The sequence below is a fragment of the Amblyomma maculatum genome, chromosome 1 (assembly GCF_055883805.1).
Source record: "Amblyomma maculatum isolate TAMU_Amacu chromosome 1, ASM5588380v1, whole genome shotgun sequence".
In the NCBI taxonomy this organism is placed as follows: domain Eukaryota; kingdom Metazoa; phylum Arthropoda; class Arachnida; order Ixodida; family Ixodidae; genus Amblyomma; species Amblyomma maculatum.
Window position 1 is genome coordinate 350596248 of NC_139344.1, and position 144179 is coordinate 350740426.

General features: G+C 44.6%; 4 protein-coding genes, 1 long non-coding RNA gene and 1 other non-coding gene across 13 annotated transcripts in view; 1 reads left to right on the top strand and 5 right to left on the bottom strand.

Annotated features, from left to right (window-relative positions):
- Positions 1-20589: 20589 nt before the first annotated feature.
- LOC146207748 (uncharacterized) lies at positions 20590-24712 on the bottom strand. The gene is made up of 3 exons (XR_014704198.1): positions 23137-24712; positions 22261-22470; positions 20590-21348 (listed from the first exon to the last, which is right to left on the bottom strand). It is a non-coding gene; the product is annotated as an uncharacterized LOC146207748 (long non-coding RNA).
- A 150-nt stretch (positions 24713-24862) lies between these two features.
- LOC146207749 (uncharacterized) lies at positions 24863-65622 on the bottom strand. 4 transcript variants are annotated; one of them, XR_014704201.1, is made up of 6 exons: positions 65319-65622; positions 58900-58970; positions 58064-58237; positions 38514-38739; positions 36599-36781; positions 24863-25410 (listed from the first exon to the last, which is right to left on the bottom strand). XR_014704201.1 is itself a non-coding variant. In XM_084590206.1 (5 exons), exons 2-5 carry the CDS (start codon positions 58102-58104, stop codon positions 25129-25131), a joined length of 732 nt encoding a protein of 243 aa, XP_084446332.1. In that variant the 5' UTR covers positions 58105-58237; positions 58900-60471; the 3' UTR covers positions 24863-25128. The 4 variants fall into 4 exon arrangements, 3 of the variants coding, with proteins under 3 accessions (XP_084446332.1, XP_084446341.1, XP_084446352.1); XM_084590206.1 differs by lacking the exon at positions 65319-65622 and having other exon boundaries at positions 58900-60471; XM_084590215.1 differs by lacking the exons at positions 24863-25410; positions 36599-36781; positions 38514-38739 and adding an exon at positions 54509-55987 and having other exon boundaries at positions 65319-65592.
- Positions 65623-72768: 7146 nt separating this feature from the next.
- LOC146207750 (uncharacterized) lies at positions 72769-84028 on the bottom strand. Of its 5 annotated transcripts, XM_084590244.1 has the most exons (8): positions 83823-84028; positions 81897-81963; positions 80697-80794; positions 78998-79064; positions 78097-78167; positions 77243-77416; positions 75257-75382; positions 72769-73150 (listed from the first exon to the last, which is right to left on the bottom strand). In XM_084590244.1, exons 3-8 carry the CDS (start codon positions 80712-80714, stop codon positions 72965-72967), a joined length of 642 nt encoding a protein of 213 aa, XP_084446370.1. In that variant the 5' UTR covers positions 80715-80794; positions 81897-81963; positions 83823-84028; the 3' UTR covers positions 72769-72964. The 5 variants fall into 5 exon arrangements, with proteins under 5 accessions (XP_084446370.1, XP_084446364.1, XP_084446390.1 ...); XM_084590238.1 differs by lacking the exon at positions 81897-81963; XM_084590264.1 differs by lacking the exon at positions 78998-79064.
- Positions 84029-98085: 14057 nt separating this feature from the next.
- Positions 98086-107675, bottom strand: LOC146207751 (putative glutamate receptor). The gene is made up of 6 exons (XM_084587152.1): positions 107655-107675; positions 106303-106464; positions 105648-105801; positions 102581-102798; positions 101665-101820; positions 98086-98220 (listed from the first exon to the last, which is right to left on the bottom strand). The coding sequence occupies exons 1-6, from the start codon at positions 107673-107675 to the stop codon at positions 98086-98088; spliced, it is 846 nt and encodes a 281-aa protein (XP_084443278.1).
- A 21046-nt stretch (positions 107676-128721) lies between these two features.
- Positions 128722-128795, top strand: TRNAP-GGG (transfer RNA proline (anticodon GGG)). Its single transcript has one exon. It is a non-coding gene; the product is annotated as a tRNA-Pro (tRNA).
- A 9209-nt stretch (positions 128796-138004) lies between these two features.
- Positions 138005-144179, bottom strand: part of LOC146207753 (putative glutamate receptor) — a 13884-nt gene continuing 7709 nt past the window's right edge. The window contains exons 4-6 of the mRNA XM_084587153.1: positions 143879-144096; positions 139001-139156; positions 138005-138139 (exon numbers count right to left, since the gene is read on the bottom strand). Of these exons, the coding sequence (XP_084443279.1) occupies positions 138005-138139; positions 139001-139156; positions 143879-144096 (509 nt within the window). The remainder of the gene's footprint in view (positions 138140-139000; positions 139157-143878; positions 144097-144179) is intronic.

The window sequence follows — 144179 nt, forward strand, 5'->3', positions numbered from 1 at the left end:
CGGCCTGAAGGGGAGAAGCGGGTGAGCGAAGATAGTGATCTAAAGAAAGGAAAGACGCTTGATTTTACAACCCGTGAGGGTGCACGGCGAAACGTCAGGGGCGAGTGGCGCGCCACGTGTCGGGGCAGCGCCGCACATTGGGAGGAGGGGTTCTTCTGTGTTTGCCGCAAGATGGCTCTGCATGTGCGCAGAGCGCAGAAGAAATGTAGCGGAAACGTACTTCGCTACTCGTGTAACTGCGACTTCTGTAACATGCTCATAATTACCGATATACACCGCAGTATAACGTTCTACGGCACGTTTCTAAGGCAACACCGCATTCACTAGAAGCGCTTTTGTACCGCTTTCAAGCATCGAACTCGTGGCTGAGTGGTAGCGTCTCCGTCTCACACTCCGGAGACCTGGTTCGATTCCCACCCAGCCCATCTTGGAAGTTTTATATTTATGAAGTGCATGCCGGGATTCATCGCTCACTGCCAACGATGCCGACGACACAGGCTTTTCTGCGACACGAGCTCCTTAACGCTACCGCGTTAAAAGAAGAGGGAGAGAAAGACGCGCGCCGCAAAACCAGCCGTCCTCCACCACCGAATCAGTGGTGGGTGCAATAACGGCCTACAACAGATAAAATTCGGTGGCTGGCTAGCCCCGCCTCAAGCGGCGTTAACCCACCGTCCCAGCCTCTTAGGGCCAGGAACTGCCTCCCTTCGCCGCCTACCGCGGGTGCAATGACGGCCTACAACAGATAAACATTCAGTGGCAGGCTAGCCCCAGCCGCAAGTGTTTATGGTTGTGGCTGTAAGAAGAAAGAAAAGAAAATACATGGGCCTGCTTCTAGCTGTGTAGTTGAGCCACCTCCGCTGCCTTGGGCGGACTGAAGCGAGAAAGTAGAGAAGAAAAAAAAGAGAGAGAGAAAGACGCGCGCCACAATAGCCGTCGTCCATCACTTAAGTTATGGCGGGTGCAATGACGGCCTACAACAGAAACAAATTCAGTAGCTGGCTAGCCCGCGCCGCAATCGGTATTGACCTACCGCCCTAGCCACGCAGGGCAAGGAACAGCCATCTTTCACCGCCGCAAGCGGCGTTGATCTACCAGTCCCAGCCCCGTAGGGCCTGGAATAGCCATCCTTCGCCGCGTCCGTCCCGCCGCTCGCCGGCGTGGGCAATCGATGGCACCCCAAAATGACTTGCCCCCATCGGAGTGGTGCAGTGGTAAGACGCCCGACTACTGTGCTGGAGTACTCTAAAACCCCTCAATAATTTGAAAGTAGCGACACTCTCCTCCACTCCGGCGTTTTCCTCCTCGAATATCCTCGCCCGCCGGCTGCGCGCGCTGCACACGGCACGCTTTTTTGGGCAGCGCTCTCTCCCGGGCAGTTGGCTGGCACATGCGCACGCTCTTAAGTTCGCGCTTTTTCCACACACTGTGATTGAATAAAATCACGAGTAAGACATGCGACACGCTTGACTACCACGAGCCACATAAGTTAGCGTCTCGTACGCGCAATGAAAGTGCCAATTAAGAGCGCTTGCGGCACGAACAAAACCACTTGCCACATACATCTCACATTCCTTTTGACTTTGCCATACCGTCTGTCTCAACACGGCATAGTATATGAAGCTTAATATTTACAATATATTTGAACTTTCAGAATATTTTCAGCATACCAATTGTTAGTTAAATTTAGATTCACCTCGAACTAATTTTCGCGGAAGTAGGATTTATGAAGTTGCTCACGGGTGGAGTTTTAGTAGTGGGATCTTTGCTGGGAACAAGCTGGGACATTTGCTTTGATGGCCGTACTAAAATTTTTCATTAAGGTTCAGTCTGAGTTTGGTACAGTGCACAGGCAACGGCCTAATCGTTTTTGTAGTTAAGAATTTTCGCGGCGGCTTGAAAGCGAATATGACCTTTTTTCTATTAAGCATGAAACGCATGTAGGTTCAGTTGTCGGCGACCTTGAGGTGATGTCGAGCCGAAATCGAGAGCCAAAGATCCGTGCACCGATTTCCCGTCATCCAAAGAAAGTGTCAGCACCCCAAAGCCCTCTCGACCACCGAAATTTGGATTCGACTTCACTGAATTCGCCATACCCAAATTATAGGTTAGACATCGATATTGGCCATATTCGGATGAGGTCAAATTCAAAGGGTTCCTGGGGCTGCATTTTGCGGGAGGTCCTGAAATTTGGACGGAACTACTGAATTCGTCATATTCAAGTTAGGTTAGACACCAATTTTCGCCAGATTCGGACAAGGTCAAATTTTAAGGGTTGAAAGAGAAATTTTTGATGTGCGGATATATAGTTTTGCGGACACGCTCTGTGGACGAGTTCTCTACCCGCTTTCCTGCGACATAAGCCTATTAATGCTTAATAATCTCCCTCATTGCACGCGCTATCGTTGAAAAGCGAGACCTAGGTTCAGAAATTAAAGCGGGTGTGAAGAGGAAGAAGTACAAGAGGATATTATACGCGAATGTATGCGCATTGTATGCATCAGCCGTCGCTATTATAGCACGTTGAGCGGAACCATGAAGTGAAAACAATAACACGTATAACGACGCAAAATGATCAGTGAATTAAGTGAGACTGCCAGATTATTAGTGATGCGCTTTCATGCAGTTTCAGTATAGGCTTCCAAAGCACCGTCGAGCGGCGCTGCTGCTCCTGACAGGGAGCGCCATCTCTGACAGAAAAATAGAAACTGGGGATAAACGCGGCGACACCACCTAGGCATCCCGTGCAAGTTTTCTCCTTTCACTCGCTCGCTTCTTCGTACGTGCAGACGTCTCGCGCTGCTTTGTCGCGCGGGCACTCGCCGCAGGCTCGCTCGCTGCCTTCACGGCGTGCGCCGTGCGCTTCCTCTCGCACGAGCACGCGCATTGACGCGCCCCCGCAGGTGCACCGCGACATGCAACCCGCATTCCGTCTTGATTGGGCAACCTGACGCGTACTTCCATGAAGAATACTTTATTATAAGCGGGAAACTTTTTATTCACGTCTGCACTGTAGAGCAGACGACTACGGGGATGAGTAAATATTGATTGTGAATGCGTCCCACGTTAGCAAAAAGGTAGTAATGCATCTCGAGGTAAGTCCGCTATGTAATTATATTGTCGTACATAATATATATCTTTAAAAACTGCTAAAATATCATCCGTACTGTGGAATAAAGTGGCCCGCTCGTTGACCATCGTTTTGGCCTGTAGCATGCGATCTATATACGGATTTGTTTTTTTATTATTACGACGTTACCAAAGGAAATTTCGCAGTAGAAGAATAAGTATATAGTCCGAAGCAGGTGTTTCTTCAAAGACAAGAACGCTAGCAATCTCATAAGCACATGCGTGCTCCGTGCGCTACACGCGATATAACCGGCTCGCTGGCTCGGAAGGCAGGTGAAATCCAAGCTTGTACTACACAGTGTTTTATTTCGGTTCTTATTAAATGGTTGCGCTTCATTTATGATAATATTTGGTTTGCACTCACGAACCCTGTGACGCGAATGGGGTGCTCCTTGCGAGTAGTGTTAGTCGAGCCATAGCTAGGATCACTTTTGTACTGCAATTCCGACATATCTTCGTTAATAATTATAATAATAATAATAATAATTGGTTCACGTATTGGCCAATTTGCGAAAATATGTAAAAGCGTCTCAGCAAGGCATGTTTTCCAACGCCGCCCCCACCCCCGAAAAAAAAAAAAAGCCTCGTTCCTAGATATTTTCTTGGTCAATCTAAAAATGAAAAGGCAGCTGTGGACACTTAGGGCACATTTACACATCAGTCTCGATTGCGGACGTCACATCTGTTGATTTGGTTGCTTTCAGAGCACTCGCAAAGCAGGGAGATAGCACAAAAAATCGGCAAAACTAGACACGCGGGGAGCGACGAGCAGGATAATCTTCCATCCTGTTCACTTTTTATGCATGGTGTTTAACCACTGTACTTGTTTGATGGCTCTCCAAGCCGTCTTTGTCAAATGTCAACATTTCTGAGTTTACGAAGAAAGGGGAAATTGGCTCTTTTCGTTTCCACAAAGAACGCGAGACTTCTCAGAACGCTGTCATGGGGTTGGAAAACAGGTCTTGCGGACACGCTTCCAAAGGAATCTGCAACGTTTCACACGTGAGCATCGAATTTTGGTGCTTCGCCTACTATTGTGGCTTCCCATGGCACAATGCTACTTAGTACATCCGTTCCGCATCAGCGGAAGCGTTTTTGTATCGCCAAATAACCGCCAGGCGCAATGCGATCGCCGCGCGTGCACAGGAATCTAGCGGAGCGTCTGCTCCGACGAAGCCCCATCGTTTCACATTTCGCCACCACGCCAGGAATGCGGCGCTGCCGTCGCGCGGCGAAACTTGAGCTTGGGTTCCCTATACACAGTCGCTTGTACCTCGCAGAGATGGGCAGTCTAGTCTGCGTCAGCGTAAAGTTCTTGCGACCGATGTTGTGTAGCCACTTTTTTCTTCTGACGGTGTCTTTCTTGCCGCTCGGAATCGCGAAAAGAACAAAGCCTTTTTCACGCCGGCTTGTGCCCTGATATGCGCAGCAACTGGGCATAGTGCTGCACTAAAGGAGCGCGAATAACGCGAAGTGCAAGCGCGCAATGTCAGGGAGCTCGGTCGTAGCAGCGGCGACTGCCCAAAAAATGTCGCCGACGAAAAATGAAAACACAAAAATAGCGAACTTAACGCGCGCTTTTCCCGAAGACCGCCCGCGGAGCCAATCACCGTCCGATGGGAGAGGTGAGCGAGGAGGATCGGCGAGGGTGCGCGGCGCGGCGGCATAGTTCACAGAAAGTCGCTACTTTCAAATTATCAAGGGACTTTAGAGTACTCGGGTTCGAACCCGACTTAAGCGGCTGCGTTCCGATGGAGGCGAAACGAAGAGGCGTCCGTGTGCTGTGCGATGTCAGCGCACGTCAAAAATCCCCAGAGCCCGTATTCTGAGTTTGCGTCATTATAGAAGTGTCGCTATCTCACGTGACTTAGAGTCGTCTGATTTGTGGAAATGCCGGAACCGGGTGTTGTCGCCTTTTCTGGTTCCCTAGTGGCAACACCCGTTTCCGGCGTGTCGACCAATCACATGACTCGAGGTCAAGTGAGATAGTGACTGTTCGATAACGACGCAAACTGTTGTTGCTGTGGCTGTAGGAAGAAGGAAAAGAAAATGCACGGGCCTGCTACTGGCTCTGTAGCCGAGTCACCTTCGCTGCCTCGAGCAGACAGAAGAGAAAACAGAGAAGAAAGAAAGGGAAGAGGGAAAGAAAGACGCGCGCCGCAACAACAGGCGTCGTCCACCACCAGCGGTGGCGTGTGCAATGACGGCCTACAATAGATAAAAATTCGGTGCCAGACTAGCCCCCGCCGCAAGCAGCGGAGACCCACCTGAACCAGCCCCTTCAGGGGAGAGTTGTACGACGCAAACTCGGAATACGGGCCCAGGTGGTCGAAATTACGCCGTAGCCCTCCACTACGGCTCCTCTTTCTCTCTTTCCACTTTCGCTTCCACCTTCCTCCCTTCCCTTACGGCGCGGTTGAGGTGTTCACAGAAATCGTGACAGATACTGCGCCTTTTCCTTCCTGTGAACCAATTAATAATAATAATTGGTCCACAGGAAAGGTCCGGCGCAGTATCTGCCACACGTCTTTCTGTGGACACCTGAACCGCGCTGTAAGGGAAGGGTGGAGGTGGAAGATAAAGTTCACAGAGAGAAAGAGGAGGGCTACGGAGTAATTTCGACCACCTGGGGATCTTTAACGTGCGCAGATATTGCACAGCACACGGACGCCACCTCATTTCGCCTCCATGAAACGCAGCCGCCGAGGTCGGGTTCGAACCCGGGTACTCCGGCACTGTAGTCGGGCGTCTTGCCAGTGCACCACCCCGGCGGGGCTGAACCAAATAAGTTTGGTTGGTTGATTTGTTGGGTTTAACTTCCCAAAGCGACTAAGGCTATGAGACGCTGTAGTAGAGGACTCCGGAAATTTCGACCACCTGGGGTTCTTTACCGTGCACTGACATCACACAGCACGTGGACGCCACTCCTAGGCTCATTGTAAAAATATCGGGTCGGCGAGGTTTTTCCGCGATGTGTCCGCGAGTGGCAGATACTGCGCCTTTTTTCTATGAACCAACGTCTATATTTAGGAACTTTGCTGTAAACCGATTACAGCACACCGGTGAACTTCAATGGAACGCTGGTTGTGCTCGGAGCATGCGATGTACCGTGTGCAGCAGCATATTGTACATCGAAAGTGAGTGCCAAGAGTGAGATGGAATGCCGCGTTGTTTCTCACATCTTCAATTTTCGCATTATAGTAGTAGAAGTAAAAAAATGCCCACGATTATGTTACTTCCTAATGCGAAATTTGAGCGCAGCTAATCAGCTGTTTCGTCTTTTCGATAAATTGAGGCAAAACGAAGAGGCGTCCGTCTGCTGTGCGATGTCAGGGTACGTTAAAGATCCCCAGGGGGTCGAAATTACTCCGTAGCCCTCCACTACGGCTCCCCTTTCTGTCTTTCCACTTTCACTTCCACCTTCCTCCCTTCCCTTACGGCGCGGTTCAGGTGTCCACAGAGCAAATGTGAAAAATACGGCGCGTTTCCTTTCCCGTGAACCAATAGAGAAAAAAATTACCGACGATTACGTTACTTCCTAATGCGAAATTTGAGCGCAGCAAATAAGCTGTTTAACCTTTTCGATAGATTGAGGCAAATCTGCCGCCACCGATCTGGCTCTCTGATTGCCACCGCACAGGGGTTGCATTGGAGGAGGAGCGAAGAAAGGAATTAAGTTCGAGCCGGCGCTTTGACAACCGGATGGATGACGAGAACCGGCGTATTCAGCATGGTATGGCCGATGGCTTGACAACCAGAGACTCGCAGGAAGAGGGGGGAGGGGGGCGGCGTGTACACCCAGCGGCAAAGGATGGGGGCAGAAGCGCGCGCAGCAAGCGGACAACGCGATAAAGGGAGGAGGGAAGATAGCAGCGACTGACTGATGCTGCTGACGCCGATAGTGAGTCAACCCCAGCTGCGGAGTTGGTTTCAGGGACAACGCCGCCGATGCCGACGCAAACAATATGATACCCTCGCTTCCGCAGCGCCAAGAACCAGGTCTAGCCGTGGGAAGGTGGTCACGTATTCGTCGACGGGCCGGGGCCTACGTGAAATAACCGGCGCGTCGGCAACTGAAGAGCACCCTATCCGCCACACAGGAGCAGGGGGGGGGGACCCTCCCCTCCTCTTTCTGCATGGCGGCGACGGTGTTCTATGCAGTCACGTTATCTTGACTCTCTAGCGGCGTCAGCGGCATCCAGCGGTATCAGTCGGTCGCTGCTAGCGCTGGGGGGGGGGGGATGAAAGGGGGGCGGAGCTGGTTACGAGGCCGACGACGACGCCGACGCGAAACCCAGGAACGGACGCCAAAGAGCTGCGCTCTAAAACATTTATTTTAACAGAGGAGTTCGGGCCCGCAGGGCCCTGGGCCCCTGCACGGCCCCACTACACTCAAACGTTCATGTTCCTACGGTTCATGACGTCGGCAGCTCGGTCTGTGGCGGTCTGTGGCGGTCTCTTGCCGGACCGGGTCCTCAGAGCGTAGCAGGGTCTCCCATTCCTCCCAGGTGGTGGAGTGCTCCAGACGCGGCGGGGGAGGATCCGCCGGGCTCTCGAATAGAATGTGGGTGAGGGTGGCAGTGGGGTGGTTGCAAAGGGTGCAGGAGGGTCGGTTAGTGTGGGGTGGTAACGGGACCTAATGTAAGGGGATGGGAGGGTTCACGTCTGGAGGCGGCGCCATAGTGTTTGGTGGTGAATGCTGAGGGAGGAGTGAGGTGGGGGTAGATCTGTCTCTCGACCCGGCAGGCCTGTGTCATCTTTTTAAATGTGTGTATGCGCTCCCGGGAGAACTCCGACGTGGGGACCGCCTGTGCCCGGCGTATTAGACCTCGTGCTAAGCTTTTGGCGGCCTCGTTGCCAGGGTTCCCCGAGTGCGCAGGCACCCAGATAAGCTCCACGGTGCGGGGCGGGTTGGCAGTGGTAGAGGTCAGTATGCAAAAAGCAGAAACATGAACTCGCCCACGTGAGAAATCTAGTAGTGCAGTTTTTGAGTCTATTAGTATATATCTAGCTTCCGTGTGGGCAATTGCAAGGGCGATCGCTGCCTCCTCGGCCACTTCTGAGGAGGTAAGAGAGGGGAGAGGGAGAGTTGCAATGAACTGAAGGGTGTTGTTCACCGCAGCTGCCGCCGCCGCCTCATCGCCCGAGCATGCGGCGTCCACCCGTACGGCATCCGTCTCGGAGCCGTAATATTTGTGGAGCTCCTTTTCCCGGGCTCGGCGGCGGGGCTCGTGGTGTTGTGGATGGGAGTTTCAGGGAAGGGGTTTGACAAGAAGGTTGGAGTGGATAGGACGTGGGATGGAGAGGAGTGTGGGGTCGTTAGCTGGGATATGAACATCGAGAGTTCTGAGGATGTTACGTCCGGTGCCATCTGTGTCAATCGGATATACTGGGTCTGTCTGTGTGCCTCCACAAGCTCCCCAACAGTATTGAGGAGACCCAGCTGAAGTAATTCCTCTGTTGAAGTGTTGAGAGGTAGGTGGAGGGCGGTTTTTAACGCGGTGCGAAGCATCGCGTCCAAGGTGGAGATCTCGTCACCTCTAAGTCTGAGGTAAGGGAGCGTGTATAAGAATTAATTCAAACAGCGGATTTTTTTTTTAAATTTTATTCAGGGCAAAGCTAGAGAGTAGCGTGTAATTTGCGCTAAGGAAGACGAGGGGTAGAACTAAAAATATTTTTCTGATTTTAAATTTGCTGTTTGTTTTCGAGCCCACAAAAATAAGTGTATGTATACTATTTGCCAAAAATATACGACGAGATTCCTTTTTTCTAGGCCACAGCATATGCGAGCCTTGTTGCACCCCCAACTTTACGAATTTCGCGAAGGCAAGTGGAACGCTGGTCCTCCCATTTGAAAACACAGCGGTTACTTGAAAAACACCCTTGCGCCGCGACCTTTTGAAGCAAAAAAAAAAAAACAGTTATTTCCTGCAAATTACATTAACTTCTACAAATCTGCATGATCTGTGTAGCATGGCAGCTCTATTTGGATTGGCTTAGAGGTTAGCTAACTACGTTAGTGCGCCGGAGGTCTCGGCTTCAAGCCCGGCATCAAAGAAAGCGTTTTGATTCAGACGAATCATAGTACGCCTGTGTCTTGCTGGATGTATAGTACAGGTTATCAATAAGCCCAAGCGGTCTAATTCCGAAGCGATTCACTGGCATCCTTCATAGCTCCCGTTTCACTTCTCGTCTTTAAACTCCATAGTTTACAACGTATCTCGGGGTACACAAAGAGGCGGCTTATCCTTTCGGAACACATCCGGCACCTCTTTTATTTCTTACGTAGACTCCTGTTTCATAGAAGTGAAAATGCTCAAAAGCTTTCAGGTATGGTCCCAGGCAGCCAATATAAGTGGCATGAGATTACCGACAGTAAAAAAGCCTAAAACATGCGCTGGACTTGCGTATCTGGATGCTTGCCGCAAGACCTTTAGAAGAAATTTATTCCATTCGGTTACGTTCATCGGCTTCCCAATATGTTAGGATCAGTATCACTCCTCTAGATTTTCGCAGCTTCTAATTTGGTTTCATCTTTATACTATTTACCAATACGCCATTCGCGGAAGTGTGTATTACACACCTTGCATGTTGTTTGCAAGGCTGTATTTCTGCGGGGTATCGTAATCTCTCAGTTGCACGACAAACGGACATCGGGCGGCGGAGAGCAGTGTCTCGTCTCCCTGTTCTGCCGGGGCCTGCCGGAATATTCCGGCTCAAAACGCATTGAAATATGTTTGTCCCCCCAATCCTAACATATTCTAAAAAAAGATAAGTAAAAGACTCCACCTACCCTATGTAAGCAATTATGAAAGTTTTGCGCTGGAGAAATAACGTCCGACATCATATGCTACTCGCAGGTCGTCGATTAATAATTCATGGACAATGCCAGCGCCCACACTCAACTGCAGAGTAACTTTGCAGTTCAGCCATGAACGCACAGACACTCACAGAGAAAAACAGGATATTTGGATAAAAAAACATCAAATAATTGTGGGCAGCGCTGCAGTGTCGGTGCGTGTCCGGCGTGGCACTGGTGATGATGATGATGCTACATGTCGACCGCAGTGCCATTTCGGTGCCTAGGCGCAAAGCTCAGCCGCTTTCAGAGGCGCAGTTCAGAGACGCTACTAGCCCCAGTGGTCGCAGGTACTGGTCCCCAACTGAACTCGAGTTAACGGCCATCGACGAGGCCCTTCAACACTGCACCAAAGGAACAGATCGTTTCATCCACATCTACACCGACAATCAAGAGGCAATAAAAGCCCTGCAAGCCCGTTCTTACAAGACCTCAGTACAACACCGCATCAAACAGCGCTGCCGCTACCTGCGAGAGACCTCACAAGTCTCGGTACGAATTCATTGAACACCTGGACATCTCGCACAAGGAACTGGGAACAGAATGGCCCACGAGGCCACTGGCCCGCAGCTAGAGGAAGACGACCGGCATAGCCTTGATGTGCTATGCCGTCCAACTCGGACCACCCTTACTGTTCTCCCGTCTCCTTCATCATACCGGACTCTGTCATCACGCGGCTGAAACATGAACGGAGGGGTTTGTTGCGGGACCTTGTCCTCGATATTACTCCTCCGATCCCTTCCGGTCTCTCCCGTACACACCGAACATCCTGAGTCAATGGCGCCGAACCAAGATCAGCTGCCCCAACTGCCCTGTTGACTCCGTTGACCTGCAGCACTTGATCTGGACCTGTCCTGGCATGGCTGGCCTCCGCGCACGCTACACATCTTCTCACCACATTCAGAGTTACGAAGACTGGACAGCCCCCAATACCAACGCCAAGCGCTAGCTTAGTGCCCTGCTAGACTTCATGTCGGAGTCTGGGGCCCTCAACCTCACCTAACCCACCCCTTCCCTTCTAGGCCTCAGGTCATCCTCATAAACAAAGGTTTTTGAATGAATGAATGAATGAATGAATGAATGAATGAATGAATGAATGAATGAATGAATGAATGAATGAATGCGCAGTTCCAGAACTGTACTGTGGCAGCGCCGGATGGCTAACGCGCGCCAAACATGGTTTAAGGATATAACATGGTTTAAGGATATATATATATATATATATATATATATATATATATATATATATATATATATATATATATATATATATATATATATATATATAAAATACATTTCTCGGCTAGCTAGCGGGACTCTGCCGGTCGAAGGGTGGTTGCAAGAGATTACATATTGAACCTTGACGAGCCTATTGCCTTCTGTGCAGAAAGGCTGAATATATTGAGCATGCTTTCTTAAACTGCTGGGACGCACTTTTCTTCTGGGAAGTCCTACGAGTGAATTTAGAGAAGGATGTTCCGCTTGATCTTCACAGAATCAAGTATCTCCCGATTGATAACGAGGACAAACTAAATTAAAAAAATGTCGAGGTTCAACTATCCTTAAACCATGTTTGGCGTGCTTCAGCCATCCGGCGCTGCCACAGTCATTGTTTATAGATACTTCACAGTTCTGGAACTGCGCATTCATTCATTCAGAAACCTTTATTTATGAGGGTGACCTGAGGCCTAGAAGGGAAGGGGTGGGTTAGGTGAGGTTGAGGGCCCCAGACTCCGACATGAAGCCTAGCAGGGCACTAAGCTAGCGCTTGGCGTTGGTATTGGGGGCTGTCCAGTCTTCGTAACTCTGAATGTGGTGAGAAGATGTGTAGCGTGCGCGGAGGCCAGCCATGCCAGGACAGGTCCAGATCAAGATAAAATAAAAATAAAACTCAGTAAAGATATGAGCGACTCTTATATATATATATATATATATATATATATATATATATATATATATATATATATATATATATATATATATATATATATATATATTGCTGCAGGGGTAATGCCAATTTCATTAACATTTTATGGCACATCTTGACCAGAGCCTGCCTGCACTGTACTTAGTCATACGCAATGGTGATGGAAGCGAAGAGTCGCTCACATCTTTACTGAGTTTTATTTTTATTTTTTTTTTTGCATGTGGCATGGCCACGATAAACAGATAAAAACCATGTATGAGGCAACTTACAAGCTTGTGCAACTTATTTTCGAAAAGCACGAATAGTTCCTTTAACAGTGGAATGTAACAACAAATCCGAGCAAAACTCTGTCCTGTCTCAACTGAATAACAGCGCATAACAAACGGTCCTTAGCATCCTTAAAGAAAGCCTAACTATGTGTCGTAGAAATAAATGGCATAATGGTATTGATTTCTGTCGTAGCCATCGATGCAATCGGTCTCCATGCGTGCGGCCTACAAAACACACTCGCGCTGTGCATTGCACTTCGTCGTCTCCGTCAACTTCCACCTGTGCGCCAAAGCTTTCATGCTCTTTAATCGGTTTATGGCCGTGAAAACTCTGCCATTTGTTTCTAATAATAGTCTAGAATGTGTAAACACTAGAAGAAACATTTCGCTCATATCGCAAGCATAGCCCAATTCTATCAATATATTAATAAAATTTCCTCGAAATATTCCACAATTGCCTTGCATTTATTTAAAAACGTACACCCTTAATTTTCTATGGCAGTGTTACTTGTGAGCGCAGGAGAAAGTTCGGAAGCAAAACTTTATGACACATCGCAAGCTTATGTCATATGTATGAATATTTTCACACATGTATATTATGATAATTTGAAACTGTTTCTGAAATATTTAAAAAACGCATCCACTGGTTTGCTATGGCAGTCTCAACTATAGTCGATGCGAGCGGGGCAAGAACCTTTAAAATCTAATTTTTGCCTCGCATTGGAACCTTTCATCATTCACATTAACATGTGCATAAAAGTGTTTTACAATATCCCGCAGCTGCTTCACAATGACCAGGTGTCCCAGAATCCCGTACTTTTATGCAAATACAACTGCCGAACAGATACTTAAGGTTAGTTCCGTTCGTAAAAATAAATACCATATTCGCATATGAGGTGAATTTGTTAAATGAACGCAGTATGCCGCTGTCCAAAAGTGTGCCGGCAGGCCGCAGCTGTTACAAGTGTTCAAACCCACAGTAAGCCTCCATTACGAGGTCCCATTAAAACGTATCATAGCCTACCCATTACCCAATTCACCCCCGTGGCATGTTTTTTTAGGAAAACCAAATACGCGTATCATATGTCTTTTAACGCATCAAAAGGCAGTACAGAAGGGGCAGACATACCAGCCTCTTGAATTTTCGCCCCTCTTTCTCTCTTCTGGAATGTTTTGCGTTATCTGATTAATACTGCCTGCTGTTAAATCCTTGATAAGTTGCAGATTTCGTTTCTGTTACTTTCTTTTTCGTTTGCTTTGTGATTTTTTGTTAAAGCTTTAGCGTGGTAGCCTCAGTTGGTGCCTTCAGGTGGCTCTGCTCTACGTCGAATGAGAAAGAAGAAGAGCCATAGAAAGCGAGCTTCTCCTTTTCTTGGTGAGCGTGTTTGAAAAGTCGCTGAACCGTGGGGATACATCAAAGAAGCAGCTCTGCACTTCGGACGTAAGCACTGTCCTAATTAGAAGGCAGACGCGGCTGTACTACGGTTAACCCCTATCTATTTGTGCGGCGCACGTCTATAAGGTTTGTGCTTGTCCAGAGGGCACCTCGCAACGTCAAGCAGCCGTGCTCTCGTCGGAAGGCCCTGGCTTCGTCAATCGCACCCGCTGACTGAGACCGTCATCCCTTGGAGCGTAGAAAATCAGGTATCTGAGTGGCTGTAGTGCTATGAGTGGTAATAGACGAATCATGCTAGCGAAAGCTTCAAAAGCAGGCCGTGCAAGTGCAAAGAAAGGTAGTCGGGAAAGCATAAGTGAAACAATGTCAGAGAGTGAAGCAAGGGACCTAGAAGACGCCGTCACTGGCAGCGATGGCACAGATGAAGACACGCAGCCTGATAATAATCTTGCGGCTCCAGATACTGGCGATCCTGCCCCATCTCGAGGAAAATTTAAGGCAAGCACTTCGCAAGGTCTGAGACTAATGGCCGAAGGCCTGAGAGTGTTAGCGGAGGCTGATGATGGCGGCGGGAAAGAAGGAAAGAAACCCGGAGGGCGCACTTCGATGACTGTTCAGCCTCTAATTGACGCGTCAGTTTTCAATGCAAGAGAAACGGCTGACCACATGTCCATTGGCAATTCGCCCAGCTGTACCTCTCTATTCGGCGGTGAAAGCAAGATATGGCCTCAGAATGATAACCGCTGTGCTCACAAGCGCCTCGAAGACTCGAAAGTAGTCATAACGCTCAACGACTCAAAAGAAGCTCCTGTCGCCAAAGCGCCGCTGAAATATGCCTACGTACCAGTGGAAAATAACCGAGTGTTAAACTTCGAAGAATCTCCTGCTGATAGAACCTCGCAAAAATACGCATGTGCCTCCTTTGAAAATAACCGAGAATTAATCTTAGACCTTGTCATTGATTCACCGATATATATGGATGAAAATATGGAATTTTTTCAGAGGAAGCGTGACGTCGTCAAAGGGAATGCCGTAACACAGCAGTCAAAAAGGCGTAGATGCTTGTACACACGTTCTACAAACACTATCGCTCTCCCGGACGCCACGGAGGCCAAAAGGAATGCGTCCGTTGCGGACAAGCAAAAGAAGAGAACAGCTGCGCAGAAGACAAAGGCGACGCAGGCGAAAAATCAAAGCAAAGCAAAAAAACAGGACAATCACCCTGTTGTCGCTACTGCCGGTGTTAAGCGGCAGGATAAGGAGCAAGTAGGTGGTCAAGATATGGCTGCTGTACCAGAGAACAGCTTCCCAGTAGGTGACATATTTCAAAAGATTGAGGACCTGCCCAGACCACAAGTGCAGCACGGAGCAGCTGCCCCTGATCAACGCCCTGCTCCTTTGGAGACGGACACGGAGGTGCACTACAAATCCGTGGGCTGTGTCACCGTCGCACTTCTGCTTATGGTTCTTTTTGTCGTGGCAGCGGTGGCGACAGACCTCTATCTTTCGAAGAACGGTTCAACCGATGACAGCGCGCCCAAGACGTCGCCTAAGACTGCTTTGGAGGCCCGAATTGCGACCGAAAACCGGACAGCGCGCATCTTCATCTTTATGTCCGAGGAGGAGTCGAAAAAAAGGGATGTTGCTATCCTTGATGTGAATGACGAGGCATGAGTACTTTGAACTGCTGTGCATGTCTGCATTTTGCAGGTATCTAGATAGACAACTTTTACAACGCATCATTAACAAGTGCTTTCTAGAGATGGGGAAGATGAAGGAACTGCTCAGCTCATCGACGCACCGTCTATTGTTGTTTTGTCATCGATATGTATTGTTCTGCAAACGCCAAAGCTGTTTTTCGTTACTGAGTGATATTGGATAGATTGATGCTTCTCTCCAAGTGCTGAAATCTAAGTACCTTTAAGTAGCTGTATTTTAATAAATTTCTTTCATTGCTCACGACTTATTGTAGTATATATTCTTTATTTATTTATTTACAGTACACCCTGCAGCGCCGAAGCATTATAGCAGGGGAGTGGGTACAACGTTAAAGTGACAAAAAAATCACATGAGAGAAAGAACAAAAAAAGCGGGGGGGGGGGGGGGGGTAGACAAAGGAGTAATGAATTAAAAAGAAATACAAGAGGAACAACAGTGCATTCGGTCAACAATAATAGTTTGAAGGAACAGTAAAATCACAAATCATTGATTAGCCGTAAAAATACATCTCGGTCTGCACTCACATCAGCTGGCAACCTGTTCCATTCAGAAATAGTACGTGGAAAAAATGAGTACTTTTTGTAGTTAGTTTTACACGCCATTTCTCGTATTTTAAAACTGTGGTCTGTCCTGTTAGAAATATAGTGGGCTGTTTTGAGGTACTTTTCCTTATCAATGCCTGTTGTGTCGGTGTATATTGAGTACAGAAGTTTGAGCCTTTGCTTCTGGCGCCTTATCTGTAGCGGTTCGAGTTCTATGTGTTTCTTTATCTGTGTTATGCTGGCATGTCTGGAATATTGCCTTGATATAAATCTGGCTGCGCGGTTTTGTATACCTTCTAATTTATCAATCAGGTACCGCTGATGCGGATCCCATACTGCAGACGCATATTCCAGTTGAGGCCTTACCAGTGACTTGTAGGCAGTACTTTTAAGAATCTGAGGAGCAGTTCCAAGGGTCCGTATGAGTAGGTTGAGCATTTTCCCAGCTTTTTTGACGGTCATATCAATATGATTTGCAAAGGACAGATCAGCAGTTAGTAGGACTCCTAGATATTTAACTTCTTTTGCCGTGCTGAGAGTGGTATCACCTAGTTTGTAGGTAGGTTCATTAGGAATCCTAGACTTAGTAAATGTTACCTGGTAACATTTGTTGGTGTTCAGGCCAAGTTGCCAGGTTTGGCACCAGGAGGCTATGCTGTTCAGGTCCTGCTGGAGGGCATCTACATCTTGTACATTTCGGATTGGTCTATAAACAACGCAATCATCTGCGAATAATCTTATTTGTGAAGATATGTTTGAAGGGATATCATTGATATAGATTAGGAAGAGTAGCGGTCCCAGCACCGAGCCCTGCGGCACTCCCGAAGTAACTTCAACAAAGCTAGAATTTTCGCCTCCAATTACCACGCATTGCATTCTGTCGCTCAGGTAGTCTTCGATTACTTTCACAACTTTATCATCCAGGTTAAGAGTTCTCATTTTGTACTTTAGTAGTTCATGTGAGACGGAATCAAATTCTTTGCGATAGTCGAGATAAACTGCATCGGTACGGAACCTTTTTTCAGCAGTATCCGCTAGCTCATGAAAAAGTTCAACCAGCTGAGTGGTGCAGGACACGCCTTTGCGGAAACCATGCTGGTTGGGAAAGAAAAAGCTGCTTTGTTCTAAGTGTCTAATTATATTGCTGCATAGTAAGCGCTCGAACACTTTACAACATACGGAGCACAGTGAGATTGGTCTATAGTTGTTCACAGAGAATTTGGAACCGCTTTTAAAAACTGGTACGACATAAGCTTTTTTCCAGTCTTTGGGTATTAGGCTGCATTAGAGTGTTTTGCGAAAAATTACTTGTAAGTACTGAGATATACTGAAAGAACAGGCTTTGAGTACCCTAGGAGAGATTCCATCTGGACCAGTTGCTTTGGTTTCGTCAATGGAGTTTAGGCACTTCCTGATACCCTCAACTGTGATTGTTATTGAAGGCATTACGTTTTGCACTCTAGAAGTAGTGCCGGGAAAAGTATCTATTTTGTTCTTTTTTAGAAATACTGATTTAAAGTAGTTATTAAAACAGTCAGCTTTAGCGTTATTCTCAGATATCTGGTTTCCATCGTAAAGAATACTCGGAATATCTGTTCTCTCCTTGCGTGTCTTTCTTAGGTAGCTCCAAAATGCCTTTGGATTACTGTTAATAGATTCGGCGAGTCCGGAGAAGTAAATCTCCTTGGCGGAAGCTATAGCTGCTGTATAGGCTGTATGCAGTTCCTTTAGATGGCGCCCAAGTTCGCTTGAAGGATTCTTTTTGTATTTTTGGTAAGCACGGGTCCTTTGTTTTATCTTCCGTTTGACCTCGTAAGTCATCCAGGGTTTGTCTACTTTAGGTTTGTCAGAGATTTGTTTGAAAGGAACGTGTTTTTCGATCAGTGATGACAGCACTGTTTTAAAAGAAGTCCACAGAAGTTCTGCGCTCTCAGGCGAATGTTCTGTAAAAGCCTGAAAAGCTGCCTCTATAGGGTGCCATTGTTTCTGAAATGGTTCTGTCCAAAAGCTTCCCTTTGCTTTCACTACAAAGCCTTGCTACCTCCTCTTCTATTCAATGGAAGACACTTCCTGTATACATCCACATTTACCATTACGTGACGGACAACTTTATTTGCACATAGGAGTACTTTTGTTGACAGCCCAAATGCTGCAAACATCCTTATATGTGTTGTTACTGTTTTAGCGCCCACTGTAAAACTTAGACGTGCTGAAACTGCGTCAAGCCCTTCCATAATTCGTTAAGATGGTTTTGTCAAATTTCGTGATGCCCAAGTATGGAATCAGCCCCCCCCCCCTCTCACCCGACCATAAAAAAGGATAAAGTGCCAAAATTGCAGTTTATTGTTCCTAGGGGAACAATGTGAAAATGTTAAGCAGCATATATTACACAAATTATAGCTGCAATATGAAGTTTCAAACAATTTCTGTTTCGCCATTATGGACATGCGGCCTTGAGATGAAGCAACTCAGAATTTATGGACGGGTTCTACTATTGAATTATTAACATCTATGTAGTGGCTATTGACGGCTTCATCTATGTTAGATATATTGAACATGAGTACCTAGTTGTGGTAGTAACTAAGCCAGGGCTGCTGAAACACGAGGCAAACATCCATGTAAGAACCGGCTTATGAATCTTATGAGCAACATAACGAGCTCTGTGTTTGCGTTCTTCGTAAATCTTTCAGATACTCACGGGTACTGCGTTTCTGAACGATGTGCTAAACAGGCACAAGGGATCTAGCACCTATTTCTCAGTTCTCATTGAGCCTGATCCAGGATGACGAGACCACTGAGAGTGAAGGCGCGAACACACAAAAAAGGGTATTGGCGAGACTAAAATACACATGCAGCTTCATCACTGGCGCTTTCTAATTTTGGCGATGCTTGAATATCTAGAAGTTGTTTACCCAGAGCTTCAATCAAGAGATTATAGATATAGGAACGCATTAGTGAAACGGTAGATGCTGGACTTGTTGAAGCTACTGGATGGATGTCCTGTTCATCTCCAATATATTGTTACGTGCTTAGTACGCACGGGGGTTTATTTACAGGGATCAAACGAAGCAGGACCGCTGCGAAGCGTACAAACGTCCTTCTGCCCTTGCTCTTCTTCATCTACCGATCTGCCCCACGATTCTTCTTCCGTCGATGCCCTGCGAGAGCTCGTGACATTTCACTTCTCTCAGACGAAGACCGTTTGGAAAGTAATAGAATCTCTGGGATGAAATCGCTTGAGGCGGGGTACATGCACCACCTGATACTGGCGTGACCGTCGACCACTTGGAGTTAAGAGTGCTATAACGTAGTTCAGGTCGCTCTCTCTAACACAACAAACGGTCCGTCCAGTTTAGAGTGACAGCAATTTCTGACAAAGACTGCGCTTGCGTATAAGTGTCCACAGCCACACAATGTCACCAGGAAGACATTAAGACAACATTTTACATTTTCTTGCTGATGTTGCCTTTTTATTTTTATTTTCCGGTAATTAGATTTGTCATCACGCGTAAGGTAAATTATAGTTTTTGGAAACAAGTTTTTAAGAACATTTGAGACCAAAGCATGCAACTATTATGAACCACAACCGTTATGCGTAGTGAGACACTCGATTTCGACATAATGAAAGCTGCACAAATGATGCCCTTTATTAAAAGATATGCGGACACAAATATTGTGTCTTATCACTGCTAATGCTGGCATGTGAATTATAACAAATATGAGTAAACAGTTGAACGAATGCAATCATAAATATTTATGATCTCCGCGAATTGCAAGGATGAGGAGGTGACATCAGGAATGAGCTTTGAAATGAGGTTCGCACAGTAATGTGTGCATATTTTTATTCACTGAAATATTTTTTATGGTTAGATTACATTATTTTCCTAAGCGATAAAGCGATATTTACGGTGTGTTTAGTGATTTCAAGAAATGAGATGCAATATCAATGAAAAGGTACAAGGCAAGCTTGGAGAGTGGCTTAACCGTAAGGGGAAGAAATAACACGGAAGTAATAACTGAAAGAATAACATGAGGAAATATGAAAATTAAGGAAACAATGGGGATAATATGTAGTGGCTGCCTTGCTGGTTCATGATACAGAAGTATACAGTGCAATAGCGGCAGGGACAAAAAAGGGGATGTAAACACAGTGCCTGTGTACGCGTCCCCATTTATTGTTCCTGTCACTAATGCGCTGTATATTTCTGAGCCAATAAGTGACATGAATTTTTAAAGTACCGATTCTTCAAGTAACTTGAGTAAGAATACAAAGGTGTGTGCGGCACAGAATTTGGTCACAAGGTATGTCGCAAGTATCAGTTGATTTCTTGAGCATTTCCAAATATTTCTCATCACATGCGATCATGGTCATTAAAGGTTGCCACATTGCAGAGCAAAAATTACTCTTGCACAATTATCTGTAAGCCAGGTTGTTTATGTTAACAGAAAAAGCGGACTCCAGGAACTGCTCACTTATATTTGCTATTGGAGCCCATTTTGTGGCTCATAAAGCAATCAGTACCTTAGCCACAGCATATCAAAAATTTGTAGACCTTGAATAAATAAAACATTTAACTTAGCAACTAAACTGTGTGACTAGCTTTCACGATAATACCTCAGTGGCACTTGAACATTTCGTAATCGGCACGCACATTGCAGCTAGACTAGTTCTAGGTTCTCCAAAACAGATTTCAGCTTTAAAGTCATGAGATATATCTCAATTGGTTGAAATTCACAGAGTACGGTTTGAAGCAATCACAAAGGTTGGCCAAAAGAATTGGGGTATGTCAGGCCGAGGATGAAGTGCGTCGTCAAACACAAGAACAAAGCTTGTTCAATGCTAGTTCCCGCTGTTAAGCGAACAGTATGTTTCCCACACATGACTTAGTTCATCCTCTGTCACAGAAATACACGATCCAGGGGAAGCTCCATCCGAGTTTGGTCCCTTCAACGAAAAAAATAAAAATGTTTCTTTATTGCGGCTATAATGATGGAAATACGATTATCAATTACTAGCATTATTTGCGACAACTAAGCGCTGGTTTATATATTATACAAGTCAGTATATTTGTATACACTGTCCCTCGCACATGAAACAGATATTGAGTTCATATTTATGCATTGCACTTCTGTACAGAAACTTTCTTGCTACTGCTCAATTTAAGCAAGAAGAATCAAATATTAGCGGCAGAATATTGGTACTTATGCATTGCATTCTCTAGTAAGGCTCTGTGCCAGCCACTTGGAACGGTACACAATAGAAACAATGTAAGGTATTATTCGTAACATTTTCCTTTGGATGCAACGATGTGTGTGTATTGCATTTCAAACCTTCTATAACATTATTGAATTTAATACATCTGTGATAAGATGGAACACAGCTCTTCTGGGGCAAAGGTAACTGTCAGAAAGAAGTCTTCAAACTGTAGCTTCTGGTTCCCTTCGATGAGCTTGGCTTTCAGTATGTCCACCGTAGTCTCAAAACGAAGTTTTGGCTCAAAAGTACGCTGTAATCGAACAATATTCATGGACAGCAATGTACCAACTTTTGAATCCTTGGTTCTCTACTAGAAATATTTATTCATTACTCTCAGCAGAGCATACACCTCTCTGCTATCACCTATTGTCCATGTTTAGAACAAGTCTCCATTTAGCAAACAAAATTTGATAATTTTGTACCTTTCGTTTTCGTACTTTATAAATTTTGTTTCTTGTTATTTATTTTTAAAGTTCGTGCATCAATACTTAGCATCAGGAATTCCACTAGCTTTCCATTCTGTGCAATTTGACATTATGAGCAATGTTTCAAATTGGAATAATTAAAATGGTTATTTCATCGATTACACACTAAATTTTCTTTATTAGGATAATCAAGCATTGCCTTTTTATTGCAAGCATATTGAACAACTTTGATCCGTCTTTTTAAAGGTTTTATTTCTTCAGCTATAACAATTAACTGATCAATTAAACACACTAAATTTTTCGCTTAGCATCATTCAGTATTGGCTTCTCATTATAAACATTTTGACAACTTGACAGCTTTGAATACCTCTTTTTCAATTATTTTATTAATCAATTACACAGTACTAATATTCATGATTACCATCATCAATCATCGCCTTTTGATTTTGGGCATTTCGACACAATTGAACAACCCCTTCCAATTTGATAACTTTTTAATTTCCTTAATTATTTCATTGTAATGATTTCATTAAATCGCCATTGCCCATCACACAACAATCAACCGTTACTCAATACAACGATAAATTACTACTTGTGAGCGCTGTCCCACATACGATAGATTTTTTTTTTAACGCAGCCCTCGGTTATTTCCGACAAGCGTTGCCGACTACTACTACGCCGATGGCTTTTCGGCCGAACAAGTTGTTTATATAAGCTGTCGCTCAAAAATTACTTACCTCGCCTGGTAAAGTTCCATGCGCCACAGGCGAGTGTCCTCATAAAATGCACCATTCAAAGGGCAATGTTGCATTGGTCAACAGTTCCACGGTGCGTTTGAAGCCACATACATGTGTGTGATTCAGTGCAGCGACCTCTTCGTTGGCCACTTATATCGCCTGCCAAACTTGGCCAATACATTCTTTGAAGAATGATGGTAAAATGACGGACTGTAACGAGATATAAAATAGCTGTGAAAATTTACATAACCACAACCATATGCACGCAAGTAATATCGCTCATCGACTAATATCAGGAGTTACCAAGGAGACGCTTTGTACTTCAGTGGCATATGAATGACCAATTGAAAAATAGACTAAGATCCAAACGGGGTACAACTTTAATCCTAAAGACCCAATAGTAAAGTATTCAAAGTAAAATGAGCCCAACAGCATAGGTAATATGTCTGCACAATTCGGTGTTCTTTTTGTCTTATATGGATTAACACAGCAGCGCGACACAGGCTATGAGGGATGTCTTCGTGGGCATCTCGGTAGATTTGTACCATATTTAACTGACTTCGCGCAGCACATGGGAGGCACGATTTTCGCCTTCATGGAAAAGCGGCCGCCGCGACCAGGATAGAAGCTGCGTACATGCATCCGGTAGCCTTTAGTTCCTTGCTTGCAGCATAGACTGCGCTTTCTGTAAGGCTGCTTTTCCGAAAAGTTTGTAACAACGAGCAAAAATCAAAGGCCGACTTGCATCCCACAGCATATCATGAATGTGTGCGAAAAGTCTTGGTTTGCGCAAGTTAGGGAAACGATACTATCTGTTTGTGACGAGCCGTCGCGATTTCAAACAAACCGCAGCGTTTTCAAGCAGTCAGCACTTACCTAGGCACTAGGCCGGCTGCAGGGTTTCGTGGAGGCCCAAACCTTGCGTGTTCTTCATTCGCTTCTGACATCAATTATCCGCTGCCTTCTGGACTATAGGAACTAGGTGTCGAAGTCGCAATAGTCCATTTTAACGGAGCTTCTAAATCAGTGAGCTTTCGTCTGGTTTAGGTGCGACAAGAAAGGAAGAGCACTGAGGAGCGCAACAAAACGAAGTCACGTGGTTGATAAGATGCCCTGATTCATGGCCATCGGGTACGTGCCTATGGCTTATTGTGATGAAGCGCTTCGCGCCGCTTTTGTTGTCACACGCGAGTCGCCCTCCTGCTGATGCTTATATTGCGTGTGAACTGTCGAGTTTCGTTCGCTATCTTGCAATCTTGGCGAAGCTCGGGCTCGGCGTTACGGAACAAAGCGCACGGTCATGTCTGCCTGATAGTGGCAGGTATGCTGAATGTTTAGCGTGCTTAGGGAGATTGAACTTTATGTGGCATGCGCAGTGACGAGTTTTTTCGAAGCCGAGGCTCACTCACGTACGATAGGTAAGGTGACTGGCACGCATGTGCTTAGGGTGAATCACACGGTTGCGAAAACTTGTTGCCAAGCGTTCGTTACACTAATTATCTGCATACTTCTGTAACTTCTAGCATGCTACTATTTGCTGATGATTGCATAATCTATAGACCTATAACTAACAGAAACAATACCGAACTATTACAGAGCGACTTGAATCACATCGAATCCTGGTGCCTCATATGGCTCTTGTCATCAGTAAGACGTCAGTAATTACTTTCCACCATAGACAGTCTCTTCCTTCACCAAAATACTACATATATGGCTCTGAAATCTACGCAGCTGTCACTTATAAATATCTAGGTGTAACCATTTCCTATTCATTTAATTGGTCTGACCACGTCGGTAGCGTTACTATAGACGCCGATCACACACTTTGTTTCTCACATCATAACGTGCCACGTGCACCTTCTTCTGAAAAGCGCATGCGTAGTTTGGGACCCTCGCCAGTAAACCCTTTCTTTCTCTGCATAAATATATCCAGAATAGTACAACAAAGCTTTTATTCATGTCACTGATCTGCAGACAAGATCTAATTTTCCTTCCCTCGAGTCATGTTGCAAAAAAACCAGACCATTTATTTTTCGCATGTTTTAGCACTCACCACTTGGAAACTGCGTCATCATACCTTGTCACTGGGTTTTTCAATGTCTTAATCACAGTAAAGTAGTCTGTTTACCCCGTGCAAATATTACTGCACATATAAAGGCTTTCTTTGTCCAGGCATTCAAAAGATTGGAATCGCCTTCCTGTCGAAGCAGTTCCATCACGCTCATCCAGCACACTTTAAAGCATTCATAGAAATACTCGTGAAAGAAATGTAACATCCCACCGCTCATGTAATACCCCAACAGGATAATTTGAAATATACAAAATAAATAAATGTGGTGAACAAATATAGGTGTGGGGTGACTGGAATGAGGTGTTTTGCGGGTAATGCCTGCGTTGATGCAAGAGATGGGGTGGGAGGTATGCCTAGTGGGTGAGCTTTTGAAATGGTTGGTGAAGGTGTCACCCTCTAAGGCTACAGACAGATGCTATCATTTTGCATTGTGACACCAGCAGGGCTTGCCCAGCTGAAGAAAACGTCCACTATAAACATCACTACGTACTGCGTGGTATTCAAGCAACTAGAATCACCAGTGTACAAACGAATACATTTATTAAGCTAGTTCAGAAAGAGCACGATTTCGCGTGGTAAAGTCGCTGTAACCGTTTGGAAACAACGCTAGGGTATGAGAGAGAGCCTTAAATAATTTGAGCAAAGTAACACTTGACTACAGAGTAAATTATTGTGGCCTAGAATGATCATTTAATGACCTTTAGTAGTCCTCTTTCACCGAAACATACTACGTATTGCATAACGCCGTGTGGCACACAACGGCTGTACAGAAGACGTGTAGTGCCGACTTGAAGTGATCAAGCGGCTACGGAGCCGACATATTTTTTTGAGACAGAGAGAGGCTCGTCGTTAAGGGTATCGTTGGGCAGCGACAGATGCGGTGGCCCAGACAAGTTGGCAGTGAAATGAGGCGGATCGAGCACACGTAGCAGGTGCGCCCTCTGTTCCGCACTCTTGAACGCCACAGAGGCGATGGCGGCTGCTAGCGCCAGCATCACGCCAAACACGGAGCACGAGCAGCCCCACGTGCGTCTAAGCGCAGCCCGGAGCCGAGCCGCGCGGCGCAGCGCCCGGCGAGCCTGGAAAAAAGATGCAGGCTACCTGAGGCTCACAAAATATGGATAAATGTTCTTAGGAAGCGCGGCTGGCTCTGCCGTGCTGCAAATATGGTGAGTCCTGGAGCATATAATGACATTCGAAACAACGCCCTTTGCACTTTACGTCACAAGCAGCTTTGTTACACTTGCGGTAAATTACAAAGCTGCTTGTGACGTAAAGTGCAAAGGGCATTGTTACAGCTTTGTTACAGCAGCTTTGTTACACTTGCGGTAAATTACCCCACGAGACAGGAAAAACGATAGGTTTAGACAAACACTTCGCTTAATTCAGAGATGCCTGTGCTCTGTTTAAGAAGGCAGGCAGCAGTAGCTGCTTTGCAGACTGCTTTGTGCTGCACTCTTCTAAGAATACGTGGCCCTTCGCCGCTGACATAAAAATAGCTTTCCTGCGGGCTTAAATAATAGTCTTGCATACCAGTCGTCCTTGATATTCAAAAGAGACATCTGGATGTTTGCCTCACATGCTGCATTAGCGATTTCTGCGCAGAAAGTGTATTTTGGAGCCGAAATATCTTACGCAGTTCTCAGAAACAGAGTTCGTCGAGGCACAGCAGAAGTATATGTATATATAGATGACAAAATCACAGTGGTTGGGAGTCTCAAACATGACACCTCTGGAGAATTTGTCCATGAGTACTGCAAAAAAAAAAAAATGACAGTATTACGGGTGCAAATTTACCTATGAAAAGGACGGAAAACCAAGTACAAGTACTTCTGTTGGGATAAGTATTATTGACGTATCCGCTGGATGAGAAAAAAAAACTCCCAGTTAATCTTGAGGATAACAGCGCGGAACACAGGACGGGAGCACAAGATTAGAGGACGACACAACGAGCGCTGACTTTCAACAACGTTTATTTTGGAACACCCTCAACTTCTTATACCCTAACGCCACAGACGCGTACAAATGACTTGCACATATTAGCAAAGTTAAAAAAACCAAACAAAAACATAATATTAGATAAATAAATACACGTGCCGCATAACCTTTTCTTGCACACAGCGTGGTGCACTCTCTAAACACTCATGGAGACGATTGCACATTCAGCAGTTCGATTTCTTTTTGTGTTAACAGCAGGGACGGTTTGCTTACACATCGTTCCTGCAGTCTAGCTATCTCAGCGGCTTCAATTATCTCACGAACCAGCGCCTCATTATGTTTTGCTAGAACTTTACATTGTGTGAAGTGCACGCAGCAAGTTTTTGACGCGCAGTCTCTTACATGGATCCCCAAATGCCAGCTTTTTTGTTCGACGTTGTTTTTGTGTTCTTTCAGCCTGTCATTTGTGCACCTTCCAGTCTGTCCTACGTATTCCTTCCCACACTTCAAGGGTATGGAATAAACAATGCCTTCCGCGCACTCCACAAATCGACTCTGGTGGTTTGTTACGCACCCCTTCTGCATTTGCGATCCATCAGCATTTACACGTCGGCAGAGCCTTTTCAATTTTTCAGGAGCAGTAAGCACAACATTAACGCCTGCTCTACGACCGATCTTTTTTAGGCGATGGGAAATGTTATGCACATACGGTATGGCCACAATCCTGCGCTTGTTTGTTGTCTCCCTGTTCTCGTCACCTTGTTGAGCACCGACACGCTCGAGTCTCAACTTCTTGTTCAAACGTTCCGCAACAGAAACAAGCAAATGTGATGGGTACCCAGCTCCTGTAAGGCGGTCAACCTGGCGATGAAAACTGGCCTCCATGGCGTGAGTGCATGACTTCTTGAGAGCATTTGACAAACAAAGGTTTGCAACTGCTCTTTTCACAAGTTTGGAATGAGCCGAGTAAAAAGGGAGTGGCGCCTTGTCACCTCTGGGTTCATAAGCCCAGCAGACCTTCCCTTGCCCGAAATCAAGTCTGAGATCTAGAAATCTCATAGACCCCTGTACCGGGACTTCGTGGGTAATCGTGAGCGGCCGAAGAACGTGGTTAAAGCACGCCACTACTTCCTGAGCTACGTCTTGGGCGTTCGTGCCACGGCCATCACAGAGCACAAGGTAGTCATCGACGTACCTAAACACTTTGCGGACGCTTGTGCCGGGGAGGGCGTTCAGAAGAATTCTGTCTTTCTGGGCGAGGTACAAGTCACTGAGGATTGGTGCAATACAAGAACCTATGCACACGCCGCTTTTTTGGACATACATGTTACCCTCCCAGAGGACGTGGGTAGACTTAAAATAGACAGCAAGCAGCTCCAAGAACCCGCCTGTCGACACACCACAGGCATTTTGGAAAGTGATTGCACCGTACGTATCTATGCAAGTTTCTGCACATTCTAGGAGATCATCTTGGGGAATCGAATAGTACAGATCTTTTACATCTACCGAACATGCTGCAAAGTCAGTGCTAGAATTGTCATTTAAAAACATTATTAAATCGTCTCATGATTTCACCTGGAAAGGGTCGTCACAGTCTAGTAATTTTAGTTTTTCCTGTAAGAACTTGGCGATCATTTTTTGCCAGGTCCCATTCTCAGAAACTATAACCCTTAGGGGCCAGTCAGGTTTATACGTTTTCACAGTGAAAAACATGTCAAGAGAAGATTTTTTACTGGTCTCAATGCTGCGCACTAGGTGATCAAGTTTAAGGTTTTTGCATAGCTTCTTAGCATTTGACTTCGCTTTTCTTAGCACCGACATTTCGTGTCTATTAAAAACAGAACTAATGGCATCTAGCGCCTTGGCTTTGCACAAGTCAATAGGTAACACAGCAAAGCACCCCTCCTTGTCCGAAGTAAGCAATGAAAGCGAATGTTCTTTCAAATACTTCACCGCTCGTCCGACAGGCAGGCTTCTGTTGGGCAGTCGGCAGCGTGCGACCACGTCCACTCCGTCTGAGACGCACCTGGAACTTTCGGACTCCGGTGCAGCCCGCGCAACTCGTCGTGCCATGGCCAGAAGTTCCGGTGCGGATTTCTTCGGCTCGACGGCGAACTTCGGCACGTGGCGTAAAAAGGACTGACTGAGGCAGGCCTTTGATTCCGCAGGTGTGGACGCTGTTACCAGCTGTCTGTCCTTCCGTTCCTCTTCTTTTCGAGTAGATGCCGGCGCGCAGCTTAGCCAAGGTGAAGTTCCAGAAGCCTTCGATGGATCTATCAAGAAGCAGCGAAGTGTCCTGCCACTGCCGAGGGTTGGCGAGGAGCCGGAGGCGTAAGCAATCCCTATACACGCGGGCCTGCCGGTACCATTCTGACTTCAAAATCTTCAGGCATCTTCGCCCATGGCTGTCAGAGGGTGCATACCCTCCAAAGAGGGCTATCACTTCCGGAGGAAGAATCTTCATACGTGCGCAGAACGACATTGTTCTCGCTCGGCAGAGTGCGTTGACAATGAGGGCAATGAGGGCTGAGAAGTCAAGGGTGAAACATTAAAAGGAGCCCGAAGTACAAGAAATGTAGTTAGCTAGAATAGCAGCTTGGGCATGTTGGTTATGCATCTTGAGGATAACAGCGTCCACACCTGCGGAGTCAAAGGCCTGCCTCAGTCAGTGCTAGAAGTCTTACGCCACGGGCCGAAGTTCGCCGTCGAGCCGAAGAAATCCGCAGCGGAACTTCTGGCCATGGCACGACGAGTTGCGCGGGCTGCACCGGAGTCCGAAAGTTCCAGGTGCGTCTCAGACGGAGTGGACGTGGTCGCACGCTGCCGACTGCCGAACAGAAGCCTGCCTGTAGGACGAGCGGTGAAGTATTTGAAAGAACATTCGCTTTCATTGCTTACTTCGGACAAGGAGGGGTGCTTTGCTGTGTTACCTATTGACTTGTGCAAAGCCAAGGCGCTAGATGCCATTAGTTCTGTTTTTAATAGACACGAAATGTCGGTGCTAAGAAAAGCGAAGTCAAATGCTAAGAAGCTATGCAAAAACCTTAAACTTGATCACCTAGTGCGCAGCATTGAGACCAGTAAAAAATCTTCTCTTGACATGTTTTTCACTGTGAAAACGCATAAACCTGACTGGCCCCTAAGGGTTATAGTTTGAGAATGGGACCTGGCAAAAAATGATCGCCAAGTTCTTACAGTAAAAACTAAAATTACTAGACTGTGACGACCCTTTCCAGGTGAAATCATGAGACGATTTAATAATGTTTTTAAATGACAATTCTAGCACTGACTTTGCAGCATGTTCGGTACAAGATCTGTACTATTCGATTCCCCAAGATGATCTCCTAGAATGTGTAGAAACTTGCATAGATACGTACGGTGCAATCACTTTCCAAAATGCCTGTGGTGTGTCGACAGGCGGGTTCTTGGAGCTGCTTGCTGTCTATTTGAAGTCTACCCACGTCCTCTGGGAGGGTAACATGTATGTCCAAAAAAGCGGCGTGTGCATAGGTTCTTGTATTGCACCAATCCTCAGTGACTTGTACCTCGCCCAGAAAGACAGAATCCTTCTGAACGCCCTCCCCGGCACAAGCGTCCGCAAAGTATTTAGGTACGTCGATGACTACCTTGTGCTCTGTGATGGCCGTGGCACGAACGCCCAAGACGTAGCTCAGGAAGTAGTGGCGTGCTTTAACCACGTTCTTCGGCCGCTCACGATTACCCACGAAGTCCCGGTACAGGGGTCTATGAGATTTCTAGATCTCAGACTTGATTTCGGGCAAGGGAAGGTCTGCTGGGCTTATGAACCCAGAGGTGACAAGGCGCCACTCCCTTTCTACTCGGCTCATTCCAAACTTGTGAAAAGAGCAGTTGCAAACCTTTGTTTGTCAAATGCTCTCAAGAAGTCATGCACTCACGCCATGGAGGCCAGTTTTCATCGCCAGGTTGACCGCCTTACAGGAGCTGGGTACCCATCACATTTGCTTGTTTCTGTTGCGGAACGTTTGAACAAGAAGTTGAGACTCGAGCGTGTCGGTGCTCAACAAGGTGACGAGAACAGGGAGACAACAAACAAGCGCAGGATTGTGGCCATACCGTATGTGCATAACATTTCCCATCGCTTAAAAAAGATCGGTCGTAGAGCAGGCGTTAATGTTGTGCTTACTGCTCCTGAAAAATTGAAAAGGCTCTGCCGACGTGTAAATGCTGATGGATCGCAAATGCAGAAGGGGTGCGTAACAAACCACCAGAGTCGATTTGTGGAGTGCGCGGAAGGCATTGTTTATTCCATACCCTTGGAGTGTGGGAAGGAATACGTAGGACAGACTGGAAGGTGCACAAATGACAGGCTGAAAGAACACAAAAACAACGTCGAACAAAAAAGCAGGCATTTGGGGATCCATGTAAGAGACTGCGCGTCAAAAACTTGCTGCGTGCAATTCACACAATGTAAAGTTCTAGCAAAACATAATGAGGCGCTGGTTCGTGAGATAATTGAAGCCGCTGAGATAGCTAGACTGCAGGAACGATGTGTAAGCAAACCGTCCCTGCTGTTAACACAAAAATAAATCGAACTGCTGAATGTGCAATCGTCTCCATGAGTGTTTAGAGAGTGCACCACGCTGTGTGCAAGAAAAGGTTATGCGGCACGTGTATTTATTTATCTAATATTATGTTTTTGTTTGGTTTTTTTTAACTTTGCTAATATGTGCAAGTCATTTGTACGCGTCTGTGGCGTTAGGGTATAAGAAGTTGAGGGTGTTCCAAAATAAACGTTGTTGAAAGTCAGCGCTTGTTGTGTCGTCCTCTAATCTTGTGCTCCCGTCCTGTGTTCCGCGCTGTTATCCTCAAGATGCATAACCAACATGCCCAAGCTGCTATCCCAGTTAATGCGATAGCGTTATAGCTTTCGTTCTCCAAAAAGTGTGGCGTTAGTGTTTTGAAAGAAAAATAACGGGCATGCCTTTTGCAGGTGGTTTAGTTGGCAGGTAACATGGCAGTGCAATAACAGGTACCTTGTTCTGTGACGTCAATAGATAAGATGACGTAGCCCCGTTGGCAAACAATGCTAACTCGGGCATTGCTACTGAGATAGGAGGTTGACATCGGTATCCAGCCTTCCAGGACCTTTGGATCCCTAACTAGACACGCTGTCCCAAGACACCGCAGGCACCTTCGTACGGCTTGATTAGAGCTACATTTATAGGTCAAGTGATCTTTCACATAACGTGGTAGCTTAAAAGTGTATCTTGCAGAGCGAGTATATGCTGAATAGTTGCGCAATTATTAAGCTATAAAATATTCAGATTAATTAAAAATAGGATTCCTTATAGGATAGTGAATAAGCAAGCAGCAAAGTGCATGTAAGGTGCTGTCAAAAGTTAACAGATATCATCATCATCAGTCGGACTATACCCCCTACAGGGCGAAGGCCTCTCCCATTTTCATCCAATTAACCCGGTCCTGTGCTAGCTGCATCCACTTGACCCCTGATAATTTCTTAATCTCATCCACCCACCTAATTTTCTATCGCCCCTGCTGCGCTTACCTTCCCTTGGAATCTAATTGGTTACTCTTAGAGACAATGAGTTATAAGTAAGTAGCAATACCAGTAAGCTGCTAATCATAATCTGCGAGTGCTTGCCAAATGCGCTCCATCCCAATCTTATTCTTGTTATTTCCTTTTCATGGTCCGGATCTGCGGTCACTACCTGTTCTAAGTAGACATATTCGCCTACTGCTCCCAACGCTTCGCTACCTATTTTAAACTGCTGTTCTTTTCCCGGGCTGTTCAGCATTACCTTAGTCTTCTGAACATTAATCTTAAGGCCTAACTATCTGCTTCTCTTGTCTAGATCATATATCATTTGTTGCAGTTGGTCTCCTGAGTTACTTAACAAGGCAATGCCATCAGCGAATTGCAGATTACTGAGATATTCACCACCGACCCTGATGCCTAACTGCTCTCATTAAATAATTCCCAATGAATACACTGTCTAAGCAAGCTGTAAATAGCACTGGGGAGATCGTGTCTTCTTGCCTAACACCTTTCTCAATTGAAATTTTACCCATTTCTCTATGCAGCTCTATGGTTACTGTGCAACCACTATAGATATCTTCCAGTACTTTCACATATGGTTCATCTACACCTTGACCTCGCAATGCCTGCATACCCGCTGAGGTTTCTACCGAATCAAACGATTTCTCTTAGTCAATGGAGACTATGTATAGGCGCTGGTTATATTCGGAGCACGTTTCTGTTACCTGGTTTATAGTGTGGATATGATCGATGGTAGACAACCCTTTCCGAAATCCTGCTTGATCTTTTGCTTGATTAAATTTTAAGGTTGTCCTGATCCTATTAGCGATTACCTTGGTAAATACCTTGTACGTAACGGATAGTAAGCTGATCGGTCTGTAGCTTTTCAAGCCCCTAGTGTCCCCTTTCTTATAAATTAAGATAATGTTAGCGATCTTCCATGATCTGGCACTTTCAATGTCGTCAGGCATTGCGTATATAGATAACTCTGTTTTTTCCCAAAAACATTCCTTGAATCTATAACAGTAAAAGTTTGTTGATGTCCTCTGTAATTAGAAAATGCCACTTATGTGACGTGTCTAGGGTGCGTAAGATGAGGGTGATGAAATCAAACTTGTTCGGTAATATGTTCCCTTCCATTTACTTTTCACGACACCTGTAGGCGAATAAGAACCCACAAGAAAACCTTTAACTAGAATTTTACTGCCGTCGTGTCATACTCATTAAGGCGGAGACTGATTTTTCATTAATAATTTAAGATGTTAGATTAGCCTTAAACAAGAAAATCAATTTTGACTTCGAGTCTCTCCCAAAAAGCGTAAATTGTCAGTGTGAGCAATATGTGCAAGGCGCCTTGATTGACAATTACTTTTTTCAGTTTCGTGCTTCCATGTTTCACGAATTTAGTACGCCGAAACATTTAAAACAAGGAAAAGAAAAGACATAGCGTGAACAAGTGTTACTGAAACTCTCAATTTTTTTAAAGCCCGGCAACCTGTCTAGCATAGCTGACGATTTTTTATTCTATTTTGTAAACACTTTCATTGTTAAGTTACAAGCTACATAAATACGGTCAAATGTACAAGCTTGAACAGCCGCCGTTATAGCTGATTTTGCAGAGCAATGCGCATGATGTGTGAGATACTTTGTAATTTCTAATGCAGACATGTTATCGCCGACATGAGAAGCTATCCCCATCGATTAATTGTGGTTATCTCTACTAATATCTAGTCACTATCTATCAATAAAAACATGGTTACAGTACTATTATTTCATTGATGAACACCGTAAATTTAAAAGAACTAGAAACATTGCAATATTTTTTGCACTGGTTTCTATGATTGCTGCTGTTCCTAGCTTTTGTTTGCTTCAGTTTGATTTACAGGTTACAACATCACCACGCTGCAAGGGACGGCGTACTGATGAGGCGTGAAAAGTTCGACTACCTGTAGGTTTCTAACGTGCACTGACATCGCGCAGTACACGGTAGCCTTACGTTCCTTGTCTATTTGAATGCGGTCGCTGTGGCCGGGAATGAACGCTCATCGTCTGGGGTCCGCGCAAGACCACGCCCTATCGTCACGAACTCCTAAATTTCCTATTCTTGCCTGCTAGCTAGGGAGGAGGAGGAGGAGGAGAAAAGGAGCATTTTGAGGAAAGGTTTGAGCGCTAAGTTTCTAAATCAATGAATCAATTCATACTCGATGCACACAGCGTAGTAATTGACGATATGAATGTGTCGCAGTAAAGCTGTTGATTACGCTGCGGAGAGGCGCTTTTCAACAAGGCATAAACGCAAGGCCTACTAATGCAGCCGATCGAATTACTGCCGGCATTCTTCGATTTCCTTTGAATTGATCCAAAGCCTCCTTAGAGCTGCAACAGCTCGAAATCGCCGCCAGTGGGTTTCGAACCCCGGCTGAAGCAAATAGATAAATTTCGCTTCCCATTGCTTTAGACGGCTGTGGCAATTTGAGTATGGGTGTTTTGTCATTTTCTAAGCTGTCTGTCTTTCAGGCTGCGATTCAGGTGCCTTCTTTAATAGTCGTAATCTATTATAGGGCAAAGTTGTAGTAAATACCTTAATTATGCCTACTCAATCCTAACAAACGCCCAAAGCACCGGTTAAATATTTTGGTGCAGATGGTAAGACATAGCAAAGTAAAGCTAAGCGAGGCAAACCTTGGTGAACCGAGTGCACGCGTTCGTCTCCGTGCACAACCAAGCTAAACCGTCGCTTAAATTATATTGTACCAGCAGTCATACGTTCTCTTCTCGGGTGTAGCCTCAATAGGTTTATGAGGTAGGCGACTAAGGTAAATGAGAAGAAAAGGAATAAGTACTCGTAGATGAATTTTAAGTCGTATCCACATGTGTCAGCCGATTAGCAATACATTGGGGCTGGTTGATTATGTACATGACGTCATATTTGTAAACCTGCGAGAAAGAGGAGCAAAGCATACCCCAAGAGTCTGGGCGCTAAATATTTTTTTTTTCTTTTCGTCAAGTCACCCTGCCTTCGTCATTTCACAGTTGAGTAAAGTTAACATCGGCAGAGCGCAACACACTTCTTGGCGACACTTTCAGTCATGCATAGTTGCGAGACCTGCGTTCTGTACTGGCGATGTAAAAACTCACCGCAGCTGCACGTGTCGTGATTGGCCTCCGCCTTCATTACTGGCACTAATATGTGCCCTCTATCGTACCCAAAGATAGGTGGGCGCATTTTCTCTGGCGTGTAGCGTAACCCTTTTACAGCGCAGCGTGTTATGCGCCGTTGCCGGTGCAACTGAGCGAAAGAATGTCAGGAGCCACGAGAAGATCACGAGCCGTAAAGAGAAATTCTCAGCAGAGGAGAGAGAGCTCTGCGCCGCTCGCTCGTGGCTCTTCTTTCTCTTCTTTCGAGAAATTTTCCTTCGCTGGTGAGAAAAATAGAGCGCCTAGTAACTGTGCATGCATACATACATACATACATACATACATACATACATACATACATACATACACACATACATACATACATACATACATACATACATACATACATACATACATACATACATACATACATACATACATACATACATACACATACATACATACATACATACATACATACATACATACATACATACATACATACATACATACATACATACATACATACATACATACATACATACATACATACATACATACATACATACATACATACACACACACACACATACATACATACATACATACATACATACATACATACATACATACATACATACATACATACATACATACATACATACATACATACATACATACATCTCTTGATTACGTTGCCTCAGTATATCTCAAATACACTAAATACACTTAAACAGTCGCGCTCAAATTTCTCAATTAGGGAGCATCGTAATCGTGTTTAGAATTACACACTACCGTACTTTTTAATAACGTTATTTATTGCCTCAGGGCATAATGGAATATGTAAATTAAAGGGGGTAATTAATGAATTTTTCTCGCATATTCTTCGACACGTCGTAGCGGTCGACACACTAACCTCGGAAATGGAAATCGAAAGAAAGCTGGCATTAAGATGCACTGATCGACCAGCGGCTGATCCGAATTGAAAATACAAAGTTAAAGCGACTGGCACAACGCTCATCGTATCTAGCCGTGTCTTCACCGTGAGAAACGCATCATGTGGGACGGTACTCCTGCTGCTTCCGCACAATACGTAGCACGGTTGGCAGACTCTTGAAAGTCGAAGAATAGTCAAATTCGCGCGCGGTTGTTGCAGTTTCTCGCGCCTCATCCTCATGGCTACAACGAACTGTAGGCCACATTCGAAAAGCTTAGCTCTTATGGCGCTGAGCGACTGAGGAAGGCTGTCTTTTTGTTAAACGATCCAACACACGATGATAGGGTGAAAGCGTGGCGGCCCCCCTGTGTATCTCTATCTTATTGAGCCTCCGAGAATAGCGCGGGTCTCGAAAAATGAACAGTGAAGCCTTTCTGCAGTGATGAAGTTATGAACTGCATTCTCTTGTGAACGTTAAGAAGGTGGTCGGATTACGGTAATAAATGCTGCAATGCCCTTACTATCTGTTCGTAGTGTTTGCGCGTTTGTAACAGCGCTTCCGCCTCACTGCGGTAAAGATTAGCATACTGAACTGCCTCCACGCTTGGACTGCGTTATTTATAAAAACAAAAATATAAAAGTCCGACCTATACGCGATCTATACAAGAGGACTTAAGTCAATCTGCATTTAAATGCTCACTGACGGCGCCTATACCTGTCGCTCGTCGACATCCTGGTGCGAGGAAGTTGACGAAACGGCTGCTCCTGCTGTGACAGTTGTTGCATGTGGAGCAGTTGGTTGTGACACCGTAGCCGATGTTGTTGAGTGGTGGTGAGAACCGTGGACTGCGGCGGCTGGGATCTCACGGCAAGCGAGGCCGGCACTTGCTGGTGGTATCTGAGACATGAAGTGCATTGCGATATAGATATCCTTAGATACTGAGATAGCATGGCATTGAGCTGCAGTACGGTACAAAGATGTCGAACGGCTGCGTTCTATTTCTCATGATTCTGCATGTGCTATATCAACTGGACAGTACTTTAGACACTCTCATGGTTGTTTTGTTTTCTTATTAATTTACCATAAACGATGCGGTTTGCTGCTCAAAATATTTGGTTTTGGCTTAAGCTTAAGATCTGCGATTCGCCCAGGAATGAGTTTTACAGATCACTTATTTTGAATCAAAATAATTTAAATTGTAATAAAAGATAATTTAAATCGAATGCCTTTTTATGCTTCGATAACGATATGGTGCCCTGATAGCACAAAACACAGCATACCTTCCAAGAAAATACCACTTGATGCAAGCCGATTTACAAAAAGAATACACGAGCAGAGACGGGATCCAATTAGTCATTCTCGGTTTGGCATACCTACAGGTATTAGTGAGACCTAGAAAAACCGCCTGTCAAACTATAGGCTGAGGTCGATGACCTTTGCGGCATAACTATACATACTAGACACTTTGTTCTATCCCCTTTTGATCTGTCCAATCGCCTTACAGCGAGACGGTCTAAAGAACTGTGGCACAAAGATCAAGAAACCTGAGCTCCTCTCTGAAAATCAAACAACACAATCACCAAGCTTTATTTTCAAAGCGCCTTCTTATGTTTCGTGACCGTAAACAGCAGACCCAATTAGTGCTCCCAACTCTAGTTTCCTGTTTTGCCTGACTGCTTAGTGCACGTACAGTTTGACTCTACAAGGCAGTCCCTCTTGCCCAGAAAGTATGGCGCATTCACACCTGCAATGCCTGCACAGCTTCTCAATAACACTGCCACACATGAAATACTGTAGTTATCGAAATTATCTTCTTTTCACTAGAAACGCTCACCTTATTAACAAAAAAGTCACAACACAGCACATTATAGTTATACATATTACTTCGTGTGTCCTTTTTTAAAAATTTAGCATGCGCGATATCTCAACAGTGTTCTTTATCACTCAGTGGAAGAAATAGGAGGGGCGTGAGGAGCGGTTTGATAGCATCGTGCCGGTTTGGTGCTATATGGTTCTGCAATGATTGAAGCTTGTACTGTTGTTGCCGACGCCATGTGACAGAGGTGGTCTCTGCTCCAATTATATGCTTTATTCGTTAAGCTAGAACCTGCATGTCTTTCCCTAGCTGCGTGACGTCGTATCTTGTGCGTGCTCCAGGTCGTCAATTAATATCAGCCTTGTCTCAATGACTTCACAGCACATTGGCGGGTGAAACATATCAATGTCTTTGGAGCCGCCTCATTCCAACCTGGTCTAGGTTTTAACTCGATGGAGCTAAAGGCCTCGTTCTCATGAAATCCGGCGCTGGTGTTGTCAGCGTCGGCGCAGTGAGTGAAAAATTACGAGCATGGCGTTGGCGGGTGGTAGTTGGCTGCTGACATGGCCGAGCACTGATATTTTGATGGTTTGTGCGACTTAAGGAGACATCATACTAGAAAGTTGGAAATAGCTGCCAACTGACGTTGCTTGTTTTAAATGGGGAAATTGGAATAAGAATCAACCTTCCAAGGCGTAGTTTAAGCGTCGCTAATAATTTTTGTGTCCTCGCACGGAATAAAATTGTAATTTATGACCGATGCGACTCTTGTGGTTTGCTCAAAAATAACGGTAAGGAGAAAATTCCACTCACGGCTGATTGCCTGGTTCCGGTAACGCCCTGCTTTTCTTTACTTCCTTGCTGCTGCGTATCTGAGGCGTCTCCCTTCGAAGCAGTGTCCATGTGGCTTGTGTTCGGTGTCGGCTCGACATGCGTCCTTCTGGCGCTGCTTAAAGCCTCCTCGTATAGCTGAGGCTCTCCGGAGTGTCCGTACGCTGTGCAGCTTTTCTGTTGATCCGACGTCGTCCTATTTTTCTTCCTTCGATGCCAATGAGAAAAATAAACAACGAAGTAGAATAATTACATATATGCGACATCAGTACAAACGCATGCCGAGCATTGAAGCAAAAAAACAGGAAAAATGAACGCAGCTACAACTGATACAGTTAATAAGATTGATATGGTATGCAATTATTGAATGTTTGGGACTGCGAACGGGCTAGTTAGGGACGTTGTAGTGAAGTGTTCGCGTTTGTTTGGGCCTCAGTGCGGGTCTTGGGTTTTCTCGACGTTTATTTATTTATTTATTTATTTATTTATTTATTTATTTATTTATTTATTTATTTATTTATTTATTTATTTATTTATTTATTTATTTATTTATTTATTTATTTATTTATTTATTTATTTATTTGCTATACTTGCGCGCTTTCCAGCGTGCCTTGGTTTCGCCGAGGCTTCTGGTTTGGTTTGGTTTGTTTATGGTGTTTAACGTCCCAAAGCGACTAAAGACAATGAGAGACGACGTGTATTGGAGGACTCCGGAAATTTCGACCACCTGGGGTTCTTTAACGTGAACTGACGTTGCACAGCACACGGGCTATGCGATGATTCTATTCTAGTGCCTGCCACCGCTTGTTAATGGGGAATCTGAGGGTTTCATCGCTACGACATGGGCTACTTTTGTTTTTAAGTGACAATTTTTTACTTTTATTCTTGTCAAGTACTCAAGTAGTCCTGGTTAGGTGGGGGTGTCAAAAAAGAATTTTGAGTGTTTTAACAACTGCTCGAATTAAACGCGTGCTCCGTATTGCATTCCTCTATGAAATGTGACGCTCCAATGTTGGTGCAGTTGCAGTCGCCTTTAGGACGCATTAGCAGCAACAATTTTCGTGGCGTGCATCTAGAATATAATGCACTTCGCTAAAAGCGTTGTTTTCAAAAACAGTGCTATATTTTCGTAAATGGTCTCTTTTATACAGCGACAACTACTTTAATAGCATACTCAGGTGTTCACGGTGTCCATAAACCGTAACGTTGGCTATATAAAATTAAAACTCAACAAAAAATGCTATATCGATGGATGTTTCATGTACAAAGCACAACTGGTATTATCAGTTTGACCTACTTTTAGTGTGCAACGGTGACTAACCCGGATATTTTCTCGTGCTTCTGATTGTTAAGAAATTAATTTTAACATTTACAGTTTATGTTTCTTTCCGGAATATAAAGAGACTTACGCGGTAAAAAAATATACTATCTTCGAGGAATAAAATACTTGAATAAGGGCAACTTCTCATAGCGTTGGTAAGTGTTGCTTAAACAACCGGTATACGTTACGGCCACATGCTGATAAATGGCACGGTAAACCGCTCCATATATTTCAATAATATATGCTGATTTTCGTCCCTGAGGCCATTACTGCAGCGGCACATACGTAACAGAGACGTCACATGCAAAGCAGTCTCAAGGACCCATCGGATCCGAGTATTCTGCTCCTTGTGGTAGTGAACGCGCCTGGACAGGCAAATTGATTTTCGGACCCATCAATCTTGTCTTGCGCCGATCGTGCAAAAGGCAGGGTGAGCGGACACGAACACTATGGACAACACTTTTCACTTACAGGACTGTCGTGGATCTCCCTGTGGTGCGTTTTGCTTTCTTATCAGCAGATGTCAAAAGCGCAGTTGAGCTTTGAGTGGTATCTGTTTTCCTATCTGGTCGGGGTGCTTCGACCACCGCGTCCATAGGTGATATGGCATTAAGCAATGTGGCACGGAGCGGTCCGTCACCAGGCGTGTCGTGAGCTGTGTCTGCATCGACGTTCTCCGATGGCACGAGTTCGGCTTCCACGTCATGCTCGTAGGCAGGGTTCCCTTGAGGGGAACAAATGTACTGGCCCATTCCTCTTCGTCCTCTTCTTCGTGCACCAGAAAAACAGTGTAATACGCAGTAGCATTCCCAGGAATGCTTACTAACGGAACTTTAAAAGGACAGTCTACTGCCGGAGACGAGTACGTATTGACGGTATTCAGCAGATCTCAAGTATTTATGGCAGTGACCAGGACAGAATATGTGACTAAGGCTGCAATTTATATTTTACAATTGTCAATAAAGTCAGCTTTGAGCGTAGGTAGCATCGTGGTTTCTCTCAGTGTGGCTAATATGTTAGCCGCCTATGGCGTGTGAAGTGAATATACTTCGCTTTTTGTCTATGCGACAACGACGTAAAGAGTTATTTTCGTTCATATCAACTTAAGACACCCTACTTTTCAAACTTTCTATGAATTACAGCTACTTTTATTTTTTAACCTTGCTTAATCTGCTTTTAAAATGTTTTAACGAAGAAATCACGCGTTCAAAGACGCCACTATACTTTTGGCGGCGCTTCCATCGGCAGTTTCTTAAGCTGCAGGAGCAGCTGTTGTTAACAGTGACCAAATTAAATTGTTTTTTTTTTCTGTTCATTTGTACATTTTATTGTTATTTAAAACCACCTTAGTACTCTCCATTATAGTCCTTATGCAAAAACTTGCGCCCCTTTGCGCTGGCCGACAGCGTTTCCGCTATTTTGGGGGATTCCAGATGCCGCAGCAGTACCTTGGCAGTTCAGGATAGCGATGCTCAAATTGTCATTTATCGTCGTATAAGGCACTCAGATATTGCTGCGGGTCTTTATGTACACATACAAAAAAAGATATGGATAACCAGGAAAAGTAAGCGAGGGTGCCAGCTTCATAGTTTTTTATTATTGCGCAGCATTACTTGGCTCATGTGCGCCATGTATGGAACGTAAGAAAGAGCACTTAACAAGGCTAAAAAGGGAGCCTCAGTTCGCAAGTCCCGCCAACTGAGGCTCCCTGTCCACCCTTGTTCAGTGCTTTTGCGTACTGTGTAGCCATCTTATTTCTTCCATGCATGTAATGCGTGTGAACAGAATGTGTCTGCAGTGGCTGTGTGCGAAGAAATCACGCACTCAAAGACATCCACGCGTGTTATATCGTTAAATAGCTTATCTCAAGTATAATTGCCCTTTACTAATTTTAGGTATCAATTATTTGTTGTTAATTATTTAATTGGGATTAAGATGAACCTTATGCTACATCAATAGTCCCATATCGTTGGATAGCTTTTGTTGAGTACAACTGCACAGAACTAATTATAAAACTTAATTATAACTAATTATAAACGCTCAGTTTATTTGTATACAAGTCGTATATATTTTTCTGTTTGCGAAGTGTCACAAGCGAACGGTTCCGGTGCACTCCTTCAGCATGCGCAGCGCACGCAGTAGGCAGCGTAAATCCGTCACCACCGCTCGTTGTCGCCTGTTCGCTCTTCGCGTATTTTACGAAGATCTAATCTTCCATGCAGAATTGTCTAATAGTGTGCGTGACATTTCAAAACGAAAAGAGATATTCTCGCTCAATGCAGTTCCTCGTCTTCCACATTCGACACCAATGTGAATACATTCGCTGCCGCGGTCTATATTCGATCGCGTTTTCGACGCATAATAGATTCCTGTAAAGCCGATCGGAAGCGTGGACAACACAGAAAAGTCCACGGATCACTTGTTGGTCATTATTTATTTTTAAACCTCAAAATGGAAGGATCGCCAAACCGAGAGAGCCATTCATATATTCTGCGCCAGGCAATCCAGCGAACAGAATCCTTCAACATGGCGCCGATTACTCGTTTCGGTTTTCTTCCGGTAGAGGGCAGCACTTTTCTATAACTTTGTAGCCTTAACAAAACCAGTGCATTTACTGTATGCCGGCTAGGCGACGCTGATAATGCGGCGCTTGGACAACACCGAACGACGACGCTCGGGCCCGACCCACGCTGCTATCCCTCTGGAATGCTTGCACACGAGGCAGGCATTGACGCCAAAATGTGACCTCCTTGACCCTACGACCCCTCACCCTTGAATAGGCCTTCGTGTCAGCTCCATATACACTCCCTCACTGACTCACATATTGTGAACTCGATGTGATAGATTGGATGTGGTGTGCGCGATTGCGAAATCGTATCCACCATTTGGCAAAAATGCAGTTTTAAATTGTTCTGCTGCTGTAATCCTCTGCTGTAAAGGAGATCACTGCAAAAATTATAATTAATCCCAATTTCCATAAGAAAAAGGCATTTCAGAGCAACGAAGATAAAGGCACGGTGAGTTAAATAGGTGATTTCTTGTACTTATCACAGAAAGAAGCTTTCAGTGAATAATTTGTACATCTTTCTCTAACGCTTACCTATACTGTGGATTAATCCCAGGTTGCGTTAGAGAGGTACGCTTCTGTAAGGGAAACCCACTCTAGGTGCACTGACGTCACAATATATTTCTATTAATAATTAAATATAACTCTAGCTATGTTAATGACTTTGTTTCATTCCTGTTATGCGCTTAAAACGCCCATTGCGTTCTGATATTTCGTAAAATTGGTTTTGCATTTTAAAAGTTCAATGAACGCGACAAAATAAATGCAGTGAACGACAAAATGTATGATCTGATAAAAACAATTCATTCATGCCACATGTAATTTACTCTGTGCTCATAAAAAGGTTCAATAGATTGGCCACGCCTCATATTTACAGTAAACTTCACAGAAAGCACTTCGTTTCTCGTCGAAGGATCTTAATGCATGGATTATAGGCACACATTCAAAAGAGCAGTGAACTGTTAACGTTCATAACGTATAGCATGCCAAAACAGACGTAAACTATCGAAGGAACGACTGCTGGTGGTCGATGTCGCAGCTTATAGTAACTATGGAACAATGTTCCTATCTAATTAACATCCAGAGTAAGAATGTCTATTTCGGTCTCATCTTCAGGCAGAATTAACTGACCACTTTCACTTTTGTTCCATTCCGGAAACATCAAGGCTTTAGTGCTTGCTTCCTCTTGGTCTTCTTTCTTATGGAGAAAGTGGCCGACCGTGACTGCGAAGACGACAACCGCAGTTAAAAAGAGGAGCGTCGCGGTGAGCCCAACTGGCGTTTTATATCGAAACTCCAGCTCCGTGTTTGCTGTAGGTGCTATCGGCTGCGCCACGGGTGGACGATCACGACCAGCGGCAGCACCAGATGCGCCCCTCGGAAGATCTGGAATTTTTTCGATGACATCTGGTGGCAGCCAAGCACGATCCACGATGCCTTGAGTGTCAGTAGCTGCCGTTACTGGCGAAGCATCGGCACCCTCGCTGGAGGCGACGTGCTCTTCAATTTCCGGGGCATCGAGATTAAGCTGCTCTTCCTCAAAGGGAGCTTCCACTCCTTCGCTGCCGTCAGGTTTGCCTTCAGTGAGATGGCCGTCCTTGCCTTCGTAGACTTCCTGTTGTTTACCACCTTCTACACCTAGAGCTTGGTTCTCGGCCTCCTTCTCGATTATATTTTCTTCGATTTGGAGTTCATCAGGATCGCTTTCTGAAGGAATCGCGGATGGAGGACACGTGGTCAAATGATCCACGGAATGTTCGCCAATAGATTCTACCTCCGCTTTCTGCGCTGCTCGGTCTTCAGGAGGATCGGGCACAAAAAGGGCCGCAAACTTTGCGGTCTCATCGTATGTTTTCAACGATACATTGTCATTTTCCGTGTTGAGGATGTCCGGAGCAGTTTCAGAAAGAGGATTTTCGCTCGGTGCCACATGCACAGCTTCATCCTGGGGAAGGTTATCTGGAATGGCTTCCTCGCGTTTTTCGCGCATTTCGGCTTCCAGAACTTCCGAGGGTAATCTTTGGTCGGTAGCGATGTCGTCGAGAAAATTGGTTATGTCTTCTCGGCGGCTAGCCATTTAATGGTCGTAGCATTCACAGTGTGCGCCTCTTTCTTTCGGCGATCTCTATGTGGAATCCCCAGATGCAACCGTGCAGAATTCTTGTGCACTGTTGCAAAGCACACGACACCGGAGTATTTTTCTTTGAGGCCGAACTGTTGCTGCCGCAACTTCCTCGGCCTTCTGATAGGCCGTTGCCTCGGTCACCAAATGAAATCCTTGGTTTATGTCGTGGCTTCACCAGCAAAACAAGCGTCCAAACAGCTGAAAAGTATGGGAACAAAGGTAAGGTTATAGCCACCTTGTCATAGCGTGCAGGCGCCGTCACTGAAATGTTGCGAAGCCTACTTTCACTCCTCGTCCAGTTCAACCATGGACATCACGACATACGAGTTAATCGTTCCATGCCGCACACTTCCAGTAGTATAGAGACGTGGCCGAAGGCTCCACTGCAGTGGGCAGGGAACGTTTTGCGCTGGGAGACTGCGTTTCCGCTCCAGACTTTCTTGTTCTTCTTCTTCTTCTTCTTCTTCTTGGCCTTTTAAAATATGTGCTGGACAGATTCACTTTCTTCTTTGTAGCTGCCGCTGGGCGACATGGGGAGCGGACGGCAATGTGATGTGGTTGTTGTTCCCCTCATAAAAATGACGCATATCCACAAGGGGAATTGGCATGCCCAGGCGGCGATCACATGGTGCGGCGTACTGTAGCGATCTTTTTGCCACTCCTCGTTTTATGTAATGTCAGTAGTGTAATTGGCAGTCGCGAGATGCGCCATGTATCCGCTTGGTGTAGGTTTGGTGCGCCGTCGCCATTTCACCTTTTCAAAGCCACTCATGATTTTTTTCTCCCTCTCGTCTTATTGCTCTGAGTTATTAAACAAAATGGCAGCTTGCCAGTTGTGTGTCGTTTTGTTGGATTAGTGCCAAATTCACTCAATCGGCGACTCAAAAGGATCTGGTCGCCCTGCGTACTCAATAAAACCAACATGTAAACTGTCAAAGACTTGCTGTGCCAGAAACTTTTTTTTTATTTAGAACAGAAACTTCGAAACTTCGGCAGTAGGGATTTATAAATGCTGTTAGGTCTAACGACACAGGAGAGAAAACAATGCACACACTGCTTCTTCTTATTCCGTGACAGGATATGCAGACATGTCAAGCCAAGATTACCAAATAAAGGATTTCCTGGATTCAGTCGACTCGACGCAATAGAAGCGAGCAGGTCGTTCCCACCTGAGTACAGATGGCCAGCATGAGACTGACGACGAGGGTAGATTTACGGATGCCAGGAGGGAGAGCTCTAAGTTCAAGAAGAATTTCCAAGAAGGCCTCCTGCCTCCGGGGTCATAGCTGAATTAGTGGGGTACGTCCGCATGTTGCTGAAGTTAGCAACATTTAAAATATACAAATTGAGTGAATCTACGTATTGTCACCACTACGTGCCACTCTGAAACTTGAACTCGCACTAGGAAAATGTCATTTGCAGTCACCCCCCGCAGGCAGCGGAAGTTTAACTCCATTACAGTCTTCGCAGTATTCGCGCATCTATGCGTCAGAGCACTACAGAGTCGCAGCATAGCGCGATCCGATACCGGGATCCGCTTCCGCGGGTGCTATCACGCATGAGCATATCATTTTGAAAGCGTTAGATGGTGATACATGCTGGGCAGCGGTGAGTACGCCTGCTGAGCTGGGCCCAATCAGCGTGTGCGTGCATTGCGGTAACAGATCGCCGACAACACTATGTTAAGTCTGTGCTCTGCCGATCTATTAGGCGACAGCCATCAGATTCGGAATAAACAGCGTTCGCGTAGGCTGTACAGTAAAGTGACAAAGCTGATGTCTATTATCTTTGCAGAAAGGTAAAAGCAGTTTGGCAGTCAATAAATTATGACAGCTGTCCATATACGATTTTTGAGCTTTGCAAAAGATTTATCTACGACTCACTTTACCTTGCCAGTGAAAAATTAACAAACAAGTTAGGAGGATAACCTAGCATCTGCAGGATACATTCGTCGAATGAGTTCTGCCTATCAATGCCGCAATGCTTTCTGCTTGAAAATATGAAGTATTAAGTGTTTATGGAGAAATATATGCACCCTACAAATGTAACTCCGCGCCGACGAGGGCGCCGCCCACGCGCGCTCCGTCGCATCCTTCAGTGCAGCTCAGACGTTTTGTCGTGCGCTTCTACCACATTTTTCTACCACAAACTTCAGCAGCAAATGCCGGTCAGCTAAGCTAACGCTGATTACAGCTCTAATCCTCTACGCTTAGCTCTTCCTTTTTTTTCCTCACAACTTCGACAACGCCGACACCAAAGTTTTTGTAGTAGTGGGCTCATTCAGGACGCGTAGACGCCTTCTACTTGTCCCAATAAAATCCGATGGTAACACAGCTATTTCAGGCCTATACAAACTAGCACCTTACAGACTTTTGCCCATCAACACCGGTGGTGAACTATAGGAACATGTTGACGTTAATAGGCATTCCAATAAAATTGACAAGAATTATGGGTGGGTGTCTCATCTTTATTAACAGGTGCTTGTGGTGTCTCAACATTCTGATCTTCTATGCTTAAAAAACGACTAAACACAATGAAGCATTCCTCAAAGAATTTCCTTGTGCTTGTTCTAGCTTTAGGAAAAACAAATACCGGCCACCCTGATCGAGGAAAATATGTTTGCAGAAAACATACTCGCACACTCACAGAAGCACAGTGGTCACACTTCTCATTTGAGGCGTCACTCTTTGATGATTCGCCATAATTATTGCATGTACGGAATTACTTCTTGTTTTCAAAACCTCAATCTCGACTCTATTGAGGTGTCTGATCCATTATATCAATAACATACAAGGAAAATGACGCCAGTTGAGGCGCCGCACCTCTCCATAGCTATTGCTCTAATTAACATCTAAGGTAAGAGTGTCCTTTTCGATTTCCTCTTCCTCAGTCAGTAATGGGCGGCTGCTTTCGGTTTTATTCCAATCAGGAAATACGAGAGCTTTGGTGCCTCTCTCTTCTTGGTACGCGTCCTTGTGCAGTACGTGGCCAACCATGACCGAGAAGATCACCACCGCCGTCAAGAAGAGAAGCGTCACGGTGATTCCTACTGGTGTTTTATAATGGAAGACCAACTCAGTGTTTCCACTTGATGAAACACAACCTCCTCGCACAACATTTTGAACATCAGCAGATGCGGCAGCGCCAGATGCTGCTCTGGGAAGGTCAGGAATTTTTTCAAAGACATCTGCAGGTAGCGAAAAATGGTCCTCAAAGTCTTGAGTGTTATTCTTCGCCGTTCTTTCCGGGGTGTTTCCATCTGCGTCGGCGACGACATCGTGTTGTTCTATTTCCGGTTCCTCATGGTTCTGTTTTACTTCGTCGAGGAGTTCTTTCAATCCATCGCTCTCCTCAGCATTTCCTTCACAGACAAGCTCGCCCTTACTTTCACAGACCTTCGGTTGCTCGGCACTGATGTCTTTCTTCTCGTCTTCATGTGCCATGCTGCCTTGGATTTCTACAGCGTCGCATTCCCTTGAAATCTTGACTGGAGGTGATGTGGGCGACGGATCCATCATCATATCGCCGATAGGCTCCGCCTTAACCATTTGTGAATCTTCGTCGTCAGCACGATCGCGCACAAAGTAGACGCCGAAATTTTCACTTTCCCTTTCTAATTGCATCGCTACATCGTCAGCCAACTGTTTGGGAGCCTCCGCATTAAGCTTATCGTCCTTCAACGGCTTGAGCAAAAACTTTTCGCTAACCTGATGCGAGAGTTCTCGCTGGAGATATTCCGCGTGGCTGACCTTTAGCTCGTCTTCTATTTGTTCCAAGGTCGATATTTCGTGCGAGGTGAGGAGATTGGGGAAATCATTTCTCTTCACGGACTCCTGGCTAGCCTTCACTTTGTTAGCCGCTTCTGCCGAATTGGCGGATGATGTTTCTTTGCCTCTTTCTTCCCGCAGTTCGCCTTGTCCTGCTGTAAGAGAACTACGCAAGTTTGGGCCGTTTTTGAGCTCACTGGCCTCGAGTATCACTTTTCCAGTATCGGCTGTTGGTTGTGACGGACCACAGCAGGCGTCCACAGCAGCGCTTAAGGAGCCGACAAGCCTTGCCAAGCTTTTGGTGATAAATTTGTAGCCGTCTTGCCGTATTCTGATGGCAACGTCGTCGACAGGCTGCGAACCGCCCCTTTTTTCTCGCTGATTAGATTTCACCTTCTGTTGCCGTGCTACCGACATACTTGTTCGGAGCTCAACACCCACGTAGTTTCTTCTGGAGCACTTTTGAAGCGCGGACTCGCCGGTTGACGGCTCAGTAGTCTCTTCAGTGGAACCTTCTGTTTCCACGCACAGGCTTGTCGATCCGCTTTCTTCATCGTAGCTTCCGCTCCATGTGTCCGAATCCCATGATCGCTCAGAGGCAGACATAGCTGCACGGCACCCTTATCATGTGGTTCTGCCCGTCCCTTTCTCCTTCAAAACTTGATAGGCGCTCACCTGATGTCAAGAGAAAAGCTTCGATACATGCAAATATCAACTGGATCAGGAATGACCTGGCCGTCGGAGTAGGTCTGTGTACAGAAAACGAAACGACGCTGCGCCCTTCTTCTTTCTCGTCATCGTCCTTTTTTAAATCAGGCCAGAAATGTCGTTTGAGCAACGCTTCAGTGTATTTTTTTTTCACTATTGTAGGCCAGATAAGGTTGAATCGGCTAAAGATTAAAAGCTCAATTCTGTATCGAAGTAATTACTTACTTTTGTCTTGATCAGAATGAGCGTGCACCCTTGTTAAACTCACCTCGGCATTTCGAGATGCATAAGTAGCCTTATGTACAGCCTTTGTCAAAAGTTTAGAACCCAGAGGGTTTGCTTTTAGGCCGTATATTATGACTTCTTTAACAATCTTGGAAGTCCTATAGCCATTGGAGAGGGTAGGACGAAAAATCTTCTTGCCTTCCGCAAGTTTGGAAACCTGGGAATGCATTACAAGCCACATAGTATGGCTCAGAAGTAGACCCCCTGGGCTCTAAACTTCTGACAAAGGGTGTACCTCATACGAAACCCCTCATGTGCCCTGCATTTGTTTGCTGCTCGGAATTTCAAAGTACTTCCATAAAAATTGTCCTTTAAATACATTTTCTACCATTTTAACGCTTATCTGCAGAGAGAGAGAGAGAGAGAGAGAGAAAGGTACGAGCCGTTTCTCCGTCAAGAAGCAAGAACATCTAATTCCTCCTTTTTCTTCTGTCGTGTATTAGGAGAAAAAAGAAAGGTTAATGTGATTGCTTAGTAGATTCATTTGCATTGCATTTCAAACCCTCAACAATATAATCGCTGGTTATTTAATACAAAAGAATTACAAGTGCAAACTGACTGGGAGAAGTATATAAGAGTATGCACATATATTGTAATGCACTTTTTACTTTACTGCTTCCGCGCTTTGTATCAGTGGACGCCAGAAATAGAAGCACCCAGCACGTGACTTTGGTGCAGGTGTATTCTCACTTGGTGATTTCAGGCTCCATCAGCAAACTTACCGGCATACATTGTTTCATCTCTTCTTCTTCTTCTTCTCCCTCGTTGTAATGGCACATACCCACAGTGGGGGATTGGCCAGAATTCGTTGTAGGTGACACAATATTTTTGATAATGAAGATTTGACTATATGATATAAATAACCTAATAATTAGGAGCTAGTGTTGCTGAAAATACATTTCATTTGCTTACTGTCCTTGTCTTTTTCCTCGACAACTAGAAACGCTTTACCACCGACGTCGCCTGAACTGTGCATATACAAATGGCTTGCGATACCGTTTCGATGAACAGTCTGCAATGTGACAAGTTTACAACTGTGGCTCGATTGAAATTGTGGAACATATCCTGCTTGAGTGTCCTGCGTACGCTGACGAACGTGCGTGCTACGAACCTAGCGTGAAGAACTCTCCCCAGTGCCTTTAGCAAGGGACAATGTTTTATGTCCCTTAGTCTTCCCTAGGTAACAGAGACTTTCAATAACCCTTTATTGTGTAAGCAATACTACGCCAAGATTCAGCTCGTCGCGTAAACCCGGCCTGTAGCCCCGTTTGACCTTTAGAGCGACCGCAAATGGGGCCCCTCTTCAAGCCGTCGGGTAAACCAGGTCGGTAGGCACGCCGCGTAGAAGAAGAAGAAGAAGAGGAAGAAGAAGAAGAAGAGGAGGAAGAAAAAGAAGAAAAAGAAGAAAAAGAAGAAGAAGAAGAAGAAGAAGAAGAAGGAGAAGAAGAAGAAGAAGGAGAAGAAGAAGAAGAAGAAGAAGAAGAAGAAGAAGAAGAAGAAGAAGAAGAAGAAGAAGAAGAAGAAGAAGAAGAAGAAGAAGAAGAAGAAGAAGAAGAAGAAGAAGAAGAAGAAGAAGAAGAAGAAGAAGAAGAAGAAGAAGAAGAAGAAGAAGCTACGTCGGCTTTGCTTACGCAACCTACCGGGTTTAACTAAATCTAAACCCCAGCTAATTTTTTATTTAACTTTCTGGAGGAGATTGAACGTCTTGACAAACTCTAAATTCACCTTGAATGTTACCCTCAGGCATTTTTATATAAGCCCATTTGTCGGATTATGCATTTCTTCATTTCATTTCATACCATTACTCCACGATGCACCTTACAACGCACTCGTGGCCGCATTTTATCTCCCCCTTCATTTCTTTTATTCTCCTCATACATAATTCTTTTTCAAGGAAATGCTTTGGCAAAAATCTCTACCCAAATCTCTCGTAAAGTGAAATCTACAATGAACACTTACGCTCCTTGGATGTTACTGAACAGTGAACGCTATAAACTGTGACTGTAAAGGTTTCATTCCTAGTATCGTGCGTAGATATCCAGTTGTGATTCAGCACTTCTATAGTGTCTTATAATCGCTGATCAGAGAAGATTGAGTTGCAAGCCACGTGTCATGTTCTGCTATCGCTGATGAATCTGGATGCACAGATGCTATTTTGAGTGCGTTAGGCAGACAGCAGCATTAATTCCTATCAGTACTTTCATTAAAAACTTCCTTAGAGCGAGGGCATACTTTAATTTTTCCTACGACTATATTCTTATATGCTCATTCACCTTTAATTCTTCTGCCTCCTCATCCTGTTAGCACTTCATTTTATGTTTTTTGGTCTCCGTAGCTGTTGATCACATTAACGTAAATGTCAGTCTTCCACAATTTCTAAAAGAGAGCCTCAATTTCACATCGAATGTGCAGAGCTAAGTGCAGCACCTTTAAGATGTTTATGCGCAATAGGTATGCATGCAACTACCTTTTCGCACTCTGGATGTGTAGATAATTAACTTGTCTCGAGTGCTCTTTCTGCAAGAACTTGCAGGGTCGCTATTGTATTAACCGTATTGTGGTTTTTCTAATAAAATGCTACTGATAACATGTGATTTGATACACTGTTTTCTTTTCATATGAGAAAACCTCAGTAAATAAAATTCTCTCACAGCCCATTGCTCCCAAACCCGTGCGCTCGAAAATAGCTTATGAGCCATTCGCGAACTTACACAAGCCGCTGGGCCTGTTCGTGCCGTAACACAATAAATACTGCACGACGCACACAATCAATACGATGAAAAACGCTAGAGGGTCCTCTGAGTATAAAACATTTTTGATAGCACTTCTCGTGTGTGCCTTCCTCCAGACCCTCGAGCCCGTCTCCACAATGTTCCACAATGTTGTTCCGATCATCTTTTGCGTCTTTATCTAGATGCTCCTTTGCAGACTCTAAATAGAGCGCTGTCGAGTACAACGGGCATTCATTGTTCCTCGACCGACGAGCCCGATTGCTGCTTTGGCCGCTGCCGCGTTGCTTGATTATTTTGCAGGACCAAGTCCGCCCAATAAAGACTTTCCTTCAGTGCAACGCTAGTGTTTTCACTTGTCGCCTACGGCACATTCACTACCACGTGACACTATGAAGCTAAATACGCCTGCTATTGCGCTGAGAATAAAGTTTTTTAGGGCGATGTTTGCTGGAGTGTGAATCAACGCTCAATATGGTGTATCGCTGCATGAAGGATTGAAAATGAGCGAGCAGCCTTTAAACACAAAGAGAAGTCTCATGGCGCCACACATTGTAGAAGAAATCTTAAAGAGAGACTGCGATTGACTCATTTGATCATTTTGTTTTTAGTGAAAATGCGTTTGTGCGGCTCTCTCAGCCTATGTTCATTTTTATGTGATAGAAAAATATTGTTGTTTTGGTAAACAGAGAATAATTATGAAAAAGGAAGGTTTTCTCCACCTCGCGGTCCAGTCTTGGGCCTTCAAGGCTGGACACGGGATCCATGGTCATGATGGTGCTGTCAACCTCAGGGGCGCACGCCGAAAACAAGGAACTACACAGAAGCGTCTACAGCTTTCGAAAACGTCCATATTTGGCTACACCTGTTTAGTGTTTAGTATTACTCGCTTATGTAAATCTTGTCTTAAGTTGCAAACAATCTCATTGGTGTTATAATATGGCCTCTAAAGGTCAATGTTGATTTGTTGGCCATGTCCGTTTAGAGCAATGCAGAACCCATATTGGCACCTTTCTTTACTTTTGCCTAGAAAGTTCATTAGACGTATATCAATCTTAAAACAGAATACAATACGAGAATGCGATGTGACAAAATAAAAACGAGACGTGCTTTATGATCAACTGCAGTCAGCGCCATGCAGCACGGGATTCCTGCGTGTGTTCACGTTTGAAACGTTGAGGCGTCGTCGGTCACGTGTACTAAGAAAACCCTCAGCGCTGGTCCCGTCTTCTCTCTTGTCTTCGTTGTAGCGTTTTATTTTTCGATCTACGTACCAACTCGCTCAACTCGCCGTTTTACGAAGAACACTCTGGTGAGAGAAGAACTTCTGCTAGCACCTTTTTTCGCGTGCCAGGTAGCAAAGCATCCAGGTCTGAATAGCTTTCAATATTTGTTTTAAAATCAATAAAATTTCTACAACTTGCACACTACACTTATTATGTTATAGCTTAGTATTAAAATGTTAAAGCTAGTCTATGTGTGCAGAACAGTTATTGATCATCATATCACCTTCCTGCACGGCACCCGCGCTTGCTGACGGAAATTTTGAGGCTTTTAGTGAAGTGGTTAGCTCTGTTTTAGGAAGTCAATGATCCCGACATTTGAAATCCATGCTGGCCAGAATGGCTCTACCATGCGCTTTATGGAAATAGTCGATAAATGATCCTCGTCAAGTTTCACTGAGCACTTATAGGAAATTCTTTGTGTTGCTGTCGTTTATTTCCTCACGTATTAGAATGTTCGACTAAAGGACATAGCAGCTAATTTTTCGTTGCAGGGAAAGCTTCCGACAAAAATACATAATTACGCGTAAATGTGTTTTTGGCTTGCCATTTCGTGAGTGCGAATGCATTGTGGCGTGTCTCAGTTTGTCACGAATTTGAGCTCTGGTGTTATTTTTGTGACATGGATTGCTAAAGTGCATTTATACAATTATCACATCTTTTTCCGATAATAAAATATAGCACTTGTCTGAAAAAGATTAAAATAATTTTCGAATAACTGTTTGCGACACAGACTTGCTAGGTGGCATGTCTAATGCTCAACAAACTTAAAATTTCTTTTAGGTTTTCTATTTTTCATGTGCGCTTATGTATATGGCGATACAAGATTCGAAAAATTTATATACTTACAGAATGGTGTCATATAAGAAGTGCGGTATGTTGCCGCGACCAGCACCTGCTGTGTGGAAGGAACCGGGCATACATAACTGTGCGTCCAGAAGAGAAGTTAACAAGAGTTGAAAATCATGCTAATGTTTCGACAAGGGGACTTGTCTTTGCCCGGACGAAGAGAAGTCCGCTTGTCGAAACGTCGGCTTGGCTTGCGAATTGAGTTTCCCCTCATTTCTTGTTCAATTCTCTTTCATACTGTATTAGCCATCATCTTCCTCTCGTTCTACCATGTGCGTCCAAATAGAGACAGAACTCTCGCCTAGGAAGTCGTATTATTCGGCTTCAAATAAATGCCACAGCATGCTGCAAACAAGCTTTATTGAATGCGTAAAGACGGAAAACTGCAAGACATACAAATATGCATTCGATGTAAAATGATTAAAAATAATCAAAAATTTCAACAAAGATTTTCTACGTCTTTCATGGAAAGTGGTTCTAAATTACAAAAACAATTGTCATATTTTCGGGCTGAATATCCGGGACATGTATTTTACTTTTTAATAAGGAAAGTAACGCGCACTTTCAAAAAGTCAAATTTGTGAAGCACACGAGTACACAACAGAGGAAAGACTTTCTGGGGAATAGCTCTTAAAAAAATCGATCAGTGTGAATCATAAAACGTGTACATTGAGAAGTGTGCTCCTGTACACGTTTCATATAACCAGTTTCGCTTTTTCTAAATTCCCATATTTTTCATATGGAAACCACGTGAAAAATGCGCAGTGTATATTCGACCAGCGTGTAAGATACCGAATTCTAACAGGTTCCGCATAATGTCATGCTCATCACATAGCAAGCACGTGAAAAACTGTGCGGAAAGGCCACGGAAACGTACTAAAAACATGTGAAAGCCACATGAATGTCAGTGAACGTTAAAGAACACCAGGTGGTTGCAATTATAAGGAGCACTCCTCTGCTTCCTCCCTCATAGCCTGAGCCGCTTTAGAACGTTAAACCGCATGAAGGCAGCCAAACCATGTGGATTTCCCCTTTTTTTATATCATATAGCTCGTTCTCTTCACATTTCCATACGCACCGTTCATACGGATTGTTTCTACAGGAAAGTGGAGCCAGAAAACACATTTCCTATTGCTATACATTCTACCCAGTACTCCAGCCATACACTTCTCCATATTCAATTATTAAGTCTTCCATCGCACCAGGAACAATTGACATGCAAGCGATAGCGTTCACGATGCCTTCGTAGCTAAAATTGCCTGGAAATGCATTCCAGCAAATCAGGAGAGGGCTCGCGCGCTATTAGGTTAAAGCGCCCTCTATCAACGCTACCACGATCAAAAGAGAAACTCTCAAAACCGTGCTGGCTAATCTAGAACTAAGATCCAGGCATCTGTAACGGAGAATTGCAAGAAAGGCACTGTAACAAATGTACAGACATCATAACAACCGTTACAGCAAAACAACCGCTACAGTTTCCACGTGAAAACCGTTTCGCATGATTAACAACTATTAATCATCGAACAACTATCGAGCTATCAAGAAAGGCACAGTAACAAATGTACAAACATCGTAACAACCGTAACCGCAAACACTGTTTTCAGCATAAAAACGTTTTGCAGAATTAACAACAATCCATAAGATATCGTGCTTGAAGAAATCGCTTCTCAATTGTCTCGCCACTCTCTCCGACAACCACGGCGCGCATAGCCGCTGTCATGCATATTGTACTCCGAACGGCGAAGCTGACGCCTTTGTGATCGCCGATAATCTTTTCTATCATCCCGCCTGATAGTTGAGAAGCGCTGAGTATCATCTGTGCGCTGAAAGAGACAGGAAAGAAAGGTGAGATTGCTTTTAAGTGGTATATGTGATCGTCAATTGCATGCCCAATGGTTATCTCGACACATTTAGTGCAATTTACCCGCATTTAAATAGTTTCGAAGTTAATGAAGTTTAACATCCCAGAACGACTGAGGATATGAGAGACGCCGTAGTGGAGGACTGCAGAGATTTCGACCATCTGGGGTTCTTTGACGTGCACTGACATCGAACAGCACACGGGCGCCTTGCTTTTCGCCTGCATCGAAAATCAGCCGCCGTGACCGCGATTCGATCCCGCTTCTTTGGGAACAGTAGTCAAGCGCCCTAACCACTACACCACGACAGCACGTACACGTATGGAAATTAACAAACAAAATGCATATGCACGAGAACGAAAAACCTGTTGGGTCGTCTACTCTTTGCGCGTGTGTGTGTGTGTGTGTGTGTGTGTGTGTGTGTGTGTGTGTGTGTGTGTGTGTGTGTGTGTGTGTGTGTGTGTGTGTGTGTGTGTGTGTGTGTGTGTGTGTGTGTGTGTGTGTGTGTGTGTGTGTGTGTGTGTGTGTGTGTGTGTGTGTGTGTGTGTGTGTGTGTGTGTGTGTGTGTGTGTGTGTTTGCGTGTGTGTGTGTGTGTGTGTGTGTGTGTGTGTGTGTGTGTGTGTGTGTGTGTGTGTGTGTGTGTGTGTGTGTGTGTGTGTGTGCGCGCGCGTGCGTGCGTGTGCGTGTGCGTGTGTGTGTGTGTGTGTGTGTGTGTGTGTGTGTGTGTGCGCGCGCGTGCGTGCGTGTGCGTGTGCGTGTGTGGATGATTTGTGTTGCTATTTGCAAAACAAAATATACGCTATTGGCTCTGGAGCTACGTGAACTCAGGAGCAGACTTTTTGGTCAATTCGTTTCTGCTGAGGTAGATTTAAGGCCACTGTAGACAAATCCTGCACGATTAACTGGACAGCGTGCTGTCTTTGGGCAACTATGTAGATGATCACAGTTGCGACACTTTATACCACCGACGTTGTGCCAATGATCATCAGTGTGGTCATGCTGAGGCATTACGCTGCAGCAATTAATTTAACAAGGACATAAAGTGCGAATACTCAATATCGCGCATAAAAGCCATAAGCAGCTAAACGCCGTCATAACAGGCCAGCAGGTGACGAAAGCAATAATACGCTATTATGTTGCAGCTATCTTCAACGAACTACCGGACGGTGCGTTTTCATTGACAACCCGGAAAACACTGAGAGTTGCTGTTCAAGCGTTAGAAAACCTGTAATGTGTACTGATGTTATCAGTGCATTTTTGATAGTGTGTTGTGCCAAATGTATTTTTTTTTTGCCTCTGATGGAATTATGATGCAGCGCGAAGATTGCCGCAGCTGCCAGTTGTCGCCGCACTAGCCCACTTGTGGCTTCGGCTCTTCCATTTGTGTATGTTGCTTTAACTATACTGAATAAAGATTATTATTATTATTATTATTATTATTATTATTATTATTATTATTATTATTATTATTATTATTATTATTATTAATTATTATTATTATTATTATTATTATTATTACTATTATTATTACTATTATTATTATTATTATTATTATTATTATTATTATTATTATTATTATTATTGTACACCAATTATAAGTTGCTACCTAACGCGAAAAATTGCTTAATCACAGAACTATATCGACCTTTGCGAGCAGCCACACTGGACAAAACAAGCGTTTACGACATTCATCAATTAAATAAAAAGTGATAATATATAGGTTGATCATGCCTTTGACGATCTGCATTAATGATTTCCATTTCATTTATTTGGGCCCATTTACAAGTAAATGGAGGGGGCCAATGTAAAAGCTGCTTGGTTGCAGCTTGAGGTGTCCTTGGCCTCCTTTAGAAATTGGCGAACAGATAGCAGAGCAACGCATTAGACAAATAAAAAAAGACATAATTTACACTGTAACATTGTAATTTGAGAAATACATTTCACAAAGCAGATGAGCTTGCGCACCTGCTATTCTTCGAGGTAGCGGCGATAAAAAAAAAAATCAGGCTGTAAAAACAATCTGAAGGATGATAAATTACCTTTGTAGGACTATTCGCACGAAGTTTATCCATGTGATCATAATCGCTTTGGTTTTGATTCTCCAAGAGTTTCAAAACCTTGGCCATGTCTCCACCCAGAGGAAATATGTTGTAGATGACTTTGGCATTTTGAACATCGATATGAGGCACTGGAGGGCTATTTGCTTCAGTCCTCTGTAGAGGGGGAAAGAAACAGTGCATATCTGTAACGCCCGCACTGGTACTGACCGGAATGCGAATAAAAGGAGTGAAAGGAAACGAAAAGCAGAGAGATATGCGGAGTTTACCCCATGCCGCTGAGATTTGTGAACCTAAGGCATCACTGATGTTTGCGGTCAAAGGTTTTCTTTTTAAGACACCAAAAACGTCTTACAATTCATTCTTAAAGCCAGCAACTTGTCCAATGGTTTTAAAAGAAAACACCGATTCGATTTTTGTCCAGGCTTCTGTATACACATATTTTTATCTGCATATCGCACATTGGTGAGGGATGTTCTTGACTTGCGGTGCAAGCTGTATGGTAAAACATAGCCGAAATGAAGAAAAAGCGGTATAATTGTACCGCGTAGGAACGCTTTAACCAAAGGCGTAGTTCAGCACCAAAATGCACTAATAAATGCTAAATGTAACTCATTTTTCGATAAGTTCTATTTCAGTGCTTTATTACTTCTAAAAAGGGAAAGTCAAGCCAGTTGAGAGCCCCCTCGCTGTTAAGGGCTCCGAAAACAGTAAAAGAGTAGCTTTTACATCCCCCCCTCCCCCCCTTCACACACACGCACTTTTGCTGCTTCTTTACGAGCGTTCAACCAGACCAAGAAATGTGAAGTATTACATACCGTGCTAGACACTTGGGAGGGAGACCACCTTCCGGTTGATCCGGGTGAGGGTGGGTCCACTGGAAAAGGAACTGCACAGAAGCAGAAAACAGACTTGACTAAGTCCTATGAATACGGATTTCGTGCAACCCGTTGTCAATATTAGTGTTTTCAGCCATGGTTTCGAAATCTGTTGCTGGTAGAAATGGAAGCTTGGGTAAAAATAAGCACGAGGGCAAAGAGAAAAACAAAGCAGACAACAATTATTCCCGCGTTGTAGCCCGTTTTTGCTATTTCCGTTCCGATTTCGTCTTGACATAATGCCAAAATATCGATACTTCCAAACTGTCGCTGAGTTGCTCAAGATTATCCATGGTGAAGTTGCGTTCGGCGCAGGAGTCTAAGCGCTGAGAAGTAACGACATAGGTATCTTTTCACCCCACAGAGCGCATTATGTATAACGCCATTATATAGGTATACTGTGAAATACGCTAACGATATGCGGGCTAGTCTTCGCACGCAGACTGTTATCCTAATCTATATTGCAGAAGCGGTTACATGATGATTTTAAACCTGCGATGCCTATCGAGCGGAATTCATCATGACAGGTACGCGCCATCCCATCAAGTCTAGAAACGAAAGTAAAAGGGGACACTAGATGCACATTGGTAAACAGAGCATAATCAGTTTGACTCACTGTTTACAACGCCGGATGATGGGCATACACACTGTACGAGATTCAGACGAAACCGAAACTTTGCAGATGACAATAAACACCCCTTACGAAACTGAGGCCAAACCAAAACTTTGCACTAAGATCCACCGCTTAGTCTATTTCAGTAGGAATTGATACACTCAGCAGTACGGAAGAAAACTACAGGAAATAAAAAGCCTGGCAGAATGCTACAGCGTTTCTCCCCGTATTTCTTTCAAAGGAGCCTCACATCCCTTACTATTGCGGCAATTACCTAAAGCATATTTTGTATTGTTTCGAACATATTTTATTTGTTCCTTCAAACTGCTTTCTGATTTGCTTCCTATGTGTTTAAGGTCGCAAACTGTGGCAAGCTATGTGGGACGCCGTAATGGAGGACGGCAGATAGTTTCGACCATCTCGGTTTTTTAACGTGCACTGAAACCGCACACAGGCGCTTCGCTTTCTGCCTTCACAAGCTGCATTTCCCAGCCGCTTAAAACGGAACAGTCATAAGCGGGTTGTATACAAGTTATGTCAAGCTTTACGAAACGGAAAACCGGCGCCGCTGAAGGGCATCGCAGTCTCTTCTTTCGTCCCAAGGTATAAAGGAGCTTAGAGGGTTGATAAATTGCAATGCAAGTCTAACTAAGTCAATGCAAAAACAAAGCGAGTGCTAGCATTCAATGATTCGCACGTAAAACAAAAATTCGGGGCTAGCACCGCATGGAGCATGCCTATGCGTTCCTAGCAATCTAATGCTATAAAATTTCCGACGCTCCCAAATGTAACTCCAAATAAAAGGAGAAATCAGGGCCAACAAACTAACCACCCTAATTCACGCTCTATCGCTGAGCTCAGCGGAAAAAAAAAAAACAAGCACCTCACGTAGAATATTGGCACATACCCCATCCGCTCTCTGCGTCGGATGCAGCTTCCTGCTTTGCCATCTCCGCCTGCTCCGGAGGCGAACACAACACTGACTGCAGCAAAGGTAGCAAAAGCCAACCGCGTCTTCGAGGTCTTGCTACGGAGGGCGCTCTGACTCTAACGTCAGGCTCTGAACGAAATGCGCCGGGACAACGCGTGACTCTTGCGTATGGTGATATTTTGAGGGAGCAGCCTATCAGCGCTGTGTGCGTGTCCTTTTTTTTTTTTTTTTTTCTGTTAGGTTGCCGATGATGCAATGCGGCGCAGACGTCTCTGCAAGCCCGGACGCGATTTGTTGCTCGCGCGCGAGCGCGACGCAACCGGCTAGATAAGCAGGAGAGGAGAAGCAGGGGCGAGGAAGCGTGGAGCAGTGCGCGAGGATATGAGTCATCCCAGCTGGTGCGGCAGTAGCTCAACACAACGCGGCAATTGCATCAGATCGGCGCTCTGAAGTCTTTCCAAAATTAACAAGAAACATAACGACGCTCTACCTAAGAATCGTCGTGAAGTAACGATGGTACTGCCAAGATATCCGACGTGAAACTGAGGCGCCGCTTCTGCGTATAAAGGTGCATTTATTATGCACCTTTATGTGCATAATATACTATGTGCACCGTTTGTGCAGCTTTAGTAGCTACACGAAAATTCGGCGTCAAAAACTGTAACAGCTTGATTCTTTATTGCGTAGTTGGTGGTTGCGGTGTGCGGTGATAATTGGAGAAATGGAAGGACGCCCTTCCCCACGCATATCTGCGCGCGGGTTTAGGTATAAAGCAATGTTATATTGAAGTCTACTAACTGTATCGTCGCTGCAACAAGTCCGAGTGCTCCAGGAACATTTCCAAAGCCGACAGTGGAATGAAGCAACAACGTCTCACTAATAATTCAGAGCTTTGAATAATGTGCTAATGTTCGCCAGCGCTGTCAAACAATTATGAAAACTCCGGTCAAAAAAATTAAATGTTGTGTCCGGATCACGGAGGTAAAAGATGAATTTCGCGTGCCCTTAATTTCGCTTGCATAGAAACCGTCCAACGGGCGGTTACCTTAGTGGAAAAAGCAATGGCCAGTTTGCGTTCTCTTTTCAATTGCAATTGCAATGCAATCTAAATCTTCCTTAGATCAGCTCCGAATTTTTAACTCCTACTTCTAGGCTCCCTCTTTCATCCCAATAAAAAAGCAATAAAGCAAGGCCGTACCAATATTGGCTCAAAATATGTGTGGTTCATTCCGAGGGTTCTCGGTCATTTGGTTTCGACCAGTGAGTTTCTTACGCGCCCATAAAAATTGCAGGCCGGAAATATTCTCGCCCGAAATATTAGTCGTACTCGTGACCATCGTGCGAAGATCCAAAACGCGTACGGCTCTGCATTTCCTGCATAAATGAACAAAAAAAAAAAAAAGTGGCACGGCGGTCGCTTTTTGACTTCCGTTGAAAAGCGGTCGCCGCAGATGTGGCCGGCTAAGCGGCAGGCGCTCCCATTTGGCGATGAACTTTGATTCTTCCCACCGAGCAAGGCTTGAGAACAGGAGAAATGGCAAGGTATTAAAGCGATTGCATAACAGGCGTTCTACCGACGAGCAGTGCTATTTATATGCAGCACTCAAGTCTTTCGTGCAGTTGTTTCTCAAAGGCAAGTTGCACTCTATAGTTTCAGCAACGACGTTTTCACGCCCTCTTAAGTAGCATGCTATTTTTCGTCTCTAGAGTCACAAGATAGAAAAAAAAAACGCAAAAAACAAAATAGCTCCCCCAGGCACACGGTCCCCGTTTGCCAATGATAATGGACGCGCGATAGGCGACACTCGACACGAGTCAGTATGCTGCGTCGCCTCTTTGTTTTTTTTTTTTTTTTTTGTTTTTTTTTTTTTTTTTTTGTATGTGTGCGCATAACAGCTATCTGCGCCATAAGCTCGTTCCCTAGCCAGTACTGCTGGCTTGTACACTCCCTTTCAAACAGGAAACAGGGCCTGTTTACATGTGACTCATTCCGTCTTGCCCGCATTTCGCTTTACCGGGTAGTTTTGTTCCTCGTTGCACTAATCCTGCCTCATTAAAACGAAATATCATATACACGGGGCATACGGAGGGGAGTGTTTATGGCTGACGCGTCAAAATTTACTGAGGGACGCCGAGACTTTCCTGGCTCTGCCACCTTTCATTTCGAATTGAAAAAAATATATATATACATACCTATGTTTGTTGCCACATAAAAGCGTGGTATCTTGCTGTGAAAGTGTCAGATCAGAGGCTTATTATTGCCGTAATTATTTTTCAGTTCATATTACACACCGTGGTTCATATATAACCTGACATTGCAGAGCTACAAGCACATCAGTTGAAGTCTGCGTCCTAATTACATTTTTGCTTCTCTGGGAAAAGTGTTTGGGAACAATTACGCAGAGATGTCAAAACAGAAGGGGAGAAATTCTCTTCCTACTGCACTCTAAAAACCGGAGTTGCTCGTTTCAAGGCTGGGCATTTCATCATTGAGCGTTAGCCCTGCATAGGACACCGCATAACCGCGACAGATCTGGCAGCAAGTGATGCTGTCCATAAAGCGATAATTAAGGGCTTCCGAATACCCGATAGCCGAGACATTGACCATAGAATTAGTCCATGTGTCTGTCTCATTATTGCAAACATTCTACTCGTACAGAAGCCAATTCAACCGAATGGGTGTCAAAATTCTTGAACAACGCACAAAATAAAGCACGACTTGAGGCACCATGAGCTGTTTTGACCCATTTTGATTCTATAAATGACTTTTTCAATAAATTATTGAATGAGGGTGGAAACAGGCTCCTCATGTACATATGCACCAAAACAACGAACAGCTCAAAAAATGGTGCGACGGCGTGTTCCCTAGAAGGAAAAAAATTAACCCAAATATCGAAAAAAATTCATTTCATCTATCTTCTGAGACAAAGGAGGTGTCGTCTCGGTGACTTCTCTACCTCGCAGATGTTGTATGACTGAAGAGTATTAAGCCGGTCTCCTTGAGCATCTGATGAGGTTAATAAAACGAATGAGATAGTGGAGCATTGGGATTTTTTCTGCAGGTTTTCACGAGTCCAAAGCTCTGGCTGTCTTATATTGAAGGTGCTGAGTTTCTAGTTTGTCGGCTACCCCCTTCTAATTATCTTATTTGGCCCTTTCTATCTACCTTTTTTTTTCCTAGCTTGCATCATTTCAAGGGTCGTTATTTTTAAATTGCTAGTGTCAAAGATACTACTCAGAACCGATGCGACTTTTTTAAAAAGACTAGAAAAGCGGAACAACAACGTAACGAGGGCACCAGTCTCACGGGACAATATATTGAATATGTGCGCACTTTTGTAGCGCTGAGCAAAAAATATGTCCAAATGGTTCTTTCAAAATGAAACAAGAAAAACGGATGCATGAGCTGGCTTTGTTTGGGTAACCAGCCTGTGCATGGGAGAGCATTATTCACTGCTAGTTTGGTAGTTGACAGCGTCCTACGCACTTGACTAAACGAACGACTAACGGGTAGGCGCTGTCACCGTCCATTTGACGGTATCGCTACGAATAGTAGAAAAAAAAAAAAAAAAAAAAAAAAAAAAAAAAAAAGAATCACACTGCAAATCCCGGCGGTCTACCTCGCCGCTTGTGGTCATTGGTCCATCGCCAACAAGACTCTTCCTACGAAATTCATGCTCAAAGCAGCACAAGTAGCACTGCGGCAACTAGAGCGGCTGATCCCTCGGGTATAGTCCATGCGTTCCGAGGTCGAATTGGGTGCCGTAGGCCCCTTTATGTAAAGATGCGGCGAACGAAGCCACTCGTTATAAACTCTTTCCCTAGACGCATTTTCTGATGACTGAAAACCTCTATGATCACAGCTGTCGCCGAAGTGTAGGTATAAGAATTGCAAGGCAAGAGCATAATCCAATGGTGGGAAAAAATCCTTACTTGGCTGGTGGCATGTTTAGTCCGTACAACTAAAACACGGAAGGAAGCAAAGATGGGCAATGAAATCACACGTGATAACTAAGAGAATAAAATGGAGACCCAACGAAGGCAAGCAAGAAAGAATAAGGCATGCGAATAACCTAAAATAAAAACGTACCTCAGGCTGCTGAGCTCCCGGGTGGATAAAAAAAAAATCTAAACGGAACGAGTGCTTATTGTGCAGATATTGTGCATGAGGTAACTCAAGTTGTGCTTGAAAAATGCCCCTTATATATTTCCTTCTGGCGAGTGCTACTTTTTATGCTCATTTTCACTTTATGCTTCTTCGCCAGCACGGTTTGCATGTGGGTCGAAGGAGTTTCACTAGGCGTGCAAGTTTCCGCTATTGTTAATCAGCGTACTATCTCACACTCCATTTCTTATCCACCTCCAGCTGTATTCTATTATCAGCATCGTCTATCTCACGTGAGTATTAGTCTGCAAGACAACAGCTGTCGTCTCTGTTCCCCACACACACACACACAAAAAAAGATGTCGCATCGAAATAAGAAGCCGTACAAAATAATTACATGTCATTAGTTTATAAAACTGTCTTACAGTGACAATATCAACATTATTTCAATCTACTGATATTCAGTACATAGACTGCGCGCTTTATCTTAGCGTTACGGCGTCTCACCAACAAAGGAATTGAAACGTCCAGCCTTTGCCCACTATGTAATGATAATAATAGAAAAATAGAAATTAAAAAAAAAAACAGGTCTTGCATTCTCCCAGCAGAACAAAAACTGTTATCTTTTCTCCGGAACAATTTTTTTTTTCAACGCGGCAAAAGAACAGGAACTACGAAATCAAAACAGCAGCAGCGACGAAACTCTTTACCTGGGTGGAGCAGTTCGTACTTGACCTTCCAAAAGAGGCCACCGCGGGGTTTCGATGTCGAATTGCTCGTTAGCATGTTGGAAAATGAGTGAACCGTGGTGTGAACTATGACAGTGTTGCACCTACTGCAGGCCCATTCACCTTGCGGTGATGATGCGGTGCGCTGACTCAACCCGCCCGATAGCGTCGTAGCGCTGACGTTTACTACGGTGCCGACGGTGCGACGGGGACCGGAACCCTTGATCTCTGAAAGCCCCATCTATCGACATGACTGCCAACCTTCCTATTTCCTTGTTCGGAGCGTCCGTCGAAGAGAGCGCTAGCATCTAGCGGCGCGCAACATTGAAAGGTAGCGTGGCGGCCGATAATGAGAATCGGACTACTGTTAGAATACTTATAAGTGTGCCGTCGGAAGGATAATTTTGCAGGTCCTGAGCGCTCAGCGACGTGACACAAGAGTGACGTAGTGTGTATGTCACTTGTACGTCTCCCTCCGGCGCTTCTTTTTTCCCTTCTATAAGTGAGGGAGTGAGACGGGCGTACTTACAATGTCTCTGTCGAGCCCAATGCGTGGGATTGATGAAAGCAAAGACTGGCAGGCTGGCTGGTGAAAACAGTTAGGTTGTACAAGAGACACCACAGAGCAGCGTATACACGCTTGCGTCTTGAACACAGCATAGAGCTAACGCTCTAATACCCTTCCTTAGTGAGGACATCTCTTCAGACTATGGGGGTAAAGGTGAGTACACTCTCACCAGCCGAATGTAAACCATACGGAGGAATTAGTGTGTCTCAATGTAGCGCGCTGCTAGGGTTCCTGTATATGCTCCCGGGAGCACATACAGGAAACCCAGACGCAGGTGTTAATAGTCGAATGAACGAATCTGCAATGTCAGTTAGCAAAAAGTTAGTGGCAAGTTTTCAGCGAGTGGTGAAGAGCAGCAGATGTGACAAGCTAAGAAGTGTAGATATAAAAATTTAGTAGCTGAAATGTAGATATCGTTGGCGCTCAATATATATAAGGAAAAAAAAAAAAACGACCTTCGTGGCAACTGTCACCATGCAGCCCGTTTCAAAGGAGATGATCTTGCATCCATCCTTCTTGTGGTGAGCGCTCCATTTACTTCAGTTCGCAAAGTAGCATGTAAGAGAGCAGTACACGTCCGCACCAGCAAAAATGATGCGTTGCTGACTGGAAATTGTTTTTTCCAGCTACATATATGTAAGCCAAAGCGCTATATGCCAGCGCTAGGCGCTCTGTTACTGCTCATGTGAATTCATGCTAGTTGACATTTGGCCTTTTGTGGTACGGTAGTTTCGGTATTTATCCGACAGAACATAAAACGCTGCATTGACTTAGCCTCGTAATAAGTCTGTAATCTCTGTGCGTATCACCAAACACTATTATAAGGAACTGCCAATGTGGATGCGCTTTAGTTTCTCATTTCTAGTTTATGTAAAAGTTCCGGTTTCGAAGATGAACCACGCATTGGCCAGCGTACCGACTTTCAGACCGAGTTACATTGACGTTTTCCCCCAAATTTTCTAACAGAGTGGGCCGCGGAGCCCCGCCTCGGCTCAGGAGCTCCCGACCATCTTACTCACCATCCTCCTTACATTAGTCGTTAACAAAAAAGTATTCATCAACCAAAAAAATCAGTACGGCCTCTTGCGATGCGTTTAGCACCAAGCAGAGCAGGTGATTGTGCTCTTAGAGAAAACTTCCAGAGACTAAAATATCATCGCTTACGATGATTATTCCCTCTTTGTGAGGAAAAATATGTCGGTTGGAGTCTCTGAAAATTTCTCCTACGCCCTTTATTTCAAAGGGAAGCCTTTTGTGCCTTCTTAGTCCGCAGTGCGTGGCGAGCGGGATTATCTGTCACGACGTTTCGTGAAGCCTCATTTGTCGAGCGCTCAATCAGGTGCGACTTCGAGAAACACTTGGCACCATTCGGGGTACTGATATCTTCAATCGCCAGTATGGGACGTTTAGATTCTGCATGTCCACGCACATCCTAACTGCACTTGGACTACTTTGTTTTGCGCCGACCCCTATTGAAGAAACAAACGCGGTCGGTCCTTTTGCTGCCTCAGTTATGGGGATTTCAGGCCTCTATAGCTACTTCTACACTCCGTTTCGTAATTTTAAAGGGATCCTTCTGTGTGGGAGGCTACAGGTCTCAGGCCTTCTTTGATTTATGAGCTTTACTTGCAAGTGGTGGTTCAGTTTTACGAACCCCTTAGGAAGGTTTGGAAAACATTTCTTATGGTCCACACGACGGTTGTTTACAGCTCCGTTTATGACTTCGCTGAGACCCAGGTCACATGCAGTTCTTATCTCAGTAGAGGTGCGTCCCCCCCCCCCCCTTGATGAAATAAACGTTTGTTTATACCTCCTTCTTTCTTGGCTTTCATATTGGCTCTGAAGTTTATCAAGATTGAAAGGGCCGCACACACTTCCCTACGGCCCAATATGCTCGTTTCTTGCAACAGTGCTCTTAAGATGTCCCTCCAAGGCATTTCCACCTGTCACGTCGACTCCGGTTCACGTGTTCAGACAGAATTCCACCTTGACTCTACTGAGTTCTACTACTGTAGATGGATTCTTGCACTTGTGGCCTTTTATGCACTAGAGCTCTTTTTCCGGGCATCTGTTTTCTTGGCTCCAAGTTTTGGAGGGTTCGCTCGGCGATCAACGCATCCAAACAATTTTTTTTTTCTGCAGTTATGGCGTGTGCACGGCTCCCCATCCCGAAAATTTCTTTTCCTCCTTCATGTGGCCTCTTTCTACCACAACACGATCAAATCTTGTTTTGTGAATTTGTTTTTTTTTTCTCCTGAAGGTTGCCCTGCTGCTTCTTTGTCACTATCTTCCTTAATCGCCAATGCCATATGTTTCTCTATAGCAGACTTTATTTCGCATTTACTAGGCGGCGTCCCTCGATAAGCAAATGGTTCAGCGCAAACTCCTGCTGTCGAAAGGCGATTCTTCTTAACCACGATGATCTGGTGCCTTCTATAATTTGGGATAGAATTTCTTTGTCCAGGTTGCCGAATTTGCGCATAGCTGGAAGCTGTCCTGGATGTACGGGAAACTGATCTATTTTAGTTTCCCTTCGCTTCGCTTGGCGAAATACGAGGCGCTCGAATAATCCGTCTTTATTTAGTGGAAACTGAGTTTGTAGTCTTTCAGTCGGGGTTTTGTACGAATCATCTATGGCTGGGAGTGTCCTAAAAATGTCTTAGACAGCCTCTCCCGCAAGATGAAATAACGTTGCTCTCCTATCGTCGCTGATGTTGGTAGTAATCAGGTAGTTCTCGAATCTCACGTGCCATTGTGTCCACCGTTACGCGCGGATCTACGGGGTCTACGTGATGATCAAAATCAGCAATGCGAAGAACGTCCATGCTTATGTTGTTATGAACTGAGGAAGAAACTTTCCCCTCTTGTGTTTGGCCCGACACCTAGTCTTCTTTATTCTTTAAGTGTGTTTCCCGCGCTCTTCTGTGCTGTTGTGGGATCACTTTCGATATCCAATCGTCTTCGCCAATTTGTGGCGTCATCAGGATTAATTTTTCAAAGTGAACTGAAGTGGTTTGTTCTCTAGCATCTGCATTCATACAGAGTATTCGCGGCGCACACCTATCCCATCCTTTTTGTCTTCCTTCGTATGGCCCCTTCTCCGTGTTTACGGAGTCCTATGGGCTCCAGGTTTCACGCAGCAGGTCTCAGCGGCTCCCGAGGTCGAACTCCACCGAGTGGGTAGCGTCATTTATGATTGGCGAAAAACACTGCAGGTTTGCAATCCAGCTTTGCTCGCTGCCTCAAGGGTGTTTAGATATGCGAGGCCGCTGCCGCTTGCGTCACTGAGTAAAAACCCGTGCCGAACGCCGTTGCTCACCGAGCCACTATGTCGACGCACCGGAATGCCGGGCGCAGATGTGCCTTTAACCGACATGTGGTTTGCGGCCGTACACGGCGCACGGAAATTCTCGCCAGCCCCAGCCAGCAACTCTGAAGAACGGACGCTGCCTGCGGTCTGCAGCACGTCGTGTTTCCGCTGCAGCCAAGGTGGGTTGACCACTTTTTCTAATTTGCGGCTTCGCTGCTTCAGGGCTGTTCCGCCGCCATCTTCTACGGCGAACTATCCTGTTTCCTTTGCGGCCACGGTGAGTATGACCGACTGCGATATGTTTGCGTGTCTGCAGTAAGTTGCATATACATCCCTTTTTTTCTCCTTGCAGGTGCTCCACCTTGGCTTTCTCATAAATGACTAATTTCAGCGGTGCATATATGGTCTGAAAGACAAGCTAGCATGTCAAGAAAGTTGGTAGTTACAAGTCGTACGAAATTGCTTTCGTGAATCCTGTACATTCTGCCAGCCACACTGTGCTGTTGGGAGCTTCGACTGCGCTGCATCGCAGCGTCACGTTTTCTGCGTTTTCGATAAGCGGGAGCGCGGCTTATCGAAGCAAAAAGACTGACAAGGCTGCTGGAGCCCCGGCGGCTTTCTCGGCACTGAAGATAGCTGTTATGGGGTTGAAAATGCAGCTTAGTCGAAGTTCACACGGCAAAACGCCGCATTTGCCTCCGATAGCGCAGCCAGAGTTCATCGTGACCAACATAATTCCTGGACAGCTCAGCCTTCATTCAAATATATAAATTTGTGCTTTTTTTTTACCACGGTATTTCTCGTCTCTTTGTTAGTCGTATGGCTACTACTTACCGATGCTATTAACAGCACACGTTTTGCGAACCCTGGATTGTCGTCATATGCCGAACAAAATGCGTAGAACACAACTTCAACTATTCATTACCGCCGGCTTTACGAGAGGTTATTATAAGAGACAATGACATATCGACAGTTTCATTAACTAAATTGCATTTCTCCACGATCTCCGTTACGCTGAGACAAATGCGCGGATAATCCGCACGAAAACAAAATCATTACTTTCACGTATACATATTTTTAATGCTTTGCTTTCCACGACATCATCGGCCCTTTCGGAGTGATCGTGTCGACTTGTTTGTAGCTGGTGCGCTTAGTTAGTGCCACATGTGGAAGTTTATTTGCAGTTCAAAAAATTCACACATGTTTTTCTTACACACCTACGGTAGCTGTGACCCGATAATTTTGATAATAAGAGTTACTATAGTTCAGCATCTTTTAACACATGTAATTTCTTTCCTCCCATCAAACCACTCGTTAACAGCACAGCAGATGATAGACGCCGCTTTCTGCTGTCATAGATTTTACTTTTCTTGCTTCTTTATGTGTATTCAATCAACGTATCTATGTGTCCGCTATAACCAATTTTAAGCAAGTTATTTTAAATCATATATTCACTGTGTCTGTTTGATCCTACATTGAACAGTCCTCATCAATGGACTCATCTGCGATGAAACTGCATAAGCTCATTATTTTGATACGCTACTTGAAGCAACACCTTCAGAACCTCCATGGAAGCGACCACAGATGACAAACAATCGCCTGCCATGAGAAAAGCGCCAAGTTCAACATTCAGTGGAAGAAGCAGAGCCCGATCATTATTGCAGGGGCGCTTCAAGCTTATGTAAACGCAAGCACTGACTATGAGATTTTACATACTACCTTCAGTTGTCCAATGCTTCCTGAAATACGCCAGATATGTTCATATAGAACAGAAGAAACGCACCTTCATTCTTTAATAGCAGAGCTCGTTGCCATTCGCGACGGTTTGTCTACATTAGCAGAAAGCCTATATGCTGTACCGCCGACCATTTTGATCTCACACACAGAATAGAGCCAAGCAGTCTGAGCATTACAGAGTATGGGTAATACCTTTGACATTATCAACAATATTTGCAATATTGTGCAAATATTTCGTCGCCCTGTGCGTGTGATTTGGGCTCCCCACACTACGCTCCGTCTCACAGAAACTGATGACGCGGCCTGTTCCCAGAGAGTGACATATCATCTGTCTATGGTAAAGTTGTCCGCAGGAGATGCCGTAGTGCCCGCGAAAGAATTTCTTCGCCGCTCCACGCGTGCTTTAATTACATCGTGTGGATCAAATCTTCCCGGTGGTTTAACTCGCCGTGAGGAGGTGGCGCTGAGAAGAATCCGCGTGGGTGCTGCGTTAACGACTGCTGTAAACCCTGTCCTGGACCACCCAGACTGCTCCCCTCAACTACCCTTTCTGCCCAGCTCCTGCTACGGAGGACATACTGGACCACTTCCTAACAACTTGTCCTGGTATTCGCGTGGCCCGCAAGGTACACCTTAGAAGCCACTCTTACCATCCTACCAGACCGCCTGACACAGGAGTACGGACACATGGCCCACACCACCGAAAGCTGTTGGGTTTCATTGAGGCCACAGGCCTGTGTCAATATGTTTAGACCCTTATGCTGAAGGGCATACTTGCGCAATAAAAAAACAACAACTTGTGGCGATGTTTTACCTTACGTCACATTCGCATACAATACCTACGTTCAGGAAACCATCAACATTACTCCGTTCAGCCTCCTGTACGGACGAGACATGACGACCACGCTCGGCGCCATGCTACCCCATGTCGAATAAATCACAAGTGACGATGTTGCCACTTTTCTACGCCGCGCCGAGGAGGCTCGCCAACTAGAAAGGGTGTGAATCCGGAAGCAGCAAGACTGAGATGCAGAACGCTACAATATACGGCGACGGACTGCAGATTGTCTTCCCGGTGACCTTGTCTATGTTTGGTACCATATTCGACGACGCGGATTCGGTGAAAAACTCTTGAGCCGTTATGTAGGTCCCTATCGCATTCTTCGACGCGTTGGTGACGTGGACTATGAAGTTCCTCCTCACGAAGAACCAGCGCTCCGACGTCCCAAGCGGTCCACTTGCCCCGCTTGAAGCCTTTTTATGATAGATTGCAGTGACCACTATTCTGCTCCTCAATTTAGCATCGGGTCGATGGTTCCCGAAGCAAGGGGGGAGGGGGGGGGGTGCTTTTATGTAGCAAGTGTTGGAGACGAAGCAGTCCGGAGGTGTGAAAAAAGAGAAGCGCGCTAGCTCAAAGACTGGGCTCGAACCGTTACGGAACCTTGAACCCTGTCTCGGACGCAACTGCGAGGGTGCTCGTTTACGCGACACCCTTACGGCTGGGAGCTAGGTTGCCGTTCGTAGCTTAAGAACAGAGCCCCATGAGAACCGACGGTTTTTAAGGCAAGAACCTTTCTAGGCTCTTGGAACGAAATCCCGTGCGCGAGATTTGTCATGTTCCACAAGATTAGTTCTTGTCTAGCGTTCCTGCCATGTAAGAAATACCCATTCAGATGCGGTTGTCACAGGGAAAACCTCAAGTGTTTGTACCGAGAAAAGAAACGTCTGTAACAAGAGCCCATGAATGAGGAGGACACGTTAGGCATTGTGTGTAAACAAACGTACAGCTTAACTCACTCCCATACAAGACTTTGGAAAATAGATTGTTTTAATAGTATTTTTGCATGCTTAGGTAAATCCGATCCGGCTGTGTGACCTCGAGGGAAGGAGAACAGATGTCAGTAGAAAAATATTTTTCGTCACATCATGGTACGCGCTCTAACATTCGCATTACGTGCTCTTAGTCGACTTATGATTGTTTCATTTATTGAAATATCATTGATATCTCTCATCTCATATCCATTTTGTGACGTGAGGCAAAATCCATCTCTGAATAAAAACAAAAAATAGTATCCAGAAGTACTCGTTCCAGGGTTCGAGACCCGCAGATCTCCTACCACTCGTCCTACAAAATTTAACGTCCGGGAATCCAAGTACGATGCTCAGAAGGGCCAGGAAAAACAACAGCAAGAGCCATACCTGCACAAAAGAGATAAATTGCGCATGGTTTGTTATTACAAAATATAAACGCGGCACAATCTGTCATAACTGTGAAATCGTTAAACGTTAGAGAATTACTGCAGGTGTAACGAACGTTAGATATCACCACTATTGTATACTTCGGCGCATTCAACACATTAAAAATACTATATAAGAACGACATAAAAACTTTAAACAGAACTTGTGCCATCAATTTACAAGCAAATTTCTATAAACTAAGAAGACAGTCAGCAATGGTCTGTCGGTCTAAGAATGCAATTCAGTGAAAGTTAGCAAAGAACGCAAACAAAAATGAAACATGAAAACACATGACGTTTCAGTACGTACAGGGTTCCTTTACGTAAATCGCTCTTTAGAAACTTTTCCCTTTTCTCACATCCATTATCGGCCCGGACGACTAAATGACGGTTTGAAAAGGTAAGCTACGACTCGCCTGAAGTCACACCCGATGAGGAACAAGTCGGCGTTGAAACGTCGACTCTTTTAATTCTTCATTTTGGCTGCTGTTATTTTCTTATTTAATTTCAATAAACGCGTATGCGATGATCGCTTCGTATTGTAATCAGTCGAGAAATCTAGTTCCTGCTATGTTGGCCTCCATTTGAGAAAAACGCATAGCTATCGCGAGGAAAATTGTGATTTTTAAGAGACGAGAAACATGTGCACAGTGCGTCAGGGAACAAGCGCGAATTAAACATTCCTGTATGGGCAAGGCATACAGAGCGAATGGAGGATAACCGATGGTCGCCAAGAGTGACAAACTGGATTTCAAGAGAACGCAAGCGTATCAGGGGGCGCCAGAATGTTACGCGGGCGGGTGAGATTAGGAAGATTGCAGGGGTCATGTGCATGCAGCTGGCACAATACCAGGTGAAATGGCGGGATATGGGAGAGGCATATGCCTTGCTGTTAGTGTTGCCCGACTGATAATGGTGATGGCGATGATATTAATCTTTTTTTACGTTCATAGGAGCATAAGGTCCAAGGAGGATTTATAAGCCAAGATGTGTATTGCGTGCGGTCATTGGACGAGGGGGCGGTAATCAAGAAAGCCGTCAAGCTAGACTGGACAACAACACGAGCATACTTAGCTTATCTGAACCCGCCGCGTCGGTCCCTTATGATCCGTGAAGCTTGCGTATTCCCTATGATTTCATTCGTGTTACATGGAAAACAAAGGCAATGTTTCCGCCGGCAGAGGTCTGAATTCTACTCGAGCATGGGCTGTTTTTTTTTTTATGCATACCGTTGCCATGACAACAAAACGCTGGCTTTTCTTAGAGTTCGCGTGTCTATCTCAAGTACTTCTGCTTTGCAGACTGAAGTCTTGGAGTCGGGACTAGGAATTAAGTAACTAATGTTTGACGAGTCACACTCAAACGTGCATTTGATCTCTTAGTTCACGCAGAACATGCGGTCTGCACATGTGTTGCAAATTGCGCAATGACCTTCACAGCAGAGTCTACATGCACGTAACGCCCTCAGCAGCGTTATGCCAAAGCCAGCAGCAATACAAATTATTGCAGCGGGCAGTGGAGAGGTCACAAATTAAGCAGTGCTCTATTAAGCCACGTATGAGAGCGCTGTAACCTTCACGCATTCTAGCGCAGGAAGCACGTTGTCACAATTAAATCGTTAATTGTCAGACTTACATTTCTGCACAATAACATGGTTACGCAAAGGTTAAATCGTCGGAAGCACCACGTTTGCGCCATTTTCATCGCACTCCACTAAATCGCAATTCACATATGCGAGTTTAGAGCAATATATAAAAGTGTAATGAATTAATGACAACAAATTATTAACGCGTACCGAACAAAAATGCTAACCACTTCACACTGCAATCTTCACTTGGCTTACCTTCAATAGATAGCTTATGTTTTTAAATCTGAAATCATTTTAGTTAGGATACAATTTTTATATCTACTTGTATAGGTATCCCAACCATATTAATTTATATAACCATCCTTTTTATTCACTGAGGCAACGGAAATCTCTCGAAAAAGAAAAACGAAAACATAGAAAACAGAGATTTGATAATTACATCCTTCTACCATGCATTTGCCCATCGCCACATATACATACCGAGATATGTTCGTTCCAGGATTCAATGACTGCCGCCCTTGCATCGTGCATCGTGTAAGATGTCAGATTCAGAAATCCCAAGACCATGCTCAGAAGAGCCAGAAAAAACAACAGCAGGAGCCATACCTGTGAAACGGCGGCGAAAGGTGCAAGGTTTAGCCATAGGAAAGGTATACGCCAAACACTTTACATTAAAAGAAATATGAAGAATTCAGCATGAACAATGTGTTCTCTCGTGAACCTCAAAAAAGATCGCATAACCAGGCGAAACTGCTGTTCGTGTGTAAAGATGGCCGAATACGGTTGAACCCTTCACGCACGCACACACACACATAAGCGCGCGCGGAAACAAGTGAAATAAATAATAGAGATTGATTGCCTGTGACCTCATAAGATTGAAAATTAGCTTTCATTTCATGCACAGAATGTTTCTTCGTTATTGAAGACCCTTTTGTTATCGACGGCTCGATTTATGGATAACTTATTTGGTGAATAAACTTTTTCAATGCATTAACGCGCAAGCTCGTGGGTTAGACTTTGCACAGAGCGAAGGTATATAAAGCTGCATTCTTGTCGTATTATTGTCACAGTACTAAGTTCAGAGATGTGAATAAAATTCAATTATAATGATAAATATTGGTTAGCTTTCAATATTCAAGTCAAGCATGGATTGAATAATACGTCTTAGTCAAAAATTGCAAATATCACCGCATATACCAGGCACACCAGTTAAACGTAGGCAAGCTTCAAAACAGAAACACGGTGTGATCTAGCACAATGAACATCGGTGACATTTTTCGTGTGTGTTTTCATTTCCTGGTGTTTTTTTTTTTCTTTGCCCAGATATGTTGAGAAATTCACTTACTAACTAGGAAGCAGCTCTAGACATTATAAGCAACCAATACAGTAGAAATGGTATAATTTACACAGATTCCAGAAATTTTGACAGCAATCAGGTCAACACATAGAAGGAACAACCCCCTCTTATCATGTATCCTCATACAACTTCAACTTGCGATACGCGGTTACAACAGGAATATTTACTGGGTTCGAAGCCACGCTGGTACCACTGGGAATGAACTTGCTAACTCCATAGCAGAAAATACTACAAACGATGTCTAGAAAATAAAAATTTCCTTCCAGGACAACCGGAAAAACAATAAAGCAAGCGATAGTGCGAAATGGCAGCTCGAATGGAACCGAGAAGAAAATGATATATTGCATCTGGTTTGACCGAATATTAAAGAATGCAAGGACTGCCATCACAACAGATTTTACGAGGTGGTGCAGTCAAGGTTACGAATTGGACATACACACCTAACGCACAAATACTTTGGGGAGGTCAGCCGCCGGAATTCGAGCGACTACTGTAGTGATCAGCTTTCAGTTGTCTATATACTATAAACCTGCCCTTTATATGAAACGCGCCGTCGCACACCATATTGGGAAATGTTATATCACATACCATTCCATCCATCTCTTTTATTAGGCGACAACGCCATAGTGTCATTTAATGAAATTATATACTATTTTCACAAAATTGGATTTCTGATAAGACTGTAAAGTGTTAAGCTTTAGTATTCAAGGCAGCATGTTCATATGGGTACCTTGGCACCGGCAGGAGACCGCCGTAGCCAAGAACGGTAGGGGGAAACTCCTCGCCCTCATGTTTATGCCAAACCTCAGTTTCTAGCTCCCCTTCAAATTTAATATTTTTAATCCATATCACAACACCATATCAATGACATAACTATATGCATTCATATATTCCAGCGTTTACACTGCATTTCAGCATCTTTTTTTGGCGAACAGCGAGTCATAATTCTATCCCTTTTCACCTAACACCACATTGTCAAGCATATGTCGTCCTGGCCCCCATGGCCAAACTGCAAACTAATAATAATCACCTACAGACTTGCTAGAGAAGCGCGTTCAGGTTGTGCAGATCAGTGCTTAAAACTTGGGTGGTCTGGAATATTAACTCACCTTTGTAGAAATCCGGCGCCAAGGATTGTAGATGTGATCATCAGCGCTTCGAGTTTGATTCTCTAAAATACTGCAAACCTCGTCTACTTTTCCTCCGAGAACAAATATATTGTAGACGACGTTTGCATTTTCGACTTTGATATGAGGCACTGCTGGACACACTGCTTCAGGCGTCTGTTGTTGGGAGAAAGAAAAGGTATCAATCTTGTAAAGCCTGACTTGAATATATCAGCGTAATAAACAGAAAGGACCACAAAGATACAAAAAGGAAGGATTTGTGGCATTCCACACAATACCACTGAAGACATTTGTGATATTGAGGAATATTTTACAATTGTGGCTAAATATTTCTTTTACGAGATCCGGGAAAGATTTATAATATTTTCCCTAAGTCAGTGAATTGCCTCGGACTTTTAAAAGTAAAAGCGCGAATTTGTTTACTGTCTTGGCTTGATAGTTTTCGCCCGAATTTGTATTACGTGGCCTCGAGAAAAAAGGGGTAAATATTTATTCTATTTGAATCTCGCATATTAATATCACTTTGTATTAATTCCTGCAAGTGCACATCAATATTTCCACAGGCAATTGAACAACCTTGCCTAGTTCAAATTAATCAAAATGTGTTCTGTGAGGCGCGCGCATCTTCCCCAAAAGCGTATATCACCGTTAAAACACTATTAAATATTATAATTGCCCCTTAGCGTACTTTTACTTTGATTGATTATTTTGAAAACTAGAAAAGCAACCCAGTCGCAAATTTTGGTATGGATGGAGATGTAAGAAAGGTTTTTGAAAACACTTCGTACTTCGTAGGCATGCTACATTAGATGAAATGAAATGGCAGTACCACGTACCGTACTAGATACTTGGGCGGATGACAAAGTTTCGGAAGATCTGGATCCGGATGGTTCAAGGGGAAATTCAACTGCGAACAGATCGAAACAGGTTTGAATCATTTGCCATGAAGCAGAGCTGGTGCATCCCCTCACCAATTTTAAGGTATCAAGTCACGCCTTCACAGATTAGGGTTGTACATGCTGTGGATGCAAATCAAAATAGATAAAATCCCCCAGTGCGTCGGCAAAGAGGAAAGAAAAAATAGACAAATGGCGCTCACTTTCTTGTATGCTCGCGCTATTTCTGTTCCCATCCCGTCTTACCAGCAAGTCTACGAGCAATATACATAATGCTGAAGTTTCGTTAAATAATAATCATCATCATTTTTGCACCAGTCTCGCTTATTTATGTCTCCTAAGACCTGAGGGTAATGACAATGTGCCGAGATTAAAGCTTTACTGAATAATAAAATGATATGATCACAGAAAGACACATAAGACTTCGAAGCCATGAGACACAATGAACAAGCGTACATTACGCCTTACTATACAACGTAGCTTACACCTACCGCAGCTCTACCAAATACACAAGGCAGGGTCGTTAGGGTAGCCATTGCCTACTACGTGTCCACAAGTCTTTGAATTCTTACTGCAGCCGAAGTTAACAATCTATGCGTTCACTTCGATTTGATAAACACATTAACTCCAGCAGTGTCTTCTCACAGCCACAATATCGTTGTAATGCGCTTGCACTAAGAAAGAATTTTGGTTTTTCACCAAACAAGCAACCCCACATAAACACCACTGGAAAATTTTTATTATAAACCACTGAAGAATGACAAGCTATAGCTTCCGTTTAAAACGGCTATTCGAGCATATCGAATGGCGTAGCCTTGTATTGAGCAAAGAGCACATTTACATCCGGTGTGAAAGGCCTTATACTTCTTGAACACTGGAGTCAGCGAATCTGTTATCACTGGTGTCCCCTGAAAGGCAAAGTCGCATTTATTGTTTAAAAATGACATTACTAACAAATGGTCGTCACATACCGAGAGGAATAAGATCACTACCTCAAAACAATCACGCGCACATCATACAAAAAATTAGTGCCTTAACTAAAGCCCATAACAGAAAACGCATACTAATATTTTAAAGCAGTATCCACGCGGAACTCATAAATGTTCCCGAATAGTGAAACTTTCAGTGGGTTAGTTATTGAGTAGCTATGGAAAATACTGCTCAAGTGAAGCGTTCCAAGCTGCACAGAACCAATAACATGTGGTTTAAAATCTGTGAGCTAAATATTTAAACGAATTTGAAACGAAAATTTTGAATTCTGAAATCTTGGCAGCAAAAGAAAATCTGAAATTATAAATCACTCTGAAGTCCACCAGATACAGTGTGTGGTGGACATCACGTTCTACATGAAGCTGGATTTGGAAGTTTGCACTCAGTGCGGTGCTGTTTCGTACAGATATAACTCTTACGGAAAGTTTGGCTCTCGTGTAATCTGTGTATAGTATTTAGGAAATTAAATTCAGACTGTACTGAGCAGCACGGATGTTACCTTATCATATTCATAGCTTGCATGAATGGCAGATATTGTTACGGATGCTCAGCACAAGTGCGAATGCCTGGAATGAAGAGAGCGTCATAATGCGTACACACTCACAAGGGAAGGACCATGATCTACAAGGCGTACTCTTTTTGATGGTGCCAAGGCGAATTATTTCAGCCGTCTCCTGTTGAAGCGCACCATAACTTCTAAATAAATCTTGCAGCTTTATTGCGCACAAGACTTCTCTAAAGCAAATCTCGTCCCCATAGAACTTTCACGCCGAACAGACAATACCATCAGTTGGATGCGCCCAAAGCAAAAAAAAAAAAAAAAAATGGTGGGGAAAGATTGTTTAGAGGCACCTAGCTCTCACGTCTTTAGCTTTTTCTGTTGCCATTTTACACAAAAGAGATGTGGCCTTTTGTTCTATGGTCTGGTACCTTTATGATTTACTATGAATAGATCTCGCACGTGTACTTTTACACGAAACTGTTTTCACACATCGCTGAGGTATCCGCAATGCTTGCATCGAGTGTACGCGTTTATGTCTCCGTCGCTGCCTAAACTTTCGCCGCCCAGGTGGCACAGCAAATAGTCGTGTCTACAGAGCTCCAAAGGCTCACTGCTCTCACATTTCGTGCCCCCGTTGTCAGGGCCGGTAGATACCGGCTGCAATATGGAAAAACAATTTAGGTTCTGAATTCTGTCATGCTTCTCAGAGTCACATTCAGGTACTAGTTTAGTTCAGGTTCTAAAGCTTTCATTGTCTAAAAAAAAACATTTGCTTAATAAAAATGAGTAGATCGCATCTTCAAGAGACAGTCCAATAGCATCGCTTCAGGAAGTGCACTAAACGCATATCACTGATTGATATGCAGGGTATAAAACTCTCCGTACGCACTTCGCATACGGAAATGGCCTTCTTCATTTCGGAACTTTGTGACGCTCGCGAATGTCTGAACAAATAAAACGGACAACGTCAACAAACAAAAGGAATTTATTGTTCAGCCTACTGCCACTTAGCTGAGGACGTGAAACGCAACATATTATTCGTACGCACCCCATCCGGCCTCAGCATCCGATATGGCTTCCTGCTTTTCCATTTCCGCTTCCGGCTGCATTGACGTCACGTTGAACTTTGGCTACAACCGACGCGCCCTGCGCATTAAGCGAATATTTTATAGAGACCGCTGCGACACCGACATTAAGCTCTACCCCAAACTAGTCAAACGTGATAGCTCGTCACCGTTTTCACATGACAAATCGCAGCGACATAACGTGACAAACCATAAAGCCAAACCGGTCTGCAAGCCCGGCCAAAAGTAGTTGCGTCATGCATGTTCCCATGCCGCTGCCGTCCAGAGATGGAGGCAAGACAAGAGGAAGTGGACGGCTGGCGTCGGGTAGCGCGGAAGAGACGTGACAATGCTCCGGTTACGGCGGCGCAGCCAATGTAGAGGTACAGAAGCAGGTTAGCTTGGAGAGATGCGCACAAGTTCAAAACAGCACGTTGTGCTGAGCCTTTCCGAGTTTAAAATTAAGGACATAACAACAACGAAATATTAGAGATCGTGTATCGTTTGGAGCGAAACATTGTTGGACATCTCAACAATCAGCACGACATGCCAGGTAACGACGAAGAAACAAAACTCGAGTGCTCGCTACCAGTACACTTTTTACATAGAGCGCGCTGGTTGTATCGCTGCCTTCATCAACACCTCGTGTGTCGCGCTGAATTCGAAGGTGCTGCCTTAGCAATAGGACTACTTATTTGTCTTACTGCCCAAGAGTTGTTGCATAGAAGCTCTAATCGAGCTCCAGAGAGCAATCATCTGTGCCAAGATTGCGTTGATGGAATTTTGCTCACATGAAAAGAAGGGAACAGTGCAAAGTTAAATTTTTAAATTTCATGTTTGTGTTAGAAGTCAACGACAGTCCAGCCTGATAATATTCTCTCATTAGAGTTTGCTGAACTAGCCCCTGAGAAAGATCGTAAAACAACACATGAGGGGTATAGTAAGCACTTCTCTAAATAAATCCAACCTACCTTTTAATGTACCGAGCACAGACCTTTTCTTTAATATGATTAAAAGATTTGCAGAAAAAACGAAGGAGAAAGCGGAAAGCTCACAAGATGAGGCAAAAAAGAACGTCTGAGAGAATGCGGAAATAACAACAGCAAGCTTCTAGTATTAGGAAAGGCTCAGCCAAGCACTTTTCCTAAGAAATTATACAAAAATGCTTCAGCTGAACAACTCACCTTATAACGGATAGCTCTGATCAGACTTGCCTGCAGCATCACGCTTTCCGGTAGCATTCAATGTTACCTACACATTCGGGCAATACGTCCTTCACTTAAACGGCATCGTTAAATATTATCCGATAGCATAATATCCTCACTCTGCCGAAAAGGCGGCGTCAATGGTGTCGCACACACGCAAAAAGCTACTGTCACCTGCCATTGTTGCTAGGCATAAGAGCCAGCAGAGATCTGCCACGATTGTTTCCTAAGACTTTTTTCTCCCTGCACTCTGCCCCTGCCACAACGGACAGCTTTACAATGCAACGATGATGATGAAGCAACCATAACATGAACACAACATAACGGGAAATGAAGTACGATTTTAAACGCGTAGTTCTAAACGATTCTAACCTAACATACGGGTTTACTGCATTGGTGGACTTCGAACATCATGGTCCCCGACCTTACATCAGCTTATTTGGCATCTCGCCATCGATGTACTTACAGAGTCTAAGCAAAGTAGAAAAATGGAAGATGCTTAAAATGACTACGAATTTAACGCGGTTAAGCCAAATACTAATGATGCACAATATAGCACACTTTTCACTTCGGCTATGGTTACGGGTCGCACATAATAATTATCAGACAGTTGTAGTATACCCCATAATTTTGAACCACCAACATAGGCTGGTGGTCCAAACAGAAATGAAGGCCCGACGAAAGTGCCTGCTTGGCTTGTGCTTTCAAAGTCCCGATGAATTCGACTACCTCAAAAATGCTGCACAAGTCTATAGCTCCTGTCAGTCGGAGTCTTATGTCAATATCAGTTCAGTTCAGTCGTTCAGTCGTGTTCGACTCTTCGTGACCCTATGGACCATGTCACGCCACGCTTTCCGGTCTCTCACTATCTTCCTAACATCACATAACTTCATCTGCAGTGCCTCGAGGATGCCATCTAACCATCGCGTTCGCTGCCTACCCCTTCTCCGGCGACCTTCAACCTTTCCCAACATCAAACCATTCTCCAGCGACTCCTGTCTTCTCATCAGATGACCAAAGTAGCCGAGCTTTAGCTTTAAAATTTGACCCTCCAATGAGCATTCAGCGTTTATGGTCGACAATATCGACTGATTTGATCTTCTGGCAGTCCAAGGAACTCTCAAGAGTCTTCGCCAGCACCACAATTCAAACGCGTCAATTCTTCGGCGGTCAGTCTTTTTCACAGTCCAACTCTCGCATCCATACATCACAACTGGAAAGACCATAGCACGAGTTATACGGATCTTGGTTGGCAGACTAATGTCTCTGCTCTTTACTAGGCGGTCAAGGCTAACCATTGCTCTCTTTCCCAGAAGCAGGCGTCTCCTAATTTCATGGCTGCAGTCTCCTTCCGAGGTAATCTTGGAGCCCAAGAAGAGAAAATCTGTCACAGCTTCCACTTCTTGTCACTTGATGCTCCAGGACTTGATAGGACAAGACGCCATGATCTTTGTCTTTTTAATGTTCAGTTTAAGCCCAAACTTCTCACTCTCTTCTTGTACGCGCATCGGAAGTCTCTTGAGTTCCATTTCATTTTCTGCCATTAAAGTGGTAATATATCGAAACTATATATAGTGCTACCTGTTCAAACCAGACAAATCACACGCGTTTATTTTATGTTTTCTAGCAGAAGACATTACAAAAGTCCCTCGAGGAATCTATTGTTACAATGATAATATTATTATTTTACTATCATGGCGTCTCTGATAGCCTAAGTCCTTTTGGGACGTTGACCCATAAACCAACCATTATACTACCATGCCACTTTTAATATAATAGCAAGGAATTCCACTTTTATAGGCGCTGGAGGACACAAGCATGCTCGTTTTCGGAAGTTTTCTTCCCCGCGGCTAAATCAAGCTGGCATAACAAAAACGCCGCAAAACAAATTAAACATGCTTTCACCTGGATTAATGAGGTCATACTTGACGTTCCTAGAGAGGCCATTGCTCCGCTTCGAAGTTGCACTGTTCACTCTCATGCCAGCCGATTAGTAAACATCATAGAATGGTGTTGCACAGGCTATACTCGAATTGATTGCGTGCGATCTCAGCGAATGACTTCCTGCTGACGCAACAGGCGATGTAGCGTCACGATATAAGGCAGTAATGTAGGGGGTGGGAGGGGGGGGGGGGGGGTGGCAGGCCGGCAGCAGATGCCGCCGTAACACGTATTAGAGGCACTGGAAATTTCCCGGCGACTCTAACACGTATGGACGCAGATCGCCCTCTACTGCGTCTTGTCCTAACTCCAGGCGCCTTGTCGGGAATATTCGCACTAGAGAGCGCTACTAGTTTCTGCTGACGCGTTACACTAATAGGCATAGCAGCCTATAAAAGTAACATAACTGGCAAGGGGAAGTAAAATCTGCAGCGAAAGCAGATCAATGCATAGGCAGATAAGAATAAATTTGAATAACCAGATACCTTCCGGATTTATGGGCACACGCATTATGTCTCTCATATTGTTCACCTACGCCTATAAAACCGTTCGACCTGCGAGCGTCAAATAAAGTATGGCGATGAAGTGGTAACTCTAAGGTCAACCGAGGTCAAGTCGGCGATATCATAGCCACAAGGGTCAGGTTTATTAAGACACACGTTCATGTAGCAGCAGAGGAAATTCAGGACATCAAAAACAAGAAATAATATAATTTACTGAGTTGCACTGCGGAACTGTCACGCTAACAAAAAGACGTACTGGGGGCACGTTATAACATGCAGGAAAGCGAGTTTGCGTGGTCTGTGTTGCAACTCCAATTTTTACTTGTAGTGTGTCGTAACTGCATTCCAAATAAAGCTCTGTTATTTAAAACAATCCAAGACATCATCACAAGGGATTATACGTTCCGGTAAGCCCAGGTACAGATTTCTGACGACCATAAAATATTAGACGTGCACGTTCCCTCATATCTAACCTGGAACACTCATGTTGATTAAACCTTCAAGAAAATCTTAATTTGTTGTGTTACGGTAGTCATAGTGCCCTGTCGTAGAATAATTCCACCAATAATTTCTTTGCAGAATTGAAAAAGGCAGCCAATTGGATATATTGACCTAACTGTAATTTTGTTTTCGTGGAAACCCATTGGAATTTCCTCTTCCCCTAGTTTTTCTGCGCAAGTGTCCTGCAAAATAGCAAATTTTGAAACATCAGTACAGCAACAGAGTTCTTAACATAAAATGTTGCTAATTTCAGAGAAATTGTGCATCTACAACTAAGTTCATTTTTTCAAACGCATGTATATAGACAGGTTCAATTTTTCTTCTTTATGCGTCAATTAAATTTCTCTCCAAGCGTGAACAAAGTAAAACTCCTTTCTAGGCGAGTTGGTGCATATTGTACATAATGAAGTTAGAGCGCCGAAACACACACACACACACGCAGACAGAGTAACGACACACAGCACAAGCGCTCACTACCAACTGTTTTATTGCCGGACGGTGACACCTAATATAAGGCGAAAAGTGCATGACAATAAGGAGACAACATAGCAAGGATTGATAACCAAATCGACAAAGTAGTACGCATGCGCAGGCAAGAAGCATTCAAAAATTGTCACTTCTCTTTTTCTTTTGTCAATTGTTTTTTCAACAGTAAGCAGCTTCCAGATAATCAAATTCAGAGTCAAAAATCGAAAGGGACGGAGTGCTGATGCACTCCCTGCCAAGCTTCAGTTTAAAAGTGATAGGCTTCTGAACTAGCCCGGCCCGTCCAGTCTGGACCTTTGCCGAGAATCTTCGTCCGATTAAACCCTGCTACGCATCCTTTGCAGTCACACGCGCAACTAAATGTGTGTACACGTCATCAAGTTTCTTTAGTTTTAGGGCGTGCTCTCCTAATAAATTACAATGTGAACTAAATGGTAAAAGTCTTTGCAATGAGAGTTGCCGTTCTTTATTTGAGTTCTTTTGCTGAATACAGTTTCAAAATCAAAGAAACACAAAATGGCGAAGCGAAATCGAATGCCTTCCTAACTAAAAGATTCACGCTGCACACACTCTAGGCTTCGTGGTGCGGCCCAAAAACTGACACATATTACAGGTTTACAAATAGAGTGCTAGTCGAATAATACGCATACATATTACACTTATATTCACAAGTAGTCGCACAAAGAACACGGATATTGACACTCTTGAGAGCGATGCGTTATCTATGATACGAACACGGCAATGCAGAAGTGTACATTGTGCTCGAAACATTTCGTGCCACTCATGGTGCGTTTGCGAAAGAAGATTTAAGATTAAGAGGAATAGATTTATTTGTATTCGTGGTTGCTATATAGGGCTCATTTGTATATTGCCTTTCTGACATGTTTCCTAAATGGCTATCAAATAGAAGTTTATATTTCCAAGTCTTTTTGCACAGCTCTACCATTGTGTGTCCAAGGCGTGTACGTTTACTTATCGGAGAAATGCAAAGTGCTGAGCATGTTATTTTATCATCTGCAATCTATTTTTGGACGAATAGTATAGTTTCTGAAGTTAATTATCCGCAGAGGTTTTGACTGCTTGCGTTTATTTTTGTTAGTTCAACGTATTTTACTTTTTGTAGATTTCATTGCGGCTGCCGCGGCCACAATCAATCCACCCGGGCCGTTTGAATAAACAGCTATGAAAACGATATGATACTGCTAGGTATCGAATACTTGTCGAGCGACATTTCTGACCAGATGCTCCCATTAAAGCGCAATTACGGCAGAATGTGTGATATTGCTGCAATAGTACTGCATTGGCCTTTCGGGCGTAATCATCATATGTACACAAAAACGCTGCAGCATTTCGCTTTCATCTAAAGAGCAAGCCTTATCACACACTACTTTTTATTTTTTTTTTCTGAAGCGAGGCACTCTGCAATCCATATCACTGTTTCATAGAATCAGCAACTAGTACTAACCAGCTAAGTCACTGAAATTTCAGAAATTCGCACGGGAAGAATCTGCAAGAATCAAAATTTTATCGCACATACTATACTTATATAGAGCGGCATCCATTGCAACCACATTTCCGAGGTTTATTTTCATACCCGGCACTGTTTCTTTAGAAGTTTCGTATTTAGGAGAGCACTTTTATTTTTTCCAGGGATTACGTTTAGTACTAGTTAACGATTCTGCAACAGAAAGAGTATGGCAGTACCTACGAAAGCAATGAAATAGGGAAAATTACAATTTTATTTTTTCGAGTCTATGAGGAAACGCAGTACATCAGTCCGTTTTTGACCGATGCAGGCTTTCTTAATCCCAAATGATTAGCAATCGACCTGCCATTTCACTTCTTCGGATAGTCAGCTAAGTACGCAGCCCCTGAAAAGAGTACTGCAGCCGCTTTGCATCTACTGCACTGTCCGGTGCTTTAGTGTGGCTGCTCCAAGAGTGTCGCCGCCTGTTGTAACCTCTCGCAGCACTTAAACGGTGTAAAGAGGGGCAACGGCTCGTGTGGAATGCCGTGAATGCACAAGCTGCAAGGTGAATCAATTAAACACCGAACTCACGGCTAACCGCCGCGTAACGCGACGGGGACGTCTTGAACGAGCAGTGCAGCGGTTCAACCGGCCAGCAATGAACTCTCCCAAAAAGACGAGGACACTGGCGGCAATGAAAGCACCATACAAATAGAAGACGGAGGCCATGTCGCTCAACTTGAGCTCCTCGGCTTGCTCAGCGATGCGGCAACGATCCATGGGGGGTATAGAAACCACGTATTCCCGGAGCACGATGCCACCTTCCCTTACAGCGGTCATCCTGTGAGAGAGAGAAGCTTTGCGAGCACTGGGGAAATGCGAAAGCCTGAGCGTTGCTTCTGATGTTGCAACGCTAGACGAGTGCCGGCGCCGTTTTTCATTTTCCTGTTACGTCACGCCGTCTCGTTGATTCACTCGGCACTACGCTCGCGGACCTCGCCTGCACTCACGCAGATGGTGTATTTACCTAGGTTACATGAAATAGTAGCGCAAATGAAACTTGATGCAGACGACACTTTATCAACTCACAACGCGGTTAGTATGTTTTGCAGTTGCAGCTTGATGAAGACGGCAATGTTTACTGTACAGCGCTAGAGTGTGTTTTGCAGTCCTAAACGAAGCCGGGATCTGGAAGTTCACTTTTCTTATGAGTACGTATTCTGTTTACAGGAACTGCAGTTTACATTAGGTAGCGAAATACTGGAAGTAGTAGGCGAATATGTCTACTTAGGAGAGGTAGTAACCGCAGATCCGGACCACGAAAAGGAAATAACAAGAAGAATAAGATTGGAATGGAGCGCATTTGGCAAGCATTCGCAGATTATGACTAGCAGCTTACCGGTATCGCTCGAGAGGAAAGTATACAACATTTGCATCTTGCCTGTACTCACCTATGGGGCTGAAACGTGGAGGCTAACCAAGAGAGTTCTACTTAAGTTGAGGACAACCCAGAGGGCTATGGAACGAAAAATGGCAGGTGTAACATTAAGAGATAGGAAGCGTGCAGAGTGGGTCAGAGAAATAACTCAAGTTACCGACATTCTAGTAGAAATTAAGAAGAAGAAATGGACATGGGCAGGACATGTAGGGCGAAGAGAGGATAACCGATGTTCGCTGAGGGTAACAAACTGGATTCCAAGGGAAGGAAAGCGTAGCAGGGGGCGGCAGAAAGTTAGGTGGGCGGATGAGATTAAGAGGTTCGCAGGGGTCAAGGGGATGCAGCTAGCACAGAACCGGGTTAAGTGGAGAAATATGAGAGAGGCCTTCGCCCTGCAATGGGTATAATCAGGCTGATGATGATGATGACGTATTCTGTTTCACGGTAACATTTATACAAAGAATTGATATCTATGCCGTTCTCGCCTCCATTAATATCATCCTCTCAACTCTAATTGTATAGGGTATGATGTGTTTGGGAGGCGTACGTAAAATGCCGATTTCGCCTTGTACTAAAACGTTTTTCTTTCAACTTCATGTTAAAATTTAGCTTCAGAAAAAAAAAAAAAAACATTTTCGTTTCTTCTGGTAATTGTCGTCTTTGTTTGTTTCGTTTGTTTGTTGTCGCCTCGTCTTTGAAACTACCTGTTTTATTGCCTGCAAGAATGCGATATTATTTTGGGACGTTCTACAAAGAGCATCGAAGTAGGACTGTTTTGAATTCTCACAATGTGCGTTTCCTAATGGCCACCCAACAAGACAATGAACTCTGTGACGTGATGTTCCTCCTTGAACGGCACAGCATGAGGAAAAAGCGCATATTGGACCGCAATGCTGAGCCTGTCGTTTCCTCCAGTACTCATTTCGGCCAGATTTTGCACCAACTGAGAGATAATTACGAAAATACTGATTATCAATCGGACTGGCCCTCATTATTGATGTGTTGCTTTCCTTTGTGCCACCAAGTTAAGATGTGTTTTAGTTCTGTGGTGCTGTATTTTCAGTTGAACTTGTTCGGCTACCGGCTGACTACTTTAAAAATAAAGTATATATCTGTCTTCTGCATGTAAATAGGAGCAATATCCCGTTGAAAAAGAAATGGCATAATGGTCTCGTGCGTGGGCCACCGAAACTGGTCTGTTCGTTCTGGCGCGTTCAAAACCCAATCGCAGCAGTGTTTTTTTTTTTTTTTTTCCTAAACCTAATTTGGTGATGGCAGGCTCTTGGTGACGCCACCAATGAGGCAAGACATGCCTTCAACTTGAAATATCGCAGGCGGCGTGCCTTCTTAAAGCGCATAGCAAAGAAGGAAGCAAGGCAAGCGGTTTTTCTGTCAAAAGTTGCCAGATCACACTCATTTCTGAGGCGCGGACACGTCCGTGTGAATTCACAGAGCGCAAAGTGTGCGCACACCATATTCAATGGAGGTGCATGGGCCTGAGGTGCAAAACCACGAAATTCGAGCAGACGTTCCTCGTCCTGTCACCATATATGATAGACCTAAGACACAGCCCTTCTTTATAATAAGGAAGTAATTACTCACTAGTAGTTTTAGCACACCTAAATGAATATAAATCAAACCTATACAACTTCCACAGAACTTCACACTAAATAAAACATTCATCCTTGTCCGGGTTTCGTACTTGAATGGCATCTGACCGGAACAGTCGCTTTACAAGTCGAACTAACCAGGCATGCTCGCTTGGTAGGGCGAGAGCAGTTTGATGAACACCTTAAGTGGATATAATTTTCATCTAATGCTTAGAGGTATACTCCAAGGCAGTGATTTCTAATACTCCCTTAGCATTGACTTAAATGTTGCCAAAAGTCTGAAATAAAAACCCTATAGAGTTTTACAGAAACTTTGTAGATGCAAATAAGTAACGACTCCCGCATTACAAATCGTCTCCAATGTACGGAAATCTCCTGAACTATTAATGAACGCAATTATCACCTGGAGTTGATAATAAAATCGTCCCAGTTTGCTTGCTTGATACAGTAACTGCGCCAAAGAAGCTTTGGTTCCCGGATCGAACCCGGCAGCAAACATTTTCTTCGACTAGGGAAAAGAGAGAGAGAGAGAGAAGAATGCAGGCTGGTTAACCAGAAAGATTTTCCGATCGGCTACCCTGCACCGAGGAGGTGGAACAGGGGTATAAAAATCAGAGAGAGAAGAGAGAGAAAGGAGAGATGGTGTCAAGAATAAGTAATCCAGGCAACGTCATTCGTGCTGCAGTCACAGGGCATGACATTTCTGTCAATCAAAAAGTGTACCAGCCTTCCTTGAGGGTCATGGATACAGTAGATAACAGCTCCACCAGCGTCGAACGCAGGTAATCCACGCAACAGTGGGCAAAATGGCTGGAGGAGCCATTTTACCGATTATTTAGGAGCTGTGAGTACCGGGCTGAGCGCATCTAGACCTTGCAATGCATCCCTGCCGCTGGTGCGTATGCCGGAGAGGAGCACACGCATTACGTTCAAAGGACGACTGTAAAAATTGGCTCCCCTTGGACGCTGAATTAATCCGGACCTTGACCTGGATTATCAATAAGCCAAGGCCCTATGACATCGGGAACACTGTATCTTCCATGTCCTTCAGGCTGGGAATGGCTTCGGTAGTGATGGCTGAAGCACTTGCCAGTCTCGAGCTCTATCTTGCTCTAGCTCTAGCTCTATCTATGAGCACTTCACTGGGGACACAAGGAGCGCGGTGCTTCGTTGTTACGGGTCTGCATGACAGCGGAAGGGATGACCAATGAACGTTTCTTATAACAAACCTGGTTGCCCATATGCCAGGCTGGCATTGTTTACAGCACCGTGTGGAGAAAAGGGTGTGTCTGCCAAGGAGTTGCGATATCATTCGCAACGAGGCTATTGCATACATTAACGACTTTAGGCGGGGGTGAAATGCGTCATCTCACGCTGGCGACGGCCTACTTGTACGTTCAACTCTGATTACATTTAACACTGCATGTTCTCTCTTCAGGCCGGGTCAGCGTTTGGAGACAGAATCATGAGAATCATGGCAAATAGCGTACGTTTGAATAGTTGCGCAGCAAGTTTCGCGGCTGCATCGCTCAGAATACTATAGGGCGCACAATGGGGAACTTCCCACGCTACTCACGCGCCTAAGCACCATGCATTTTTGACAATGGACCAATTTTAGACGAAACACCTAACAAAGTATCGCAGTTATCTAACTTGCGCGTGCGCCGGAATGGAGTCCTCATGAAAAACATTTGGACGGACACTTCAGCTCTGCCTTTAAAGGGACATTGATCCGGGTATGATAGTTTAAACAAGCAAGCTCAATGCTGTCATTGACCTGGGTATAACATTTTAAACAATCAAGCTCAATGCTTCCACAAAGTATCGGAGATACTCTCTGCAAAATAATCATGCAATTCTCGCCGGAAATCAGCAAACATACAAATCAAAGCTCCCTCATGCTCCACATCAGAAATCGCAGGTTCCTAGCTTTCTACTCTTGCCCGTCGATCCTCGGCAGTGACGTCACGAGCGGAGACGGCATCCACTAGACCGTCTCTCTAATTGCCGAATAAAGCATGGATGGAGACCACTAAACGTTTCAGCCGCTTGCTGAGCACTTCCCTCGCCTGTTTCGTTGTCGCTCACGCAGAGGCCCTGCTCAGAGACCGTTTGGTGTGCTTAGCCGTTCCTACAGCATTCCAACGGACACCACGCCTCCCGCCAAGCGCCGAGGAAGAAGAGGAATTTGGCTTGAGGAGCTAGACAGTCAGTCAGGAGTGTGAAAAACGAAAGAAAATGGACACGGCAAAGGCGGTTGATTGCGGAGGCTTTAACTGCGCTAATGATTACTGTTAAAAAAAATATATATATTAGTTGCCTTGCATGTCAGGGCGAATAAGCCTCGCAGTCACCGGGGAATAAAAGATTTTCGACCGGAAAGTGAACCGTGGACCTTTAAAGGTCGCAAAAGCGTTCATGACTCACGTTTGACGGGTCCCATAGCGGATCTTTGTTCGCGTCCATTACCTTTCCTGTTCGCTTAATCAGTAGTCCTTTATTCTGTATTTATATTGCTTCGCACATAGTAATAAGCATACAGTCGTAACCTATCAAATAAAGTGAAGACCGCCCGACATAGATATAAATCCCAGCTTTAAGGGCCGTCAAAGGCTAGATTTCGATCTCCCTCTCCAGCTTCAAAGAGGAAGCTACACTTGACAGCGCCTTCCAACTCTGCCATGTCATGTTATCTTGACGTCCTACAACCCATACATCTGAGATGCACGGCCATGTCGCATCCTTGTCGATGCCCAATTTGTTTTCTTCAAATCCCTCACTTTGTGTTCGCTATGCACTTTGGTGTCTGTGTATTGTGGGGCGCATATCTCGTTTGTATTTCTGAACTATTTAATACGAAAAAGCACGCCATCATCCATCCTCCAGTGTATACGCGTATGATAGGGGCTATACCCTACGGCAAGATCCACCAAATGTGCACCCAATCACAAAAGAAAGCGATAAAGAGACTGGCCTCAATTCCAGTCTGAAGCAAACCTAGAAAAGATATTTTCGAACGACCTATGTGGTCCATTAAATATAAATGATAGGTTCACAAAATGTATTATTGATGCGGCACACTTAGCTATTCTAAAGTCCTCAGGGTTAGTACGTCGAAATCAAAGGATTTGGTATAGACCGTTTTATCATGGGCGCTGCTATTTTGTGTATGTGGCGCCATCTAGCGGCCGAGTTGTGAACAACCGCCATGCTGGTATGTAGGGTGCCATACGCGGAACAGGCGACAAGTAGCGGAAATCGGCATTTTGGAGCTTTCGCGTGCAAATTTTTGCTTTCTGAAAGTACCTAGCTGAAAGAAAAAAACAGATTTCAGTAGCAGCAAAGCCATTCGGTCAGAAATGACAAAAAATTATGCTCCTAATCAGGTCGACTGAAGGCTACAAGCCTGATTACAATTAGTGTGTAACTTTGATGTGGCACAGAAAGGCGGCGGCGCACCACTGGCAGTGATGGCAGCTTTCGATCTACTTTTTATTCTTAAATGATTCCTAGAGACGGCTTACCGTAACAATTTGAGGAAAGAAAGAAAGCGAATGTAGCCGTTGCATGTCGCGTTTAGGAGCAATGCTAATCGCGCTAGATTTGTTGGGTCAACCGATCATTCATATACTCTTTACTGCTTGAGCGGGTACTGCGGAAGTTCCCACACCTCCACTGGGGTTCTATTCTTAAGTATCCATTATTCATTTCGAATCCATTTACTCTACCCTGGCTACTTTTGTTGAGTGACAACCAGGGAGGATTTTCAAGCGTCCACTACCAGGCAATCGGATTTCAGCATTGCCTACAATACTCAGCCACCTGTTTGCCGATATGTGCGGGCAGTGGCGATGACTTGTCAACAGCGGAAGCTGCTATCCTGCAATTTCTCTGACTGGGCGTTAGCTGCGTTTGTCTGACGCTGCCGTCATGCTGACATCAAATTACAAGATAAAATGGACAATTGATACCTATGGAATAGGGACCTTAAATTATGTCCCATAATGACCTCATCGAAAGTTGCTTTTGTCAACAATTGTATAGTCCATTTTTCGTCGCAAGGTTTTTCTTACTGCAAGCAATCGCTGCTATTCCTATGATCATATTCCCATTTATTATCGGCAGCAAAATCTTACGAGGTGCGTGTTTTCAAAAAAAAAAAAAATATTTTAGCGCTGTTTCACTAAATAAGTTGACAACCAATTTATTAGTATATCGTTTTCTTCAAGTGGGACAGGTTCTTTCATACTTGCATTAACTTCAGGTGACTGAATCGAAATAGTTTTTTACCTGGCGGCATCTCGTAAATATTTGCCGCAAGGAATATCATCCGCTTGTTGCCCAAAGTCTGCCGTTGTTGCACGGGTATTCAGTTTTTCCGGTCCCTACTCTACAAACACACTGTTCGGAACTCGCACGAAAGGCTGCCAAAGCGAAACATTTTCGGTTGGGGCTTGAAATTCAGAAGCTGCTCGTCTTCGCCCAATTGAGTGAGTTGCAAGTGGAACAGTGTAGAGCAACACACGCGCATACCACCGATGTTAATCTTTTATCTTCTGTTAATCATCTCCTTTTGGTTGTTATTGTTTTGTTAATGCAAACAACTGAGAAAAAAAATTGCGTTAACCGCGGCAGCTCTACGGCCGGCGGAAATGAAACGAATCAGGGAAATGAAGGAAAGAAATGGGCGAAAGAAGAAAGAACAGGAAAAGAAAGCACATCGCTCACATCAGCTAATCGGCTTAGATACTTTGCGGCTATTCAAGACACTCTGTGTGCAAAAGACTGCAACGTGTGCCCTTTCTCCGTAGAATGCCCTGCCGCCCCCGCTGCTATCCCCGCGTCCCCACATACCAGACAGGAGGAGCCGCGCAGTGCGTTCCGGTTCGAGGCTATTTTCCTCCTCGCCGCGAAAACGGTCTATACGCGAGAATTCTGTGACGCAAAAAAGAAACAAAATAAATAATGGGGGATATTTCGTCGATAGCCTACTAAAAAAACCTCATAGCATTCAAGAAGCCTAGAGCGAAGGCTCGGTATATTCACCGAACTGCCGAGAAGGAATCATGGCAGAGGTACGTGTCATCTATAAACAGCTTTGTTACGTCTAAAAAATGTAGGAACAAGTACGTAAACTAGATGGAAAGCACTTTTCGTATGCAATTCCCTTTCTGACAGCCCCTGATGTTCAAACAAGTATAGAAGAACAAGCAGACATATTAGGCAAACATTTCTCTATAGTGTCCAGTTCTTCCCATTACACTGACTCATTCTTGAAATACCAGAGCGCCGCTGAAAGACCAAGACTTCCGACAATTGGGTGCACAAACGAACCTTTCAATAATTTACACTGCAAGAAATTCATAAAGCACTGTCTGCAGGAAAGCAGTCTGCACCAGGGGCGGATGAAATTCATAATGAAATGGGCTAGCTCACCTTTCTGAGGCTGCAATCGAGGTACTTCTGAATTTATTTAATAAAATATGGACACTAGGAAAACTACCTGAAGCTTGGAAAAAGGCAATTATTGTTCCACTCATCAAACTTGGTAAATCACCAAACTCACCAACTAGTTATCTGCCCACAGCTCTCACAAACTGTCTTGCAAAATCTTTCGAGAGCGTATTGAATGTTAGGTTGACTTTGGTGCTGGAATCTCGTGGACTCCATGATGCTCTCCAGTGTGACTTCAAGAAAGCGTGCTCAACAACTGACCATTTAGTCCGGCTTGAAAATACTGTCCGGGAGGACTTTATACGCAGACATCATTGCCTTGATGTCTTTTTTGATCTTGACAAGGCACATGGCGATTTGGAATTCTTCGCAACCTAGCAGATCCATGGCAGAATGTTGAACTGGCTAAAGACCTTCTGTCTAACCGCTCATTTCATGTACGCCTAGGCGCAACGCTTTCAAAGAACTTTGTGCAAGAAAATGGCGTTCCTCAAGGGTGCATTTTAAGCACTACCCTGTTTGTTGTTAAAATGAACTCCATAGCCAACATAATCCCAAAATCCATTATGTTTTTATTTACGTTGATGACCTCCAGATTGTTTGCACGTCCTCCAACATATCGATGTGCGAGCGACAAATAAAGTTAACAATAAACAAACTAGCCACATGGGCAGACAAAAACGGGTTTCGTTTTTCTCCGCAGAAATCAGTAGCTGTTCTGTTCTTTCTCAAACGTGGCCTGCACACTGATCCCAACCTGCACTTGAACAAAACTGTACTACCTGTTAAAACCTAAAACAAGTTTTTGGGCATTACTTTTGATAGAAAGCTAACATTTTTACCCCAAATAGATACTCTAAAGAAGAAAGCATCTAAGTCGCTAAACATTCTCAAAGTACTGTTAAGAAAACACCGGGGGTCAGACAGGACATGTATTTTACGTATCTATCGATTCATATAATACGTTAACCTTAGATTATGGAAGCATAGTGTATGGTTCTGCGAGGCAATCTTATCTAAAGCGACCATACCCAGCTCATAACCTTGGTTTGCGCCTCTCAGTTGGTGCATATAGGATATCCCCCACAAGTAGTCACTATGTAGAAACAAATGAAGCGACCCTTACAGATAGGAGGATGATGCTTACATGTGCATGTGTACTTAAAATAAGATCCCTTCCAAAACACCTCAGTTACCCAATAGTTACAAAGTGCGATTCCAGAACATTGTTCATCAATAAACCCCAGTCAATCAGACCTTTGATACTCCGCTTTGAGGATATATGCAAAAAATTAGAAATACTAGAGGCACTTCCAAATTTCACACAACCACATGAACCATTGCCGCCTTGCTACAGCCTTCCGTGTGCAAGTAACATCACAGTGGCACATTTTCACAAAAAGCAAACACCGCACGAACGTATTTTACAAGACTACCTGGCTCTAAAAGAGAAATATAATAACTGTACTGAGTTTTACACAGACGGCTCAAAATCATCAAATTATGCCGGATGTGCAGTTGTGCAAGGTTACTGGGAAAATGTAATGAGGCTACCGAATTGTGCATTCATATTTACAGCCGAATCTGAGGCTGTCTGTGAAGCCATAGACAGGATAATAGACCAAAACCTTAACAACAGCATAGTTTATACTGATTCCCTGAGCCTTCTTACGGCATTACATTCCAGAAATGCAGTCCAACCAATAATAGGGAGCATTATCCACAACATCAAAAAAGCCACTGCACGAGGACAGACAGTTGAATTCTGCTGGATTCCGAGCCATGTCAGAATAGATGGTAATGAGAGAGCCGATCTTAGTGCCGCACAAGCTCAAAAGAAGGAAATAACAAAAATAAGCATCCCCCACAAAGATTGCATCAAATTCCTGAAGTGTAAGCTAAAGGACAAATGGCAGAATAAAAGGAACAGTAAAGAAAGAAATAAGATGCACCTAGTAAAATCTATCCCAGGAAATGCAAGTCATGCACACAACGAGAGCGCTTTTTTGAAGTAGTTCTATGCCGTCTCCGTATTGGGCATACACACATGACGCACAACTTCTTACTGAGAAAACAGGTCAAGCCATTTTGTGAAAAATGTGGAAGGGAGCTTACCGTAAATCATATTCTGCTCTCATGCATACAACTCGACCCGCTGAGGAAAAAATATTTTGCTTCATTCTACAAGGAATTCATCCCACTTTACTCATAGGGGAAAATCCGTTTGTTGAAAATTTTTTCAGTATTTAGTTTCCTCAAAGAACCGGGGATCCTAAATAAGTTGTAATACACTAACAACTGCAGTTCTGCTGGTAGAAGAATCTACTTAGACCTTGTAGTTGGCGCATGATGGCCTTAGCTGCCTATGCGCCATAAAACCCAACACAACACAACACATTCATTGCAGACTAATACAAAAAACTCTCCCATCACCTTTCATTGGCAGAGAAGGCATCGTTGACAGTAACTGCTGCACGCTAACTAAAGGAATGAAAAAAAAAAACATCTTTGAAAGTTTAACAATGTTCACTTCTTTAGAGATAAAGGCGTCCCGTTATTTACTTAAACTTCTCCCCTGAACTACCATTAACCCTATATCTAATTTAGAAAATGACGTTGAGTGCTTGAAATTATCGAAGTTGCGATAGCTGTGCAGTTGAAGTCATTATTGCAGTTGGTATGCATGTGAGATTATTGAAGTGTTGTTGCAGCTTAAGTGCGCGCGGAAACGACAACATATATAGTTTAATTAGAAGTACACGAATTCTCACATTCTTTTTATGCGGTGCTGAAGGGTCTCATTCAGCCTTCGGTTCATGTAAGCTCCAAACAGCAAGTTGTACACATTCTCGGTTCCGAAGTAAAATTCTCCAAATTCTCCTGCACTGCAAAACTTGCCCACCTGTGGTCATGAAGGAAGAAAAAAAAGGCAGCATTCAAGAAAAGTTATGAACAGCGTACGAAGGTTAACGACTGAACAGCAACACTTATAATCACAGGCATGCAGTGAGATTATTGTTGCCCGAGGAGAGTAGAACGCAAAAAAAGACTATTTTTACCCTGCCAAAGTAACAATTTAGGCCTATGGTGCAGAAATGTATCTGGTGCCCCAAATAAATTGACCGAAAAGATACAATCTAAAACCTTAGAGACTGGCGTATATAAAACTTTGAGAAGACGATGATCTTCAATGCGCAGCGTGAGAGTATTTTGCAGATTGGAACTTGACAAAGAGGACGATGCTTACTGCACAGCTCGAGAGTGTGTTGCAGTTTTGCACGATGCGTGATCAACTGTGGTGGCAGCATACGTGATCAACTGTGGTGGCAGCATACGTGATCAACTGTGGTGGGCACGACGGTGAAGACGATGTTTGGTATCGCGAGGTGAAGCATGCAGCGCACGAGTGCGGGGCTCCATCTGTGGAACGCATGAGGTACTAGGTCCTGGAATACCGAAAAACTGGCAAAAGAACGCAGTAGACTAGACATAACGCTCTAAACGTATCACAGATTCTTGGGAGTAATTATTAAGTGCAGACTATCTTGGTCGGAACATATTAATATGGTGAATAAAAGGCTAATAAATGTTTGCCATGTTCTTCGTTTCATACCTGGCATCAAATGGGGTCCAACCGAGCGCTCTTTGCTACGGCTTTACAAGACTGTTAGCTACATACGGTACAGTCTGCCAGTACTCTTTAATATGAGCATTTTCTGCTTGCGGAGTTCAGAGAGCGTACAAGTGCAGGCACTGAAAATATGCCTTGGACTGCCCAGATGCACCTTGAAGCAGTCGGGTTCAGGGGCCTAGTCTTCTCGGTAGTGTGACCAGGAGGACGCGACATCGTACAGGGAGCAGCAGGGAAAAGAGGCGAAGAAATAACATTTATGCGCACTTTTTACATGGTGTAGTATCTACAGGTCCAGAAGAGAGAACCGAGCTCACTCAGCTTACTCACTGATCGTGGATACAACTCTAATTCTTAAATATGCTTTGTTGGGAGCTAAGAAAATAGAGTTCATGTCGGGCAGTCCAATCAGGCATCGAGACGCTTTCGAGCATCGAGGTGCCACCCACTGCTAACGATGGTACTTGAGCCTCCTCGCATGACATCATGTGGCAAGGGAGGACTTCCTTGGTAGCGAGGGGGATCTTGAGCTGATAAATAAATGCAGTTCAGGATTCCGAGAAATCCGCCCCTGGCAAGGGCCGCTTCCACACTATTCTTAATTCTTGGAATGTCACGAGCACTCCTGTTCGGCAAAAAGCTGCACGCTTTTGCGTTCGCCAATAATAGGAAAAATTTATTTGCGATTACCCCGGCGAGCGCCAGGCGGGCAATTATAAGTGAATTGATGGCTGCCCGAAATAGCTGCACGCTTTTACGTTCGCCAACAATAGGGAAAATTTCTTTGTCGTCACCCCGGCGAGCGCCAGGCAGGTAATTATAGATGAATTGGAGGCTTCCCTGAATGGTTAGCGACCCTGCAAGATGCTTGACCGCCGCCTCAAGTGGCGACGATGTGACCGCAGCAGCGACGGCAATTTTGCCGCCGACACGGTGCCTTCAGGGCTGCTGCTCGCTAGCCTGGCTGGGTTCCTGTCGTCGCTGCCGCTGGAGCCTCGGCTGGAACCCCCGATCATATCAACCTCTAACGAAGGCACAATTTAAGAGGCGCATTATTCCCAATATTCATATACTTGTCACGCGAACCACTTCGTGTATGTTGCGAGCATTTACACGACACCGTTTTCAGCCACTGAGCAAGATTCTGGACGAGCGGCCGGAATACAGTTTCAAAAGTGCCCTCCACTGCCACCAGTCGCAAGTACCAACAGCATATGCCCTGCCATATCGTCTTGATCAAGAAATCAGTGGTCCCACTTAGTGGGCTCAAACAATTTACTCTGCCGCACATCTGGTCAGAATATCATGACTATATTCACGTATACACTGACTGATCTGGGTCAGCACAGGCATCGCCTGAAGCTGTGGTCCTACCCACTCAGAAAATGACTCTCCATTTCCTTTTGGGACATACTTCTACGTCAACCGCTGCTGAACTTGTAGCCATTCAGGTATTTATTTGATATGTGGAGAACCACCTCAAAAATAATATATATTCACGAACTGAAAGACTACACTGCAAATTTTGGAAAATTTCTTACGCTACACCGCCTAACGTTTCCGGTATTAAACATTATGGAGCTCATTACACCTCCAACTGCAAGGGCACAGGATAATGTATCAATGGAAATCTGCCTACTGCGGGCTCAATGGAAAAAAGGCCCTCAGAAACAGCTGGGCTTTTTTCAACAGCGGGTACGATGTGTCTTCTTATGAACTCTATGAATAAAGCTACGACAGCTTATACTGAGCCCAGCCAGACGCCCGACACATTTGTCTAATAAGGTTCAATGGAACATTGATATTTTACGTTCCGCGTGAACTTTCGGGCCATCATGCATGCTTGCTACACAAACTTCGTTTAAACGTGGCTTTCACGCGAAGGTACTTGCATTTAATTGGACAGGTGAACTCCCCAAATGTTCAACTTGTGGCATCCCCGAGACTGCGGACCCAGTGTTCCCAGTGCATGTGCGTGAAAGAATGTCCTAGCCGTTACATTGAAGCGTTTGAACAAGAGGCACTTGTCGGAGGAGCTGCTGCCGGGCTCTTAGCCGGGCAAAGTGAAGGGTGTCCAGGCCGTGCGGGCTCTTTGTAGTTTTTTGTGCGCCACCAGACTTGATTCTCGCTTGTAAAGCAAGTTGCCTTGTGTGTATATATTTTCATACACCTTCTTCTACATCGTCACCCCTCATGATTCTCTTTCTTCTCCCCTTCCCCAGTGCAGAGTAGTAGGACATATTTTATTCATTCCGGCCAACTTCTCTGCCGTTTTTTTTTTTTTTTCAATAACTCCATTTATTTATCACGCGAGTGTGACAGTCGCGCTGCTCCCACCCATAGTTTGAGCGAGCAGAATCTGCTACGATCGTAACTAGACTGCCCTGCCGCGGTAGACTTACAGGACGATGGTTTGCTAGTGATGACCAGGATAGTTTGTTTGTTTGTTTTTTGTTTTTTACGCAGAAGAAATTTGATTTCAGCCCAGCACACGGCATCTTCGAGTATCTCGGATTAGCGTGATACATGTACTGGTTTCTGCACTCAACCCACATTCAGTTGAAGCAAGAGCAATTTTGCCGCCCAATTATTTGCGATGATGCGCAGTATTAAGCACTGACCTAAACCTGTCTTGTCTTAAAAGCAGTGTTCTAACGCGTACACAGATATGAGAAACGTATAAATCACTAAAGAGCCGAAGTAGAAATAGTGTACCTCGGACTGAGAAACCAAGTTTGCATGTATGATAACAGCTTTCTCCTGCACAACTTCAAGCACCATCTCTTCTGGGAAGCGCAAGAGGCCGAGCAGGTCACTGTTGTCCCGCCGGATCATGCTCCATATCTTCCGCTCGGCAGCTCCTTGAGATGACTGCAGCGCATTGGCAACGAAAATGAAAACACAAAGGCAAAATATTAGTTTTCATGGGATGTTACAACGACCTTGTCTGCGTTTGGTTTTTGCTAAGGCGCTATAGGTGGCCTGAAAAATCTTACATGAACACACGCTCTAGGCTCACTACCATACGTCGTCTCTACTTCGCCGACTTGTGCCAGGAACATTTCCTGTGGTTCCATTTCTCGCTGCCCATCCTTCATCTATGTTATAATTTTATATCTGAGAACCATACTCCACTCCTTCGTCTTCATCGACACTTCTTCCTTCGCGCGCAAAAAAGTGAAATACCTACGGAGCAATTGACCCCCCCTCTAAGGCTGGCCTGCACGTAGGCACCCGCCTTAAATATGTTGCTGAGAAAAATCATTCCGGGCTCCGAAGGGGACGCTTTCCTGGCCTTTTAAACTTGTCAGACATAAGTTGGTGCTCATTACAGGTGTCTCGGAGCGTTCTTTTAGTTCGTATCACCACGCCATAAGCGAAACACTATATTTAAGTAGGTTCAGAAGCACCTTGTTTACTACATCTTCATTCTGAAATAGCGGTTAACTATCGCGGCTCGGATATACGGCAAGTTCTGAACTCAGTGAAGCGAGCCGCTCTTGTTCCACGCTGCTGGACATCCCCACCCTCGGATGCATATAGCGGCGCTGTGCCGTTTACTTATGCCAGTGTCTACTTGTTTGCTGAGTTCAAAGTGCTGTATACTATGAGTGTCTGTTGCGTGCCATACCTCCAAATAGCGAGAGGCGACGGTGTTCTTGAGGAGGTAGACCTTGAGATGAGGCCTTGCGGCGATATCATTAAGCGTATTGACTCTCTCGAGCTCGCTTTTTACCATGAGGCAGGCGCGCATTTGTCCCGCGAAGGCGTTCATGAGAACCAAAATGGCCAACCACCACACTGCGCTGACGATGCGTAGAACTGTGCTGTTGGGCACCTGTGCAGACGCTGCAAGAAAATACGTTTTGTACAGTCTTGCAAGCGCACAGCCAGCTCCAGCCGTTGCAATTTCAGAGTATGTGTTCATGTTCATGTAATGTTCGCAACGTGTCTGGAAGTATGCGCGTAGGGCTTTGTCTTAGAAACAATTTAGTGGATTTCATCCCTGACATACAACAATCGTATGCATGAGTACTGCTGCGGCGTAAGTTTCGAGCGCCGGCTACGACGGAGGAGGTGCGGGATATACTGCGCTTGCCATGTCATATGATCCTTTGGGAGTACGCGCCGTGCACAGTCAAGTGCTTAAACCAAGCGCCCGCCCTGACGCCGACGGTCATGTGAGCGCCTCGTACTTAGACATGATATCATCCTGTAGATGTGTTCCTTGTACCTTGGAGGAGAAAAATGCTTTGAGTGAGCGGGGTCAGAGGGGCATACCCACACCATCTGATACACATCCGAGAACGCGCGCCCACAATGCTGGCACTTCCCGTTAAAAGCCCGAATTAAATATTGCAGCACTGCCGGGCACAGTATAGCGGTATATAAGCGAATGATCCACCGCTCCTCGCTGCTCAGCGCTTCATATGGGAAGTAAAATAGCTTCTCGTTTAATTACTGAGAAAATTAGCATGGTGTCCATGCCGGTTCGCGTTTGTGATGCACAGTGCGATTCCATGACATCAAGAGCGCCCGTGTTCTAGAAAATCTTGAATGGTCGTAAACGTTGATCACTTTCTGAATATTCCGGCAGTGCTGCAGAGCAGAACATTGACCTATTATGTCACGGTCGTGACAATGCTGGCTTTGGACTTAGCGGCGGATTTTATTGCCTGCTTTGTGCAACGCAAAGACACCTGTGAAAAAGTTTTTGAAGCACTGAGTATAGTTAAGGTTCGGTGTCACGCGATGACACTTATGTTTGCGGTTTATGGGCTTTGACGCACCAAAGTGACTCAGCCATGAGGAACTACATAGTGAAGTGCTCCAGATAAGTTCACCGCCAACCTTTGAAAGTGAAAGTGAAAGTTTATCAACTTGCACATATTTACAAAGTGCATAAATATACAGACGAGGGTTCCATAGTCAGAAGACTGCGCTGGAACCGTCGATAGATCACTACAACAAAATAAATAACAGCAAAGTTAGCGAAAGGTTATAATATACAAAACATGGCAAATGAGTATTTTTGCACAAAGATAAAGGCACTAACACAGGTATTAGGCATGAAAAATATAAAACATCAGCAATTCAACAAATATTCCTTCAAGTTATTCTTAAATGTGGGCAAGAACATATAAGTTTTCAGTGCTAAAGGCAATGAGTTTCAGAATAAAATGGCTATGTAATTTTTCCATAATTAGTACGAACTTTCGGGAGTAGGAAGTTGTTATTCACTGCAAATCTTTTAGAGTTCGCAAGTAACGGATTAACAAACTGGAAATGCAAGCTGCCATTCAATAGCTTAAAGAACGCGATTACAAGGTGGTACTGAAAGAGCTGGTGGACTGATAAGATATGTTCATATAATAAGGGACGAGCTAAGGGACGAGCGTTAGTGGAAAAGTGCTGCAGGTGATAGTGCGGATGGCCTGATTTTGTATATACTGTGCAGACGATAAATGGCAGTTGTAAGTATTTCCCCAAACGACAATCCCGTAAGTAGTGCGACTGTGAATGAAAGCATATAACAGATATAAGAGAATGTAACAAGGAAAATATGGGCGTGCTTTAATGAGAGCTCGGATGCCAAACATAGATTTTTTTTTTTTCAGGTGAATGATGTGGGCAGCTGAGAATTTAGGTGCAGAATCAAGAATATCGCCCAGAAAGCTAGTGTTCGCATTTGATGGCTCGCATTTGAGGGAAGTAGGTGCCTAACAAAAGCAAACATTGAAGAAAGCGCAGTGGTGGATGTCACTGGCAAATATGGGCTGGAGTGCTATACTTGTAACTCTCAAAATGTCGTCCTAATCGTAGGTAACTCTGACCAGTTTTTCTTATATAAGTGGTGTTTCTAGGACGCGTCAGTTATGGTAGAATTCTCCGCATTTTTCATCAGCAATGGACATATGCACTGGTGTCTGCCACACTATTTGTTTGAACGTTTCAACATAATGGAAGGTTCCTTTTTCCAGTATATGCATTTTGTTACTGTGTGCGTGCCGGTGTGCTTGCGCCATTTGGGATATACCCATGTGCACGGCTCTGGGGACTTCTATAGGTAGTTCAAGAAGGTGGCATCATGCCCAACGGATGAGAGAATCTCGCATCAGCAAATGCATTAAGAACAGCGGCATACCTAGATTAGAGATATCTTGACTATGCCGGTACCTTGTCTGTGGATATTTACAGTTATGTATCCCATTTTTTTCTGTTGCAACCATTGTTAGGACTTGGAAAGACATACCCCATATACAATCCCAAAAACATTGTGAGGGTTTTTTGAACTTGGATGAATGCGAAATTCAAAAGTACCCATATTTTGTGCGATACGATTGGATGTTATTACTGTGTAGCATGGGATTGAATTGATCCAGCCTTCCGTTACGTCGTCCCACATATTCTCTGCTCCGGCTTCGAGCTGCAAACCTCAAATACCGTACCATCTGACGCCAAAAAAAAAAAAAACGCTACTCTTACAGTATTCATGAAACTACTTTCCTTTTTCCGTTGATGAACTTTTCAGGTATTCATGATGGCAACATGAAACACAAGCTTAAAGTGGCTGTGACTATGACAACTCGTACCGTGAACAACAAGCACTGGCTAGGCTTCCCTCTTGGCCTATTTCCTCCTTTTTAATAAGGCAATTATAACAGAGGGGTTAGCATCATACGCCTTTGAGTGCATACCTTCGCAGAACATGTTTTCGAAGAGCATCCAGAAGTGTTCATTCCAGGTTTCGAGCACTTGAGCCCTTCTACCACGCATTCTGCGAGATGTAACGTCCAGGAACCCCAAAACGATGCTTAGAATGACAAGGAAAAACAGCAGCAGGAGCCATACCTGCACAAATGTGGCAAATGGTGAAGAGTTTATTATTTTATTGGGGAACAATCTAGCACGGCTATGTAATGTCGCAAAACATTAAAGAAGTAATCAAAATCTACTGCGTGTCATCCGTTACACCCCATTCTAGTACCACAGTGAAAGAAATATTTCTCTATGCATGAAGCGGATTGAAATGTCTGTGGTCAGACTTTGTGTTAGCAGGTATCACCCAAATTTCAATGAACACTCGCAAGAATTGCCTTGCCTGAATGTGAGTTACTGGTATGCTGTGCTTCATTATGCTTAATGCGTAAAAAGTTCACGCCCGGTAGCAGACCAAATACTAAAGAGTCCACCACCACCACTGGCTGGTATGCTACTACAGTATAATGGCCAAGAAAATATATTGCTGCAGAGAGCAGGAACTTGCGTATCGACTTTCTCACTTCGTGGATGCTACCAGAGTTTCTTTGAGTGTTTTCGAGAACCCGCGAGCAAGCACGCGCTACAGCTTACTTGTGTATCAAATGTCAGCAAGTAACCAGCCACATTGGTGTCCTGTGTCCGGTTCCTGCCAGCCAGAATACCAACCGGCACATTTAGTAACGGTGAAGTAGGAGTGGCGATTGAGTCTCGATCGGCAGTTCTCGCAACGGCTGGTAGCGTGATGTCCACTACCTGGAACAAACGGCATTGATAGGGGCTCCGGTCTCAATCATGCAAGTCATGAAAATCATGCAAGTGCCGCTGAGGTGCGGCCTGTTCTAGGATTTATACACGAGATGCTTCGAGGACGGCGCGTGAGACATGCAGCTGTGTAGAGGTTAGCTGTTCTCTTTAGTAAGGATATCGCATTAAATATATTAACATGCATTTGCCCCTCTCTCTAGACTGTTACTTCTGAAAACCTTTTGTTCACCTGTTCCTTGCTCTTATGCGGGTAAGTGGCTGTATGCACAATATTCGTTCAAGAAGAAAAAACAAACGGCTCGTACCTTCACGCGCCTGTTCTAGATTATAAGTTACTGAATTGTTCAGTTAAAACTGCTTGTGACTAATGCAATGCTCGTCACTTCAAGGTGAGACCATGCGGCGCCGCTTTTTCGCGAGGCGAGGGGGTGGGGGAGGAGAGGCAGATGGGATTCCATTAGCCTCCCCGTTTTCCCTAAGCGGTGCCCTTGTGAGCAGGCATTGACCCATACTCGTGCACCGCGCGTGAGTCGTCACAAATTAAAGGTAGTGTGGCCCGATCCGAGAGCAGATGTTGCAGCCTTCAGAGCACAGGTGAGAAAAACCAAGCACCGCTTCTCGGCTGTTATTCCGTGCTGTGGTGAGCAGGCGATTATCGGACGCCCATGCCTGCTCAGTTTGAAGCGCGCAAGGAAACTTCCGAGAATCGACTGCTGTTCGGAAGGTCAACAACTGGGCCCTGGCACCTACTGTAGGGCTTTTAACTACGCGGGCAGCGATGTGTTCGAGCACTACCTGAACAGAACCTGAAGGCTTACAGCTAGTTTTTTTGGTCTTCGAGCACCTCGCCTTTCCCTAAATATGCTCACTACGTATGTAAATGCCTGGTATAAACCTTTTTCCTGGTTTAATTTCTTGAAACACGTCTCCGGCCTCTATGTACCTGCATCGACTCCTACATCATGTCACGTGTAACAACATTTACGCTTCAGTTTTCTAGAAAAAGTTTTACCTACTGGAAAAGCTGTAACTGTAACATTTCATACGGCACCGATATGCATTGCTATTTAAGAGGGTCTATTTTTCGGTGCCCATAACACCCGAGAAGACCAGCGGTTATGTTTACATTGCTGTTAAGATTGAAGTAAAATTTGAAGTTAGAAAACATTTTCACTCACATTATTAGCAATGTCAGCCATCAAACCACTTTTCCAAGTGCCGTTAGGTCCAGGTGTTCCGAATGTAAGAGCCGCAGGCAGGTGGTAGCTGTAGCTGATGGAGGAACTCAGACACATAAAACAAGGTCCTTTCCAAACAACATCAACACAAATTCCCACGATTGACAGAAACATCAAGAAACGGCAAACATAGCAGGGGACGTATATGGTAACATGGTGGATGAGATTAAGGAGTTTGATGGCATAAGAAGGGACGTAGCTGAGACAGGACATGGCATCCAGAGGGATATGTTCGGAGCGTTTGTTCTGAAGTCAGCCTAGCTGTAATGCGGATCATAGTAACAAAACAAGGACAACAGTGATCGTTTTTTTTTTCTTGAGTTATTTTACATAGGACAACTACCTCTGAAATGCTTACCGTTTACCTCATCTGTGTCTTCTCGTAGTCGATGTGCTTGCATTAATGTGTACAAACATATACGGCAGGAACATCCATTTCGCTTCTCGTAAATACAAACCTGAATTCGTTTTTGTCTGCTTTGTACCAGCGCCTAACTGCACCGACTGAAGCTGCGGAACGCATACATCGAAATAGTCACTAAAATATAAATGCTTTCTACGTAGCTCTATCATTGAGCAGCGTCATAACGAGAAACGTGAATTCACGAGCATATAACAACAGATGATTAAAACTTATGCGTTATTTTCATCAGCACGCAGTATCTAACTAGATATATATGTAGTACCTTCAAGAACACTATATTTTGGGCAAACCGACAAGTTAACAATGTTTGATCCTTTCGTTCGGGCGCAAAGGTGTGTAATTCGCAGGAGTTGAAGTTTGCGCAGAGCTATTCCTTACAAAAATGTGTGACGAGTTTCTGTTTTAAAGTAAATGATTTTAAACATCACGCTCATCAAGTATTTCTGGTGACTTCCGACGTTCGGATGCATTAGTGATGAAAATGGGCCACCTAGTTTCTGAATAAACTTTGATGAGTATTTGATTGCTGGCATTCTTAATAAATATGACGAATAAATGAAATATTGGGGTGCATTCCTGCGCGAATTATAATGCATTTTAACTAAGTTTGTTAAAAATGAAAAATTTGTCGAATGTCATTTCTTGTATTTTCTTTGTAACATTACACAGGTACTGCAGTAATACTCTTTTCAACGCAGCATTAACTACTGTTCACTTTCTCTCAATGTTGGAAAGAATCGGTAAACAGCTTAAATCAACTCTTTGAAAGCAACAACAAGGACGTTGAGAATACAGCCATAAATCCAGAAGAAATACATGATTCACTTCCCGGATCCGACCATCTTCATATGAAGCCCGCACGTTTGCTTATATATCTCCAATGGGAGACCGCCCAAAAAATGTTGGTGGTAAGCTGGTAATAATCCGAGTTTTGTAAAAGAACATTTCGCGTCCTATGCGCACTCTATAGCTGGCATTAACTGAGAGATTTACCTGCAAAATTCTGTTAGCTAATGCGCATTAGTACTACGTGAACAATTGAAAACAAATGCACAGGTGATGCTTGAAAATGATATTGCTCTGACGTGTTCATGCATCATGCCTTCAGCTGACTTTTTACACCAGAAATGTTATTCCAAAATCTCATCAAGATTTTATGATGTCAGTATGAAGCAGAAAACCTGATGCAAAAGCTTATCAATAATTTATGATATCGGTATGATGCTCAACAGATGTTGCTTTTGTGATTAATTTCTCATGAATCATAATTATTACATCCTGATGACATCAAACATTCAATATTCATTTTTGTAAGAGTAGGTACTTCCGGTAAGGGGTTTCAAACACGCGGCCCTAAAATTTTCAGTCTTTCTTCCCAAGTACGTACTAGTTTCACTGGTCAGCTTTACCAGTAGACTCGTTTACCAACTAATATCACCTAAAAGGCATAATCACCAGCATTCTTTCTTAACATACTAAGAATTCTTAATCTTAATCTCCACTTAATCTCCGTGAAAATCGGAGGAACTTCGGTCAGCTTCTTTCAAGAGCAATGCGCCGTACAAACCGCCCTTTCTTTGATTTCCGCGTCCATGTTTATTCTTTTGAGGATACGTGACTCAGGTATTTATTAATTGTTGTGCGTTTTCAGTAGCTCTCACGGAACCATCTTGAAGTGACACCCGTTCGGACAGGCTGGAATGCGCTTTGCTTTTCTTCTCCACGAATAACGTGACGGTGTGGTCTGACTGAAAACAAAAGCTTTTGATTCTTATTAAATGCTTTTCTACTTATTGTTTTCAAATAATGTCTTGTTTGTACTTTTCCTATTGTTTTTGTTATTTTTCGGCTCCTGCACGCATAGCACAAAATTTTCCAATACGGTCCCAAATTATGATAGAGTTTGAGACCCTGCTCTACAACAATAAAGAATGAGATTACGCTAAATCCACCACATTTAGTTCGTCACTCTTCAAGGACGAAAGCTTCTTGGCTTCTAGCGCCAGTGGTGCTCATATGAAAGGCGGCTACAAAACTTCGCGACGATCAAGCGGGCGAGAAAAAAGAATGTGGCCTTTATAAAGCAGTTGTTACTGAGCTTAAAAGAAACGCCGAAATCATACAGTGAATAGGCGAACCCAACTGAGATGAACACTGGGAAAAAGTCCTCCTAGGGATACTACTTCTAGGGATACTCCTAAGGATTCTACTGCAATCACAAATGCTTCCAAATAGCTTTAAGGCCTCCAAATCTGCCTCTTCCCTGTAATAATAATAAAAGCAGACTAATCAAGCTTACACTCATAGCGATTCTTGCCTATGTTGCTTCCAGAATGAATCACGTAATTCTCTCTTATCGCCTGCGATATAAAGCTTAAAGGCGAAATACGTTTGCAATCCAGAACTACATCAAATACATCAGATTTTTGGTGAAAAGGCCAGTTACAAAGTATTTCTCAGAGGTAAATTTCTCTGCGGAACATGCTTACAGCTTATAACCGGTAAGTTTTTTTTTTTTTTTTAATGAAATTAATACTTTTATTTAGGAACTGGTTTAATTTGCGTAGCTTTCAAGATCACTCATTCTGCGAATGTCATGGTGACAATAAGGCCTGCGAAACAGTAAAATAAATGCCGTCATTGTAAGTCATGGTCATAAACAGAATACCCTATTAAAGTTCAAATTGAATTCTTAAATTATTTTGTAAAAAGAAATCGCTGATTTTCGATCAAAAATAGAAACTCACGCGTCAGAACGCTGGTTGTGTGTCATCAAATAAAATCACTCTTTCGTCTCTCAACGAGAAAAATAGGCTGACGGGTAAAATCCGCCTAACTGCGGCTTGACGAATCCTAGAACCTTTTATGCCCAGTTCGACAGCAGTTCTAATGCAATACAATAAATGATATTACACCGACCTCAAATTTCAAATTATCACACTTCACTAGAATTTGTACTTTACAGAACAATTTTTAATTTCAATTTTCCGAGCAGTCAGTGATAAGTGAAGTTTTACACCGCTTCATTCTCAACGAAATTGCAGTATAAGTACCTAACCAATCTTGAAGTTGCGAATAAAATATTTGCTACTTCATAGGCGCCCTTTCCAATAAAGATCCATGCTTTTATTTGCGTAGAATAGGGATGAAGCATGCTTTTCTTGAGAAGATGTGTTGTTGCGAAATCAGGACTGCGTATGACAGCCAGTCTAATGTAACTGGTAAAAATTAAGCACCACGCGAATATGCGAATGAAACGAATAGGTAGTAAGCGTCTACTCTGATTAAATTCGTCCTCAAGATATGTATGTTCAATTCGCCGATTGAAAGGCCTCCACAGTGATAAACTGACCCCACAGTGCCTAGCTTGACGTGCAAGGTGCGAAACAAAAAAAACTAGTTACATTAGCTGCCATGTTTACCGTATTGCGGAATGTTACGTTATTCGCACGTGCTTTGGTAGCGCGCACATCAGGGAAGCTAATGCTAAATGCGTTCTTGATTCACCCAGTGGAACACGTCCAAACTAAGCCAGCGAACTGCGGCTTCCCTTGCGCATACTATATCCCTTGCGTGCACATACTATTTCCTTAATGTCCAGTACCCTAATGAGTGCTTCTTTCTGTGCACGCATACTAATTATCACACACTTGAAGCTACCACCTTTTGCGATAGACACTCGTTATAAAGCCTCGTTCGAACAAAACCGTATACGAACATCTCTGCATGGTCTAAGAAGGGTCTCGGGAGCCAAAGGTACCGGATGCTTCGATTCTCATATGAAAGGAGCAACCCTAGTTGGAAGCTCCTGCAAATGCGACCATTATGTCTGGTCATGTGATACCGTGACATTACGCAACCCGCCGATCAATTAGTGTCAGGCAACACCACTGACAACTCCAACTGCCAGAAGAATGCTCCAGAGTTTACGTTCACGACGCCGACGACGCGCAGTATCTAGTGGAGAAAGTGAATGCTACAGTGTTGAAAAAGTTACGCATGAGATCCTTCTATTTTTCATAGCCAGTGCCTTGCCTGGAAGAGCCGCCACGCCCACTGATGTTACCAACTTCTGACTATGATGTGCTTTGGGTTCCTAATTGCAGTTTTCGCATAGCGCGAAGGCGTTCTCCGAAAATACCAGTGGCGGTTAGTTCCTTATCTCTTTGTTGTTGAGTCACTGCTATGAAGTGGTCACTGCTCTTCTCTTGCGCGCCATCTGCTTGCACGGCATCTCTAAGGGACGGCATACTTACCTGAGAGGGAGACGACAGTGCGAACTGCTGCGACACTAGCAAACTGAACTGCGAGGCTGATCATATACTCGAAAGGGTGTCAAACGCGAGCTTCGTGCCGCTTTTTCGCGACAATTTCTTTAACAATGCACACATCACTTTCTTTAATTCCGTGGAGATTTTCACGGCACCGAGATTCGACGACTCTTGCACGCGAGGCGGATGTTCAGCCTCTACGCCACAGCTGATCCTGTAGCTATCACTGCCCCAAAATTACTTGTTCAGCAAGTTGAACAGGAACAGTTTATTGAAGTGTCTTGTTGACATATAAAGTGGATTGACTTACGAGCAGTTGAGAACACGTTGCACTAATGAAAAGAATGCCCTCGTGAGTCCTCTTACTTCTATTGTTTTGTTTTTCATCTTGATGTCACAAACAACTGGCACCTGAAAATGAAAGGGAAGTGGAAGGCAAATGTATTTTAAAACAGAAATTGTGCCTCTAAGTGCCACCAGCGTATTTTGAGAACTTTATTGTCTCCCTCTCTCCCTGCGCCCCATTTAGGCTAAACCGCCAATCTTGTTCAATAAACCTTTTATAACCATCATTGTCAGAAAGAGCCTGAGCCCATTCTGAAAACCCCGCGTATTATAAAGCAATCCCTTATTCTAGTGAATGCGTTCACTTCGCTGTACGAAACGACTCTCCGTATTGGACAATTATTGAGTGTTTAGTGTCGCATAGCTAGAGGAACCAGCTCTCTGTGTTCTATATTTTTTTTTTTTTTGTTAAACTGCGCCTTGGGCACTACAGCACTGCAGGAAGCACGCAGGGATGTGATGCAAATAAATTAATTTGTCAGTAATGAGATCTGATAACTAGAAACAATTGTCTTGTTTGAATGACATTCATGCAAAACGTCATGCTGAAGTAATGGGTAGTTGCAGGTGGGCGGTCTAGAGGGTTGCAGCTGCCAGCATGTTTTGTTTAGCTGGGTCCTGAAAAGGGGTTTGCGGTTGAGGTGGTCGTAGCAAGTAGCTTTTATCACAGAGTTTGAGTTGTCGCATAGGACACTTGGGATCGATAGTGGAGCAGTCGCCTCCGCATTGCTGGCATGCTTTCTTGCATCGGTGACCGGTAGGGTGATTAACAGTTCCTCACTCTGAGCATCCACGGAGCTGTGATTGCTGGCAAACCTTGCTCTGCGGCCCGGTAGAAATTGGTGTCGGGGTGTGCCGTAATACCTGCTGCATTTGTTAGGGAAGCTAACAGGGCCGTTAGGCAGCGGTGTTCATCGAGATTACGGCTGAAATCCGGAGTCCATCCGCACACGTCGTTCCCAGTGGGCGCCCGGCACTTCGCCAAAATGTGTGCCCGTCTCTCAGTATCCAAACTTCGAGAAATAAACAGGGGTGTTAAGGGTTTTATCGTGCCTGCTTTTAAATCGAAGGTAGCCTGAGTTCATTCACTACTGGGCAAAGGCCTCTTTGATATCTTTCCAGTTACGCTAGACGCGCCAACCGCGTCCCCTTCATCCCAGCAAACTTCCTAATTTCTTCCAGACATCTTGCACCGATAGTTCTATTGCCCCCTGATTTTTTTTTTGTTTTTAATTTACTCCGGTTACTAATAATGACCTTCTGTTATTTTGCATGTGAATTCCATGTTTCACTCATGCTAATTTATACTTCTTGACTTCAGCAACAATATCCGACTCGTGTTAGATCCCGCACCCATTCTGCACTGTCTGTCATTTAATTTCAAGCCTGTCATTTTCCTTTCCCACCTCAATACAGTGTCCTCAGTTCATATGCAATATTTTCGTTGGCCTCCATGTTTTTGTCCAAGAGGTGGGCGCTGGTAATAGAAAACTGTTACACATTTCGGTTTCGGAGATATTGGAGAATTTCATTTATCACACCATGCTTGCAAGATGTACTTCTACCCAGCCTTATTCTTCCATTATTATAAATATCGTGGTTCGGATCTGCATTTTTTTTTTGTTAAAGGGGTCATGACACCAATTTTGAAATGTAATCTGTTTATTGCATCTTATTCTTGATGTGCCAAGCAGCTAAACCTCAAATTTTCAGCTGCATTGGAGCTGCAGATAGTTTTAAAATTAGTTCGTTTCTTCGTCAACTGCTTGTTGATATGGCAACCTGCGTAGCCGGTTACGACATAGGCTGACGCCATGTAATCTGTTGCATGCTTTGTGTACGAACAGCGTCAACCACGGTTACCACGGTTACGAGAAGCCGCGGTAATGCCCGTCCAACAGCAGTCATACCGCTTACCGGGGTTACCGCAAACTGAGCTTTTCATCAATCTCTGTTAGCGCTTTTAGGCTAGGGAATAGCGGCATCTATGGGTAGGATTCAGGTGCACGTCGGCGCCCGAGTACGAAAGGCCCACGAGCTGACCCGCTAGAACAGCGTACACTTTGTCCACTGAAACCTGTCTCAAAAGCTACACATAAAATGCGCAGTGTATGTAGTGCCGTCCGACGCCACCTTTGTACAATCCTCGGGTACCGTCCGACAGCGCAGCAGCGTAGTGTATAGAAAAATGGTGTATAGGGCGCAGCGCACTGCGATACCCCTGCCGTCCCGTCTTAGATCGTTTACGCTGCTCGTTTTCAGGCCCAAGCCTGGACCTTGCTGCATCATGAAAGAGACATGTGCTTGTGATGCTTATAGCATCGGATGCCGCAAGCTTATAGCAACGGCTCCGCCCACGAGCGGGAAGGACGACAGCGCTCCGGCTGTCTGCTTCTCTCTAATCGTCACTAGGCCTAAATTATTTTGAGCCTGGTATACACGAAGCGTTTTTACCGCATCAAGCCGGCGTTTGTCGCCCGACGGCGCGCACTCGACGCGCGGCGTCGGAAAAAACGCACGTTGCCCATAGAGATAGAGATTCTCTATGCGTTGCCGCCGATCTGGCCCTGCCAGGTAGTTGACGCGCGGCCGGCGCGGCGGTGTTTACGGTGGTGGGGGCAGTTCTGTCATCTGATGATGGCGGCGGCAGCGGTGGTTTCGCCGAAGGTGGCTGCCTGGGTATAGCCTAGGCAAGAATTATATAGCGGTTTACTACAGTCTGAGTTCTGTTCTCAGAAACGTGCGGAGTACGCTTATTGGGAGTCATGCCAGTCTTTTAGCAATGCAAGCGCGAACACAGTACAGTGTGTCGGCAGCTTTAAACGTCACCAAGCGTTTAAACATAGCGATCGCTGTCACTCGGACAAGCTTCGCGGTGTCAACTTCAGCCACTTATTTCGAAATAAAGAATGCGTCTAGGGCGCTCAAATTTCGAAAATAGAATAATAAGGTCCATTATTGTCTGCCAGACTAAAAAACTAATATATTGGAGGATCGTGGCGTTAACCCTAGTCAGAGTATAACTACTGCCTTTCACTTACCGGAAGGATGCCCACTCGCAAATGGCAAGCCATTAGTAGTCAGTTAATCTCGTCGCTTGATATATATTTAAGGGTGTTAGACCGGAACAGCTCTTGCTTCTGCCTGTACTTCATAGGTGCACCCCGATTATATAACGGTGAGACTGAGGTGTATTGCATATAATCATTAATTACCCTGCATCAGTTTGAACGAGACATTTGCTGGGGACACAAATGATAGCGGGAAGCATTGTGTACTTTTCTTCCGTGTGCAGAATATGGCGTCTGGGAGGCCTGCCGAAGGCGTGAAAGTAAATGACGCTCCTATGACGCGCATGCGAGACTGTTTCCTGAATCGCCCCGACAACGTTTGTGTACAGAATACTTAGGCGGTATGTTGTTCAGGAGTGAGATTAATTGCTCCTCGTGTGCAATAGCTTCATCCCATTCTCGACGTGTCAGAACAACAAACAAGGGCTCGCTATAGTTTTTTGTGGCAAAATAAAAGCTTACTCAAGACTCCAGAAAGCGCAGATGGTTACTTTTGCGATATATATCTGCATAAACAGAACAGCTTTAGTGACTCGAACAGAATTGGGGAAGTATTGAATGTCAGGAAGGCATGTTCCAAAGCAGCATAAATTGTGGGCCCAATGCTGGTGCTGTATTCGTAATATCTGGTCCTATATAGGACCAGCGCATTGCCGACATACTCCAATATTGGCCCTATGATTTCTGTGGCCTGGGTTTTGTTTTCGATGTGAATGGATATCGAGAGTTGTTGTAATAACCTGTGACCCAGAAAAACAGTATCTTAGACCCTCTTTTCTTCTTATGCGTGGAAATGACCCAGGCCCTATTCGCAACTCATAAATTCTCGCCACCTATGCCTCCTCCGCGGGAAATCTCCGAACCAGGGTTGGATCAGTAGCCGCGATGGGTGTCTGTTACTCGCGCTTTGTCAAATCTGCAATTTTGACTCTTCGCAATGCCACCACGTGTAAACGAAAAAGGGAAAGTCAAAAGATTTGCGTTGAGTTCCGTTTTACGTGACTTCTCAGTGGAAAGTAAATTCCAAAGTACAAGGGTGTACACCGAACGCTGCAGCTGATTTGTTAACCCACCACCGAAGCGTTATTATTGTCTTTCCTTCTTAGCTTTCTATGCTCTAGCAAGAAACGACTGCATTTACCTCCACAAGCGAATAAACAAAACAAAATATTATCGTATATTTACCTTGGTTTCAATGACTAGCGGTGTCGTCGCCTTGCCGCATACTTTTCAGCGCAGTACCGTGCAGGTTGTCTTCGGTACGCCAGTACTCGAGATGATATTTTTTAGCAAAACCACACCTGACACGGAACATGGACTCTGTGAAATTTTGTTGCACAGGACCTGAAATGCGAGCATTACCTGCGTTCTTTTCTGTTGGCACTACAGTCATCTGCTAAGTGTCGCTGGAAAATGCAACATCGTTAGAGGATCAGTATGAACACTATGTCCGAAAATGTATTTTAGAATGTGGTGATGAACCATCGCCTCAAGAATCCACGGCCGTAAAGCTAGTTTTGCTAAGGACCCAACTCATCATCACCATCATCCGCCTGACTATACCCACTGCAGGGCGAAGGCCTCTCCACTAATTTTCCAATTAACCCGATTCTGTGCTAGATGCATCCACTTGATCCCTGCGAACTTCTTAACCTCATCCGCCCACCGAACTTTCTGCTGCCCCCTGCTACGCTTTCCTTCCCTTGGAATCCAGATTGTTACCCTGAGCGACCATCGGTTATCCTCTTTTCGCACTACATGTCCTGCCTATGTCAATTTCTTCTTCTTAATTTACGCTATACAATGTCGGTAACTTGAGTTATTTCTCTGAACCACTCTGCACGCTTCCTATCTCTTAATGTTACCCCTACCATTTTTCGTTCCATAGCCCTCTGGGTTGTCCTCAACTTAAGTAGAACTCTAGAACTCTCTTGGTTAGCCTCCACGTTTCAGCCCCATAGGTGAGTACAGGCAAGATGCAACTGTTGTATACTTTCCTCTTGAGCGATACCGGTAAGCTGCTAGTCATAATCAGCGAGTGCTTGCCAAATGCGCTCCATCCCAATCTTATTCTTCTTGTTATTTCCTTTTCATGGTCCGGATCTGCGGTTACTACCTGTCCTAAGCAGGAATATTCGCCTACTACTTCGCTACCTAGTGTAAACTGCTGTTCCTTCCCGAGGATGTTGAACATTACCTTAGTCTTCTGCATATTGATTTTAAAGCCTACCTTTCTACTTTTCCTGTCTAGGTCATCGATCATAATTTGCAGTTCATCCCCCGAGTTGCTTAGCAAGGCAATGTCATCAGCAAATCGCAGATTACTGAGGTATTCTCCATCTACCCTTATCCCTAACTGCTCCCATTCCAAGCAGGACCCAACTGCCATGGGGAAATTCGGCCTCCTCCGAGTTCTGCGGGAGGTGTGTACTCTGATGGAGTACCTCACATGACTTCGTCATAGACCCACCTTTGTCAAATATTGCTCTCTCGCTTTTTTTTTCCCACTTGACCGGTGCTATAGGCGACATTTTCGTCCTCCGTGGATTTTCATTGATTTATCCCAGCGTTTTTAGCAAACCGGTTGTTCATCCTTGGCATTTTAGATTCCACGGTAACCCTCTCATTGGAATGGACCGCACCATTCGTTCCCGCTTGGAAAGCCTAGCTACTGCTTCCGATGCTCGAGCTCTGGCATTGTGAATTCGAGCGATGACTTCGCACCGTACCCAAAAACCATAACTGAATCCTATATATAAAATCCCGAAGCAAAGATTTCAGAACGTCCATTTCCCTGCATATTGGGCACGACTGACTTCAGGTAAGGCAGAATAAGGCTTCATTTGCTGCTGTCACAACGAATCCCGGATGAACCACTGGGAACGGCTCCTCTGCAAGCCAGGTAAGCACTATGCTTGCCCTCTTTGCCTGCAAGGCCGATACGCTTCAGCCAGGTACGACTCAAGGCATAATCCTTTGGCAATTTATGCAGAGTCATGGTTCAACTCTAGTCTTTGTGTGTGCATCAAACGACGGAAAAGCGCTGACACATTTGCTCGGCCACTGAACGATCGGAAGACATGGTCACCTCAACGCTGTGCCGGTATGCTAGGTGATAATCCGGTCGGATGACCATCGCCAATATGCTTGTGAGTGCTCTTTGATTCTTGGTACTCCTGTTTCCGTGAGGCTTCCCTTCCCTTTTACAGGTGCAGTGAGTGCGTCTCTTTCGTTCGGTAGTCGGGAGCAAAGTTCTGGCGGCGTGCTTGTTTGACCGACATCGCAGCCGGGTGTCCAACCTCAACGGACGAATAAGGCGAGGACAGGCAAAGACCAGGAACTTCTTTGAAAGCAAGTATTTGCACGGATGTGTGCCTCTGTGTGTATTTGTGTCCATTGTCTATGCGTTTGTGTTTTTTCTATGTTTCTAAGTGCTTGGCAGCCAACGATGCTGTATAAATGCAGAATATGCAGCGGCAGTGATATAACATATGGAAGGCAGAAGCACATTCTTTGCGGAGCGCCGGAAGTCTATTGACCTTGACGAATGGGCATTTTGAGTCCATCGTTTATGTACGAAAACTACAGTTGCGAAGCAAAACATGTGCACTGCGATCAGGCAAAGCGGTGAATAGTAGGAAGTCCGTCATTCCGTGCTAAGTTTCCCCTTCACTCTTGAGTCAGTATGAGGAATCAATGAAATGCATTTTGCTTAGATATCATGCTTTTATTGGTCTTCGAGGTGCACATGGGTATAGCATTTTTATTTATTTAATTATTTATTTCAATACCCTCAGGGCCCAAAGGCGTTAAAGAGGGAGGGGGTGGGTACAATGCAAAGAAGAGAAAACATACACAAAAGTACAAAGGGGCAGATGACATAACAATAACAGTGGTGCAGTTACAAAAGGTAGTCAATTAGCGCGGCCTTGAAGGATGGTGCGTCCTCAACTGAGGCAATGGAGTGGGGAAGGCGGTTCCGTTCTGTGCAGTTTTGAGTAAAAAGGAGTTGAAAACGTTGCTGCGGCAGCGGGGTACGGCGACCTTAAGCTGGTGGTCAATGCGAGGTGATACATATGAAGGCTGCAAAAGAAGTTCGCTTTTTAGTGACGGACAATGAAAGAAAATTTTATGAAACAGAGATAGACGAGACATTGTTCTGCGTGAAAGTAGATCTGGAAGTCCAAGATTTGTTTTCATTCAGGAGACGCTAGCTGTACGATGGTAGATGGAGGTAATGAAACAAGCGGGACGGTTCTGTACAGATTCAATAAGATCATTTAAGGTATGTTGAGCAGGATCCCATATTTCCGAGGCATATTCAAGTTTAGGCCTTACTAGAGTTTGATACGTAATCAGTTTAAGTTGTAAAGATGTTTGAGCGAAGTTAAGGCACAAATAGCCAAGAGTACGGTTAGCATTGTCAATAATGAAATCGATATGCCACTTCCAAGTGAAGTTATTGGTTATGTAAACTCCGAGATACTTATAATAAGATACTTGTTCCAATTTATCGCTGGTAATATAGTAGATGGAACAATCATGGTTATTTGAACGACGCGATATTCTCGTGCTCTTACATTTATTAGTATTTACAGTCATTAACCATTTATCACACTCGTTGGAGATGCTGTTGAGGTCAGATTGAAGGATATGGCAATCATGTGGACTTGTTTTTTCACGCTAAAGAATACAATCATCTGCAAATAATTAAATAAAGGTGTTATTACCACTATATAGGTCATTACTATAAATTAGAAATAATAATGGACCTAAAACAGAGGCTTGGGGGGACGCCGCATGTTACGGTACAAAGAGGTGAAGTACAATCATTGGCTAAGACAAACTTAGAGCGTATTCGGTTCTATATATAAAGAGCTAATTTTAAAGAGAAGCAGTTGATGTAGAACCTTATCAAATGCCTTGGCAAAGTCCAAAAATATGCATTCAATAACTAATGTAGAGGCAATGCTGTGGGTGAAAGAAGTTGCGTTTCGCAGGAAAAGTATGTACGGAAACCATGTTGAAACGGACTAAAAAAAAAGAGTTGCTTTCAAGAAATGACACGAGGCTTGAGTAAATTACATGTTCAAGGAGAATGCAGGGAACTGATGTTAAAGATATCGGCCTGTAGTTAAGAGGAGATTGGGAGTTACCTGATTTGAAAATCGAAACCACCTTGTCCACTTTCCATTCTAATAGCAGTGAGGAAGACCTAATAAATTGGGTGAAAATTGGTGACAGAATGACAAATGAATACGCTTCTGTGTTTCTCAGAAACTTCGAGTTGATTTCAATAACGCCGCACCAAGAAGACAATTTCAATTTCCTAATTAAATTAATAATTCTCACTGAATCAATAATGACAGGTTTCATTGGAAAGAAATCATGTTTAAGTACGAATGGCATCGCACCTGTAGGTGGTTGCGAAAAAGATGACGCGAACGAGTTATTTAGCAGGGTGCAGCATTCCTCGGGGTTCATGACTTCACCATTCTGATCTTAATGAGATATGATGTCTTTTCTGAGGGGTTTGATAATTTTCCAAAACGTTGCAGGCTTGCTGGACAGAAGTGACGGAAGCGTGTTGTTGAGTAAAGTAAGCCTGGCTTTCTTAACAGCAGAGCGACAAGAAGACAATGCATCGCTATATGGCCATCACGGAGCAGGTATGTTGGTGCGTTTAGCTGACCGAAAAAGCCGCTTCTTCTTATCCAGTAATCGTTTTAGGGCAACGATGAATCATGGCGAGCGCTGTTTGGCGGAGATTATCTGTAGTGGCATATATCGGTTTGTTAGAAGAGTTACTTTACTACGGAATAAGTTCCAGTTTTCTTTCATTGAAGGCTCAGAAAACCCATGCATGAAAACATCAAGAAACAGCTCAAGTTGTTTGTTTATTCCAGAATAATCTGCCTTAGCGTAGTTTCTGATGGTTTTAGGTGTAGACGATAAGCGTCTTGTGCTGCATTGAACTGTACAGTGTAATGAACAGTGATCACTTAAACCAAGGAAATGGGTTAACGAGTATAGTGGTAAGAATTAAGTCTCTAGTGTGTTAGCTGAGTTAGGTCCAGTTCTCGTAGGTTGAGTAACAAGCTGTTTAAAATTGGAGTCTAAGCATAAATTAATAAAAGCCAAGCTTTCACTTGCCGCTTCACTGAGAACAGGACCAGATCCAGGCCAGATTATTTTTGGAAAATTGAAATCGCCTGAAAGGAATAATGGATGTGAGGATACCTTATGACTAGGTTATTCAAAACGTCGTGCAGCTGATTGCAAAAATCAGAAGTTTCGTTTGGTGGACTGTAACATGCACACAACAGAACCGTTTGAACGAGAACATCTTCGGCGGAACTCCGCCTGGTTGGGTACCGAGTTGGTCCCGAAACGTCGGGTTCTAATAAATAATTTGGTTGGTGATAAACGTTTCTCAAACTTTTGTTTCAGTACAGTTTGGTGTCCTAGCTTGACACAGACACACATAAGTTCAAGAGCAGAAGTTACAGGAATAATATCTGATATCGGGTTGTTTGTCACAGCTATAAGGACACCACCTCCCGACTTTATATCGCGATCACAATGACAGATATTGCACTTCTTGTCGCAGTCAAACAATTCAGAATTTGCAACCTTTGCTGACAGCCACGTTTCAGTCAGCACGACAATATCAGCCGCGCAATCATCACAAACAGAGAATAACGCATCGAGTTGGTTGAATACACTTCTGACATTTGATAATAGAAATGATATACCATCATGGCCTGAATTTCGCTTGGTGCTTAATGTTAGGATGATGGCATATCAGCGTCGGCGAGGGTTGAGCGATCAGAATTATCTTCTGCGTTTCGGTTGGTGCCAAGCTCAAGTTCGCATACGCTATCGGTTCATCATCATCATCATTATCAGGCTTACTATACCCACTGCAGGGCGAAGGCCTCTCTCATATTTCTCCAATTAACCCGGTTTTGTGCTAGCTGCATCCACTTGACCCCTGCGAACTTCTTAACCTCATCCACCCACCTAACTTTCTGCCGCCCCTTGCTACGCTTTCCTTCCCTGTGTGTAAACTGGGCAGTAAACATAACATTTCTTATTTATATACAAATTGTTGTAGCACAATGAAAATTTTTTGCCGCTGGCGTTCCCAAAATCGTAAAGCTTTTTCTGCAACGACCTCGCGGCCTCAACATTATATTCAGGCCTTATCTAACCACTGCGATTGTTTGTTTATAATGTCCAAACTCCGATCAGGGATGCGTTGACGATGTCTTGATGCTAGATTCATATTAGTATTGTTGGAGCCTTCCTTCAATATTTTCAATTCAAGTTTCGCCAGTAGCGCCAGTGCCCATTTTAAGATTTGCGTTACGTGAAGTACTGTAAGCAGCAGAATGTGCCTTACTGCAGAACCAAATGGCGTGAAATAATAATAAGGCAGGTTTGGATTGACCCCAAAGAAAAAAAACATCGTCTTTCGCAAGAACTGAAAACCGATAAATTTTATCGAGCATTCGCAAGACGTAGAAATCTTTGTTGCTGTTCCTACAGCTTCATCCGCATTTGTATGGAGCTATCTGTGTTCCATCTAGTCGTCGTTACTGGCGGCTAAAGATTGACCTTGGGTCGTCTCTAGTAAACTGTTTTGATGTTGAGAGTAAAAACGGCGGAATATCGCTTGGGTACTCATATGCTCTTTCCCGTGAGAAAATATTAGTTATGGTTTAGTTTGTAGTTAAACCAGGAGTTATGTGTGATCGGCCTGCATGGCTACACTTAGGTGCGGCTTGAAAGTAAAACCATGGCTTTTGCACATAGTAGTTTAGTCTGTGGTTTCAGTTTTATTTATGCCGTGGAGGAATTACTTCACATATAAACACCCTTGCATCTCGTCGCTGACCATTCTCATTCGGGTCTAGAGACTTCTAGGAGTATGACGTCGTCCCTACGTCGAACTCCAGGGCACACCGCCGTCACAACACTCGAACAAACCATCTGTCCTAACAACTCGTTGTTTTTTTTTTGTTTTTTTTTTTTTGTACGCAAACTTGCCATAAGGCATATTATATAAACTCATGCCCTGCGCCCATGCGTATTTTTTAGCGAGGGCTACATTCCCCACACTCGCGCCATTTCGCTGTGCCTATCTGAAGGAGAAAAAGAAGTGAAAGAAGAGGTGAGATAATGAGAAAGAGTGAAAGAACAAGAAGTGAAAGAAAAAGAAGAAGAAGTGAAAGCAGAAGAAGTAGTGAAAGAAGAAGAAGAGGTGAAAGAAGAAGACAGATAACTCGGTAGAGGCGAATGACAACTCGTTGTTGTCATTCGCCTCTACCGAGTTATCTGTCTTCTTCTTTCACCTCTTCTTCTTCTTTCACTACTTCTGCTTTCACTTCTTCTTCTTCTTTTTCTTTCACTTCTTCTTCTTTCACTCTTTCTCATTATCTCACCTCTTCTGTCACTTCTTCTTTTTCTCCTTCAGATAGGCACAGCGAAATGGCGCGAGTGTGGGGAATGTAGCCCTCGCTAAAAAATACGCATGGGCACAGGGTATTCATTACAGCAGTGAGTCTGAGACATTTAGATATAGACGTTACTTTGCGGCGTTGCAGTTTGAGTTGCCAACTGTGGTGTAGGGCTGCCACGTACCACGCCTGGCTAAGCTTAGGTATTGATTTTGAACACGAGTTCATCGGGTGTGTTCCGATTTGAGTGGTCTCCTCGATGGCTAATTACTTCAATTCTTAAGGAAATAGCACAGCGACAAAGGTCGGAGGCAATATGTGAGATTACCTGACTCGAACCTGTGTCCTGCCATATAGAGCGTTCAGTAACAATGCAAAGAAATTGAAAACAAGTTTCAGAGCTTTTAGCTAGAAAAATAATTCCCATTTTCACATTATCTGTAGAATGAAGCATGCATTCTGCAATTATTTCAGCCACTAAAATAGACTATTTTGTTACAGTTTAATGATGACACTATTGACAACTTGAACAACGTCATATGCACGACGTACATGAGATGCTCACTTTACGACGAATATACACAACAACGTCAAATACTGAAGCGCTTTGGTAAACGCTGCACATTAGCAACCCTACGTGGTCACTGACTGAAGGCATATATTTATAAGATCGTCGCCACATTCTGATGGCAGATGTAACCCAGCAACAGAATTCGAAAAAATTACAGTTGACGTTTTTAAGGCGATAGCCTTTAATGGCTCATGCTCGCGGATCGTGTCCGTCCGTAACGCTTTCGTTACATGGGAGGCCGTAGCTGGCAGCAGACATAGTCGAGCACTAACTGGGCGCAGGGCTTCCTGACATTACGTTTCGCAGGAGCTGCCAACGGAGGGCCTCACCTTTCACATGATGGGTTATATCGTTATCAGCCTGCCGAGCCCCTTGCATTCACTTTATCCCTAGGCCACGCAGGTACATGTGCGGGCATAAGTAAACGGAGCACGTTTTTCTGATCAAAATAAAATCACGCCTTCTGCTCTGATTATATGAAAACAATATTTGATCAAGTGAAAGGGAACTGGCATCTCCTACCGGTTCGCACATACCACGACTGCCAGTTTCAATTATGCAATGCGTGAAAATTTATAAAACCAAGTAGTGTGCTCCGTTTAGTTTTGTCCTCACCGTTTTATATGTTGTCGGGTATCTTACGCTATCACGTCATCGTGAAGATGGGAGTGAAATCAGAGAAAGAGGTGCCGTATTGAAGGGCTTTGGACCGCCGCGCGATAGAGGCTTTCGACTCATCGTAGTTTAGGGATCCAAAGTGCCCCCTAGAATTTGTTTCTCTGTGGAATTAAAAAAAAAGACAGCAAATTGAAGAAAGTGAAGCAATTGCCCTTTTATTTTTTGAAGACCTATGGCAATTTTCTGTCCACCAAGGTTTAATCATAAAATTTTATGCGAAATATGAAAATTGAAAAACAAAATCAGCATGACAGCAACATTCTTAAGATTAAAATGTTGCTTACCTCACAAATATTTTACACCCACAGCTGTGTCCATCTTTTTCAACACATGTTACCTGCACAGCTTCGATTTTTGTTCTTTGCTATGTTAATCAAATTTTTCTACAAGCACTGCCAAATATGCGTGAAATTCTGTCAAGGTGTGTGAATAAATGGGAAGAAAGGTACTGAAATGACAGTTTTCTATGCTTTATTTGAGTTCTTTGCAACATGCAGCTTCACGTTCGAATAACATGAAATAGAAAAGCGAAATCAAATGACTTCTTAATTAACAAATCTTTCACTCTGCATACACTGTAGGCTTCGTGGTTCAGCCTAAACAACTGACACGCAGAACAGGGCTACAGAGTGCTAGTCAAAAGTACGCACAAATATTACACATAGATTCCCATGCATTCGTGCTAAAAACACTAATATTGACAGTCTATACAGAGTCATGCATTATCTGATATGCAAACACAGAAATTCAGAAGTGTGCATAATGCTCCAACCATTTCGTGCCACTCTGTGCGCTTCCAACAACACCAACGACAGCAAACACGATTCACGTTTAAATAGCATATATTTACTTTATTCATAATACATATGGGACTTTTTTGTAAATTGTCTTTTTGAGGTATATGTTTATTAGATCCAAGTTGATATTGTGAAGGATTTCTTTTGTGCCACTCTACCGTTGTGTGTCTAACTCTGTTTGTTGCTTTCTTATTGGAGGAATGCAAAGAAAGGAGCTGTGTGTGATTTGTGATCTATTTTTGGACGAATAATGGTTTCTGAATGTAATTGTGCATATCTTTTGACTATGATTTGTATTATTTTCACGTATTTTACTTTTTGCAGATTTGATCTTGACTGCCTTGATCGGATGGACCAGGGCGTGGTGCATACACATAATAAATAAGAGCGATATGATACGTCCATATATGGCAACTGCGTGTCAAGCAGCGTCCAGACCAGATGTTCAAATCACACTGCAATTACGGTATGAATGAGGTGTTCCAGCAATAATATCGCCTTGGCATTTCTCTCGTAATTATCATATATGCATCAAAAGGCGGCAGCACCTCGCTTTTGCCAAAGAATATAAAGCCTCAGCATGCACTGCTTCTTTTTAGAAGCGAGACACTCTGCGGTAGATGCCACTGTTGCATAGAATCAACATTTAGTACTAGCCAGCTAAGTCGTTGAACTTACAGAAGTTCGTATTGTGCGATGTCAGTGCCCGTAAAGAACCTAAGGTGCGGAAATTTCCGAAGTCATCCACTATGGCGTCTCTCATAGCCTGCGTCGCTTTGAGACGTTAAACCCCATAAACAAACTAGAAGTTCGCATGGGAACAAGCTGCAAGTTTCCAGTTTTAGCCCACATATTTTTTTCTTTTTTTGCTGCGGCATCCATAACAACCACATTTCCGCTGTACGTTCTCGTACAAGACAGTGTTCCTTTACAATGTACTCATTTAGGGGATTTCAATGGAGACGAAAAGCAAGGCGCCCGTGTGCTGTGCGATGTCAGTGCACGTTAAAGAACCCCAGGGGGTCGAAATTTCCGGCGTCCTCCACTACGGCGTCTCTCATAGCCTGAGTTGCTTTGAGACGTTAAACCCCACAAACCAACCAAACATCATTTAGGGAAGCGCTTTCATTTTTTTTTTCAGTGATTACGTTTAGCATTAGTTAACAATTCTGCAACACAAAGAGTACTGCAATGCCTACGGAAGCAGTGAAATAAAGGCAATTACAATGTTACTTGCTCAAAATAAATTGTAAGACGTTTTATTTTTCGAGCATATAATGAAGAGGAACACACTTAGCTCTGTTTAGAACCTATACAGGATTTCGACACGCCATTTCAATCCTTCGGGTAGTTAAGCAGAGTACGCCATACTTCAATAGATTACTGCAGCCGCTTTACTTTGACTGCTCCGTGTCCGGTGCTTTAGTGTGACTACTCCGAGAGCATTGCCGTCTATTGTAAACCTGTCGCAGCACTTAAACCATGATATGTTAGGCAACGGCAGGTGGGGAATACCGTGAAAGTAGAAGCCTCAAGGTGAATAAAAATTAAACGCCGATTACATGGCTAACCGGCGCCTGAGGCGACGGGGACGTCTCGAACGAGCAGTGCAGTGGCTCAACCGGCCAGCAATCAACTCTCCAAGAAAGACGAGGACACTGGCGGTGATGAAAGCGGCGTACAAGTAGAATATGGAGGCCATGTCGTTCAACTTGAGGTCCTCGGTTTGCTCAGCGATGCGGCAGCGGTCCATGGGGGGTACAGAAGCGACGTATTCCCGAAGCTCGATGCCGCCTTCCATAAAACTAGTCATCCTGCGAGAGAAACTTTTTTGAGACCAAGCATAGCAGACCCTGTGCTGGACGAAATCATAAGTCTGAGCCCAGCTGCTGCTGCTTTTCCGACACTAGAGGCGTAGGCATTATTTGTCTTCTGTTCTGTCACTCCACCTGGTTGATTCGCCCGACACTACGCTCACTGGCCTCGCCCGCGCTCGCCCAGATGGCGTATGTATATTGATATTTACCTAGATAAAATGAAGGTGAGGCGCAGATTGAAGTTCATGAAGATGATAATGTTCACTGTACCGCGCAATAGCGCGTTTACAGCACAAATGTTTATGAAGACGACGATGTTTGCTGTGCAACGCGATGTGTGTTGAATTTTTAAACTTGGCGTGATCGGCTGCTGTGATAGTATAATGTTCTTGTGCGCGGGCCGACGAAGCAGTTCTGTGGGTTCACGAGGTAGAATATTAACAGTAAGCAGTCAAGGTAGAGTAGGTTTTAATAATGGAGTAATTACTGATTGATATCCACCCAAGCGCAGCCATACGGCTACGAAAGGAAAGCTGTACAGCTCTCGCCCTACCATATGATCTCTAGGCCTTCCTGGTTAGCTCAGTCGGTAGAGCAGCTGCCCTGGGCCGGTAGTTATCCCGGGTTCGAAACCCGGATCAGGATGAATTTTTCTCTAGCTACAAAATTTATAAGGAAGCTCTACAGCTTTCTTTCGTAGCCATGTGGATGTCAATGAGTAATTATTATTTTATTCTGGCGTGAGTTCGAAGCCGAGTCATGGCAGTGTTTGAGTGTTAGATCTATACTGTGTTCATCTGCAAGTTTCGCGTTATTACTGGACCTGGTACCTCAGCCAATCTACAGATGGTGTCACGTACTCATGCGCCGGTTGTTTCAAATCGCACTGCGCATCAAAATCGATCACTTCGCACTGTGCTGCAAACATCGTTTTCATTGCCGTACGCAGGCACAGAGCACTACTAGCAGCGGATCAGGCCTCGTGTAAACCTGAAAAACACACTCACGTCGTGCAGTAAACATTGTCCTCTCCATGAAATCAAGTACAAAACACTCTCACGCTGTGTGTCGAATATCGTCGTCGTCATAAAGTTCCATTTTCGCCACTCCTTCATTTAGTGTAGGTAAATACTCTGTGCACCTACGCCTTCTCGCTAAGGACAGAGACCACTGCCGTGCCAGACAGGCTGCCAAGACCGCCGAACAAGAACCCAGACTAGCCCGTTGCCGAGAAGCTTACCAAGTGTGGTACCCAGACGCGATCGAAGCGACAGAAGCGACTGCGGCTGTAGCGGACAGCTAACGCTCGTCAAACTTAGTTCAAGGATAGTTGAACTCTAAATTTGTCCAAAGTGTCAGTTCGTAATGACCGGATCTGTCCACACACTCTAATGATGCTGCTATTGAAATAAAAAAGGTTTTCACCTTTAAAAAATGGCAGGCAGGGTGCTTTCCTTGAAGCGCTCAGCAAAGAATTCAGCAAGACAAGCGGTTTTTCTAACCGCGGTTACCTAATCACCCTCACCTCTAAGGCGTCAACATGTCCGTGTCAATTCACGACGCGTCATATCTTGCTCTAACCAGACTTCATGGATGTGCATGGGCCTGAGGTGCAAACACGAAACTACGACAACAGTCAAAGGTTTGGCCGGTCATGGACATGCCTCGTCCCGCCGTCATTTAGCATACCTAAAGCTCAAGACTTCGTATAAGGAAAAACATTACGCATTAGAATCCACCCAAGTTCACTAAAATGCTAGAAGCGAAAGATATGCAGCTTAATCAGAACTTCGATATTTATGAAAAACTCGCTCTGGTCCGAGCTTCGAGAAAAAACCCTTTTCACGTCAGATTTGTAATGTGGGAGTCAATGACTCCCACATTAGAAATCGTCTCCACCGTGCAGAGTCTCCTAAACCATTCGCCAAAACATTTCCCACGTGCAGTTAATAGCCAAGCTGCAGTTCACTTGGATGGTACAGAAACTGTCCCATGTTCTAACCTCTGACCTGGAGGAATTTTAATCCGACTGCAGGCCACCGAGAGTGCAACCCAGGTCGCAAGAGCTCAAGGGCTCCTGGCCATCTAGCGCGGAAGGTCCTGCCTGCCTCCCTGACTTCCTCAGATAATAAATGTTTATCCTCCTCCTCCTCTTCTTCGAATAGGAAAGAGTGATAAAGACGAATGCATCTAAATTGGAAATGAAATTTGTTTACAGGAAATGAGAGGCGCAGTAATGTCGCATTTTCACAGTGGAAACCAGACCCGCCATGTAAGGAAAGCGAGGAAGATGCTAGCAAAAGCGCAAAGAGAGAGAGAGAGGGGGGGGAGAGGCGTACTGTAGTGGAGGGGCCCCGCCGGGGTGGCGCAGTGGTTTTCGGTGGATGCGAAAAGCAAGGTATGCTGCGCGATGTCAGTGCATGTTAAGAACCCCAGGTGTTCAAAATTCCGGAGCCCTCCACTACGGCGTCTCTCATAACCTGAGTCGTTTTGGGACATTAAATCCTTCAAACAACCAATAGTAGGGGAGGGCCACGGGGTAATTTTCATCTCCCGGGTATCTCTAACGCGCACTGACATCGCACAGCACATGGACACCTCTTGGTTTCGCCTCCATCGAAACACACCCTCCGGTGGTCGGGTTCAAACTAGGGTACTCCGATTTATTAGTCGAGCGTCTTAACTACTGAGCCACTATGACCGGGCGGGTCTGCAAAGCAGGGAGGAAAGAGAGATATTGGATCGAGAAGGACACCACGTGAAGGCATTCGTGCTGCAACCTCACTTTGCCTGACATCCCTGAGAATACAAAAGCCGACCATCCTTCCTTGACGGAAAATTAAAGAAAATCAGCCGTCCCTCAGCAGCGAACGCGGGGGACTAACACAACAGGCAGTCACAGTCACGGCTATTTTAACGCCCGCCTCTTTGAGCAATGATGGGGATTGAGAAGGAGCCATGACGCCGAATATTAATGAGTTGCAAGGACCGGGCTGAGCACGTGTTACTTTCAGTGCGTTTTTTTTGCCGCTCGTGCGTTCATGCCGCCGATCAGCATGCGCATTTTGTTTCAGGGTTCCTTCAGGACTATAAAACTTTGCTCCACTTGCATGTCTAATGAATTCGGACCTTGACCTGGGTCATCAATAAGCCTAGGATACCGGGAACACTATACCTGTCAGGTCATTCAAGGTGTCAATGGCTTCGGCGTGGACAACCGGCTCGGCGACAACCGGCGCCGCGCCGGTTGTCGCCCATCCGTACTCCTCATCCCCAACATGCCCCAGGGGCTTGTCTGTGCTAGTATTTTGGTGCACATCTGTGTTGCAAGTGCCACCACGCCCTTCTCTGCATTCTCCCTGGATTACACATTGGATCAATCACCGTGACCTCACCCACTGGAATAATCATCATGGTCGTCCACCGAGGGAACGCATCATTCATGGCCCTACCGGAGTCGTTTCGGGCCCTCGCGTGCGTGACCCTGCCTCTTCGCATCTAGGGCACGTCGATCTCGTGGCTTGTCGCTTCGTCCAATGGTGAATAAACGCCGCTCCCCTTCCCGAAAAGATGAGCCGCTCCGCGCGCTAATTATTGGTTTCAGCCATTTTTTTTTTCTTCTTTTCTTTCGGGCACACCTTCGGGTTCATCTAAATGGAGGACTGAACGGCTGCCGTAGCCCAAGTCCCAGGTCGCCCTGACGCGCTTGCAGAACTTATCCTCCGCAGTGCCGCTAGCCTGGGTTGATAAGCCGCCTTGTTGTGAAGGGACCTCGAACATCCTCAGCTGGAGGCTTTTTGTACCGAGTGCTACACTGTGCTTGGTTTTCAAGCCGTCGGTGTGGCATCGTGGCACCGTTTGCCGTATGCCGGGAAAAGAAGAAAACGAAACGAAAAAGAGAAAGAGAACAAGATCAAGAAAAATAACAGAGAAAAATAAAGGGAAGCAAAAAGAAAATAAAAATAAAAAGAAGAAACAGAAAGGAAAAGAAAGAAGCAGAAAATGAAAAAGGAAAAGAACAAGGAGATAAGAATAAAGATAACTTGGTAGTTGGTAGAGGCGAGCGATAACAGCGAGTCGCTAGGACAGAAGGCTCGTTCGAACTTTGTGACGGCGGCGTGCCCTAGAGCTGGACTTCAAGACGATGTCATACCACTAGAAGTCTTCTACACCCGAATGACAATGGTCAACGACGAGAGGCAAGGGGTGCTCATACGTGAAGTGATTCCCCTATGGCACAAATAAAGCTGAAGCCCTAGAATACATTTTTATGTGCAAAAGCCGTGTCTTTACTTTCAAGCCGAACGTAAGCGTAGCCATGCAGATTGCTCTCGCGTAACTACACGTTTAACCACAAGCTAAACCACACTTAATGTTATTTAAGCCTCCGCCTCCTGACCACCCCTTTGATCCAGAAAGAGATCTGCCAAGCACCCTTTCCGCCGATCAATGTGACCCCACAGCATTTCTGGGTGACCACGGTTCACTGCCTTGTCCTCCAGATCTTCCCACGTCCGCAGCCAGTGACCTTTTTTGACGCATCTGAGGGCGCAATGTCTGAAGGATGCCCCTTCAACCAAGCCCCCAAGGCTCAGCGTAAAGCGAGGCCCATGCGTCGGTAAAGGTGCAAGGGCAAGGAGAATTTTGGTCTTGATTCTCTTAAGGACACTCAGGATACCCAGGACTCAAGCCAGACATCCTCGTTCTGCCCTGTCAGGGAGGTGGACCTGGCCTGCCAACGCCAAGCATTTGAAGACATCATCCGGGTAAGAACCAATCATCCACCTTCTTCCCGCTGCGGAATAAGGCCTGGCTTACCAGCTTCAGGCTCTCCAGGATCTCCTGCTAGCAGCTAACTGATAGCACCAGCCAATATATTTCGGAGCTGGTCTTCAGAAGGAGACATCCTCCCTCCCACCCATCAATACCCCGCACACAGAGCAGAGTGCAATGTAAGTTGGATATCACTGACGCCTCTGCTGGCCCTTCCGCAGAAGCGCTTCCTACCCGGCAGGATAGCCCTGCTGCGTTCTTGCCGCCCTCCACTGGAACTCCTCTCGTCACCTCCACGGTACTCTCAAACCTACCGCCCCCCCCCCCTCAATCATCTCAGAGTGGCCTGAACACTGGCCCTTCTAAGGTGAGCGCTCTATCAGTGTGAAGTCCTTGTGAGTCTCACTTCTCTGTCGCGCCCGCCGACGACTGGGACCCTCGCGGTTGAATTCCCATCCGACGAACGTCCAGGCTTCCCAAGCAGACCCACCTGACTAATTCCCTCTTCCGGCCCCTCCACCGGTTGACTTCGCTCCGGGAAGCGGTCAAACCGGACATCAGCGAGTTCCTCTATGGCCAACAAGGAGTCATGGTGGTGCGGACTTCCCACAAGAGGAATATCGTCTCTTCCGATATCCGCTCCGAAGCGACCCGCGATAAGATCGTGTCCCTTCAGTCCCTCCTCTCGACTGCTGTGCAGGTATTCGTGGCCACTCACTTGGACAGATGTGTGGGAACAATCTACGGAGTCGACCGCGAGGTCTATGATCGCGGCATCACGGAGGTCATCGCAGCAGAGGTCGAGGGCGTGCGAAGAAGAGCACCAGCTGTTTCCGTCCCCTTCGCCACCACTCTTTCGGACAACACCTTCATCAACGAAATTTAGTTTCAGGTCCGGCCCGTCATGGCCCACCCCCTCCAATACACACAGTGTGGCGGCTACAACAAAGTACTCTCTGCAAGCACCAGGCCCGCTCTCTGCACTACCTGTGATGGCTCCCACCACACTCGCGAATGCACATCACGTGGTCCCAAGTGCCTAACCGCAGAGGTCATCGGCGATCTGCGTACCCTTTTGTGCCTAGAGTGGAAGAACCTGCAGAATGTCGCCATCGACCTCCGAAAAAACCAGCACTGCCGAGAACCGGTGCTCGGTGATCACTGAGCTGCTTCCTAGGAGCAGTCCAGAGTGCCCTCCGGCACCCAACCTCCTACCGACAAGGATTCAATAGCCCAGGGGCAGCGTAAATGTACTCAAAGCCCTCCAGTCTCGGAGATAAAGCCCTCCTGCCAAACAGTCCTGGCATTGACCTCCTCACAGACTATGGAAGCCGATGTCAACGCCACATTTACATCAGAGACATGTCGTCAGGAAGAAGCTGCTCTCGCAACCGAGAACCTCTACCCCTCCTAACAAGGTCATGAGCTAACCTCTCCCCAAGAGGCCATGCGTCCTGCAATGGAAAACGAATTCCTTGCGTTTGTGGTACGTGCACCTCAATGATTTAATACTCTAGGACCCTCTCAAGTTTGATGTTTTTGCCCTACAGGAGCCGACGAATTCATACTTCTAGGCTCTACTGGGTGCTAGGCACTTTCCCATCTTGGCAACAACGCGCGAGACGAGCTCCTCAAACGTTATAACCACTCTTGGCCTGACGGTGTTGTTCCGCAGGAATGAACATCTAGTCGGCTGATACCCGTATTAAAACCAGAAAAATCTCCGCTCGAGCTCACAACAGGTCAATATCTTGTATAGTTGTCTGACAAGGAGATTTTTTTTATTCACTGTTAAGGTGGCTTGACTTCAGCGTATTCTACCCACCGTGGTGTGTCCCAAGGTTATGTGTCAAGCCCTACTTTGTTTAATCTAACACCCATCGCCCTCACAGAGAACCTCCCTTTCACCGTCAAGATATCAATTTACGCCGATGACATCTGTATTTCGGACTCCTCCTGGTGCGTGCAAGACTTCAACGGGCAGCAACACTAACTTCGTCTTATCTGCAGAAGCAAGGTCGCAGCGTTTTACCGAGAAAGTGTGCGCTAGGAGCATTTACACGCAAATTTATAAATCAATATCCGGTATGCATCGAAGGTCATAACATTTCTTACTACAAAACTCATCGTTTCTTAGGGATTCTGATAAACGGCAATTTATCATGAAGCCCATACAGGACCCTATTGAAAAAAAAAGCTATGGTTTAGCTTGTGGTTAAACTTGGAGTTACGCGAGAACAATCTTCATGGCTACGCTTCGATTCGACTTGAAAGTAAAGACATGGCTTTTAGTAGTTTACTCTGTGGTTTCAGCTTTATTTATACCACAAGGAAATCACTTCACGTATGAGAATGCCTTCCCTCTGGTCGTTGACCCTTGTCATTTGGATGTAGAAGACTTCTAGTGGTATGACATCGTCCCTGCGTCGAACTCCGGGGCGCACCGCAGTCACAACGTTCGAACGAACCTTCATTCCTAACAACTCGCTGTGTCCATCGCCTCTACCAACTACTGAGTTATCTGTCTTCTTCTTTTCTTTTTCGTCGTTTTTTTTTCTTCTTTTTCTTGTTTCGTCGCTCTGCGAACAGGCAGACCGAAATGATGAGACTGTGGCCACTGTAGCTCTCGCTACAAAAAAGCTAACATCCATCGCTCACTTCGCTTTGTTGGCGAAAAATCATGGCACTCGTCGGTACATTCAGTGCTGCAGTTGTGCAGAGCACTATTTTTAGGATTCCTGAGGTACAGTACGCCCGTACTTTCAAACACGTGCAAGACTATTTGCGTGCCTTCCAGGCAGTCCAGGGTCAGTTCCATTAGCACATGCCTGACCCTCACTCGGAGCGCATCAACACTGGGAAGTATTGCGCCTACCAAAGATCGCCCGCTCTCAACGCATATTACTCTAGACTCTTCGCTAATGCACATACGACATATTTCAAGGGTTCCACAGTGTCGCCTTGCGCAGATGCCTCTGCAGAGACAACATTCTGCATTTGCAAAAATCATCTCAACGCACCAGTTTTCCATCCCAAAACAGCTCACTCCGGCAGCACGGCCTCCGTCGGCACTGTGGTGACTGCAGCTCCTAATCTGTGCGCCTTGCTATTCCGGGGATATCAAAAACTTATCAACGCCAGCCCTTCAGCAACTGATACTGTTCATGCTACACAATGGCTCTTGGGACCGCATTGATGTCTATGCAGATGGCTCGGTAACCTCTACTAGTTCTGCAAGGGCCGTAGTCGTTCCTGCGAAGCAAGCAAACATTTACCATCTCATTTCCCATAAGACTATTTCTACTGGAGCAGACCTGGCCGCAATTCGTGCTGCTGTAAAGCATATCTCTGAACAAGCTCCTCAAAAATGGGCTGTGTTCTGTGATTCCAAACCTGCCCTAAAATCTCTTCAATCGGTCGGGAGTCATGACGACCATAAGTAACGTGCAGTGGAGGTTCGACATTAGCACCACCAGGCATTACAAGAGGGTCCCGAAATAATCTACCAGTGGATACCAGGCCATAGTGTAATTGTTGGCAGCAACTTAGCTGACGATGCTGCTGATCGGCTCACAATACAGCCAACATTGGCGACATACCTTTCACAAGAGCCGACGCAGCAAGGCACCTTCGACTGATCGCCCGAAACGTGACTAAACAATCATGATCTTCGCCTGGAGCCTGGACGTCCCGCTCGCACCACTTCGACGAGTTACTTCAACTGCAGGTACCATTCGGCCTCCCCAGCTGTGATGCTAAATGTTGTGATTCCTGTGGCTAGGAATGGCGTTTACAAATCCCTATTCCCATCTCATCGGAGTGGCAGGCTCTCCAACGTGTGAGCAGGGCGGGTATGTTGAAACTATTGGCACATACTTGGTGACTGATCGCAGTTTGAGCAGGTGCATGCTTCCCTGGCTGCTACACTCCGCTGTGTGGATTCTCGCGCTTATTGAAGCTAAGATACTGGGCCCTTGGATGACTCCTTCATCACAAAGGAAATAAGTGAAGGTGCTGCTTAAGTTGTTAAAAGACACGCGGTTGAGTTCAAGACACTCTCTACCCCCTTTCACTATAGATCTCTGGACATGTTACAGACTCCTTTCCTTGGCGCTCTTTCTTTCCTTTTACTCCCTTTGTTCCCCTCCCCAAGAGTAGGGTACCCTACTGTGCGTCGCCTGGTTAACCTCCCTGCTTTTCAATTCTACTTTCTCCCTCTCTCTCTCTCCCTCTCTGCGTGATACTGTATTATGTGAAAGACCATCCGACACATAAATCCCAGCTTTACCCGAGTCGAGCAAAGGTATAACTACGAGATCTATGGGCCCCGTACCTGAAAGTGAATCAAATGAAGGCGAAGGCTATATTTTGACCAAACTCCAAATGGAAAGCCGCACCTAACAGCGCCTCCCATTTCTGTCATACCCTTGTGACGTTACACAACCCAAAGGCCAAACGGTGCACGCCCTGTCACATCCTTGTCGATGTGCAATTCTTTCCTTAATTTTGCTCATTTAGTGATCTCTATGCACCAATTGCGTGTCTCTGTGTGCTATCGGCGCTTCTGTTATTTGTTTCTCTGAGAGACGTAACGCCAAACAGCAGTGTCGTCCATTGACAAGCTTATATGAAGAAGGTATTCTCTATAACGACGCCCACCAAATGTGCACTCAATCACACAAGGATGTATAAAGTGAGCCTTCATTGCAGACTGAAAAGTGAACTGCTTCCACCACCTCTCATTGGCAATAAACGGATCTTTCATTAGCCACCGCCGAACATAACTGGGAGAGAAGAATGGAACATAACAGTTCTTCATTTTTCCATTTCTTTAGGGATCAGGCTGTTGCCTTATTCACTGCAATACCGACTCTGTACTTTGCTATGTCCATTTCCTGTGTAGAATATGCAGTTGAGTACTTCACATCATTGGAGTAACGATAGCTGTGAGTAATTCAGTTGAGGTCATTCTTTCTTACAGCTGACATGTCTGCGGGATTATGAAACTGTTGCTCAGATTTAAGTGCGCGCGAAAAAGACAGCATAGCCTCCTTAGACGTGCAAATTTCAACGAAATTTTCTCACATTCTTTTTATGCGGCGCTGAAGAGTCTCATTCAGCCTGCGATTCATGTAAGCTCCAAACAACAAGCTGTACATATTCTCGGTTCCGAAGTAAAATTCTCCAATTTGTCCAGGACTGCAAAACTTGCCCACCTGTAGTCAGAAAGGAAGGAAAGAAAAAGGCAGCAGTGAAATAACGTAGCGCACAGCGCACGAAGGTTAAAGTTTTAGCAACACACTCAATCAGTGAGGTTATTTTTGCGCGAGGAAAGTAGAACGCAAAAAAGCCATTTTAACATGTGAGTAAAATTTAAGGTCCATACTGGTAAAGTATAACGGGTGTCTTCACTAAATTGAGCCAAGGGATAAAAAATCAAATATTAGAAGCAGGAAGGGGAAACCAGTTACACGTACGTAGCTGAGACCTTGCTCGGACGTTGCTAAGACCTTGTTTTGAAAATAATTAAATCTGTGCTTAGGGGTCATTTGCCTGAATTAGTAAATATTGACTTTAGACAATATATTTGATTTCCGAGGCTTCAGAGCACCTTCAAAACACTCCATTATATGAGGCGCGACAAGTAAAGCTTCCCGTGTATCATATTTTTTTTGGCATCTGCAAAGAAAGCCTGCAAAATACACAAACATCCATATGACTGGAGGATTCGAATGTCACAATGCTGCTACTCCCAACAGTGTTTTGAGCGAGCCTAATCAGCTACGACCGTAACTCGACTAAATCACTTGTCAGCGGTAGGCCTGTTGGCGATGGTTTCTTCGACCGAGAAGAAGATGATTCGAGCCCAGCACAAGACATATTTAAGGAGCCCAGAATAGCCTCGTTCAGTACAACTTTGTACGCAAACACCCATTCAGTTGAAATAAAGAAAATCTCACTAAATTGTTGGCGCTGATACGCAGTTTGAACCTGAGCTGATCTGTATAAAAATCAGCGTGCTCATAAGAGAAAAGAAAAGTATAAAGAACTAAAGAGCTGAAGTTGAAAAGGTGTACCTCGGACTGGGAAACCAGGTTTGCGTGTATGACCACTGCTTTCTCCTCCAGAATCTGAACCAGCATCTCTTCTGGGAAGTGCAAGAGGCCGAACAGATCACTTTTGTCGCGACGGATCATGCTCCATATCTTCCGCTCTGCAGCTCCTTCGGATGACTGCAGCAAGTTGGCAAGGAAAATGAAAACACACAGGGAAAGTATTGTTTTGTATGTGACATTATAACGAGCTTGACTGCTTCTCGGTTTCGCTAAGGCACAACGGGTGGCCTGAAAAATCTAACATGCACACTTGTTCTATACCCACGATTGTACGTCGCGTGCACGGCACCGCCTTCTGCCGGGGACTTTTCCTACGCTTCTATCTCACGCCGCCCATCCTTCATCTATGTAATCATTTTATATCTAAGAACTAAACTGCACCTCCGGCGTCTTCGCCCGAACTCCTTCACTGAGAAAAGTTAAACGTATATACGGAACATCTGAAGCCCCTCGCCCAATGCTGCCCTCAGCCCCCTCATCACCCCCCCCCCCCCCCCCCCGTAATCCTCTTTCGTAAAGTAATAACCGAGAGGCAACACTCCGTGCTCTCAAGGAAGCTCGTCCTTTGTCTCCAAAAGTCTGTCGGACATACGTTGATGCCCATTAGAGATATCTTCAAAGGACTGTTTATTCCATATGGTCATAAAATAAGCGACACAATCATTAAATCATAGTGATACGCACTTCGTTTATTATTGCGATAGAGTTAAGGGCCCGTGTCGCACGCAAAAAAGCATGTGTCGTCGTTGTTCTCCTTGGTAACACGAAAATCCGTGAGGAAGCAAAGAAACTAATGTTGTTCCGAACGTTCATGGAAATGATCTCCGGCCCGTCAGATTGCGATGCGAGCAGCCAACCGGTACACCACAAAAATTTTGTTGCGCAAGCAACATTAAGCCAGGTTTTAGCTCGTTTCGTATGCCGTGGCCGCGGCCACGAATGACCTTGAACAGCCGCGAAGAAGACGAAGACGAAGAAGGCAACAAAGAAGAACAAGAAGAGGAAGAAGAACGCTCGGTCACCCGCAGCTAATGCTTTCGCTCCACATTCGGTTTAACAGCGTTGAACCCTTCTCATTATTTTGTCTTTACGTCTTTATTGCCTTTATTACACAACTACTACAGGCTGGCCGGTTTTGCAAAAATAGGCCGGTTTACATGCAATACTTCTAATTATAAAACATTCAAATTGATTACTTTTTCATATATATTGATGAATTCAGGTACACGGGGCTGAGTTTTCAAAACATCAATTATCTGTCGGACAGAATCCTCAATATATTCTTGGATAGGCTAGAACATAAGCACATAAATGAAAAATACTGCACAAGCCCTTAAAAAAATGCACAAAATAACCCACATAATAGAGAAGAAGCATGAAATGTCCATTATTTTGTACACAAATAAAACTAGGAACGCGAATGAAGTATACAAATTAATTCACAACAGACTTGATACATAAAAAAATAGTAAATGCGAATAACACAGAAATACAAAAGCTGTTTGTTCGCGTGTACTTTCAACAAATCTTGAAAAGACTAAGTTAATCTCAGTAGCTTTGCGTTATGGTAAATTATTGCAGTGTACTATTGTGCGAGGGATGAATGATTTTGCGTAAAGAGAATGACGGCACGCTATGCACTTTGCATTGTTGTCACGACGAGGGACGATTGCAGGGGGTGGCAAAAAGAAGTCATCGTAAAGGATGGAACGATGATACAGTTGGTGAAATAAGGCTATAGGCGAGCGAAATAACATCGACGTGATAGTGGTTCCAACTGGGCTCGTTGTTTTAATGCTGTGACACTGGTGGAGCGTGAACGATCTGAAAAAATGACGCGAACAGCACGGTTTTTCAGGTGTTCATTGCTGTTCATGACGCAAGGTTGCTGCGGATCTCATATCGCAAAAGCGTATTCAATTTTAGGGCGCATTAGCGTCATACAAGCAAGTATTTTCAAGTGTGAAGGTGCACGTTTGAGGTTGCGCTTAAGAAGACCGAGTTCACGGTTTGCTGATGCTAAAATTGTGTTAATATGGAGATGCCAAAATAAATCAGACTTAAAATGAACTCCTAGGTACTTATAAGTGATCGTAAGTTCTACGTTATCATTATTAAAGGAGTAGGCTGTAGACATTAGATTGGTAAACAATATTAGCTTTGTTTTAGATGCGTTTAGAGACATTAGCCAAGAGCAATACCAATCAGCCAGAGCATCAAGATCCGTTTGAAGGGCAAGGCGGCCAGTTTCATTGGTAATATTGCGATATATACCGATATATATATATATATAATACAGTCATCCGCGAATAACTGAATTTGAGATGTTACACACCTGGGCAGGTCATTAATAACAATCACAAAGAGCAGGGGACCAAGTACACGGTCCTGGGGAACTCAGATGTTACGGTAACAGAGGAAGAGTTAAAGCCATTGACAGAGGTGAATTCACTTCTATTGCAGAGAAACTGTTTAATCCATGCAGTAACTTTGGATGAAGGTTTAAGTGCGCTAATTTAATTAGAAGTCTGTGACGAAGAACACGGCTGAAAGCTTTGGAGAAATCGAAAAAAACTGCGTCAACCTGGAAGCCTGCGCGTACTGCTGATAATATATCGTTAGTAAAACCAGCGAGCTGGGTCTCGCATAAATAACCTCTGCAAAAACCGTGCTTGTATTTGATAATGATTTTGTGTTCCTCTGTGTAGTATCTATCTTGAGTATCTGTGACGTGCTAGAGGAGTTTACAGATGTTGCTAGTTAATTAGATAGAGTGATAGTGAAGTAGAATCGTGCAAACTCCGGATTTAAAAATGGGTATTACTTTCGCTGTACGCCAGTCTTGAGAAATTATGCCATATGATAATGACTATGAAAAAGAGTGATGACAAAACTTGACACAGGTTAGAGAGGCATTTATAATATCTTATTATTAAAGCCAAGGGGATCAGAGCTAGTAATAATACTTAGGTTTTGCAAGAGGGCATCAATTGAATGCCTGAGTCATTAATAATAATTTCTGCCATGAAATCTTTGGAAGATGGCTGCAATATGGGCGAGGAAGTGGTCTCTTCATATGTGAACACTGATAAAAATGCGTCCTTAAGTAGCTGTGCGTATTCAGATTCAGTGACTGGTTCACCGTTGATAATAATTAGTACTATATCAGAATGGTAACTGGGACTGATGATGAGCCAAAATCTATGAGAATTATTAGTTAACATGATGGACAGGTCATGATTGTAGAATTGATGACGAGTTGGTTTAAGCAGAGGCTGATATTCGTTATCGCAAAGCCTGTACTTGGACCATGATGATGGAATACCTGTCTTGACTACTTGGCGGTACAAACTTTTTTTCTTATTGTTAAGACGGCGAAGACTATGTGTGTACCAAGTTGCATTTCTATGGTATCTGATAGTGATGACTGGCACATACTTGTCGACGAGATTAGTTAGTGGTGTTAAGCGAATGCCTATTTGTTTCAATTCAGCGAGATGAATAGTGAGCCAGGAAGTCTTCAGAAAATGATTTATGTTCACTGTTAATACCTTCAAAATTAGCGCAATTGTAGCAACAAATTCACTTCGTATTGGTTTTATTTTTACTGAAGGCCCGAGTGATGTACCCGGTGATGATGTTGTTATCGAATAGGCCATCTAAATGCAAGATATCAGAGCAAATGTCTGTGTTATTTGTGCTTCTGAGGCGTGTACAGGCGCTGATTTAGCGTTAGTGGATGTCCCTCTCAGCGGAGAAGGTAGGAAAATAATTGTCTTACCACCAAGAGATTTGGAACCTTGGAAATCCATTACAAGCAGCATGAAGTGGCGCAAAAGCAGACCCTCTGGGCTCTGCTCTTTTGACAAAGACGGTAAAATGTTCTCGCATAAATGAACGCGGAGCGGACGCGTTTCTTGACCTACGCTTCCGTCTAACAGTACCGATGTGAATTTGTTTGTGTGAGCCGTCATCATCTTTTATGAGTGCGGATGGCGCATCTGCGCCCGGTCTTCGGCGGTGGGTTGCGGCCAAGCAAGTCTGAAGTCGAGAAGGTGGAGACAAAGGCTATAGTTGGCAGTGGCGATGAGGGTTAGGCGCAAAAATGCCGAGATTCGGCCACAAAAGATGGAGTCAATGCGACAGTAGTGGGCTGGAGGCGCTGATTAGCGCGAAAAGCATGTGTGCGTGTGCGCGTGTGTGCGTGTGTGCGTGTGCGTGTGCGTGTGCGCGCGCGCGTGTGTGTGTGTGTGTGTGTGTGTGTGTGTGTGTGTGTGTGTGTGCGTGTGTGTGTGTGTGTGTGTGTGTGTGTGTGTGTGTGTGTGTGTGTGTGTGTGTGTGTGTGTGTGTGTGTGTGTGTGTGTGTGTGTGTGTGTGTGTGTGTGTGTGTGTGTGTGTGTGTGTGTGTGTGTGTGTGTGTGTGTGTGTGTGTGTGTGTGTGTGTGTGTGTGTGTGTGTGTGTGTGTGTGTGTGTGTGTGTGTGTGTGTGTGTGTGTGTGTGTGTGTGTGTGTGTGTGTGTGTGTGTGTGTGTGTGTGTGTGTGTGTGTGTGTGTGTGTGTGTGTGTGTGTGTGTGTAAACACTATCGTGTCATAACCTTAACCGCAGTGCTTAAGTGCTCCCTTAATTTATTTTTTATATTCATCTGCAGTCCCCGCTCTTCCTGCTCAGGTGTTTGACATGTTCTTAACTCAGTAACGCGGGCGCGCTTTATGGTTGCTCGCTTCTGGATCACCCTGAAATACTGCGGAACGATAGCGGTCGTGCTCCGTTTCTTCAAGTTTCATCAAGCTCGTGTTTTCAAGATGGTGTAAACGATACTGTCTGTTGCGTGCCATACCTCCAAATAGCGAGAGGCGACGGTGTTCTTGAGGAGGTAAACCTTGAGATGAGGTCTTGCGGCGATATCATTAAGCGTATTGACTCTCTCGAGCTCGCTTTTTACCATGAGGCAGGCGCGCATTTGTCCCGCGAAGGCGTTCATGAGAACCACGATGGCCAACCACCACACTGCGATGACGATGCGCAGAACTGTTCCGTCGGGCACCTCTGCAGACGCTGTAAGAAAATATTTTTTTTTTGCACCATACTTTTTGTACCGTCTTGTAAGCGCACATGCAACTCCAGCCGTTGCAATTTCA

What these genes read in the sequence shown, in the direction of transcription:
- LOC146207749 (XM_084590206.1), bottom strand. Translation starts at nt 58,104, where the DNA reads ATGATCACATGGATAAACTTCGTGCGAATAGTCCTACAAAG. An exon ending in GTGCGAATAGTCCTACAAAG is followed by an intron (nt 38,740 to 58,063) that starts GTAATTTATCAT and finishes TTGGCATCGAAG; the next exon opens with GAAGAAAAATAGGACGACGT. An exon ending in AGGATGTCGACGAGCGACAG is followed by an intron (nt 25,411 to 36,598) that starts GTATAGGCGCCG and finishes TCTTTTTTCCAG; the next exon opens with GCTCGCCGGGCGCTGCGCCG.
- LOC146207750 (XM_084590238.1), bottom strand. An exon ending in TAAGGCCTTTCACACCGGAT is followed by an intron (nt 78,168 to 78,997) that starts GTAAATGTGCTC and finishes ATCTGTTCGCAG; the next exon opens with TTGAATTTCCCCTTGAACCA. An exon ending in CCGCCCAAGTATCTAGTACG is followed by an intron (nt 77,417 to 78,096) that starts GTACGTGGTACT and finishes TCCCAACAACAG; the next exon opens with ACGCCTGAAGCAGTGTGTCC.
- LOC146207751 (XM_084587152.1), bottom strand. Translation starts at nt 107,675, where the DNA reads ATGGCTGACATTGCTAATAAT. An exon ending in CGAAAACATGTTCTGCGAAG is followed by an intron (nt 102,799 to 105,647) that starts GTATGCACTCAA and finishes ATTTTCTTGCAG; the next exon opens with CGTCTGCACAGGTGCCCAAC. An exon ending in TCGCCTCTCGCTATTTGGAG is followed by an intron (nt 101,821 to 102,580) that starts GTATGGCACGCA and finishes AATGCGCTGCAG; the next exon opens with TCATCTCAAGGAGCTGCCGA.